The sequence below is a fragment of the Muscardinus avellanarius genome (assembly GCF_963383645.1).
Source record: "Muscardinus avellanarius genome assembly, chromosome: 12".
In the NCBI taxonomy this organism is placed as follows: domain Eukaryota; kingdom Metazoa; phylum Chordata; class Mammalia; order Rodentia; family Gliridae; genus Muscardinus; species Muscardinus avellanarius.
This window is the reverse complement of record NC_137798.1, coordinates 104963217-105094531: the sequence shown is the minus strand read 5'-3', so window position 1 is coordinate 105094531 and position 131315 is coordinate 104963217. Positions and strand designations below refer to the sequence as shown.

The window sequence follows — 131315 nt, the reverse complement described above, 5'->3', positions numbered from 1 at the left end:
ACATGATAGGTAAGAGCCCGCCTGGCGAACCAGCACCCAGCCCCCTGCAGGGGGAACCAGCACCCAGCACCCGCACAGCCGGGCCAGGGCGCTGCGGGCTGCGAGAGGGCCCAGGTGGCCGGCGGTGCTCCTGGGGACACACGCTGGGATTCAGCCTCAGAGCCCGTGGAGGTGGGGACCCGTCGGATCCAGCCAGAGTGCTCGGCGCTGGGCTTGGCCACCGCCGCACTCGGGATTTCCCAGGACGTTCCTGCTCTTTTGTGCGGACGGCGTGCGGTGGTTCACGTGGCCGCCGCGGTGCGTGACTGCCCACCTCTGTCCCCTCCTCGCAGCAGGACATGCTCAAGCTGGGAGACTTCGGGTCCTGCCGGAGTGTCTATTCCAAGCAGCCGTACACGGAGTACATCTCCACCCGCTGGTACCGCGCCCCAGAGTGTCTGCTCACCGACGGCTTCTACACGTACAAGATGGACCTGTGGAGTGCGGGCTGCGTGTTCTACGAGATTGCCAGGTAGGGGGCTGGAGGGGCGTCTGCCGGCTCCTTCCCAGAAGCTGCACCCCAGCCCTGTTCGATTTTTATTTGGAAACAGGGTCTTGCTAGGCTGGTAAGTCTCACTACTTGCTGAGGCTGTCTTCAAGCCTGCGATCCTCCTGTCTCAGCCTCCCCAGGACCGAGATTACAGGAGTGAACCTCCATGCCCGGTGCCCCTAGCCATTTATTTATTTTTGCAGGACTGAGGATGGAACCCAGGGGCATTCTACCTCTGAGCTACACCCCCAGCCCTATTTTTTATTCTTTATTTTGAAACAGGGTCTTACTGAGTTGCAAAGGGCCTCATTAAGTAGCTGAGGCTGGTCGTGAACTTGCAATCCTCCTGTCTCAGCCTCCCAAGTACTAGGATTGTCCTATTTTTATTCTTTATTTGGAAACAGGGTCTCACTAAGTTGTAGAAGGCCTCACTAAATAGCTGAGGCTGGCTGCAAACCTATGATCCTCCTGTCTCAGCCTCTCAGGTACGGGATTACATGCATGCGCCACCTCACCTGACTTTTTTTTTTTTTTTTTTTTGGTGGTACTGGGCATGGAACCCTTCTACCTCTGGGCTACACTTACAGTCCCATTTTTTTTAATATTTTATTTGGAAACGGGGTTTTTTGTGTGTGTGCGTGTGTGTGTGTGGTACGGGGGTAGAACCCAGAGGCTTTCTACCTCCGGGCTATACTCCCAGACCCATTTTATATTTTATTTGGAAACAGGGTCCCACTAAGTTGCTGAGAGCCTCACTAACTAGCTGAGGCTGGCTTCAAACCTGCGTGACCCTCCTGTCTCAGCCTCCCAAGCGCTGGGATTACAAGCGTGCGCCACCACGCCCAGCTTGGAAACAGGGTCTTTTAAGCCAGCAAGGCTGCCTCGCACCTGCAGAGTCAGGCATGGTGGCGCATGCTTGTAATCCCAGCATTCAGGAGGCTGAGAACGGAGGATCGTGGTTCGTGGACAGCCTCAGCTACTTAGTGAGGCCCTTTGCAACTCAGTGAGACCTGGTTTCAAAATAAAGAATAAAAAATAGGGCAGGGGGTGGAGCTCGGAGGTCAAATGCCCCTGGGTTCCATCCCCAGATCCGCAAAAAAAAAAAAAAAAAAAAAAAAAAAAAAAAAAAAAATTGAAACAGTATCTCACTAAATTTCTAAGGGCCTTGCTAAGTTGCCAAGGCTGGTCTTGAACCTGTGATCCTCTCTCTGCCTCCCAATACTCGGGTTACAGGGGTGCACCACCATGCCGTTTTGGTTTCGTTTTTTGCTGTTTTCAATTCTGTGTGGCCTGAGTGTAGCTCAGTGGGAGAATACTTTGCTAACAAGCGCTGGCCCCTCGCTGACCCCCACCTCCCGGGCTTGTCTCTGGGCGGGAGATTGGCTGTGCAGTTAGGAAGCCTCAGGCAGGCGGCGGCAGCCTCTGCCCAAGGTGGGTCCAAGCGAGGCCTCAGCGTGTCCTGAGGCGCCCAGACCAGGCGGCGAGCCTGGCCATCTGGTCTTACCTGCTCAACTGCTGCAAAAATGGGGCCAGGTGTGGCTTCAGGACACGCCTCCTGTGGCCCTGCTGGCCTTCGTAGCTTGTTAATTAGAGAGCCCACTGAGGCCCACACGGCCTTCCTCAGAGCTGGGGCCCAGGTCGGTGTGGCTGGCGCCCTGGGACCCCATGGGTTGGTGACCTGCCGGCCCTCTCCTGGCCAGGCCCGCTGTCCCCCCAGTTGCAAGGCTCCTGCCCACAAGGAGCCGGCTCGCAAGCTCTTTTCCATGGCGTGGGACCCGAGTCCATTATACACGTCTAAAATCTTTCACTCCAGGTCTCAGACCCGCCAAAGCTCTGGAAGCCCAAAGGCTTCACTCGTAGCCAGGCCCGGCCTTGCTCGCCGTGGACGCACCAGGCCCGAGGCTGCTCTGCTGGCCGTGGTTGTCTGTCGTAGCCACTGTGGCTGCCCACGTTTCGCTGGGGCGCACAGAGCAGCGTGGTCTGCCGCCTGCCCCTTAGAGAACTCTCTTGGGAGGACTGTAGGGTAGCGGGCCCCAGCCCCGGGCAGGGAGGGCTCTCCCAGCCCCGAGGATTGCCATGGGTGAGGACTGGCTCTGAGGGAGCAGGTCCTCGGGGCCAGCCCTTGCAAGAAGACACTGCAGCCGGGTGCTGACCGGTGTCCCTGTCGCACCTTTGCAGTCTGCAGCCCCTCTTCCCTGGAGCGAACGAACTGGACCAGATCTCAAAAATCCACGACGTCATCGGCACGCCGGCCCAGAAAACCCTCACCAAGTTCAAGCAGTAAGCATGTTGCCCCTGACCCGCCACAAGCCCACCCTGGCCACAGCGGGGCTCCCGCGGCCCCACCCGGGCCCACAAGATGTGCTCTGGGCATTCTACCTCTGAGCTACACACCCAGCACTATTTTTTATTCTTTATTTTAAAACAGGGTCTCACTGAGTTGCAAAGGGCCTCCCTAAGTAGATGAGGCTGTCCAGGAACTGCAGTCCTCCAGTCTCTGCCTCCTGAATGCTGGTATTACAAGTGTGCACTACCACACCCGGCTCAAATTTCTTTTCTTTTCTTTTCTTTTTTTTTTTTTTTTTGTGGTACTGGGGGATGGAACCCAGGGGCTTTCTGCCAGCTACACCCCCAGTCCTATTTTTATAATTTACTTGGAAACTGGGTCTCACTAAGTAGCCCAGGCTGGCTTCGAACCTGTGTGATCCTCCTGTCTTAGCCTCCCAAGCATTGGGATTACAAGTGTGCGCCACCACGCCTGGCTTCAGATTTTACTTTTTAGAGCTGTTTTAAGTTCACAATAAGACTGAGCAGAAGCTGGGCGTGGTGGTGCACGCTTGTAATCCAGTATCCAGGAGGCTGAGACAGGAGGATCATGGTTTGTGGCCAGCCTCAGCTACTTAGTGAGGCCCTCTGCAACTTAGTGAGACCCTGTTTCAAAATAAAGAATAAAAAATAGGGCAGGGGTGTAACTCTGAGGCAGAAAGCCCCTGGGTTCCATCCCCAGACTGGCAAAAAAGAAAAGACTGAGTAGGGACCAGAGCTCCCTGGTGCCCCGCCCCATAGGCACAGCCCGCCCGTGTGCACGCTGCCCTCTGGCATGGCACACCGTGGTCCCCAGAGCCTGCACTGGGCGTCGGCGTTCACTCTGGGGGGCAGAGGTCTCTGGGTTCAGGCATGTGACACGTACCCTTTTGTAGATCATGAATTGGTACCTTCAGTGTGAGTCCCCTAGAGGCAGGGTGATGGCCGCCAAGTCCTCCAAATAACCGCATGATTGTTTATTGTCATTGGGCTTTTAATACAGGTCGAGAGCTATGAGTTTTGATTTTCCTTTTAAAAAGGGGTCAGGAATACCTGTACTGACGACCAATCTGTCCCCACAATGCCTCTCCCTCCTGCATGCAATGGTGGCCTACGACCCCGACGAGCGCATCGCCGCCCACCAGGCCCTGCAGCACCCCTACTTCCAGGAGCAGAGGTAGGCTGCCGGGGCTCCTGCGGTGGCGGCAGGTGGTGGGGCGAGGGCCGGCCTCAGGGCGGCTCCTCCGTCCTGACCTGAGGTAGCCGGCGCTCTTGCCACCCACTGATTTGGGGCGTGCTCCCCAAGTGAGAATTAGCAACCCTGTGGTGGGTAAGGAAGGCGTGTGGCCCCTTTGCTGTCAGTGCCAAGGCTTCTGGGGGGTCTCCTGTGCTTCCTCTAGAGACCGGAGCTCAGTGCGAGGCCTGTTACCTGGGCTTGACCAGCTGGCGTGGCCAGCTCGCCCTGAGGCCGCCCGTCCTCACTTTGGTAGCACCCCGTGTGACTGTCCAGGCAGCACTCCATCCCCAGCAAGAGCCACAGGCGCCCAGGAAGGAGGGCAGGCACCGCTCACGCAGCGCAGGCCTGGGTCAGGGAGAGTGGTGGGCGCTGCACTCCAGCCCTGTGGGTGCAGCCACGCTCTCCTCCTCTGCAGGGTGGCAGAGAAGCAGGCCCTAGCTGGCCACAGAAGAGCTGCCTTTCCAGAGCGCCCCGGGGCACTGGAACCCCTCTGTCGCAAGGGGCAGGTCTCAACTGAGGACAGAAAGCAGGTACCGACTGACAGCAGCCAGCTGGACGAGGGTGGTGCACACCAGGCTGTCACGCTGCCCCAAAGCGGCACCTTGTCGCCGAGGCCTGGACGCCACCGTAGTCTCCCAGCCTTGGAACGTTAGGACCAGTTCTACTCACCCCGGCCCTTTCTGCCCCACCAGCCAAGGAGCTGTGTCTGGCAGGTGCCCTCTCATGACTGTCTGCCTGTCCTGATGCCTGTGCGCAGACGCAGAACCCTCCACAGACACCGGTTGCACGTCCAGAACACTGAGCGGGAGGCACAGAAGCTGCCCCGGCCGGCACCCACCGCCAAGTCCCAGCCTGAGCAGGCCACGGCGTGTCCCCTTGTGGCAAGCCTGGAGCCTGCAGGCCTGGTGGGCACGCCCTCCAGAGGGACTGTTTTGCTCCTTGTTTAGAAACAGTGGCTTCATTTTGCTGTCTCTTTACCTTTTTCCCCTGCTCTGGGAGTCCTGACATAGGGCCCCCCACAGTCCCCTTTGCTCTTCCCCCAGCCTACAGTCTGGGCTGTTCCCTGCCCTTGGAAGCATACCCTCTGTGGCTCCCCTCCTCACCCATCTCTCCTCTCATCCCTCCCTCCCTCCATCCATCTCTCCATCCATCCACCCCTTTATCCATCCATTCATCCATCCATCCTTCCATCTCTCCATCCATCCCGCTATCCCTCCATTCCTCCATCTTTCTATCCCTGTATCCATCCATCCATCCCTCCATCCATCCAACCCCTTTATCCATCCATCCCTCCATCTCTCCATCCACCCATCCCTCTATCCTCCATTCCTTCATCCATCCCTCCATCCCTCCATCCCAGTACTTCTGAAGACTATTGGTACCAGCGGCTGAGGACGCAGATACTTGCAGCCAGGGTGCCTCCCAGAACTCTGGACTGCCGTGTCCAACGCTACCTGACCCCGGGGCGCAGGCCGTGCCGCAGCTGGTTGGTGCTCCCGGCTCCGCTGTACTTCGCGCGGGCCTCTCTTCTCCTCTGCGCCCTCCCCTGGCCTCCATCCATCATCCTTCAGGTGGCCAGGCCTGCCGCCCCTCCTCCCCCAGCACAGGCCCCTCCTGCTGGTTCTGCTCCCAGCTCAGCCTGTAGAGCTGGGCACCGCCCCTGTGAGGTGAGGGCAGAGCCGACCTCTCCGCTGGAGCTACAATTCTTGCTCCGGCTCCTGGCTGTAGTGTGACTGCAGGTGCCACCTGAGCCCCTGAGGGCCTGTTCCTGCCAATGCCACAAATTCTTTTCTTTTTAATCCTTAAAAAGTAGAATCCAGCCGGTGTGGTGGCTCGCGCTTGTAATCCCAGCATTCTGGAGGCTGAGACCAGAGGATCACAGTTCACCAACAGCCTCAGCTACTTAGTGAGGCCCTCCATAACTTAGTGAGACCCTGTTTCAAAATAAAGAATAAAAAATAGAGCAGGGGGTGTATCTTGTAGGTCAAATGCCCCTGGTTCCATCCCCAGACACCCCCCCCAAAAAAGTGTAGCATTCAGCCAGGCGTGGTAGTATATATCCTGTAATCCCAGTATTTGGGAGGCTGAGACGGTCAGATCACAGGTTCATGGTCAAAAAACGGGGCTGGGGTGTAGCTTGGAGGTAGAATGCCCCTGAGTTCAATCCCCAGACCCACAAAAAATAAAAATGTAGACTCTCTTTTTTTTTTTCAGTACTGAGGATGGAACCCAGGGACATTCTACCTCTGGGTGTCACCCCCAGCTCTATTTTTTATACTTTATTTTGAAACAAGGTCTGAGTTGCAAAAGGCCTAAGTAGTAGCTGAGGCTGTCTGTGAACCGGGATCCTCCTGTCTCAGCCTCCTGAATACTGAGATTACAAGCGTGTGCCGCCACGCCCGGCAAAAATGCGGGGCAGACGGGCTTAGATCTCAGAGTGGAGCCGGTGCAGGGCCTGCCAGCCCTCGGAGGTCCTCAGGCACCCCCATCTGGCCAGGAAGGCTTTCTGGAGGGAACTGACCCTTGTTGTGTTTGAAGAAACAGCCCCCGAGGCCAGAGGAGGGCCTGGCCCGGAGAGGAGGACCCGCCTGCCTGGTGGAGCTGCCCGCGTTGAGGTTCTCGGGCGCAGCCAAGCTGCCCTCCTACTCCAGCCCGACTCTGCAATCGGTGTTTGGTTCGGGACGGAAGGGAAGAGCCCCGGTGTTGAGGCCCCTGAAGTGCGCGGGCACGGACAAGAAGGTAGCGGCTGGCTGTGAGCTGGGGGCTGTGGCTGGGGGCTCGGGCTGGGGCTGGGGTTTGCGGTGGGCTCCACGCGCCCGCTGTTCTTTAACAGATGGATGTGCGGAAGGAGGTGAAGCCTACCTTGCAGCAGTGTCACCTGCCCACGATCGACAGGAAGGGCGGCGGGTACTGAGCCGCGCCTCGCCTCCGGCTCCTTGGCAGAGTGGAGGGCACAGAGCGCGGGCCCAGCCACCGCACGGGCCAGAACCCGCCGAGCGCCCTGCGACCCGAGCGGCAGTGGCCGCGGCCCCGCACTGCACCGCGTGCCCTGCGCCCGGTCGCCCTGGTGCCCGGGCAGCTGCTGCGCTGCGGGAGCGCTTCCTTCTGGGGTTTACTTCGTCCCGTGAGGCTGACGCTGCTTCAGGAATCCCACCGATGGCCGCCATCCTCCCTCCAGTGGGGCAGCAGGAGGAGGCACGCCTCGGGCCTGCGGGCAGGGGCAGCTGCAGGCGGCTGGCCGGTGGCTGGCGTGGCACGCCTCGGGCCCGCGGGAGCCCTGGTTTTTATTAAAGAGGAAGCTCTCGCATGCTTCCTCTCCATATCTTCACTCTAAGCTGTCTCTCCGAAGCCGATCCTCGGTGAGCATCTAGGTAGCTGATTTTGTTGGCAAGGCTTGGGTGTGCTGGACTTCCTGTCTCACGTGAGCACACCACCAAAGATCAGACACCCCGGCTGCTCCTCTGGGGCCACAGCTCGGCAGCGGGCGCAGCTCCAAAGCCTCTGAGCACCAGCTTTGGGGTCCGCCGCGTTAGCTGGGCTCCGCTGCCCAGTGTCCAGTTCTGGGCGTGTTAACAGGCCTGGCCGCCAGCGGCTTGAGCTGTTTCCCCAGCGCCGACAGGAAGCTGGGCACCTTGTGCCCGTGAGAAGAAACCCACGTCCCCGTGGGGCGGGTGGGAACATGGCAGAGTCCCTGGGCCTGGGTGGATCGGGGGTGCAGGCGAACTCCTGAGCGCGCTCTGCCCCGGCCTCCATTGAATCCTTTGTCCTGGAATGTGACTGAGTCCTTGTCCTTCTTCCTGAAATTGACACTATTAAAAGAGCTGAATCTACCAGGTGAGTGTTGTCTCCTGTTCCTCTGTAGATAAAACTATGAGCCTCCCTTCCACATGGCTCCAGTGGCCCCTCCCAGGAGCCCCAGGACAGCAGGGCCCTGGAGAGCAGCAGGAGGAGGGAGGGGCAGCAGGGGACTGCGGGTGGGAGCCGCGGCCTGGCCTGTGCCAGGCTGCAGTGAGCCCGTGTCTGCAGCAGCTGGGAGGAGCTCCCTTTGCTGAGACGCATTTGCCCTGCCGGGGAGGGTGTCTGAGTGGGTCGGGCGCCCACTCTGCCTCCGCGGCGGGTCTGGAGCCGGCACTTGGTGGCTTCACAGGGAAGAGGCCGCGAGGCAGAAGCCAGAGCAGGCAGGTCAGCCATCGGAGCCCAGCAGGAGGGGGCCATCGAGAACAGGTCCCTGGGGGCGCAACCACGGGCCCCCGCAGTCCTGAAGACTGACCAGCGCCAGGCACGGGGGCACACACCTGTAATCCTGGTACTTGGGAGGCTCAGAGGAGGATCACAGGTTCAAGGCTAACCTTAACAACATAGCAAAACTCCATTTCAAAATAACAAATAGCCGGGCGTGGTGGCTCACACTTGTAATCCCCGCGCTTGGGAGGTGGAGACAGGAGGATCGCGCTGGTTCGAAGCCAGCCTCCCTGGCTTGAGACCCTGTAGGTCTGGGAGTATAGCCCATGGGAGTGTATCCCAGAGGTAGAAGGGCTTCTAGGAACCCCAGGACCACCAAAATAAATAAATAAATAAATAACAAAGAAAAAAGGGGACCAGGGGTGCAGCTCAAAGGTAGAATGCCCCTGGATTCAATCTCCAGTAGTGATGATAAAAAAATTTTTTTTGTGTGTGTGTGTGGTGTGTGTGTGTTACTGGTGGCTGAAACTAGGGGTGTGCTACTTGAGGTACACCCCCAGCTCTTTTTATTAATTTTTTTGTGAAACTGGGGGTTGAACTAAGGGGCATTCTACCTCCAAGCTACACTCCCAACCCCACTTTTCATTCTTTTTTTTTTTTTTTTTTTTTTTCGGTACTAGGGATGGAACCCAGGGGCATTCTACCTCTGAGCGACATTCCCAGCCCTATTTTTTATTCTTTATTTTGAAATAGGGTCTCACTGAGTTGTGAAGGGCCTCACTAAGTAGCTGAAGCTGTCTGTGAACCGTGATCCTCCTGTCTCAGCCTCCCGAATGCTGGGATTACAAGCATCATTATTTTGAAACAGGGTCTCACTAAACTGTGGAAGGCCTCACTGAGGAGCTGAGGCTGGCCTTGAACCTGTGATCCTCCCGTCTCAGCCTCCCAAGCGCTGGGATTACAAGCGTGCCCGCCACGCCTGGCCTGGCAGGTCGCTTACGTGCTTGCCCAGCACTCGAAGCGTCACCTCAGAACTCCAGGGCGGGACCAGGTGGCCCTCCTCCGCTGCCATTGTTAGCGCCTTTGCTGAGTGGTGGTCTGCAGAGCACCCGCCAAGGCCTTGCCGCGCTCTCCCCTCCGCGCTAGCTGCTCGGTGCCCGCTGGGCCCGCCTGGCCGCAGAGGAGGGGACCAGGGCAGAAGTGGGGTCTGCTGGCAGCCGCTTGGAGCAGAGCTGGGGTGCAGACGGCCCAGTCTGAGGATTCCCGCTCTCGTGGTCCTTAACGTGAGCTTTCCACGGGCGGACGATGGGCACGGAGCCACCGTGCTCTCCCGCCGTGGGCTCTGCTGTCCAGGGAAGGTACCGGGGTCGGCCCGGCCAGGCCGCACCTGAATGTCGCAAGTGCATCGGGGCAGCCTGAGCCTCACCGGATGCCATGCCCAGTATCTGCCTCTCCCAGCTTCCTTTGGGCCCGGCCTGCATGGAGGAGCTGCTCGCACCTGCCCGTCCCCTTGAGTGTAAGTGTGAGCGAGCTCGGCGACCACAGCAACACCAACGCACCAGGTTCGCGGAGCCGACTCGTGTTCCTGCTCCGGCCCAGTGTGAGCGGCCGCCGTGCCATCTGTCCAGGGCCTGCTGGATGCTGGACGTCGATGGTGCCCGGGGCAGGTAAAGGCAGAGTTTGGAAGCCATCTTGGACCACTTGGCCAGGGACCGACTTGGGCACAGAGGGCATCAGATGGCATCAGTGCAGTGGGTGAAGGTGCACTTCCTTCCAGAACGCGGCGAGGGCAGGTGGGAGGGCCAGGCGCGCCGAGGACCAGGCCAGAGCTGGCTGACCTGTGCTTTAATTCTAGACGCATCCTGGTTTTGCCCAGTGCGGTGGCATTTCCGCTGGTCCCCTCCTAGAGACAGTTAGGAATAGAAGCAGGACACGTCCCAGGGCACCAGCAGGTTGAGAGCCCCAGACTTGATTTTCTCCTTGCGCCTGTAGACACTGGCCTCACAGGTCTTCTCGATAACCAGTGTTTGGGTGGAGTATAGAAATGCCAAAGTACTCACGGTGTGCTAATGCTTGATTTTAATCGGTCATTTCAATTTCAATTTTCTAAGTGTGATTTTTTCCATATAGATCACAGCAGATACTAGTATTTCGTGCTACTCACCCCTCCCCAAAGGCTCGGCCACCCTGCAAGTCCCAGGGTGGAGGGCCCCGTGGGCGGCAGCCCCTTCCTGGGGTGGCCGGAGCTCCCAGCCCCGGCCAGGACCTGTGGGATGCGAACTGCTCCGGGCGCGCTCTCACGTGGGTGCTCAGAATGCTCTGGGTATGGCCAAAGCCCAGCATCCCTTCTCTGCACCCAGGTTATTGTGACCGCTCAAAGAAACGTGTTTCCGCATCACTGCTGTAGTCTCACAAAGCCGTCAAAGGACTAAATCGCGGGTGACTTTTTAAAGAACCGAGGAGCTGAGCAGGCTCCGGGGGCTCAGAAACGAGACCTGCGCGGCCCTCCAGAAGCGCCAGGTGAGATCTCAGCAGCGGGTTCCTGCACAGCTGCTGAAGCACTGTCGTACTCACTGCACGGACGGCACGCTGTAAGAGAAATGACGAAAGCCGGGTGTGGGGGCGCACACTTGTAACCTCAGTACTTGGGAGGCCGAGACAGGAGGATCCGGGTTCGGGGCCAGCCTCAGCTGCTTAGTGAGGCCCTCTGCAACTCAGCGAGACTCTGTTTCCAAATAAAGAATAAAAAATAAAATAAAAATAAAATGCCCCTGGGTTCTATCCCCAGTACCGAAAAAAAAAAAAAGAAAAAGAAAAAGAACGGTGTACAAAGGTCAAAATAATTCTGTAACAACCTGTTAATTCAGTGAAAAATGAACTAAGAATTGAGCCAATTTAACAAAAGATAAACAAATAGTATATTCAAGATCATTTTAATATTGTTTCTTATAAATTAGAAATATCACTGTTCAATGATAAAAAGTGCTAGTGAAGTAACTATTTCCCCCATTGCAGAATTACAGTATTTACACATATAATACAGTGTTGATTGCATGGAAAATAATAATATTATAGTAAGTGTTAACAGAATAACAGGGGTGTCGTCCACAGGGAGGCCGGGGTCCGCCACACCCACACCCAATGTCATTTCCTGTCAGCATTAAACTATTGTAAGTGCAAACAGCAATTCCAAATGTCTGAGCGCAGCGTCGTCTTCCTGAATTACCGAAGTCAGAAAGCAACGGCCCTGTATGCGTGGCCGCAGGCTGTCCTCTGGCCAGTGCAGAACAGTGAAGAACTATTTTTAACAGTTGGATTTAAGGAGAGCGCTCATCCAAGAAACATTTTAATTTATATTATGTATAGATATATCAATTACAGTGTGTGTGTGTGTGTGTGTGTGTGTGTGTGTGTGTGTGTGTGTATGAGATTTAGTTACATTGAATCTTAGAGTAAAAAGCAAGAAAACTCTGGTTCTTATTTTTTACTGCAGCTCCAAGAGACTGGCTTATGGATGGGAAGGCTTCTTGGGATGGCGGCGGGAAGCCCCGCCCCGTCTCGTCCACGCAGCCTCCGGCTCCGTCGTCCTTGTGCGCTGGGAGTCTGGGCAGGAGTGGGGCCGCTACACTACAGTTCCACCTGGAGAAGTGGCCTGGTTTGGGGATGACAATAAGCCCTGCGAACAAAGCAGTCTACATTAATCCGGCAACCCCGGCAGCGGGCAGAGCGCGCTCACCCGCTCCAGCGCCCTCCGCTTCATCCACCTCTGCCTGCCACGCCGCCTGCCGCCCACCACCCACCCTGCTGGCGGGCGGCCGGCCTCAGCACAGCGGCAGGGGCTTGGGTCCTCCCGGACTCCCCGGCCTGCTTGCTGGGGTGGTCAGAGCCTTCAGGCAGGGCCACAGCTCAGCACGGGCAGCGGGTCCCTGGCTCTGCCTAGCTCTGGGCCAAGGAGCTCTGCACAGACAGGGCCTAGCAGTGCTTTCATAAGGGCCTTTACTAAGCCGGACATGGAGACACACGCTTGCAATCCCGGCATTTGGGAGGCTGAGACAGGAGGATCGTAGTTCGAGGGCAGCCTCAGCTACTTAGTGAGGCCCTCCGCAAATCAGTGAGACCCTGTTTCAAAGTAAGGAATAAAAAACAGGAACCCCAGTACCACAAAATAAATAAATAAATAAATAATAAATAAAGGCCTTTTCTTCATGGGGGGGCTCTTGCTCTCCTTTGAAGGGTGCCAAGGTGGTGCCCTGTGGCCTAGCTGACCCCCACTGCATAGCCCAGCAGGCACAGAAAGAGGGCCCGGGCCCTGGGAGGAGTCCTAACGCATACAGGGATGTGGGGCTCAGGGGCTAAGTTGTCCCACAGACGTGCTGGGCAGCGCTTCTGGGCTCAGCCTCAGCTCAGCTGGCTGCACTGACGGCTGCATTGTGCGGCCCTGCGGTGGTCCAGGTGGGGCATTGCCCTGACCTCTGGCCTCGCCACACCTTGCAGGGACAGCCAGGCCCCTGGCCCACGCGGCACAGCAGCGCTGACCTCTGTGGGTCTAGACAAGATCAGAGTGCAAGCAAATGGCTGTGGCCGCTGGCCCCCGGTCAGAATCGATAGGAGATCCGCACGAGGGAAGCGCCCTGTCTGACCTCCACAGTGACCAGCTGCTTCGAGGCAGGGCGGCGCCGGGACAGGCCACTGCAGTGTCACAGGTGACAGCTGGCAGCACTCGGTGACAGGAGGAGGCCGAGCCGGCAAGGGCGAACCCGGCAGCACAGTGCCGCCCAGGGGAGGCTGCAGGAGGGAGGCGGCAGTGGGCTCCGCAAAGTCCAGCCCCACCGTCGGCCCTAAAAAGCCCCACTCCTCCCTGCAGGCCAACGGGGGCCTGACCCGGCCTGGGGACCCAGGGCCATCCTCCGTGGGGGGTCACCTGAGCACTCGGCCCACAGCGGGGAGGGGCTGTCTCTAGATAAGGGCCGGCCAGTGGACAGACGCCAGGCAAATTGGAAGCTTCCCAGTGGCATCCTTAACAGTTTTTATTTTTTATTTTAATTTTTTAATTTTTTGTTTTTGCGGTACCGGGGATGGGATGGAACCCAGGGGCATTCTACCTCCGAGCTACACCCCCCAGCCCTATTTTTTTAGTCTTTTTAATTTTTTGAAACAGGGTCTCACTGAATTGCGAAGAGTCTTGCTAAGTAGCTGAGGCTGCCTGCGAACCACAATTCTTCGGTCTCCGCCTCCCTCCCGAATGCTGGGATTACAAGGGTGAGCCACCACGCCCGACTCCTTAAACAGTTTTTAAAACAGGTGAAATTCATCTGGGTACTTTATTTAACTGGATATATACTAAATTACTTAGTATGCAATCATTATTAAAAAAGGACAATTTGTTTGCAGTCTTTGGGCCATCAGGTGATGGGTGTGGCACATTCAGCTGAGACAGGTCCAACTGGGGTGGACAAAGGTGGGGACAGAAAGCCAGACATCCGGCCCGCCCTCGCTCTGAGGGCGACACCACCTGAGGCCCCTCTCCTGGCAGCCCCGAGGCAGGGCGGGGCCAAAGAGGGTGACCTGGCACCAGGCTTCTGAGGCCTGGCGTGTGGCTGCTGGAGCCACCACCCGGAGCTGCGTGAGCTCTCCAGGGTCTGCAGCCACAGGGGAGCCAGCCAGAACCGGCCCCGGCTCAGCTCGCCGTGACCCCCCTAGGCCTGGGCTCCAGAGCAGGCGCCCGGCCTCCTGCAGCTCCACCACGTGCTCCTTCCAGCATCCGCAGTCCACGTCTGGGGAGCCGGGCACCCACCAACCATCACCTCAACATCGGGCCTGGCCCTGGCTGAGAAGCCCACGGAGCCAGGGCGCTTGGGCAAGGGCTTCCTGGGCCCTCCATGCAAGCACAGGGGAGAGAAAATGGCTGCGAGAAGTGCCGGGAAAGTGTACGACTCTGGTCCCAGTTCTTGGGCAGTTGAGATGGCAGGATCGTGGGTTCCAGGCCAGCCTCAGCACCTTGGTGAGGCCCTGTGGGCTGGGGGTGTAGCTTGAAGATAGAATGCCCCTGGGCTCTATCCCCAGCACCAAAAAAACCAAAAAGTTCTGGGAAGGTAAAGCGTGGCTCGGTGGGTGTGGCTCCGGCCCCGCAGGGTGAGCCGGCCTGCAGAGACAGCACGGCTTCCCTGGTTCCTGGGAGGGAGAGGGTGGCACAGGGCAGGGGTGTCAGAGGCCCTCTTGGAGATGGAATCGCTTCACCATGATGGACACTGAGGGCCCCGGGGGAACTGAGCTGGCCCAGGGCTCTTCCAGCCCCTCACCTCACCTCTGCAAGCCTGCGTCTCAGTCCAGGCTTCTCAGGAGGGGATTAGGAGCCCTGAGGTTACGGGCCAGTGTGCCCACCACACCCGGCTAGACCCTTGGCTCCAACAGTCAGCAAGCTGTCCTGCTGGAGACCTCACTTCAAAATTAAATGATGGGTAGCCGGGCGTGGTGGCGCATGCTTGTAATCCCAGTACTTGGGAGACAGGCAGGAGGATCACAGGTTTGAGGCCAGCCTCAGCAAAAAGAGACTCTCTTCAACCTAGCGAGGCCCTGTTTCAAAATTAAAGCCGACTGAGGGTGTAGCCTGGAGGCAGAATGCCTCTGGAACACACACACACACACACACACACACACACACACACACACAGAATCATTAAGATCATGACTACGATGTGCCAGTAAAAACAAAACACAGCTCTGGCTTTTGGCTGGGCTTCGTTATCACTGCCAGTGCTCAGCAATGGAGGAAGCCTGGTTTCCCAGAATGTGCCAGAGCAATATATTATTTTGGATTAAAAACAATTTACAATCTGGGCGTGGGGCGCGCTTGTAATCCCAGTACTTGGGAGTCTGAGACAGGAGGACTGAGGTTCACAGCCAGCCTCAGCTACTGAGTGAGGCTCTCCGCAACTCAGTGAGACCCAGTTTTAAAGAATAAAAGATAGGGCTGGGAGCCAAGTGTGGTGGCGCACGCTTATAATCCCAGCATTTGGGAGGCTGACACAGGAGAATCATGGTTCGCGGTCAGCCTCAGCTACTTAGTGAGGCCCCTTTGCAACTCAGTGAGACCCTGTTTCAAAATAAAGAATAAAAAATAGGGCTGGGGTTGTAGCTCCCTGGGTTCCATCCCCAGTACTGCAAAAAATAAGTAGAATGTCCCCGATTTCAACCCCCCAGTACCAAAACAAAACCAAGATCAAAACACCCCAAAAGCAAGGGCCGTGTCTGCACTCCTGCCTGGTGGCTGCTGCCGAGCTAGCGATTCTGCAGGGTTCAGAGGCCCAGGGCGGAGACAGCACAGTCCTGAGTTCCTGCCAGGCCCGCACTGGCCTCCTGGCTCGGGTCCTGATTGGCCCGTAAGCGCACGGCGCATGAGGGACAGGTGCGGGAGCTGTGGGCAGGCGCACTGGGTGCTGCGCAAGGCAAGGGGTCTCCGGTGGCTTCGGGGCCGGCACCTGCCGGGCTGCTGCGCACTGTCCCCGAGGCGACCCCATCCCGCCCTGGCAGGTCACACTGGAGGTAGACAAGTTGGCCACTCAGGGAACAGTCATGTTCTTTGACATCCGAAAGGCCATGACCACTGGGGGCCTCGGCCTGCCGGGCACTGGGAGAGCAGCTCCCGCCATGGCTTGACGGCCGCTCCTGTGTGAAGCTCTGCGTCCTGTCCGCTGTGTGGCGGGGAGAGGGGACGTGCTCACATCTCCCCAGCCGCCCTCACTCCACGCACGGGGTCTGCCCCACCCCAAAGGAGAGGCTGGCTTCAGAGGCACTGGGACCCACGAATCTGAAGCCACCACTCACTTCCACAGGCCACCACACAAGGAGTGGCTGTGTCATTTTCTAAGGTACAAACTAGTTTTTTAAAATTGAAATGTTAGGTTTTCTTCAAACAAAAAAGGAATGTACTGTCGACCCGTCTCTAAGGGCTTAAAAGCCACGCCGGGCTCTGGTGGAGCAGTAGGCCGCCTTGTGTGCGGCAGATCAGCAGTGTGTCTTGGGACCCCGCTGGGGGCGCCGGCGGCTGGGAGGGCCAGGCTGCCCCAGCCAGCTCCCGGACCTCCCAGCGGCCCAGGCTGCACCTCCGGCTCAGCAGCGCTGGGGGCGGAGGTTCAAGGCTGCTCAGGTCCTCAGTCTGTCCAGAGGACACTTCACAGTAGGACAGTACCGATGGCTCCCTCCTACCGAGCGCCTGCAACAGCTCGTGCTCCCCGGGACTCGGGGCCAGCGTCGGGCAGGACGGCCTGGACAGCCACCACAGAGCCCACACTCCAGGCAGGCGCGGGCCAGGGGCTCCGAGTCTGCGGGAGAGCGCCAGCATCCCTCAGCAGGAGCCTCGCGCAGCCTCGCTCCCCAGACTGGACAGCCGGAGGCCACAGCAGACAGTGCCTGTGACACTCGGAACAGACACTGCATCCAGCAGGCGTCCAATTACGAGACGCTCAGGATCGGTGATAAAGGGCTGCGATTTTTTTGTGGCTCTTTTTTTTTTCTAACACTAACAAGGCCCTTAATTTTATGGCATTTAAAAGCTTCTCTTTCTTGGTTCAGAGATCTTTTAAAGCTTACATATGGAAATGATTATTGAAAATTATCTACATTTACAATGCATCCACACATTTATTTAATGTCAAAATCCAGAGGACAAACCCAGGTACTTCAGAATGTCAAGTATGTGGTCTCTAGTGTGACGGACAAGGGGACAGCTAAGACACACGCAGTGAGACAGAAGCAGGATTGCCTTGAGATTAGAAGTGATGATTCTGGTATTCAAGCTTCATTAATTATTGCAACGGTGGAGAACTGAATTTACTGATACGTCATATTAGGGAGGCTCCTTATGAAATTTATTCAAGTTGTCAAGAAATTAGATGAAAATGTAAAAAAGGAAATACACGTAAATTCGACTTCTTGTTTTCACTGAAGGTGATACCCATACATTTTACAGTGTTCCTAACAACAATCTTTAATAAACTCAGGTATACAGAAATTAAAAAGGCAGGAAATGTCTTTTACACTTTTAACTTGAGAGACAGCAATTTATGACACAAAGATCATGTAACAGATGCAGCAATGAGTAATAAAAAATAAATCAGTGGATGGTCCCTGTCCGAGAGGGGCACGATCCTGCGGTGCTGAGCGTGGAGTCGGAGTGGCAAGAGGACCGTGGATACAGCGCTTTGACGTGGCGGCCATGGCTCCCTCTGGCCAGCCTGACGTCTCCTCTCCCCGGGACACTGCTGGACACTGGGGTGAGCACCTCGTTCACCGGCCCAGCCAAGGCCCAGGCCGGCTCTGGACAAAGGGCCTGGTATATGGTACCTGCCCCAACCGCTGCGTCCCTGGATGGGGGGACAGATCAGCCTCCATTTTGTCACACAGACTGGACCGGAGGGAAGCTCTCAGTTACTTACTGGGCCTGCACAGGCACGCAGAGGGCCCCTGCTCAGGGAGAGCCCTTGACCATGGACACGGCCGCACACAGTGTGATGGGCCGGTGCCTCGCTCGCAGGACCGCTGAACTCTGCGTCCAGGTCGTCTGGGACAGTCGGATCCAGGATATGGCCTTGGGGTTCTCTGGAGGACCCCTCCAGTCCTCCCTGCCCTGGGGCTTGCTCCTCTTCCATCTGAGCTCCCTCAACAAAGAAAGGAAACCCCTCCCTCTAGGCAAGCGGTGAGGAGGCTTGCACTGAGGGCACACACCTTATGAGGCAGTTCTACCATTTTCGGCACTGAGTTAATACTTTAAGCTTTCTTAAAAATTCAAAATGTACCATAGAACGTGGAGGAACGGGGACACATGGTTGCGTGGCTCCCGGCCCGCTAGGACCTGGGTGTGAAGTCAGGTGCTGGAGGGGACTGCCGTAGCCCAAAGGTGTGTGCACAGACCCAGGAGAACTGGTGAGGCTTCCGCTCTCCGTCCTCCTTCATTTCTGAGTGTCTGTGGAATGTGCGCCATCATTACGACTTCCGTCTGTCCACCCTCCATGGGTGGACTCTAACATTTTCTGTTGTAAGCATTCACACTTAAACCTGAGCTGGGGCTCAAAGGAGAACAATTCCGAGGTTCAATCAGCACAAAAGACAAACTTAGTTTTTTTTTTTTTTTTTTTTTTTTTTGCAGTACTGGGCATTGAACTCAGGGCCTCAGACATGCTAGGCAAGTGTTCCAGTACTGAACTACATCCCAGCCCTTTTAAAAAGTACTTTATTTATTTATTGCGGATCTGGGGATGGAACCCGGGAGCATTCGACCTCCAAGCTACACCCCCTGCCCTAGTTTTTATTCTTTAATTTTTGCTGAGGGCCTAAGTAGCTGAGGCTGTCGTGAACCAAGATCCTCCGGTCTCAGCTTCCCGAATGCTGGGATTACAAGCGTGTGCCACCACGCCCAGCTTAAAATGTACTTTATTTTGAGACAAGTCTCACTAAGTGCCTCCAGGCTGGACTTGAACCTGCAATTCTCCTGTTTTAGCCTCAGGTACCCCCACATAACTGGGATTACGGGCGTGCAACACCGTGCCTTGCAAACTCAGAATTCTTTACTGATATTTACTTGAGCAAATTTGGAACCCAAACCCAAAGTTACACTTGAGATACATGTCAAGTGTCCGCCTACTCCCTCTTAGCCTGTGCTTGTAAAGAAGGCACGGCTTTCCAGAGGCCTCTCGGGGCCTAGGGCGGGTCTGAGGAGCGGGGAGGCGGCCGCCAGGTGAGGCTCCCTCTCGTGGGCAGAGCGGCCGTGGGCACCTGCCTTTCACCTGAGCTGCCTGCCTCTGCTGTGCAGCGCACGCCTGAGAAGTCAGCCTCTTCTTGCCAAAGCTAAGGTTTACCAGAGGTTGGTTAGGTTACAAAAGGTAATCTGCCCATGATAATATTTAAGCTGAAAAACTGAAATACTTCAGTGAGGAAGCTCACACTGCACTGAGAGAACTACAGAAGCGCCCCGAGTTCCCAGCAGCTGCGCGGGAGTGGAGCGCTGCCCGGCTCCCCAGCACGCGAGGGCCGGCCGCCCGGCCTGCGCGCCCTCCGCCCTGGTCTTGGAGAAGTGCTCCGCCACTGTCAGACCGAGGGGCAGAGAGGACTTATGCAGCAGAGCCCCGGGCAGGGGAAGAGACCCATGAAGGCTCCAGACAGACGCTACGGACACTGCATTCGTCAGCAGAAACTGGAACAGAGAGTGACCAAGGCCCAGGTCCCACACCGTGACATCTGTACTGGCTTTTGAGCTGGGGATGGGGTTCAGACACACGGGCTTCACTGGCGCTTCCTCCCTTTGCCTTGGCCTCCCCCAGTTCCCACCAGCAAGCCACTCCTGGGTCAGCCTGCCAGTGCCCAACCGATTTCTCTTGGCCCTAGCTGGTGCGACTAGGAAGACGAAGGGGGCAGGACAGTAGAAGGCGCCCGCCCGCGGGTCACCGCAGCCTGCCTCTAAGTGCGACTTACCTGTGACTCCTGCTCTCTACTGAGCCAAATACAAAGTCCGAAATTTGGAAACTGCATACTCAATGCCTCAGAAGCATTTGAAAGTTGAGTTTAAAACTGTATAGGTTCATAAAATTGCACATGGAGTGTTCGTTACCAACATCCCCACCTGGCAGCCCAACTGGGTCTCCAGAGTGGCGCCAGCCCACAGCATGGCTGTCTTGGCTACCTCAGTTAACCTTCAGGAACAAAGAACACCTCTTCAAGGCAGATAGGACACTAGCACTCCCACGAAGTGCTCAGGGACGGGAGGAGAGGCTGCCTTCACTGGGCAGTGGAGGGGCAGGGCCGCGTTAGGGTTAGGAGCGCAGGGGCCGCTGCTCCAGCTACCAGAGTCTCTACAGAGAACTGAAAGCCAGAGGGTCTCTGCTTCGCTGGAAAACATTCACTACTCAAACCAGTATAAATTAGCATGATTACTGCATTTAATTACAAAGGTATGCAAAATAGAAAAACAATCCTAAATGCCAAAATAATTTAACAAATAAGATAGCTATCACCTTGACACAAAATATACAGCTCAAACAACCATCTCGTCCACCGCGAGGACTGGGATTTGATAAGAAGCTCCGTATGCGGCTGAGAGGGGCCAGAAGGAAGTGGGACCGAATCCCGCGGTCCCCATGGAGCAGCACAGCCTTCCCACTGCAGAGGGAGTCCCCGCAGCACCGCTCCTGAGGGGGCGTGGGCCACCAGGAGTCCTCGCAGCTCTGCCCACAGTAAGCAGAGGGAGGCCCGCTGTGCTTCCCGGGGACGAAGCCCACCCACGTGCACGTCAGGAGCCCGCTGCAGCCTGGGAGCCTGTCTTTATAAAAACAGCCGTGGAGCCCGCCCACGGCCTCCAGTCAAGCCTTACTGATCCAAAAAGCATAGACAAAAAATAAAAAAAAAACAAAAACAAAAACAAACAACCTCCTTTCCCGTGTTGGGAAAAACCACGAGCCAGTGCCCATGACACGGAGCCCCGGCCCGCGCGGCAAGAGGCACTTCTGACACCTGCTGCTGCGTCCAGCGGCAGGCAGCGCTCGCTGACCGGCCGGGCTCTGGGGCGAGTGGGGTGATGCACAGCGTCTCAATCAGAGTTCTACAAACTGCTTCTTTGGAAAAAGATGTTTATTAAACAATTTTAATTGTCATAAAATGACTAAAATGGGTTTTAAAAATTAAGGCTCTTCTCTTTCTGTGGATTGCCGGAACAATGTAAAAATAATATCAATCGACCCTGCTGAACACTTTGTTCCTAAAGTTAAATTTCATAGATTCCTAAACATTTTATGATTAAGATAAAAAACTGGATATAAATGACAATTAATGGCCATCAGTACTGAACACACACTCTGATCAGGTGTACAACAGTCTAGTTGAGTAGTTAAGCAAAAATATTCCAGTTAAAGAATAAATTTTAATTTTATCATTTTAAAGTCATAGTTTCCCCACTGTCATGATTTCCCTAAAACTGAAGCAGTCTGATACAGGAACGCTAACCTTGGGCTCTAACAGACTCCCAGAAGGATGACTGACTCCGCTGGCAATTAGTTTGATTATATTTTTAAATGCTCTAAGGTGAATTATCAAATGATTCAGAATTCATGGCATGCAGTGTCCAAAGTTATGGCTCTGGTGCATTAGATTTCCATTAAGAATAAGAAGTGTCACATTCATTGTACGCCCCGCCCTCCCGCAAGGAAAGAATCACTACCTATTCAAGTTCCAGATCCGGTGCAGCATTAAGGATTAAAACTTACCACTTTACCAGGCCTTCCCCATGTGCAAACAAAGCCCTCCTGACAAGCAGTGACTATACAGTCTTCAAGGAAAATTAACACAGTCAGTCTTTCATGCGCTATCTTCTTACAGATGAGCGGCTCTAACAAGGGAACGTCTTCCATCCGAGGACACAGGGGCGTCCCCAGAGTTTTAGCTGGGTCTGTTTTGGTTTTCGTAAGTAGGTTCAGTTTGTCGCTGCTCTTGCTGGAGATGTGTCCCATGCTGTGGTTTCGCTTGTGGTCCTTGTCATGGTGCCTCTCCTTCCGGTCGTGAAGCGAGAGCGTGGCGAACTTGCTGACGCCGGAGGCGATGGCCCCGTCCATGACGCTGCTTTTGCTGCCCGCGCTGGACACGGTGGAGTGGGGAAGGCTGTTGGAGCGCGGCAGCGGAGGGGGCACGGGGTTCGCGGGCGTCGAGGCGCTGTTGCCGTGGCCCCCCGCGGGAGGGCTTGTGGCATTCATGACGTTCGTGTGCGTCCGTGCTCTCGAAAGGGGTTGGTGAGGGAAAAGGATGTCTTCCGTCAGGTCCCATAAACACAGCTGCGTGTCCTGGCCCACCGAACCGAACCGGTACGTGACACTCACGGGGCGGCTGTCTGTAGAGTTCCGTTTGGACAGCCTGGACTGGGTGCTGTTTGCTCGATCTCGGCCAAAGTGAAGCAGGTCCTGGAAGTCCTCGTCGCTGCCGCTGAACTCCATGGGGTCGCTTTCTTCTACACTAGTCGTATAGGGGTCGAACGCCACAACACTGACCCAGGACTTGTGCCCGTGGCCTCTAGCTATGACTCGGCAGTCCACAAAGGACCAGACCGTCACCAAGTCGTCCTCTCCGCCCGTCACCAGGTACTTGCCGTCCGGGCTCCAGCACACGCACAGCAGGCCCCCAAAGTAGCTTTTCATGGTCCCATGCAGCTCCACCGAGTCGAAGTTGAACACCCGCAGAAACCCGTCCTGGCTCACGCACGCCAAGAACTTGCCATCTGGGGAGAAAGCAAACTCGTTGAGGGCCCCCTCGCCCACCGTCCACTTGAGGAGGGGGTTCCGCGTGGATCTGCTCTTGCAGGTGTGCACGGCAAAGCCCTCGCCCTGCTTCAGGGGCTGGTAGTGGGGGGCCGTGGCGCCACAGGTGTGCTCCACGTTGTACAAGTACAAGCTCCCGCTCGAGTGGGCCACTAGGAAAAGGCTCTCCGAGCCGGGCACCCACTTGACGCAGGTCACGCGGGCCTTGTCTATTAGTCTCTGTGAAGACAAAGGAGAGAGGTTAGCGCAAGGAGGCCGCAAAGGGCTACTTTCCCAGCAAGAAAACGTGTGTGCTCCTCGGTGAGAAGACTCCTCGGCACGCCACATTTCTCCTGTGTAGCCGAGCCAGCGAAGAGCATCTGGTCCCTCGCAGAACTACTTTCCAGAAATGCACTTGGGTGTCGGGCCACTGGTTTTCACTGAGGGAGTCAGTGAGTCAGTCAACAGACGTGCTGAGCCTACTCCATCCAGACCCGGCGCCAGGTGCAGGCGAGAGGCAGCCCTCCGACTTCCTCGCGTGCAGGGGAAGCGCCTGACCAGCGACTCCCTGGCTGTGAGGGAGCACAGGGCAAGCTCTCGGGCCTCACAGCGGGGCGAGGAGGCCCTGGCTCTTGGCACTCACTGTTGCTGCGGGGCAGGTGCTGACCATGTGGCTGCGTCAAGGCGGGACTCAACTCTGCAGCCCGCTGCCAGCAGCGCGCAGGATCGGGGCACACTTCCTGGCCCGCGGGGCTTCCTCACCGTGCACGCTGGCCGCTGCACGCACCTCCTCAGCACCGTCTCTGAAATGAGGTGGTGTCTAAGACTGACTAGCCTGTGCCCCGTCACTCTCTGCGCCTTGCCCCACTCGCCCCCCGGCTAGCGGCTTCCTTAGCAGGCCCGATCAGTAGTGTTGCCTTCAAGACCAAAAGAACCAAAGGCAAAGAGAGCAAACCACCCAGGCGCACAGCAAGTGCCCGGACCCTGCTGGGGGGGCCATGGAGCTTCCAAAGAGCAAGTCCTCCCTCGGCTGCCTGGCCTCAAAATCACACCCCTGGCCAGGCGTGGGGGCGCACGCTTGTAACCCCCGCGCTTGGGAGGCTGAGACAGGAGGATCGCACAGGTTCGAAGCCAGCCTCAGCTACTGAGTGAGGCTCTCGGCAACTTAGTGAGACTCTGTTTCCAAGTAAAATAGAAAAAGTAGGGCTGGGGGTATAGTATCACCCCCCAGTACAACAAAAATAATCACACTCCCAGATCCCCCCAAGCCTCCCAAGTTCCGCCTGGGTCTCCCGCTGTCTAATGTTCCTGCTCTGCCATCCCACACCAAGGCAGCCCAGGGCTCAACTGCTACTGCTCTGCCAATCAGCTGGGATCCCCCGCTGAGCCTCACTGGGGCGCACTGATGCAGGTCCACTGAGATGTGAGCCACAGGCCTCCTTACAGAACAGGAGACGGACACCTGGCACATACCTGTAATGCCAGGACCTGCAAGGGGGAGACAGGAGAATCACAGGTTTGGGGCTAGCCCCGGCATCTTAGCGAGGCTCTTGGCAACTAGTGATACCATTTCCAGATAAAAAATAAAAAGGGCCAGCAGTGTAGCTCTGAGCTAAAATGTCAATAGGTTCATTCCCCAGTGCCAAAGAAATAAAAGAAAGGATGGAAAAAGTTAACAAGCCATGCAAGTTCACGGTATGAAAATGAGATCTCAGAACATAAGCTGCTAACAAATGACTCCAGGCAGGGAAGAAGAGGGCTTGCCAGGGCAAGGCGGCCTGCAACAGGCACACTGCTCAACGCCATGGAATGGGTGTCTGGCCCTCTGGGACTACTGGCACTGCCCTTGGGACACAGCCGGCACTGCCATCCCTGCTGTCGACCTACCATCGTGCCACCTGAGCCCTCGTCAGGCCAGCAACCTAAAACCTGCAATACTCTGGCAGGAGGCCTATGAGACCCTCGCAAGTTCTCTGACAAGGCGTTAGAGGTAACTGGCATGGCCAATCAGGATTTCTCCCCAGGGGAGCCAGGGGGCTCAGGGATCACGTTGCTGGTGGGCTGAGGGTACTCCCTCACCATGGAAGCTCTGCCAGGCTTGCTGTTTATGCCCTGCTGTGCCCAGCAGGCTAGGCTGACCCAGGACTCAGGGTGTCCCAGTTCCCCCCTAAGAAGCCTTACTGCGTCAGTTTAATAAGCCTGGAGGCCTGGTACAGTGGGCTCCATTCCTGCACCATGCATGCCTTTCAACAGACACAACCACACCCAAATTTTTCCAAGGTTACTTCACTCTCATTTTGTGTGTGTGTGGACATTTTTAAACGTCTACCAGTATGGTTAGAATACATTTTATTTTGGGACTTAAAAGTACAACAAAGCTGGGCGTGGTGGGCACGCTTGTCATCCCAGCATCGAGGAGGCTGAGACCGGAGGATCGTGGTTCCTGGACAGGCCCGGCTACTCAATGAGACAATCTGTAACTCAGTGAGACCCTGTTTCAAAATAAAAAAGAATAAAAAATAGAGCTGGCAGTGTCTCTCAGAGGTAGAATGCCCCTGGGTTCCATCCCTAGTACCCCCCCCCCAAGAGCACAACAAAAAAATGCTATTAGAACTCAAAAACTATAGTCCTGTCAAGCAAAATCATGTATGCTCTGTAATGGTGAAGCATAAAGATAGCTGTAGCATCATTAAAATAAATGTCATTGTGTAACACACACTTAAAGCTTTTACTCTCACATTAAGAAGTTTGGATGAATCGGGGCGTGGTGGTGCACACTTGTAACCCCAGCATTTGGGAAGCTGAGACAGGAGGATCATGGTTTGTGGATAGACTCAGCTACTACTTAGTGAGGCCCTCTGCAACTCAGTGAGACCCTGTTTCAAAATAAAGAATAAAAAATAGATGCTGGGCATGGTGGTGCACACTTGTAATCCCAGCATCTGGGAGACCTGAGACAGGATCGTGGTTCGTGGACAGCCTCAGCTACTACTTAGTGAGGTCCTCTGCAACTCAGTGAGACCCTCTTTCAAAATAAAGAATAAAAAATAGGGCTGGGGGGTGGCTCAGAGCCAGAATGCCCCTGGGTTCTATTCCCAGTACCAAGAAAAAAAAAAGTTTGGCTGAGACTACACTAAGTAGATGTGTAGACGTACTCAATGAGGGAAACCCGCACCCACCTCCTGCAACGGCCTGCTGGGTACCCATGGACTGCCACCTGGTCCCGGGGGCCGGGCACGGCAGTGTGAGCAACCGCAGCCCCTCTAACATGGCTGGGATCTCTCCCTTTTCTGCCCCGCTGAGAGAACACGCATCTGGGGGTGTCCTATCTCAATCACACGGGGTGTGCGGCCAGCAGCGTCAATGTCTGCAAAGCACCGTCTCCAACCACAGCACCGTCCTATCGACTCCGGGTCAGGCACCGGCGAGATGCTTTGCACCCGCACGCTCCCATCCTCAAGCCGCCTGCCTTGCCAGCTGGGAGTTCTGTCCTCTTAAACACACAACACCCTTGTAATTCACAGACAGGCACACAGTGGAAACATTCGGTGATGTGGATATACTGGGGCTTAGGTCAAAGTCTCCACTGGGCAACGTTCGTATCGTGATGAATGGCCCTCAGCGCAGGGTGGCCCTCACGTGCACAAGTAATACACCTGCAGGGTAAATCCCAGTGGAGAGCTGGGCCAAGCAAGAGGCATGCACTGCTATACTTTTACAGATATCGCCAAATCGCCTCCTGTGGAGAACGTGACAATTTATATTTCTACCAGCAATATGATAGAGCCTGTTTCCCTATAAGAAAGTAGGCACAGCTGGGTGTGGTGACACACATGTAATCTCAGTACTTTGGAGACTGAGACAGGAGGCTCACAGGTTTGAGGCCAGCCTCAGCTACTTACTGAGGCCCTCTGTAACTTAGTGAAACCCTGTTTCCAAAATAAAGAACAAAAAATAGAGCTGGGGGCATAGCTTCAAGGAAGAATGCCCTTGGATTCAATCCCCAGTACAGGGAAAAAAGAAAAGGAAAAAAAAGAAGTAGGTGTTGTTGTGCCGTCCATGAAATAGCAAGAGAAGCTCAGGAAGGTCAAGCCGCCGCCTGAAGTCCCCTCACTCACCCGCGGACGCAGCACCAAGCGGCACTCAGTCTCCCTCTCTACATGAATTTACATCCGAGCGGGTGGCAAGTGAAATCTAGACCAGATGCAGCGGCCAGGAGAGCAGAAGCTGCCGGAGCAGAGCAGCAAGGCCTGGCCCTGGTGGGGGGCTGGGCGGAGGGCAGGCGGAGGGCAGGCGGAGGGCTGCCTGGGATGCGATGGAAATGAGCGCGGGCCCTGGGGCTCCAAGGTGGGCAGCCGCTCCTGTGCCAGGGACAGAGCTCTGAAGACCGCGTGCCGGCCACGCACAAGGCTGCTCAGGAGCAGGATGCCGGCCTTGCGCAGACCCAGGACCGAGAGTCATTTAATTTAAATTGCCCTGGGTTATTACTTAGATTAGGTTTAACAAAAGAGAACAAAAAGCATCTTAGGTGTGTCTTTCAAATTAAGAATCAGAAGTAGCAGGAACATGTAATTCAATTAGCCTAGTTTCTACAATGTAAGGTTATATTTTTGTTCCAGAAAATGTTAGGTGATGGGGCCCTCCCTGCTGGGCCTGAACTCTGGTATGTGATTCTGCTGAGCATTCTGAGGAGACTTGGAGGGCGGGTCTGTGTGCGTGAGAGCAGCTGCTGGGCTCACAGGGCAAGAGCGGGGAGCCCCGAGCTGGACATGAGCGGGCAAGCTCTGGCGGAGGGACACGGCTGACCAAAGGCCACGCAGCCTGAAGTGAGGTGCGCCGGCAATGTAAAACACACGCTGGATCCCTTTTCCCATGGCAAAAAGAATGTCAGCTATCTTCTAATTTTTATACTTTGCATGATAAAATGTTTTGGATATAATAGAAAAAATAAAATGTACTCTTAAAGTGAATTTCTCTTGATTTCTGCTTTTTCGACGTGGGAACCAGACAATTCCTGAGTGTGTCTGTGGCTCATTGTCCGTCTCCTGGAGTGCTGCTGCAGTCGTCGGGCATGAAACAGTTCTGAAAAGGGGAGTGAGCTTCTGAGAAGTCCCCCAGCAGTGGGGACAGAAATGGAGGGTGGAGTGGGAAGGGACCCTCGGGAGGCCACGACAGCCGGCAGGCCAGGGACAAAAGGTCTTCAGTGGACAGAGAGAGAGAGAGAGAGAGAGAGAGAGAGAGAGAGAGAGAGAGAGAGTGTGTGTGTGTGTGTGTGTGTGTGTGTGTGTGTGTTGAAGGGTGGGCGGGACAGACTCGGGTTCTGCCCAGGTGTGTGTGTGTGTGTGTGTTGTGTGTGTGTGTGTGTGTGTGTGTGTGTGTGTGTGTGTGTGTGTGAAGGGTGGGCGGGACAGACTCTCGGGTTCCGCCCAGGAGACAGCTAACAAGGCAGGTCTGCAGCCCCTGAAGCCTGCACAGGGAGACCCGGATGTGCGGCCCCGGAGGTTTCTAAGCAGGCGCACGGAGAGGAGCGGGAGCGTGAGAGCTCTGGAGACCCACTCAGAGGGAGCGGGGTGAAATCTGGAGGAGCACAGGGCGTGCTGGTGGCGCACACTTCTAATCCCAGTCCTCGGGACGCTGAGATAGGAGGACTGCAGATTTGAGGACAGCCTCAATAAATAGCCTCTCATTAACCTAGCTAGACCCTGTTCCAAAATAAAAATCAAAAAATAGGGCTGGGGGTGTAAACTGAAGGGAGAACGCCCCTGAGTTCAATACCTACTGCGTCTGTTTGTCTGTCTGTCTCTCTCTGGAAAGCAGAAGGAAAGGAAGAGAAAACAACTAAGAGCATGGGAACCCCTTGCAGCTCTCCAGGCCAGGGCCTGTGTCCTGGTGGTCCTGCAAGTGTGGCTTCCCGGACCCATGGCGCAGCGGCGTAGAGCAGGTGCTCAGCAAGGAGAGGAGCAGGGGAGGGCACAGCCACTGAAGTCCCTGTCACTGGGTCAGAGCCTTGGGGCTCTCCATAGAGACTCAGCTTCCAAAACGCCCCAAGGCTATCACAATAACCACTTTTGGAAAAACAAACAATATCCTAAGCAACAAACAAACAAAACAAAAAAAGCCCCTTAAAATCGCAATGTAATATCAACATACTTCTGCGCATGCCAAGGCACCTCCCTCTGGGACAGCGCCCAGGAGGAGAGCGAGGGCTCCAGCACCTGTCTCCATCCAGGGCTCAGGCAAAGCCCTCCTATCTCCTAACTCTGGAAGCCAAATAAATGGACCCATTTCAGATAATAACCAAAGAAAACCCATACTAAACAGCAAGAATACTACTGTATCCAAGAGCATTAAGAGGTAGGTAAGATTTTCTGAATATCTCATACTAATTAAAAGGAAACAATGAAAATGAATCTGTGCCGGGCGTGGTGGCGGACGCGTGTATTCCCTGCACTTGGGAGGCTGAGACAGGAGGATCTCGCAGGTTCGAAACCAGCCTCAGCTACTTAGTGAGGCTCTCGCAACTTAGACCCTGTTTCCAAATAAAATAGAAAAGAATAGGGCTGGGAGTACAGCCCGGAGGTAGAAAGCCTCTGGGTTCCACCCCCAGTACCACCAAAAAATAAAAAATAAAAAATAAATAAATAAATCTGTAGCTGCAGGAGAGTGCCATCACTGGGCCGCCAACCTGAGGCCGAGCTTCTGAAGCGCTTCATCTTCGCTTTCCTTTCTTACTTCTATCGACAAGACAAGGAGGACAAACTTACCTTGGGGGGATGGGTAGAAATGCATTTTATATTGCTGATATTAATTTATAATAAAAACACCCAAACAATTCAAGAACCACAGAAGCTGCTGGAAGAGCCATAATGCAACCACAAGCAAAAATGGCCACTGACGGCTCTGGCTATATAAAGGAATTTGGAGAGGGCTGATGCTTCCTCAGGAAGTATTAGGAAAGGGTATTTCAAAGCCATATACTGAAGGATCAGATGTCATTGTTATCAATGTTAAAACGTTAAGGAATAAATCATCAGGCTCACATCCTTCCTTTGATTAAAAAAAGCAACAAAACCCAAACCGGCAGAATGCACATCCCATTCCTCTGTATCAGAACTAGAATACTGCAAAGCAAGCCAGTTGTGGTGGCTCAGGCCTGGAATCCCAGGACTCGGGAAGCCGAGCCAGGAGGATCACAGGTTCACCGCCAGCCTCAGCAATTTACTGCAGTACTCTACAACTTAGTGAGACCTTAATTTCAAAATAAAAAATAGGGCGAGGGGTGTAGCTCAGAGACAGAACACTGTCTGATGTTCAATCCCCAGCACCAAGGGCGGGGGAGGAGCAAGCAAGTTCCTGCTCTCCAGCCCCACCTGCAGAGCCCTGGCGCAGGAGGAGCCTGAGCTGCTGGGTGCGCCCCTCGAGGCACAGCGCCGGGGTGCCCCTCAGTGAGAACGGCTCTAGAAGCTCCCCGGCAGCCTCACCTTGGAGGAGGAGTGCCTAGAACAGAAGGTCCTGCTGAAGCCAGCCTCAGCTACTTAGTGAGGTTCTCAGCAACTTAGTGAGACCCTGCTTCCAAATAAAATATAAAATAGGTTTGGGAGTATAGCCCAGAGGTAGAAAGCCTCTGGATTCCACCCCCAGTACTACCAAAAAAAAAAAAAAAAAAATTAAAATTAAATTTTTTGTACTGCTGGAAATTGAACTCAGGGCCTCACTAGGCAAGAGCTCTATCACTGAGCTACATCTCAGCCAACCTAAGATTTATTTTATTTATTTTTGGACTGGAGATTGAACCCAGGAGCATTCTACCTCCAAGTGACACCCCCAGCTCTTTTAATATTTTCATTTTGAAACAGGGTCATAAGCTGGGCATGGTGGCATATGCATGTAATCCCAGCATTTGGAAGGCTGAAACAGTAGGATCGTGGTTCCTGGCCAACCTCAGCTACTTAGTGAGGTCCTCTGCAACTCAGTGAGACCCTGTTTCAAAATAAAGAATAAAAAATAGCCACGTGGTGGTGCATGCTTGTAATCCCCGCGCTTGGGAAGTGGAGACAGGAGGATCGTGCAGGTTCGAAGCCAGCCACACGCGCGCTGGCTTAGGAGACCCTGTTTCCAAATAAAAAAGTATAAAAAATAGGTCTGGGAGTGTAGCCCAGAGATAGAAGGGCTTCCAGGAACCCCAGTACCACCAAAAAACAACAACAACAACAAAAACAAAACAAAAATAAATAAAATAAAAAACAGGGCTACTGGGGGTGTAGCTTGGAGGTAGAATGCCCCTGAGTTTCATCCCCATTTCTGCAGAAAAAGAAAGAAAGAGAGAGAGAGAGAGAGAGAGAGAGAGAGAGAGAGAGAGAGAGAAGAAAGAAGGAAATTCAGTCTTAACTCCATCGCTGAGGCTGGCCTGAAACCTGTGATCTTCCGTCTCAGTGTCTAAATCATGGGATTGCAGGCGTATGCCATCACACCTGGCTCCATCTCAGACGTATTAGTAGTTATCCCAATTTAGTTTCCAAGAGGCAACCAGGATAAGCTTCTTACCAATGCTTAGGTGCCCATCTTGTGCTCACACCCCTTCCCCAGGTCCTGTAATTCAGGACAAGCATCAGCCCTGGGCAGGCCTCTGACCTCATGCCAGGCATAGCTTTTTGCTCGGTTCCATCCCTAGTACCACCTAAATAAACAAACAAACCTCACACTAGAGCAAAGCAGGGCACGAATTCTTCCTAGCACTCTGAGAAATGAACCTCGACTGACCAAACTCTGATGAAAGTGTTCCACACTGCCAAAGACTTCCTCACTGTGAGGACAATCAACTTCAGCGTCAAGCTACAAATGCTGGCGAGGTAGTAACCACACACCATCCTAGCATTTTAAACAACTAGCAATATGTAAAAAGAGTATGAGAGAGCCGGGCATGGTGGCGCACGCTTGTCATCCCAGCATTTGGGAGGCTGAGACAGAAGTTCACAGTTCGCAGACAGCCTCAGCTACTTAGTGAGGCCCTCCGCAACTTAGTTAGACCCTGTTTCGAATTAAAGAATAAAAAATAGGGCAGGAGGTATAGCTCGGAGGTCGAATGCCGCTGGGTTCCACCCCCCCCCCAAAAAAAAACAGTCTGAGATAACCCGTGGTTACATTATGAAGAGAAGCTGCGTTCTGGCCACAGCTCCCAGAGCCCACGCAGCCTGCCCGGATGCCCTCGGCGTCCCAAGACACCAGGGCCACGTGGACTCCAATCCCTGCCCCCTGCCAAGCTAAACAACCCTTTCTTGTTCTCTAAGTGGCATTCTGTGCCACCCTCAGCCAGCACTGCCTCCGGATCTGTTTACCAACAGCCCTGTACGGTGCCGATCCCCTCCCCTACATCACACACTCCTCTACCTAGGCACAAGCAAATCCCACGATGACTCTAAGTTCACAATTTCTGTTAATAGTGCAGAGAAGGCTGCTTTTTGTGTCTACCCTCACACACACACAAAATTATCCAGCTACTTAGAAATCATTTCCTCAGATAACATTCATAAAACATTTGGGTAAGCAGAGTATTTTCTGCTTAAGTTTTTTTTTTGGTTTTTTTTTTTTTTTTTTTTGGCGGGTCTGGGGATGGAACCCAGGAACATTCAACCTCCCCTGCCCAATTTTTTATTCTTTATTTTGAAACAGGGTCTCACTAATTTACAGAGTGCCTCACTAAGTACCCTGAGGCTGCCCGCGAACTACGATACTCCAGTCTCAGCCTCCCAAATGCCTGGATTACAAGCGTGCCCACCACGCTTGGCTTTTTTTTTTTTTTTTTTTTTAAGAGAAACTGGGATTAGATGCTTTTCCTCTTACAGTCTGTCAATCCTTCAATCCAAATGGCAAGTTTTTGTTTCTAATCTAGCCAGATAAAACTTAAGAGGAGATGGCATGTTTCAAAAATTTCACCAGATCCAACTGGCAATATCATACTGGAAGGACACTGGGTATGTATGGCTAACAGAAAACCATAATGCAACAGAAAACCATAATGCCTGCAAAGAAATTAGAACTTTAACTGCAACTTATCAAATTTGAAGGATATTCCTCCCCAAACAAAATAATTTCTTTAAAACCAGAATCTAAGCCGGGCATGGTGGCACACGCTTGTAATCCCAGCATTCGGAAGGCTGAGACAAGAGGATCACAGTTTGCAGACAGCCTCAGCTGCTTAGCCAGGCCCTTTGCAACTCAGTGAGACTCTGTTTCAAAATAAAGACTAAAAAGAAATAGGGTGGGGTGTAGCTTAGAGGTAGAATGTCTCTGGGTTCTATCCTCAGCACCACAAAAAAAGCAAAAACAACAACAAAAAAATAATAGAATCGACAGCACATTTCTGTTGTGAGTTGATGGCGCTGAGCGATACGCGAATGCAGCATCACTCCCCTCCCGACAGAGAGCCCCATAGCTGACCTCACTGCAGGGCTGACTGACAGGCAAGAGTCTGGCCCAGAGCTCTGGCTCAGCAAGTCTACCTCATCTGGCCAACTGGCCAGGAAAGCCACACCGACACACAGGGGAGACGCGCCTGGAGCTGAGCAGCCACTCCAACAGTCTCAACAAATGTCATTGATGTGGCAACTTTTATCTGCCACATTTAATAGTTCTAATATGTTCCTGAACAGGCAACTCAGATATCTGAAGCTCCTTCCAGGATGAGACTGAAAAAACTAGAAACCCAACACGTATTATGGAATTTGGAGAAACTATGCTGTGGGATCCAATTTTAATCCAGATTTCTAACAATGTCCAAGGTGATTCTATGGCCAATCTTTTCAAGAGCAAGAGAACTACTGCTCAGTCTGCTAATACGAATGCAAGCCGTAGCTGAAATACGAGTGGCTAAGGAGCGTCATCAAGGCCTCCGATCTGCATGAAGCTTTCTGGGAACCAATCTCAGGCTCTATGTTCTTCTTTGAATTACTCGTATCAAATGATAGTGCCATGCTTATCTCCACTATGGAAAAAGTTTACAGCACGTGCTGTGTTGAGCATGCCACACACAAATGTACAAAACAGTTGCCCCAAAAAAGAACAGGTAAAAGTCAACAAATTAGTTTATCACATTTAAAGCTGAGTACTACCAGGTAGGATGACTGAGTGGATGCAGATGGGCTCAGCTCCAGGGGTCCAGTCAAGCCCAGCGCCCTTGGGAAGAACATTCACGCTATTCAAGGGGTTCTTAACAGCTAAGAAGGGTGCTACTTACTTCCTCATTAAATAGTTTGCTAGTTTCTTTTTTGATTGGGTCTATAAGCTGGACTTGGCCTGCGGAAAAGCCCACTAGGAGAGAGACACTTTCTGCTGTGGCTGTTAGGTGGTTGAAGTCATGACAAGTAGGCTGTGTTCCTTTGTATATCCTTTTATCTATTGGTTTACTCAAGTCAGCAGCCTAGAGGAGAAAGAGAAAAATACACACAGTAAACAGCACGTTGAGATGAGTCTCGACGCCACACTACTTCACACTCCATATGATGTCCATCTTTCCTCTGCGTGTGGTACTGGGGACTGGACCCAGAGGCATTCTACCTCTGAGCTGCATCCCCAGCCCTGTTTTATTTACTTTTTAAAATTCTGAAACAGGGTCTCGCTAGGTTGCTGAGGCTGTCCTCAAACCTGCAATCCTCCTGTCTCAGCCTCCCATGTACTAGGGTGGGCCACCACATCAGGCTTATGATATCCAGTTATAAAAACAAGGTTGTTGAGAATGTTTTTCAGTTGTGATTTAACATTTAAATAAACACTTTCACATACTTCAGCCTATTAGATACTGTTATATTATCTACAATATGTTGATTTATAACTGTTATTTCTACAATGTATTCTTATTTAAATCTTTGTAACCAGAATTCCTCAGCTACAGGAGGAAAGTTTTTGAGATACTAAACTCTGTACTTTCAAAATGCATTCCAGGAATTACTTTAACAGAGTAACTCTAGCCACATAAAAGCTTAGCTTTGAAATATATCTGCAGCACCTGAGTGCCCACTGGTGAGCTACCTGCAGCCCAGTGGTTCTCAAAGTGTGGTCCTCAGACCAGCAGCAGCAGCAGCAGCAGCATCACCTAGAAACTCAGAAGCGGGAATTCTCAAGCCCCACTTGAGAGTCAATGAGAAAACTCTGGGGGTGGGCCCTTCCAGGTGAGTCTGATGCCGGCGCAGGTCTGAGAACCACAGCTGGAGCCATCCATGTGCTTGTGGCCCCCTCTGGACCACACTCCCTCTCTATTAGCTTCCAGGGAACTCTGACTTAGAGAGCCTGACATCTGTAACCTCGAATCTTCACAACAGTCCTTCGATGGGGCTAAGACTTTCCCCAGCTTACAGATGAGAAAACAATTTTAGGGAAGTTATCTAACTTAGCCAAAGTCACTGTCCTGCCTAGCAAGTGGCAGGGGCTGGATTTGGAACCCACAACTGTTGACCATAAGGAGATGGGGAAAAACACACCCGACACATCCCAAAGTCAAAAGCAATGGTTTCTGACTCAGGTCAGAAGAGACTTTTTCAGGAAGGACCTTTCCTTCATTAGAAACGCTCTGTATATGTCAACGTGCTGGGCTGTTACTGCTGAAACAAGACAAACCCATTTGTCCATTTCTGCTTGAATCCACGGGTGGAGGCAACTAGCGCTGCTGGACGTGCCCTTAGAAGCACCCTTTTCACTAGCTCCGTGGAGGCCCGGGCTGAGACAGGAGGACTGCAGTGTGAACCAGCTTGGGAACTTGGTGAGACCCTGTCTCAAAATAAAACATGAAAGGCTGGGGAGGTGGCTCAGTTCTTGCTTCTTATGTTCAATCTCCAGGACTGAAAAAAAAAAACAAAAACAAAAACAAAATCTCTACCCTGGGTGCCATTCAGGGTTCACAGCTCCGTTCCCCTCTGACCACCCTCTTTGATTCTCGAGAGTCCTGTGACACTAAGGATGCTAGTGTTCACCTTCCAAATAACACATATAATACTGAGTAGCAAAGACCTCAGAATTACAGGCAACTCTGAGCACACTCAAACTGCGTCTACTGTCTGGACCTGGGCACACACAGTCCTGGGAAAAGGAAAGAGGGGCATGCCATGCGGACACCCCCCAGCCTCACCTCAGTTAAAACGGAGATGAGAATCTCTGTTCTACCAACCTCAGAGGATTGTCTGGAGGATGAAATAAGAGAATACACACATGAAGAGCCTTCGAAAGTAGAATATAAAGTACGACACAACACAACAGGGATCTCGACTTCGGAGCAAGAAGAAGGGGCAGAGGAAGGGCCGAAGTGCTGTGTGCCAGGCGGGCTGGGGTGCAGCGGGAACACCCAGGGCACCATGGGTAGTGCCTGAGCTGGGCCCTGAAGGCCAGGAAAGAGAACCCCAGGATAAGGAGCTCGTGTGAGCAAGCTACCTCAGAACAAGGAAGAACCAGCAAAAGTAAACATAGCCAGACGTGTACAGTAAGGTAAAACTAGTAGCTAGAAAACAAAATTCCACTGTGTGTGTGTGTGTTCCTGGAAAAGCCCTTCTACCTCCGGGCTACACTCCCAGACCTATTATATATATATATATATATATATATATATATATATATTTTTTTTTTTTTTTTTAATTCAGAAATAGGGTCTCCTAAGCCAGCGCGTGCGGCTGGCTTTGAACCTGCACGATCCTCCTGTCTCCACCTCCCAGGCTCGGGTATTACAAGCATGCGCCACCATGCCCGGCCAAAATTCTACTTTTAAAGATGAACAACAAAGCCAGGCGTGGTGGCGCACACTTGTAATCCCCGCACTTAGGAGGCAGAGACAGGAGGATCGCACAGGTTCGAAGCCAGCTGCACACGCTGGCTTAGGAGACCCTGTTTCTGAATAAAAAAAAAATATATAAAATAGGTCTGGGAGTGTAGCCCGGAGGTAGAAGGGCTTCCAGGAACCCCAGTACCACCAATAAATAAATAAATAAATAAATAAATAAATAAATAAAACAAAGCCGGGTGTGGTGGTGCACACTTGTAATCCCAGTACCTGGGAAGCTAAGACAGGAGGATCACGGGTTCAAAACTAGCCCTCAGCAACCTTAGTGAGATCCTGTTTCCAAATAAGAAATAAAATTGGGCTGGGGGTATAGCTTGGAAGTAGAACGCTTGTATACTTAATCCCCGGTACCAAAAGAAAAGAAAAAGAAAAAAATATATGAACAATTAAATAACTATAGTTCATTATATCAGTATATGTAACTCTTAAAACTTAAAAAAAAAAAAGCCGGGTGTGATGGTGCACGCTTATAATATCAGCATTTGGGAGGCTGAGACAGGTTCTCGGCCAGCTTCAGTTACTTAGTGAGGCCCTTTGCAACTCACTGAGACCCTGTTTCAAAATAAGAAATAAAAAATGGGGGTATAGCTCGAAGGTAGAATGCCTCTGGGTTCAATCCCCAGAACCGGGAAAAAAATTTTTTTTTGCTTAGGAAATTTTCCCTTGAAAGGACATGGCTAAAAATATGCACTGAGATTTTTAAAAAACAAAAATCAATTCCAAACAGTAGCCAAAAAGGAACAGAGAAAACATTTTAATAAAAATTAAATGAAAAGGAATGGTGGTGCACATTTGTAATCCTAGGCTGAGACAGGAGAATGGCAGGTTCAAGGACAGTTTTAACAAGTAGTGAGGCTCTCAGCAACTTAGAAAGACCCTGTTTCCAAATAAAAATAAGGTAAAAAATAAAAATAAGATACAACTGGGGGTGTAGCTCAGAGGTAGAGTGCCCCTGGGTTCCATCCCCAGGACCATTTTAAAAAATTAAATACAGATGGGCGTGGTGGCACATACTTGTAACCCTAGTACTTGGGAGGCTGAGACAGGAGGATCACTGTTCATGGCCAGCCCCGGCTACCTACCTAGTGAGGCCCTCTGCAATTTAGCAAGACTCTGTTTCAAAATAAAAGAATATAAAATGGGGTTGGGAGTGTAGTTCAGAGGTAGAATGACCCAGGATTCCACCCCCAGTACCACTAAATAAATAAATAAATAAATATTAAATTAAATGAGCAAAAATTATATACAACAGAGGAAGTAAAAGTGCCTATTTTTCCAAGTATCGCCACCAGTTTAAACTTATGACTCCCTTATTTGTAACTGCATTAACCTCAGTTCTTGATGTACTTATATGGAACTTGACTGAAAAGATGGCAAGTATCTTATGCCAACTGAAAAGATTTCTACTCTTAAATCAGGTAAATATTCCACAAACATGTTTACAAACTTTTTTCCTTTTTTTTTTTTGCGGTACTGGGGATGGAACCCAGGGGCATTTTACCTGTGAGCTACAACCCCAGCCCTAATTTTTCCTCCTTCCTTCCTTCCTTCCTTCCGCGCGCATGTGTGAGGGTGTTGGGGATTGAACCCAGGGGCACTCTACCTCTGAGCTACACCCCTGTCCTGATTTTTTATTCTTTTAATTTTGAAACAAGGTTTCATTAAATTGCAGAGGGTCTCACTAAGTAGCTGGGGCTAGCTATAAACCTGGATCCTCCTGTCTCAGCCCCCCAAGCACTGGGATTCCAAGCATGCGCCACTATGCCCAACTTTATTTTTTATTTTGAAACAGGGTCTCACTGAGTTGCAGAGGGCCTCACTAAGTGGCTGAGGCTGTCCTCGAACCGTGATCCTCCTGTCTCAGCCTCCCAAGTGCTGGGATTACAAGCGTGCCCACCGCTCCTTGCCACCACTCCTCGTTTGTGCTTACTCATTTACTTAACAAACTTTCTTCCTAGATCAATGCTTTCAAAGTGTGTCAGACCGTGAAGTTTATGAGTCTACAGTCAAATGTACTGTCTACAGTGCAGAAATAAAGTGTTTTGAAACTTTTATGGCAACTGACAGAGCAATTTTATATCTGTTGAATCTAAAATAAAAATCTGAGATTTTTTTTTTAGGATCTGGGGATGGAACCCAGGGCATTCTACCTCTGAGCTATATACTCAGCTCTATTTTTTATTCTTTATTTTGAAACAGAGTCTCACTGAATTGTAAAGGGCCTCAGTAAGTAGCTGAGGCTGGCCACGAACCGTGATCCTCCTGTCTCAGCCTCCCAAATGCTGGGATTACAAGCATGTGCCACCAAACCCAGCTCTGAGATTGTTTTTGTACTTTTTTTTTTTTTTTTTTTTTTTGGTGGTACTGGGGTTCCTAGAAACCCTTCTATCTCTGGACTACACTCCCAGACCTATTTTATACTTTTTTTAGTTTGGAAACAGGGTCTCTTAAGCCAGCGAGGCTGGCTTCGAAACTGCAGGATCCTCCTGTCTCCGCCTCCCAAGCCAGGGGATTGCAAGTATGCGCCACCCACACCTGGCTTTACGTCTTTTTCAAGTAAATTTTTTTTATTTTACCAATGTACTGATCCAGACAGACTAAAAAATCGTAAATTTGGTCTGGCAACATGAATGTGAGCCGCACTAGACAATATAAAGTACACCTGAGCCAGCACAGTGTCGCATGCCGGGAATCTTGGCTACTGGAGAGGCTGAGGCAGGAGGATCCCAAATTCAAGGTAAGTCTGGATAATTTAGTGAGACCTTTTCTCAAAATAAAAAATAAGCCGGGCATGGCCGCACATGCTTGTACTTGAGAGGCTGAGGTAGGAGGATCGCAGGTTCGCGGTCTGAGAGAAAAGCAAGCCAGAAGATGGTGTGAGTAAATAGTCTCAAGGTTTTATGTGGGCCGGCATGGCGATGCACCTTTATCATCCCAGTACTTGGGAGGACCAGCCAGGAGGACCGCAGGTTCACGGCCAGCCTCCCTACTTAGTGAGGCCCTCCACAACTTAGTGAGACCCTGGTCCAAAATAAAGAATAAAAATAATAGGGCTGGGAGTGCAACTCAGAGGTAAAACAACCCTGGATTCAACCCCCAGTACGGCCAAAATAAAATTAATAATAATAATAATAGTAATAGAATAAAAAAATAAAAAGAGATGGAACTGGAGCTCAGGGGTAAAGCAACCCTGGGTCGAATCCCTGGTACCATAAATAAAAAGCACACCTGAGCCCAAGTAACGTTTACAATCTCTCCTGCCTGAGGACACGCCTTCAGCCCCAAACCCTCTCCCATGGCACAAGAGGCAACAGGTTACCTACACCAAGCAAGAATTAGTGCCTGCTCGGTACATGCCAATTAAAAATCATATTTCAGCTGGGCATAGTGGCACATGCCTATAATCCCAGTACTCGGGAGGCCGAGACAGGAAGATCATAGGCTCAAAGCCAGCCTTAGCAACTTAGTGAGACACTATTTCCAAATAAAAATAAAAAGGTCTAGTGTCATGACCCTGAGGTAGAAGGCCCTGGGTTCCAACCCCAGTACCACCAAAATAAATTTAAAAATCACATTTCTGAAAACCTCCACAGACTCCACTGCTGGTGCCTGAGCTTGCAGAGCCTCGCCCCAGATGGAGGAGCCAGTCAGACCTAAGGTGCCACCTTCCTTCCAAACAGCACAAGCATTCCCAGCCAAGCGGCTTCTCTCCTCACAGCTAATCACCAAGTTCTGTCTCCTTTTCATGGAAGTGTGATTGTCCTATCTCCTCCTCCTCCTCTTGTCTGTCAACAGGTTCTCTGAGCTCACACACCTTTTTGGTAGCAGTAGTCACTACCTGAGCCAGCTACTCCTCTTCCCAAAGGGTCATCAGCCCCTGACAGATGGCTTTCCAGGTAGAGGTAGTCTGGTAGGAGGAGAAAGAGCCCAGACTTAAAACAAGGCAAATTTAGGTTCAATGCCCCCCTCCCTCTGGACAGGCAGGTAGCCTTGGCAAGGTCTCCTTCCCCAGGAGCCTCAGAAAGCACCCGCCCCCCCAGGGCAGAGCAGTGCGTGATAAAGCCTGCAGGCAGCTGCCATCAAGCCAGGCCTGACACGGCCTGCCTCAGAACAAAAGCCCCTGCGGCTTCCTCAGACCCATCCCATCAACTGTGAAGGTGCCCCCCACCCCGCCCGCCTGCCAGGGGCAGCAGCAGCACCTTCAGTCACTGGGCACTCCCGTGCCAGGCTTCACTCCTCAACCACTGGACCTTGCAGCGGCCTTTCAGAGCAGGCACTGCTATCCCTCACTGCTCAGAAGAGGACGAGGGAAGGGATCCCTCCTGTCAGAAGTCTCCTTGGCCCTGCGCATCGGAGAGCAAGGATTTCCCAGCCACTATTTCTCCTGCTCTTTTAGTTAATTCAGTTCTCAAGGGTTTAATTCATTCTACAAGGTTTAGTAGATAATCACTTCTATGACTTCAAAATTTAATGTACTACATTACTTACAACAAAACTACAATACAAACTCCTTTAAGGAGAGAGAATTTACTAAACAATTACTGCTGTCCTGCTCTAAAGAATCAACTTTTGATTTCAGCTTTCTGATGAACTCTTCATAAATGGAGATTTTAAAAATGCACTGCACCCCAGTAATTGCTAACCATCCCAAATCCTAAACACACATCTGTGGCGTCAAGAGCTTATTAAAAATTCCTACAAACAGGCAGGGTGTGGTGGGCATGCCTGTGATCCCAGCACTCGGGAGGCTGGGGCAGGAGGATCGCGGTTCATGGCCAGCCTCAGCTGCTAGTGAGGCCCTCGCTACTCACAGAGCTGGGGTGCAGCCTGGAGGTAGAGTGCCCTTGGGTTCAACCCCCAGTTCCGCTAGATAAATAGATAAATAAATAAAATTAGATATTTGGTCTCCAGACCCAGCAAAGTGTCCAATGTCAAAGATACTCAAGGTCTGTTGGGTGAGTAAACCACAGCTGTTCTGCCAAAGTATCAAACGACAAACAAGTGTTAGTATTTATCTCGCGGCACTGGGGATTGAACCTGCGGCGCTCTGAGCTCTCTTTCATTTTTATTTTGAAACACGACCTTGCTCAGTCGCTGAGCCTGGCATCAAACTTGAGATCTTCCAGGTCCAGCCTCCAAGTGCTGGGATTACAGGCGTGACCCACCGGCCGACCTCAGTGGATGTTGCGATGTTCTTCTTGGCCCGCCAGCCCTTTGGGATCTTTTTGAGATGAATGCTGCTGAAATGTGGCAGGGTTGGGGAATCTCTTTCTTGCCCCACAAGGTTTCTGTAGGGGCCCTACAGTTCCAGCTTTCACCCGCACCTCACCACCAGCCTGACCTCTCCCTGGGCACACCTCCAAGCCAACAGGATGCTTGAGCTTCTCAGTATCTGGCTTGGCTTTCCTCAGCCCAGAGAGAAGCCTATACTGTTTGTGGAACCTGTGACTTGATACTCCTGAGTACCCAGAAGCATTTTATGGGCATGAAAAATATCTTAACACTTTTGTGTGTGTGTGTGTGTGTGTGTGTGTACTCGGGATTGAACCCAGGAGCAGTCTATCTTCAAGCTACCCCCCAGTCCTATTTTATTTTTATTTTGAAACAGAGTCTCACTAGGTCACTGAGAGTCTCACTACTTTCTGAGGCTTCCCTCCAACCTGTGATCCTCCTTTAAAAAAAAAAAGCATGCCAAATGATTCTAGATTGTAAATGTACTAGGAGCAGGGTGCGTAAGAAGGGTGGACTCATTCCCAGCCCCATCTGAGAATTACCTCAGACAGAAGAGTATTTTTCTAGAAGAGCAAAATGCCCCTTACTGACGAGTCTAGAGTCATAAGCAGCTAGTGCAGGAGGCCCAGCTCATCTATGCCTGCACTCGCGCTCCCCACCGAATCCCACTCCCCCAGCTCTACCTGCTCAGCGGGTGCCCGCGTGGCCCAGCCTGCTTCACTGACAGCCCTCAGAAGCCAGCCCCAGCACAGGCAGCTCAGCCTCCCTGGCTCCCAGGACAGTCTTCTCCTGCCCATTCCTGCCCTGCCCTACAAGCCCGCAGGATGTGTCAGGTTCATCTTCAGGAAGCCTGAGGTCACTCTCCCTTCCAAACCTTCCAGGCTCTGCAAGGAGGAAGAGCTCAGCCCTCACCGGATTCCCAGTGTGTGCTGCCCTCCCCATGCCCCAAAGGCACCTGACTGCTGCCTGTGCTTCACCCTGCCTGCCCCGCCTGATACTTCTTTCACCTAAAAAGGCCTTCCTCTCCTAACCTTCATACAGATTCTGCCCACCCTGGAACAAACTTCACTTCCTCCTGACCTACTCACCTGGGTATGACAATGTATTTTTGTGTGTGGTACTGGGGACAGAACCCAGGGGCATTCTACCTCTGAGCTACACCCCCCCCCCAGCCCTATTTCTTTTTTTTTTTTTTTGAAACAGGGTCTCACTAAGCTGTGGCAGCTGGTCTTGAACCTGGATCCTCCCATCTCAGCCTTCCAAGTCCTGGGATTAAAAGTGTGCACCAACAGGCCCTGCTGTGGCATTCTTTTACCTGCCCTGCTTACAGTGCCCATTGCTGTGGCCCACAGTTACTAGCTGCCCTCTTTAGCTCTGTCCCATGTATTGTGAAATCCAGCTCATTTTAAAAACAAAAAGCCATCAAGGAGGCTGCTGAGTCACTGGCAGCCCAGTGGGTCACCTCACCTAACCAGAGCTCTGAGCAGCACCAGGAATTGCCATTATGCTGTTCTGACCTGCCGATCAGAAAGGAGCTGAGGAAGTGTTTTCTTTCTATTGTCATTCCTCTTGATCAAAGGATGATATCTCAGGACCAAGAGGATTACCTACTTAGAAAAAAGGTAAGCAAGCCAGCTGTAGTGGCTCATGCTTGTAATCCCAGCACTTGGGAGGCTGAGACAGGAAGATCACGGTTCGCGGCCAGCCTCAGCTGCTTAGTGAGGTCCTTTGCAACTCAGTGAGACCGTTTCAAAATAAAGAATAAAAAATAAGCTGGGTGTGGTGGTGCACTCTTGTAATCCTAGCACTTGGGAGGCTGAGATAGGAGGATTGTGGTTCATGGACAGCCTCAGCTACTTAGTGAGGCCTTCTGCAACTTAGTGAGACCCTGTTTCAAAATAAAGAATAAAAAATAGGGCAGGGGGTGTAGCCTGGAGGTCGAATGCCCCTGGGTTCCATCCCCAAACCCAAAAAAAAAAAAAAAAGAATAAAAAATAGGGCTGAGGGTGTAGCTCAGAGGTAGAATGCCCCTGGGTTCCATTTTTAGTAACACACACACACACACACACACACACACACACACACACACACACACAGAAAAAAGAAAAGAAAAAGAAAAGAGATAAACAGAGGGCCTGATTTCAAAACTTGAGATCCAAGTTGCAATCCCAGCTGCTTGGTAGCTGCTGCTTGGTAGCTGAGGCAGAAGGATCTGAAGTTTGAGGCTAGCTTGGGAAACTTAACAAGACTCTGACTCAAAATAAAATACAAAAGGGGGCTAGAGATGTACCTCCGTGGTAGAGTGCCCCTTAGTTCAATCCCAAGTACTACTACAAAAATAAAACAAAACAATGCTTGAGGTCCCAAGTAAACCATATACAGAGGCTGTTTAGCAGTTTTTCTTAGGACTTTTGGTCAGGCCCAGGGCTTTTAGCATCTGCTGGGGATCTGACCAGTCCGCAGCCCGCCGGGGGCTGGCTAGACCATGCCTGCTGAAGCACATCTGCTGGGACCAGAGAAACACTGAAGACTTGCAAGCCACGGCCTGAGCGGGCAGCACTGACCACTCTCAGCAGACCTTGTGAGCACAGCTCAATGTACTATTTAGCCCGAAATTTCTTCAGTGTAACGGGAAACAACAGAGTCTAATGACAAAATATCACAGTGATTTTCAAACATCTACACAGCCCACACTTATATACAGGTGAACAGGTTAAAAGCAAGTAACAGAAAGCCGGGAGTGGTAGCACACACTTGTAATCCCAGCATTTGGAGGCTGAGACAGGAGTATCTGGGTTGGCAGACAGACAGCCTCAGCTACTTAGCAAGGCCCTCTGCAACTCAGTGAAACCCTGTTTCAAAATAAAGAATAAAAAATGGAGCTGAGGGTATAGCTCAGAGGTAAAATGCCACTGGGTTCCATCCCCAGTACCGCAAAAAAAAAAAAAAAAAAAAAAAGCAGCAAGTCACAGGAGCTGTAGCGCTGCACAAATACCAATCCCACGGTCCTACCCACCTGCCCTCAAAGGAGAAACCAAGCTGGTTAATCTTGTGAAAGCCCACATGCTTCATCTTTTCACAGTTTCTTCAATTCAATAATTGCATCCAAAGTAACTGCACAATTGGCATTAGACTAAAGAGCCTAGCGTGCGTGCGTGCGTGCGTGTGTATCCATACCAGGGTGTAAGACGCCAGCAGGCTTGGCATCACTATTCCCAGTAGGAAAAACCACGTCAAGCACGGCATCTCTGAGTCTCGTAGTGGACAGGAACCCATCCATGTCTTAGAGGGCCTGGCAACAGAAGTGGCACTGAGCACTACTGTACAAAGACAGTGGCTCTGGAACGGGAAAGAAAGCGACACCAGAGACCTAGAGAAAGGCAAATACGGAAGCTACCACGCAACTGTTTTGCTGACCCAGATGCTAATAACACCTGCTGTCCTCGGGAAAGAAAACCTCCACTGGTGAATCCCGCGCCTTCCCATTCACCAAGCACCTCTGTGCACTGGCTCCTTCAACTCGCGCGAGCCCGTGCGCTGAGCACGCCCGCTCTGCTGCCGTGAACAGGAAGAGCCACCTGTCCCGGGCAGCATGTGGACGAGGCAGCTGCTCAATCCCCACCCGCCTTCCAGCGTCATGCTGCTAAGGTGGAGCTGACAAGAGGGATTCGCAGGTAGCACTGCTGGGAAATTCTCGCGCTGTGTGAATCCATGTTCCTATGCTTGCTGATGCGAGAATCAAACATTCCAGCCTTGCCAAGTCTGGCCCAGATTCCAGACCTACTTTCTCAATGCATTTATGTCATAGGGCTGGCTTATTAAAATGGGGTAACAGATATAAAAGTCCCCAGCATAATCCCTGGCACTGTTAGTTCTTCTGAATACATAAACACGGCTTATCTTATAGGTTTGGAAAATTCTCATCATTTAATAATGCCTTCAAAGAATATAATAAGTTTGGTGCAGTGGTGCCTACTTGAAATCTCAGTACTTGTGAGGCTGAGACAGAAGGATTTCAAGTTTGAGGCAAGTCTTAGCAAATAGTGAGTCCCTGTTTAAAAACTCAAAAAAGAGCCGGGTGTGGTGGTGCACACTTGTAATCCTGGCATTCGGGAGGCTGAGACCGGAGTATCACAGTTCGAGGACAGCCTCAGCTATTTAGTGAGGCCCTCCAAAACTTAGTGAGCTCCTGTTTCAAAAATAAAGAATAAAAAATAGGGCAGAGGGTGTAGCTCGGAGGTAGAAAGCCCCTGGGTTCCATCCCCAGTAACACACACACACACACACACACATTTTTTTTATTTTTATTTTTATTTTTTGGTGGTACTGAGGTTCCTGGAAACCCTTCTCCGGGCTACACTCCCAGACCTATTTTTATATTTTTTTATTTGGAAACAGGGTCTCTCAAGCCAGAGGCTGGCTTCCAACCTGGGTGATCCTCCTGTCTCCACCTCCCAAGCACAGGATTTACAAGCATGCGCCACCAAGCCCTGCCTACACAAATTTTTAAAAGGGGTATGGCTCTGAGTTAGTTTGCCCCTTGGTTCAATCCAAAAAAAGAATAAAGAATATATAAATGAGTCTGTAATTTCAATACTTGGGAAGCTGAGACAGGAGGATCACAGGTTTGAGACCAGCCTCAGCAATTTAGTAAGATACTGTTTCTTTTTGTGTGTGTGTGGGTCTGGGGATGGAACCCAGGGGCTTTCTACCTCTGAGCTACACCCCCTGCCCTATTTTTTATTCTTTGTTTTGAAACAGGGTCTCACTGAGTTGCAGAGGGCCTCACTAAGTAGTTGAGGCTGTCCGCGAACCGCGATCCTCTGGTCTCAGCCTCCCGAATGCTGGGATTACAAGCGTGTGCCCCCACACCCGGCTCAGTAAAAGTCTGCTTCAAAATAAATAAGCAAGCTGGGCATGGTGGCGCACACCTGTAATTCCAGTGCTTGGGAGGCGGAGACAGGGGACTCTCGGTTCAAAGACTGCCTCAGCAAATCAGTAGGATCCTTAGCAATGAAGTGAGACTTTCAAGGTAAAAAAAAAAAAAAAAAAAAAAAAAAAAAATTAGAGTAGGGAAGGGAGTGCTGCTCAGAGGTGAAATGCTAGCAGGGCATGGTGAGGCATGCTTGTAATCCCAGTTGTTGGGAGGCTGAGACAGGATGATTGCAGGTTCAAAGCCAGCCTCAATAATTTAGTGAAACTATTTCTAAATAAAAAATAAAATAGGTCTGGGGGTATAGCCCAGAAGTGGAAGCCCCCTGAGTTCTATCCCCAGTAAAACACACACACACGTACAATTCTCATGGGTTCAATCTCTAGCACCAAAAAGGGGGTGGTGGTGGTAGTATAGCTCAGTGACAGAACACCCCTGGGTTCAATCCCCACTGAGAAAGAGAAGGGGAGATAAAATTTCCTGGAGAAAGACAACAGAAGCAGAAGCCAAGTTTCAGGATTATTTAATTTTCCAAAACAAAGCAGCTGCTTCCCTTTCTTGTTTCCATCCCCTCCATTCTCATACATACTAGTACACAGCCTACACTCGGCCTGACATTCCAGGTCTGTCCTCTTCTAAAAACAACTCTGGGCAAGTTGCCTGCTAGCATGCTTCTGATGGGCTCTGGCCCTGGAATGAACACCTAACCAACATTCCACAAGTCTCCCTCATGCAAAGCAGCAGCAGGCTATGAGAGGTGGGCAGGGGACCAGGCGGGTGGAGACAGGCGGGCGTCAGACAAGGGGATGATGAGATGCCAGGGGTGAGGGCACCGCTTTATGTCATCCCCACGTGGGGAGAGGTGCAGTCACAACGTGCCAGCGTGCTGAGTGGCACTGCTGCTGAGGCCTCTCGCAGGGGCAGCCGGAAGCTCTGGGTGGCAGGTGCGGCAGGGGAGGGAGCGGAGGGCAGAGGTGCACGCCTGGCCCGCACTGCTGGCAAGTGTCTGCTACAATGACAAGCGTCTGCAGTTCTCACGTAAAGCAGCCTGTCACTTAAAAACGGAGCTATGTAAAGCTCCTCTTCCCTTAGAGTTTTATTTTATTTTATTTATTATTTTTTTTTTTTTTTGCGGGTCTGGGGATGGAACCCAGGGGCATTTGACCTCCAGGCTACACCCCCTGCCCTATTTTTTATTCTTTATTTTGAAACCAGGTCTCACTGAGTTGCAGAGGGCCTCACTAAGTAGCTGAGGCTGTCCGCGAACCGTGATCCTCCAGGTCTCAGCCTCCCGAATGCTGGGATTACAAGCGTGCGCCACCACGCCCGGCTAGAGTTTTATTTTTAAAAATGAATTTATTATTATTTTTTGTAGTACTGGGGATTGAAACCAGGAGCATTCTACCTCCGAGCTACACCCCTGGACTTATTTTATTATTTATTTATTTAGCAGTACTGCCTATTTATTTATTTTGCAGTACTGGGGATGAAATCCAGGGGCACTGTACCTCCAGCTATATCCCCAGCCATATATATACATATACATATACATATACATTTTTTTTGCAAGTCTGAGGATGGAACCCAGGGGGATTCTACCTCCGAGCTACACCCCCATCCCTGTTTTTTATTCTTTATTTTGAAAAAGGTTCTCACTAAGTTGCAGAGGGCTTCACTAAGTAGCTGAGGCTGTCCGCGAACTGCAATCCTCTGGTCTCAGCTTCCCGAATGCTGGGATTACAAGCGTGCACCACCACGCCCAGCTCCCAGCCCTATTTTTTTTCTTAATTCTTTATTTTGAAACAGGGCCTCACTGAGTTCCAAAGAGCCTCACTAAGTAGCTGAGGCTGTCCACAGTGATCCTCCTGTTTCAGCCTCCCCAATGCTGGGATAACAAGCGTGAGCCACCACTCCCGGCTTCTTTTTTACTTTTTGAAACAGTGTCACTAAGTTGTGAAGGGCCTAAGCTGCTGAGCTGCTGGAGACTGTGGTCCGCCCAAGTCCTGAAGATGACGCCTGCAGCAGCACGGGCTAGCCTGCTCGACACTTCACAGCAATCCCTGTTCAGGCTGACTCCATCGTAAGGCGAGTCACTACGAGTGGCTGTCTGGCTGCTTCGATTAGGCTAATGAAATACCGATTCTTCATTAAAGGAAAACTATGAATAAACATCAGATAAATTCAATTTGCACACATTCTAATGCCAGATCTCATCACATTAAACTGCTGTCATATGCGAATGACCTATTTTTATTAAACTTTTCAGTTAAATATGCAGAGATATCAATCCTATCCCAAAGGGAATACCAATATTTCAAGTGGGTGAAAAGACAAGATGCTTTTATTTCTGCAAAAGATATTATTGGGGGGGATTTGAACTCAGGAGCATTCTACCTCTGAGCTACAGCCCTAGCCCTATTTTATTTTTTATTTTGAAACAGAGTCTTACTAAGTTGCAAAGGGCCTTACCAAGTTGCTGAGGCTGGCCTTGAACCTGCAATCCTCCTGTCTCAGCCTCCCAAATACTGGAATTACACACATGTGCCACCAGCCTAGCTAAAAGATACTCATTTTAAACTCTTAAGAAAACAGTTTTGAGCCAGGCGTGGTGGCGCACCTGTGCAATCCCCGCGTTTGGGAGGCGGAGACAGGAGGATCGGACAGGTTCAAAGCCAGCTGTGCTGGCTTAAGAGACCCTGTTTCCAAATAAAAATATAAAAAATAGGTCTGGGAGTGTAGCCTGGATGTAGAAATGTTTCCAGGAACCCCAGTACCACCAAAAAAGAAAGAAAGAAAGAAAGAAAGAAAGAAAGAAAGAAAGAAAGAAAGAAAGAAAGAAAGAAAGAAGAAAACAGTTTTATTCATTCAAAGTTCCCTCTGAAAGGCACAGGTGGGGGCTTCTATGCTCTTCTGAGAGTGCTGAGACAACCGAAGACCATTAGAGAGAAGGGAGCAGTTCCTACAGGTTGCGTAACTCCTGTACTGTTGTTTTCCTGACCTTTAGATGATCCTGGGCTTATTCTATTTGACAGCGCACAGAAATGGCTTTAAGTTTTCTGATCGTGAAAGCCCCCCACATCTCAGTGTGGAAGAAAGGCCCAGGACCGGTTGAGAGCCCTACAAACTTCTGCCACTCCCTCAATCCGCGGGAGAGTCAGACCCACGCAACCTGCCTAGGTTTCAGGGTGCTGACAACCTGGCCAGATGCGGCCCAGTTGGTGGGGTGCTTGCCTAGCACACACCAGGTCCTGGGTCTGGTCCCCACCACCACAATGGAGGAGGAGAGGGAGACAAAGGTGAAGAAGAAGAAGAACTGCACTTTTATCACACCGGAAACACGGACTACAGAACACGGAGCATGAAATTTCAAACAGTGACACTGATTTGCACTAGCGACTTCACATCAAGCGCAGCATTCCGGAGCCACTGCACTGCTGCAGTGAGCACGGAACGCACCTTACACGCACTGGCAGATCGCCACGGCCACCAGTGGCCAAAGCAGCCAGCTCTGCCGCTGCCGTTCAGACAGTCAGATCCAGCCAGGCGCCCGCAGAAGACAAGCGTCTCCAATCCCTGAACAAGACGGGGTTCAAGCACTACCACAAGGAAGGGCCGCACCCCGCTGTGCCTGCCATCCACGGACACTGCCTGTGCGCGGCGCTGTCAGTCCCGTCATTTATGACTTACCTCCCCAACCACTCTAAATCTGGGGAGGACTAACTCTCTTTCAAGCCATCTCAGTAACAGCCACTGGACACGTTTCTGACTTTTCCCTACCACATTACACGAGCTTTTTCAGGTACCTCTAATTTAGCAGCCCCTGATATAACCCTAGGGACGCAATGGCAGCCAGTTTGAACAACTGGTCTAGTAGGCCTGGCACAGAGAACGTGGGAAGGCCAGCCTCACCTATTATGAGAATAAAATGCCACTGCCTTTCATGAAGGGCATGTGAAAACAATTTAGCAATCTCTCCTTTCAATACAATTTTTTTTTTTCTTTTAGGTACTGGGGGTGGAACCCAGAGGCTTTCTACCTCCGGGCTATATTCCCAGACCCATTTTATATTTTATTTGGAAACAGGGTCTCACTAAGTTGCTGAGAGCCTCACTAAGTAGCTGAGGCTGACTTCGAACCTGCACAATCCTCCTGTCTCAGCCTCCCAAGCTCAGGGATTACAAGCATGCGCCATCATGCCCGGCTTTCAATACAAATTTAACACCTAGGAATTTATCCTAAGAAAATACTTTTCTAGCCAGGCATGGTGGCACATTCTTGCAATCCCAGTACTTGGGAGGCTGAGACAGAAGGATCGCAGTTCGCGGCCAGCCTCAGCTACTTAGCGAGGCACTCCACAACTGAGTGACACCTTTTCAAAATAAAGGAAAAAAAAAATAGGGCAGGGATATAGCTCAGAGGTTGCATGCCCCTGGGTTCCATCCCCAGACCTGCTAAGTGTAGCCTTGAACCTGAACCAGTAATCCTCTTGCTGCAGCCTCCCAAGTACTGGGATTACAGCATATACCACTGCTACTAGCTAAGGTGCTTACTTATTAGCAAAAGGAGGATGTTATATACTGTACTATTAAATGATAAATGGAAAAATAAAAAATAAAATTCTAAGGACAAAAAATTATAAAGAAATTTTTTTTGGTAGTAGTGGTACTGGGGATTGAACCTAAAGGTATTTTATCTCTGAGTTACACTCCTCAGCCCCATTTTAATTATTTACTTATTTGTTTATTTTTGTGGTGCTGGGGATAAAACCCAGGGACATTCTACTTCTGAGCTATATCCCCAGCCCTATTTTTTAATTCTTTATTTTGAAACAGGGTCTCTCTTGGCTGGGTGTGGTGGCGCATGCCTGTGATCCCCGCACTTGGGAGGCAGAGACAGGAGGATCACGCAGGTTCGAAGCCAGCCGCGCACGCTGTTTCCAAATTTAAAAAAAAAATGGAAAAATAGGTCTGGGAGTGTAGCCCGGAGGTAGAAGGGCTTCCAGGAACCCCAGTACCACCAAATAATAATAATAATAATAATAATAATAATAATAATAATAATAATAAATAAACCAAAGCTAAAAAAAATCTTAAAAAAAAAAAAGAAAGAAAAGAAACAGGGTCTAAGCTGCAAAGGGCCTCACAAAGTAGCTGAGGCTGGCTGTGAACCTGAGATCCTCCTGTCTCAGCCTCCCACATACTGGGATTACAAGCATGTACCACCATGCCCGGCTCCTATATTTATTTTGAAACTGGGTCTCACTAAATTACTAAGGGCCTCAAGTTACTAAGGCTGGCTTTGAAACTGCAATCCTCCTATCTCAGCCTCCCAAATACTGGGATTACAGGCATAAGCCTCTACACCCTGTACTCCAATAAAGAATCTTAAGACTTTATATTGTAATCATAATGCTAGTAATTAAAGTGCACTGTGTTTTTAATGTATCTCTTTTTGTGTGTGGTACTGGGGATGGAACCCAGGATACTTCCACCTACAAGCTACAGCCCCAGCCCTATTTTTTTAATCTTTATTTAGGGTCTCACTGAGTTGCAAAGGGCCTAAGTAGCTGAAACTGTCTGCAAACTGCGATCTTCCTGTCTCAGCCTCTCAAATGCTGGGATTACAACCGTGCATCACCACGTCCAGCTGCCAGCCCTATTTTTTCTTTATTTGGAAACAGGGTCTCATGAGTTGTAGAGGACCCCACTAAGCAGTTGAGGCTGTCCATGAACCATGATCCTCCTGTCTCAGCATCTTAAATGCTGGGATTACAAGCGTGGGCCACCAATCCCAGCTTCATATATCTTGACTGGAGCAAAAAAGTTAATTCTATGAATATCAATAGGAACTGAGACTTTCTAGATAAGAGATACACATGTAAACAATTATCCTCACATTATGAACAGGAAGGACTAACATGAACTCATATGTATTTTTTCTTATTTAAAACCCAAAGATTTTTTTTTTTTTTTTTTTGGTACAGTACTGGGGATGGAACCCAGGTGCATTCTACCTCCGAGCTACACCCCCAACCCTATTTATTCTTTATTTTGAAACAGGGTCTCACTAAGTTGCAAAAAGCCTCACTAAGTAGCTGAAGCTGGCTGCGAACCGCGATCCTCTGGTCTTCGCCTCCCGAAGGCGGTACTTTAAAAAACAAAAAGAGGATCCCAGGTTCCTGGCCAGCCTCAGCTACTTAACTTAGATGAGCTCCCCACAACTTAGGGAAATCCTGTTTCAAAATAAAAAATAAAATGGAGCTGGGGGTGTAGCTCAGAGGTAGAATGCTCCTGAGTTCAATTCCTAGCACCTCCCTCCACCCAAAAATGAGCTGGGTGTGGTAGTGCACCCTTGTCATCTCAGTACTTGGGAGGCGAAATGGGAGGATGTCAGGTTCTGAGGCCCTTCACAACTTAGTGAAACCCTGTTTCAAAATAAAGAACAAAATAAGCTGGGTGTGGTGTTGGTGCACACTTGTAATTCCAGTACTTGGGAGGCTAAAACAGGAGTACTGTGGGTTCTCCATCAGCCTTAGCTACTTAGTGGGGCCATCTGCAACTTAGTGAGACCATTTCAAAATAAAGAATAAAAAATAGGGCCGGGGCCAGGTGTGGTGGCACACACCTGTAATCCCAGTACTTGGGTGACTGTGACTGGAGTATTGCAGGTTCTACGACAGCCTCGGCAAGTAGTGAGACTCTCATCAACCTAGTGAGACACTTTATCAAATAAGAAATAAAATCGAGCTGGGGTTATTATGGCTTGGAGGTAGAAGATCCCTGGGTTTCACACCTAGTACCACAAAAAAAAGTAGGGCTGAAGGTGTAGCTTGGAGGTAGAATGCCCCTGAGATCAATCCTTAGTACCTCCAAAAAAGAAAAGAAAAAATGGCCCAAAACTCTACTGAATCTATTTCAAAATTTTCTAAGCTGGGCTGGTAGCACACCATTGTAATCTCAGTACTTGAGAGGCTGAGACAGAAGGATCGCAGGTTTGAGGACAGCCTCAGCTACTTAGTGAGGCCTTCTGCAACTTGATGAGACCCTGCTTCAAAATAAAGAATGAGACCAGCATTTGGGAGGCTGAGACCGGAGGACCGCGGGTCGTGGACAGCCAGAGCTGCTTAGTTAGGCCTCCGCAACTCAGCGAGACCGTTTCAAAATAAAGAATAAAAAAATAGGGCAGGGATGTAGCTCCGAGGTGTTGAATGCCACTGGGTTTCATCCTCAGACCCGGAAAAAAAAAAAAAGAAGAATAAAAAACAGGACTAAGGGTGTAGCTTGGAGGTAGAATGCCCCTACGTTTAACCTCAAGTATGTAAAAAAAAAAAAAAAAAAAAAAAAAAAAAAAAAAAATCTAGTCCACTCATGTGTCATATAGCAATGTTTCAGTCAACACAGGTGACTGACTGCATGGATGACAGATAGTGGTCCCATGAGATTGTACAGCCCAGTGATCTCATGGAGCATTTCTCAGAATGTACCCCCATCATTAAATAAAGGAGAAAGATTAAGAGCATGTCAGGTCCTAGTTCAGGGTCACGAAAAAACATGTTTTCAAAAACAGTAAAATTCACCATAAAAGGAAGCTTTCTGTTACATTACAGGAATGGGAATGATACGTGGCCAACAGGTGATGATCTATTTTCAACAAGCCAAATCCTAAATTTCATACCAACTAGGACCGATGGAATATTTTTTTCCCCTGTACTGGGGGTGGAATCCAGGGGCATTCTACCTGTGAACTATACCCCCAGCCCTGTTTTTTATTCCTCATTTTGAAACAGGGTCTCACTGCATTGCAAAGGGCCTCACTAAGCAGCTGAGGCTGTCTGAAAACCCCGACCCTCCTGTCTCAGCCTCCCAAATGCTGGGATTACAATGGCATGTCACCACACCCAGCCCATTGGAATATCTTATTCATGTTTCAGTGACAGGAGTGATGTCACTAGATGAGAAAGGCCAAGAAAGCTCTGAAGCCAACACTCAAGATACGGAAGCCACAGCCAGTTCTATTGTTTTATTCTTCAAATATTACCACAGTGACAGATAAAGAGAACTTTCCCAGAGTCCTTGGAAAACCCAATCTTCTCCAGATTTACCTATTTCTCCTCTAATGCAGATTAAAATATGAATCCACATCTTTCTTACAAGAACTAAAATAAGGCTTTATCAATATTTTTTCTTAGCTGGGCGTGGTGGTGCACGCTTGTAATCCCAGCATTCGGGAGGCTGAGACTGGAGGATCGCGGTTCGCAGACAGCCTCAGCTACTACTTAGTGAGGCCCTCTGCAACTCAGTGAGACCCGGTTTCAAAATCAAGAATAAAAAATAGGGCAGGGGCTGTAGCTCAGAGGTCAAATGCCCCTGGGTTCCATCCCCAGACCTGCAAAAAAAAAAAAAAAATATATATATATATATATATATATATTTATTTCTTGGTGGTGCTGGGGGAAGGAACCCAGGGTCTTGCATATGTAGGCAGGCACTCCACTACTAAGCTACACCCTTAGCCCCATCATCAATTTCATACTCTTCTTAGAGATTCTAGGAAGAATGGATCTTAAATTATCTTTAATCCAGAATAAAGAGCTAAAAGAGTTACATAGTACAATTTGTTTTTAAGTGTTCAGTAATATTTTAGTATTCAAAAGTTAAAATTTAGCTGGGAGTGGTGGCACACACTTGTAATCCCAGTACTTGGGAGGCTGAGACAGGAGGATCACAGGTTCATGGCCAGCTTCAACTACTTAGTGAGACCCTCTGCCTCAGCTACTTAGTGAAACCCTGTTTCAAAAGAAAGAATAAAAAATAGGAGTCAGGCATCGTGGCGCACGCTTGTAATCCCAGCATTCAGGAGGCTGAGACAGAAGCGTTGCGGTTCTCAGACAGCCTCAGCTACTTAGTGAGGGCCTTTGCAACTCAGTGAGACTCTGTTTTAAAGAATAAAAAAAAATTTTAAAAATAAAAACAGGGCTTGAGGTGTAGCCTGGAGGTAGAATGCCCCTGGATTCAATCCCCAGTACTGTTTAAAAAAAAAAAAAAGAAAGAAAAGAAAAAAGAAGTTAAAATTTGCCAGGCATAGTGGCATATTCCTCTAATACCAGTACTTGGAAGGCTGAGACAGTGGGATCACTGATTTGTGGCTTATCTCAGCAGTTTAGCGAGGGCCTGTTTCAAAATAAAAAAAATAAAATAGGGCTGGGGTGTAGCTCAGAGAATACCCTAGGTTCAATCCCCACCACCAACACACACAAAACGTCAAAATGTTTGCAGGGCGTGGTGGTGCATGCCTGTAATCCCACTAGTTGGGAGGCTGATCAAAAGGATTGCAGGTCTTACTACTCAGGAACCTATGGAGACCCTGTTTTGAAATAAAGAATAAAAAGAGCCAAGGGTGGAGCTTGGAGGTAGAATGTCCCTGGGTTCAATATTCAGTCTCACAAAAATAAATAAAAGTTCAAATTCTGATGCCAGAAATAGAAATATTAGGTTGAATATTCATGTTATCTTCCAGATGTCAATGAGGGACAGTATTGTATTTTTAAAAGTAGGTTAGCAGGCCAACCCACTTAGAAGTAAGAATGAAGCTCCACATTAAAGGCTAAAATCAACCCTAATCTAAAAGTTAACACTCCGGCCGGGCGTGGTGGCACACGCTTGTAATCCCCGCGCTTGGGAGGCAGAGACAGGAGGATCGCGCAGGTTCGAAGCCAGCCGCACGCGCTGGCTTATGAGACCCTGTTTCCAAATAAAAAAGTATAAAAAATAGGTCTGGGAGTGTAGCCCGGAAGTAGAAGGGCTTCCAGGAACCCCAGTACCACCAAAAAAAAATAAAAAATAAATAAATAAATAAATAAAATAAAAGTTAACACTCCAACAACGACACATTTATAAAGCTATTCATAAAGAAATGGATTAAAGTAAACCGCCACTTCCCAGCGTGAACAATTGTCACATACCTACATAAACAGAGGCCGTAAATGAATGAGGGTGATTTAAATCCAATATCAAGAAATCAGAAGAGGCCGGGCGTGGTGGCGCACGCTTGTAATCCCAGCATTCCAGAGGCTGAGACAGGAGGATTGTGATTCACAGCCAGCCTCAGCTACTTAGGCACTTTTTCAAATAAAGACTAAAAAATAGCTTGGAGGCAGAAATGTCCCTGGGTTCCATCCCCAGTACCATGAAAAAAAAAAAGAGAAAAAGAAAAAGAAACCAGAGGAGGTTATACAAAGAGAGTGGCGCTCTTAAAAAAGCTGGCTTAAACCGGGCGTGGCACGATTGTAATCCCCGTGCCTGGGAGGCAGAGACAGGAGGATCTCGCAGGTTCAAAGCGCTGGCTTAGGAGACCCTGTTTCCAAATAAAAATGTAAAAATAGGTCTGGGAGTGTAGCCCGGAGGTAGAAGGGCTTCCAGGAACCCCAGTACCACAAAAAAAAAAAAAAAAAAAAAAAAAAAAGCTGCCTTTGCGCTCAAGATGCTGCAACTCACACCAAAGAAATAAACGGCCCAAAATCACACGGCCAATTCACTGGGCAGCTGACCTCTCTGCTCCAGTCTGAGTGCGCTGCGCCCCATCGCCTCTAAGATGCACTAGTGTAGGAGCCCAGCCCAGACCCGCACTGTGGAGCCAGGCTGCGGGGTCAGAGTCAGGTTCTATCAGCTTGGACAAGCCCATCGCCTCTCTACACCACCATTCCCATAAGATGAGGTGGTTCCCACCATAGGCACTTTGGAGAAAAAGTGATTAGAATCAGGATTGACACAAGGTAAGCACTATGTAAGTATGAGCTATACAAAATGCGTACCCTTAACCTAGATGCCTGGGGGCCAGATCTAGGAGTTTCAGATTTTTAAATGTTTGTATAGACTTTACCAGCTGAGCACCCCTAACCCAAAAGCTGATCGTATACTTGTCGGGATTTTACAGCATTTCTGAATTAAGGATGCTCAATTTGTATCATAATTAAAAACATGAATTTAAATTTGTTAAGTGTATTAAACCAAGAACTATAGTTAATAGGAAACAAACATTTGGCCTTGGCACGTCTGGAGGTACACATCTGCAATCCCAGCTACTAAGAAGGCCGAGAGGCAGGAGGATCACAGGTTCAAAGGCAGTTTGGGCAACTTACCAAGATCCCCTATCTCAGATAAAAATAAAAAGGGTTAGGGATACAGCTCAGTGGCGGAGCACTTGTCTAGTACGTTCAGGCCCTGGGACACACACACACACACACACACACACACACACACACACACACACACCAAAGTACCTTACTTCTTACAAGACTTCTTTTTGGAAGTGCTAGGAAACTGGTGCACTCTACCTCCAATGGGACAGAAGCTCTGTATTCTAGACCCTTCCATACTCGACTCTGTATTTCTTCATCTGGCTGCTTATCTGTATCTTCTAAACTATACTTTATAGAGCTGGGCGTGGTGGTACACACTTGTAATCCCAGTGGAGGACTGCAGTTCGCAGACAGCCTCAGCTACTTAGTGAGGCCCTTTGCAACTCAGTGACACCCTATTTCAAAATAAAGAATAAAAAATAGGGCAGAGGATGTAGCTCGAAGGTCGAATGCCCCTGGGTTCCATCCCTGAACCCCCCCACACACAAAAATTATATATGTATGTATGTATGTATGTATGTATGTATATCCTTTATAAGCTGGATGTGGTGGCGTACACCTTGGGATACTGAGACAGGAGGATTGCAGGTTTGAAGTCAGCCTCAGCAAGTTAGTGAGGCCCTTAGCAACTTGGCAAGACCCTGTTTCAAAATAAAATAATAAAATGGGGCTGGGATAGTTCAGAGGTAGAATGCCCCTGGGTTCAATCCCCAGCACCATAAAAATAAATAACTTAATTAATCAATTAAATATCCTTTATAATAAATTGGCAAAGGTGAAGGGTAGTGTTTCCCTGAGTTCTGTGAACTACTCTCAATCAGTCGAGCCTGAAGAGGGCGCATGGAAAGCCCAACCTGCAGCGGGCCCATGGACATTCTGGAGGCTTAAGCTCACGACTCAGTCTGAAGTGGGGCAGTCTTAGGGAAGCTGAGCCCTCAACCTGCGGCTGTCTCCGGGTGGACAGTCAGGACTGACTGCATTAGAGGACACCCCACTGTCCCCCGCTGCACAACTGACTGCTGCCGAGCTGGTGGGAGAAGTCTGAAACGTTCTGTAGTCACACAAGTCTTAAGAGGAATACCGTTTGTGTTTCCAACACAGCAGCCCAGAGAATGTGAAGGCTACAGGTGTAGAAACACAGGCAGACAATGAACTCAAAGGCCTCTCTTGGCCTCCTAGTTCTCTGATGCATAGCAAGCAAATGAATATTAAGAAAAAGATAGTCTCTGCTGCTGCTTTTTAAGAAAGCTGAAAAAGTGTCGCTTAGTGGATGGGGGTAAGTGTATGATGGGAAGCCAGGCGTGGTGGTGCACATTTGTAATCCCAGTACTTGAGAGGCTGAGACAGGAGGATCACAGGTTCATGGACAGCCTCAGCTACTTAGTAAGGCCTTCTGCAACTTAGTGAGACCCTATTTCAAAATGAAGAATAAAAAAATCGGGCTGGGGGTGCAGCTGGAGGTAGAATGCCCCTGGGTTCAGTCCCCGGCACTGCAAATAAAAGCACATGATGGGAAATCTAAAAGTATGATTGTTACAATACTTTGTTGTATGACAACCATACATTCATGTCCTGGGGCACAAAGGTTTACATGAAAAGGAGTATGGTATGCAAGGAAGAACACAGACTTTGGATCATGACACCTCGCTGAAGTCTCATGCTGTCAGCAGCTCTGTAGATTTGGCAAGTTATCACCTTCTTTAGAGCCCTCTTTATTTTTTCCCCCATCATCTGGTATTGAGGATTGAATCAGGGGCATTCTACTTCTGAGCTACATCCCCAGCCCTATTTCATTTTTTATTTTGAAACAGGGTCTCACTAGGTGGCTGAAAGCCTTGCTAAGTTGCTAAAGCTGTCCATGAACCTGTGATCCTCTAGTCTCAGCCTCCCAAGTACTGGGGTTATAGGCACGTGCCATCATGCCGGGCTTATAATTTTTTTTTTTATTTTTTATTTTTGGCGGCACTGTGGACAGAACCCAGTGGCATTCTACCACTGAGCTACATTCTCAGCCCTATTTTTTATTCTTTATTTTGAAACAGATCCTCACTGAGTTGCAAAGGGCCTAAGTAGCTGAGGCTGTCTGCAAACTGCAATCCTCCTGTCTCGGCCTCCCGAATGCTGGGATTACAAGTGTGTGCCACTCTCGGCTTATAAATTCTTATTGTACAAAATGGTAATGCCCTAGACCTAAAGGGACTATGACAAACACTACTCAGAGTTCTTATAGCTTGGCAAATTTTGCACATGTAAGAAGTACAATATTTAGGTAATAGTATAGCAAGCTGGGCCTGGTGGCACATGTCTGTAATCCCAGTACTTGGGAAGTTGAAACAAAAGGATTTCAGGTTTTGTACAGCATCAGCTACTGAGTGAGGCCCTCTGCAGCTTAGTGAGACCCTGTTTCAAAATAAAGAATAAAAAATAGGGCTGGGGTGTAGCTTGGAGGTAGAGTGCCCCTGGGTTCCATCCCCAGCAAACACACACACACACACACACACACACACACACACACACACAATAGTATAGGCAAGCTGGGCACGGTGGTACACACCTGTATCCAGTATTTGAGAGGATGAGACAGGAGAATCACAGGTTAAAGTCCAAACTCAGCAACTTAGCAAGACCCTGATTCAAAATAAAAAATTAAAAACAGGGCTGGGAAGGCCAGCTGCGGTGGTATATGCTTGTAATCCCAGTATTTGGGTGGCTGAGACAGGAGGATCAAGAGTTCAAAGCCAGCTTTGACAACTTAGCTCTCAGTAAACTGTGAGACTCTGTTTCAAAATAAGATATAGCCGGGCGTGGTGGCGCACGCTTGTAATCGCCGCGCTTGGGAGGCGGAGACAGGAGGATCGCGCAGGTTCGAAGCCAGCGGCGCTGGCTGAAGAGACCCTGTTTCCAAATAAAAAACATAAAAATAGGTCTGGGAGTGTAACCCGGAGGTAGAAGGGTTTCCAGGAACCCCAGTACCAAAAAAAAAAAAAAAAAAAAGAAATAAAATCGGGCTGGGGATGTAGCTTGGAGGTAAAACACCTCTGGGTTCAATCCAGAGTACATATATACATGTAGAATGCCTCTGGGTTCAATTCTCAGTCCAAAAACAAGTACAGGCAAGGGCAAGCAGAAATGTGTGGAAGGCACCTGAGTAAAGCCAGAGCACCCAGAAACAGCAATGGTGAGGAATGATGGAGAGAGACTGTGCAGAAGCCACAGCTGGGCTAGCGTCCTTACTAGGCTCGGCTTGGATTACAAATCATGGGCAAGTGAGCCGCATGTAAAAGTGGCCAATGCACACAGACAGGCACTGGTCAAGGCCAGGCCAGCTGGCCCGGAAAGAGGGCGAGAAGGGCGAGTGATGGCGGGTCACCACGGATTCTGGCCATGGCGACCCAAAGCGCCATGGAGACAAACGCCAACTCTGGGCTTCTGAAGCTCTGCAGGATGAAGGCCCACTTGGCTGCCGACAAGCACCCGAGAACCCAGCCCAGCTGCACTCCAGTGCTCACTGACTGGGTGCCACCAAGACCAACGAAGACCCGTCCAGTGAGAAGGACAGCCCCTGGTCCCTCTGGCCTCATGACTTACTAGACACGCTCCTGAAGTGTAGTACTTAATGTGATTAGTTATCTCTGCACTGAAAACCCTCATTTCCAAGCCGGGCGTGGTGGCGCACGTTTGTAATCCCAGCATTCGGGAGGCTGAGACCTGAGGCTTGCACAGATTCCAAGCCAGCCTCAGCTACTCAGTGAAGCTCTCAGCAACTTAGTGAGATTTCCAAATAAAATAGAAAATAGGTCTGGGAGTATAGCCCGGAGGTGCTAGAAAGCCTCTGGGTTCCACCCCCAGTACCAAAAAACAAACAAAAACAAAAAAATAGAGCAGGAGGTGTAGCTCGGAAGTCAAATGCCCCTGGGTTCCATCCCTAGACAGATAGACAGACAGACAGACAGACAGACACACACACACACACACACACACACACACACACACACGCACACCCTCCTTTCCAAATTGGAACTTCTACAAAATTTGTCTTTAAAAATGTTGACCACAGGTGGGCATGGTGGCCACTGCCTATAATCCCAAACTTGGGGAATCTTCTTTCTCTTTTGGTGCTGGGGATTATACCCAGAGGCATTCTACCTCAAGCTACACCCCCATCCCTGTTTTTTTTTTTTTTTTTTTTTAATTTCTTATTTGGAAACCGGGTTGCTGAGAGCCTCCCTAAATTGCAGAGCCTGGGTTTGAACTTGCTACCCTCCAGTCTCAGCCTCCCAAGTACTGGGATTAGAGGAGTATGCCACCATACCTGGCTCCCTTGGGAATTTGAGGCAGGAGGATCACAGGTTCCAGGCCAGTGTGTGGTGACTTAATAAGACCCTGTTACAAATGGAAAATAAATAGGGCCCTGGGTTCAATCCTCAGTACCACAAAAAACAAAACAATGTTTCCAATAGGCTGTGTGTGTGTGTGTGTGTGTGTGTGTGTGTGTGTGTGAAGCTGGGAATTGAATCTAGGGGAATTCTGCATCTGAACTATACCTCCAGACCGGTTTTATTTTTTATTTGGAAACAAGTTCTCGCTAATTTGCTGAGAGCATCACTAAGTTGCTGGGGCTGGCTTCAAACCTGTAATCCTTCTGTCTCAGCCTCCCAAGTACTAGGATTATATGTATGTGCAACCACGCCCAGCACAATCACTACTTTTAAGTCAATATACGTAAGAAAGACAACCACATCTTATACTGACAAGTAAAGGGGCCATGACCCACAGGCTATGCCATTCAGAGTTCATCAGAAAACTGACAAATTATTTTCCATACAACATATAAGAGAACAAGAAATCCTAAAATTAGCTGGGCATGGTGGTACACACTTGTAATCCCAGCATTTGGGAGGCTGAGACAGAAGGATGCATGTTTGAGGACAGCATAAGGTAATTAGTGAGGCCCTCTGCAATTTAGTGAGACCCTGTTTCAAAATAAATAAAAAATTGGAATGGGGATGCAGCTCGGGGGTAGGATGCCCCTTGGTTCTATCCCTAGTACCACAAAAAAAAAAAAAAAAGAAATCCTAAAATTATTTTTTAAATGGGCTTAAAACCTCAATCTCACATCTTATTCCAGAAAAAATACCAGGAGTAACAAAGAGTTGCCAAATGCAAAAGATAAATCAACAAATAAAATCTCAGAAATATAAGAAGAAACCATAAGTATTTTTTTTTAAATAAAGTTAGGTTGAGTAGCCGGGAATGGTGGTGCACGCTTGTAATCCCAGCATTCGAGAGGCTGAGACCGGAGGATTGCGGTTCACGGACAGCCTCAGCTACTTAGTGAGGCCCTCTGCAACTTAGTGAGACCCTGTTTCAAAATAAAGAATAAAAAATCAAGCCGGGCGTGGTGGCACAAGCTTGTAATCCCAGCATTTGGGAGGCTGAGTCAGGAGGATCTCAGTTTGAGGACAGCCTCAGCTACTACTTAGTGAGGCCCTTTGCAACTTGGTGAGACCCTGTTTCAAAATAAAGAATAAAAAAGTAAGGCTGGGGGTATAGTTTGGAGGTAGAACACCCCTGGGTTCCATCCCCAGTACCGCAAAAAGTAAATAAGAAGAAAGAAAGAAAGAAAGAAAGAAAGAAAGAAAGAAAGAAAGAAAGAAAGAAAGAAAGAAAGTCAGGCCGGGAGTATGGCTTGGAGATAGAACATCCCTAGCTGGGTTTAATCCCCGGCACCACATTAAAAAAAAAAAAAAAAAAAAAAGTTAGGCTGGGCATGATGGTGCAAATCGCATTTGTAATCCTGGACTTTGGAGGCTGAGACAAGAGGATCACGGTTCCAGGACAGCCTCAACAAGTAGTGAGATGCACATGGATCTAGCAAGACCCTGTTTAAATAGCTCAGAGTTAAATGACCCTAGATTCCATTACCAGCAACACACACACACACACACACACACACACACACACACACACACACACACAAATAAACTATAAAAAATAAAGGTAGGAGGCTTCAGAAGGACACAAAACCAACAGCCATAAGACTATTAAGTTTGTGTGTATGTATGCCACCATCACTATTTTACATTATCATGTGAGACTATAATACACCAACAAAAGTATATTAAAAAATAAAATTTAGCTGGGTGCACTGAATATACACCAATGGTCCCAGTAATTTAAGAGCCTCAAGTTTGAGGCCAGTTTGGACAATATAGCCAGATCTTGTCTCAAAAAATTTTTGAGCTGGGCATAGAGGCACATGCATATAATCCCAGTACTTGGGAGCCTGAGATAGGAGGATTGTAGGTTCAAAGTCAGCCTTGGCAGTTTAGCACAGCTATCAAGAACATAGCAAGACTTCATTTCTTTTCTTTCTTTCTTTTTTTTTTTTTTTTTTTTTTTTTGCGGGTCTGGGGATCGAACCCAGGGGCATTCAACCTCAGAGCTATACCCCCTGCCCTATTTTTTATTCTTTATTTTGAAACAGGGTCTCACTGAGTTGCAGAGGGCCTCACTAAGTAGCTGAGGCTGTCCGCGAACTGCGATCCTCCGGTCTCAGCCTCCCAAATGCTGGGATTACAAGCGTGTGCCACCACGCCTGGCTAAGACTTCATTTCTAAGTAAGAAATAAAGCCGGGTGTAGTGGCACACACTTGTAATCCCTGCGCTTGGGAGGCTGAGACAGAAGGATCGCACAGGTTCGAAGCCAGCCTCAGTTACTTAATGAGGCTCTCAGCAACTTAGTGAGACCCTGTTTCCAAGTAAAATATAAAATAGGTCTGGGAGTGTAGCCCGGAGGTAGAAAGCCTCTGGGTTCCACCCCCAGTACCACCATAAATAAACAAATAAATAAGAAATAAAATAATGCTGAGGGTGTAGCTTAGAGGTAGAATGCCTCTGGGTTCAATCCTCAGCACCACTACCACACCCCCCCAAAAAAGCGGGGGCAAATGTGCAGATGTGATGGTGTATCCTTATAATCCTAGCATTTAGAATGCCAAAATAAGAGCTGGGCGTGGTGGCACATGTTTGTAATCCCCGCGCTTGGGAGGCTGAGACAGGAGGATCGCGCAGGTTCGAAGCCAGCCTCAGCTACTTAGTGAGGCTCTCAGCAATTTAGTGAGACCCTGTTTCCAAATAAAATATAAAATAGGCCTGGGAGTATAACCCCGAGGTAGAAAGCCTCTGGGTTCCACCTCCAGTACCGCAAAAAAAAAGAAAAAAAAGGTCGAAATAAGATCCCAGGTTCAAAGCTAGCTTTAGCACCTCAGCGACGCTTTCCATAACTTAGTGAGACCCTGCTTTAAAAAAATAAAAAATAAACTGGGCATGATGGCACATGCTTGTAATCCCAATACTTGTGTGGCTGAGACAGGAGGATCTGGGTTTGTGGCCAGCCTCTGCTACGTAGGGAGGCCCTCTGCAACTTACTGAAATCCTGTTTCAAAATACAGAATAAAAAACAGGGCTGGGAGTATAGCTTGGAGGTAGAATGCCCTGGGTTCATTCCCCAGAACCACAAAAATAAATAAATAAGTAAATAAATAAATAAGCCAGGCGTAGTGGTGCACGCTTGTAATCCCCGCGCTTGGGAGGCAGAGACAGGAAGATCGCGCAGGTTCGAAGCCAGCCGCACGCGCTGGCTTAGGAGACCCTGTTTCCAAATAAAAATGTAAAAATAGGTCTGGGAGTGTAGCCTGGAGGTAGAAGGGCTTCCAGGAACCCCAGTACCACAAAAAATAAATAAATAAATAAATAAATAAATAGGGCTATGGGTGCAGCTCAGAGGTTGAATGCGTTTGGGTTCAATCCCAGTTCTGGGGGTGGGGGGGGATTCTATGACCATACAATTCAAATAAGTTAATCAATTTAAAAGCTGAATTCCATAATAAAATATTTAGGTCTAATAATAATCATTACCATATATCTTATTATTACCATAGACCCTAAAGAAATATTTAGAGGAAATTCTAAGCCTTGGACATATCATTATAAAGTAAGAAAGAATGGACACTTATGTTTAAATTCAGTAAGCAAGAAAAAGAACAGTGTAATCCTAAAGAAAATAGAAAGATAATACATAACAAAACAGAAAACAAGTAATAGTTGTTTCTTTAAAAAAATTTTTAAATGAGACCGGGTGTGGTGGCACACGCTTGTAAATCCCTGCACTTGGGAGGCTGAGACAGGAGGATCGCACAGGTTCGAAGCCAGCCTCAGCTACTGAGTGAGGCTCTCAGCAACTTAGTGAGACCCTGTTTCTAAATAAAGTATAAAATAGGTCTGGGAGTGTAGCCTAAAGGTAGAAAAGACCCTGGGTTCCATCCCCAGTACCACACACACACAAAAAAAATTTTTAAATGACAAATTTTTGTGTGTGTGTGGTACTGGGGTTCCTGGAAGCCCTTCTACCTCTGGGATACACTCCCACAGGCTACACTCCCAGACCTATTTTTTTTTAAACTTTTTTATGTGGAAACAGGGTCTCTTAAGCCAGCGAGGCTGGCTCCGAACCAGTGTGATCCTCCTGTCTCCGCCTCCCAAGCACGGGGATTACAAGCATGCGCCACCACGCCCGGCTAAATGACAAATCTTATATATTTTTTTTTTGGGGGGGGGGGTCTGGGGATGGAACCCAGGGGTATTCAACCTCCGAGCTACACCTCCTGCCTGTCCTATTTTTATTCTTTATTTTGAAACCAGGTCTCTCTGAGATGCGGAGGGCCTCACTAAGTAGCTGAGGCTGTCCGCGAACCGCGATCCTCCTGTCTCAGCCTCCCGCTTGGAATTACAAGCGTGCACCACCGCGCCTGGCTCAACAAATCTTATATTTTTGTCTGTTCGGCAAAAATTTTAAATATGAATGAGGGGTGAAACTCAAACCCAGGCAGCAGCAGAAGTGACAGGGCGCCCCAGCGGCTCAGCTCTGCAGCAGGTCCCAGCACGGCAGGAGCAGGAGGCCAACAAGCTTAAGCCACAGCTGGCCCTGCCCAGTCCTGGAGACAGATGGCCAGAAAGCAACGAGAGCCAGAGGGGAGCTGCCAAGTCACTGTCAAAGGGAGACCTAGGGCCGACAGTGGCTGAGACAGCTTTGCTGCAGCAGTGTGAGTTTAGGTTCTAATTGCCCTATCTGATTTGTGCTCACAGGAATACCCACCAAGTTAATTTACCACAATAAATAGTTTTTCCTGGGGGAGGGGAAAAAAGGCTCAAAAAATCATTTTAGGAACAAAAGGGAAATATAATTTCATATACAGTAGTTATAATAGAAGTGAGAAAAGAAATTAGTACTATGTTGTTAAGGAAATCCAGTAGTTAAAAACTAGGCGAGCCAGGCGTGGTTGCACACACTTGTAATCCCAGCATTAGGGAGGCTGCGACAGGAGGATCGCAATTCAAGGACAGCCTCAACTACTTAATGAGGCCCTCTGTAACTCAGTGAGACCCTGTTTCAAAATAAAGAATAAAAAATAGGGCTGGGGGTGTAGCTCGGAGGTAAAATGGCCCTGGGTTTCATCTCCAGTATTGAAAAAAAAAAACTAGGCAGAAGCTGGGCATGGTGGTACACACACCTTTAATCCCAGTACTTGGGAGGTTGAAAGAGAAAGATCACAGGTTCGAGGTCAGCCTCAGCTACTTAGTGAGGCCTTCCACAACTTAGGAAGATCCTGTTTCAAAATAAAAGAATAACAAAATAGGGCTGGGGTATATTTGGAGGTAGAATGCTCTTGAGTTCAATCCTCAGCACCACAAAAAAGTAAATAAATAAAGCTGGGCATGGTGGCACTTACCTATAATCCCAGTACTTGGGAGGCTGAGGCAGGAAAATCACAGGTTCAAGGATAGTTCAGCAGGTAGTGAGATTCCCATCAACCTAGCAAAACCCTGTTTTAAAATTAAAACAAAATAGGACTAGAATAGCCCAGAGGTAGAATGCCCCTGGGTTCAATCCCAGCACCTCAATCAATCAATCAATCAATCTATACTAGCCCTGAAGTACAGCCCAGAGGTAGAATGCCCCGGGTTCAATCCCAACAGCACACACACACACAAGTGTCAAGACAAGATGGTTTCAACAAGCAAAAGATAATCAATGATGTCAAATGCCACTGAGAGTGGTGAACCGAAGGGTGTCCAGTGCACGTGGCGGCAAGCAGTTGAGCAGCAGTGTCCTGCAGAACTACAGCAGTAGGAGCCAAGGTCACACCAGAGTGGAGAGCTAACTGTTACGGCTGTGTCCACCTGAACTGTTTCAGCTGAGCCCAAGACCCGGAATGTCGCCGTGGGGAGTGTCAGAGTGTCTTGCGGACACCCTGGGGTGGCTGCAGAAGCCATGAAACTACGCCGCCAATATGCTTGAAGGCGCACGTGATGGAAAGAAACCACCCAAGTTGCTGGCAGGGAGGCGGTGAGGCGGGTGGTGGAGCCGGCCTCAGCGCAGCCTGAGCCCGACTCCCTCAGTCCTCAAGGACTCAGAGCGCCGCATCCAGGAGAGCCCTGAGAACAGCCACCCAGTTTTCAGTTAGCTGCGCTGATGCTGCCCTCTCTTACCAATTACATACACACTCATTCCTGAACCCAGAGGGGGAAGGAGCAGCAATGTAAGGGGCTGTGCCAGTCTATCATGGAAAGGCATGGCGAGGAAGGGATAGCAGCGAGGCTGCTTTCTGGAAGGGGAGAGTGAGCACTGTCCCCAGGTCTCCAGGATGAGGAGCATGCAGGCTCCGTGCACAGCGACGCAGCGTTCAGGACACCAGACTCAGCTTCCTCCTTAGCCAGCCCGGCAGATTCCAACAGCCAGAGTCTAGGCTGTGACTAATCCCTAGAGCCTCTGGAGCAATGCAAGGCGGAGGGCTCCACAACTCACAGGAAGCACATGGCTTGTGAAAGAGATTCTGAAAGATCGTCTAACTTACTCAAGTGAGTCCTCAGAGGACTGTAATTCTGACCAATTCATTTGTTTAAAAATGAGCCCAATGCTGGGATCGGAGCCTGCCGAGGGGTCAGGCCGGTGCCAGGGCCAGCCTGGCTGGGATCGGGGCCTGCCGTGAGGCAAGGCCAATGCTGGGGCCTCTGAGGCTGGGATCGGAGCCTGCTGAGGGGTTAGGCTGGTGCTGGGGTCACTGGCCGGTATCGGAGCCTTCCGTAAGGCAAGGCCGCTACTGAGGCCTCCGAGGCCTGGATCAGAGCCTGCCGAGGGGTTAGGCCGATGCCGGGGCCATCGGCTAACATCGGAGCCTGCCGTGAGGAAGGCTGGTGCTGGGGCCTCTGAGGCCGGGATCAGAGTCAGTTGAGGGGTTAGGCCAGTGTCGGGGCCAGCGAGGCCAGAACCAGGGCCTTCCGTGAGGCAAGGCCGCTGCTTGAGCCAGCGAGGTCTGGATCAGTCCACCGGGTAGCCAGGCCACAACTGGGGCCGTCAAGAGTGGGATCGGTATTTGCAACGCAGCATGCACAGAGAAATATCGCAGAAAATTAAAACCAGATGCTTCCCCTAATCAGCCATAACTAGGAGGAAAGGGGCAACAGGAAGTGGTCGAGCTATAGAAAGGGCCCTATAGTGAAGCAATTAAGATGACCAATCAGAGGGTATGGAATAGGGGAGGATGGAGCCTCTTTAAAAAGCAGGAGGCACATAAACATATGTATCAAAGTTAATCACCAAACAAGCATGGGATCGAGGGAGGGGGAGGGAATGGGGTGGGGGCTGGATGAGGGATGATTGGATGATGTGTGTTTGTATATCCTCTCAAGTCTTATATTCCAATGTGATGTATGATTACAATGCACCAATAAAATAAATTTTTAAAAAATGAGCCCAATGTGCCCAGTACGTACAGGCAATGATGGATATGGGTGAGTAAGATATGGTTTCTGCCCTCACATTCAGCCTGGAGGGGGAAGCCAAAATGCAAACAAAAATTCCAACTCTACGAGGTGGAGGGCATTCATAGCAGCAAAGGGAAAAGGCATGCAAGCCATGCCAGAGCACGGCTTGGCAGGCCAGTCCCCTCCTCGCCCGAGCATTCCCAAGGCAGAACTGCCCACTGCCTCTCAGCCCCCAGCCAGTGTCAATCCCTCAGTGTGGCTCACGTTCTGGGTGGTGAACTCAGTGTCCACCCGCGGACCCCTCTAACTGGCGGGGCATACCCTGGCTCCAGAGCGACGGGGCACTGGCTAATCCAATCCCCTTGCTACAGGTGTGGGATAGCCAAGACGGTCAGCAGCGCATACCCCCTTGGCCCAGAGTGAGTTAGTAATCCCATCTGGGGCAGTGAGTTTAAGGAGGTGGTGTACGGCGCTTCTGTGAAATAATCTTCCTTATTTTGCAGAGGGACTCACTAGAAGAGCCATTCATTCTCATACTGAATACTGGCTCGTTCTGCTCCATGTGGTCCAGAATAGGTTGCCATGTAAGCCAAGCTGACAGAACATGGAGGGCAAAACCCCAGAGAATCTCAGCAGAACAGAACCAGCACTCCAGCTGCACCGTGCTGAAGCCCACCCCAACCTCGGGAATTTTCAGCGACATAAACCAAGGCATCCTTTCAAGGATTAAACTGCTTTGAGGGAGTTTCCCGTTACTTGCGAACTAAAACATTTCTAACAAAATACGCAAGGTTTGGTAAACACTAATACCACCACTGATTCACAGTCCACCAACTCTTTTTGCAGCATATTTGAATGTTCATCTTTTGCTTCCAGAATAAGTATTTGTTAAATTTAATTCCCAAATACTATAATGTAAATATTTTCTCCTTTATTTATGTTTAATTTTTTTTGTGATCGTAGGGATTGAACCCAAGGCTGTTGATGTTCTACCTCCAAGCTACACCCACGAGCCTTTTAATTTTTTATTTTGAAAAACAGAATCTCACTAAGTTCAGTTGCTTGAAGGCCTTGCTAAATTGCTGAGGCTGGCTTTGAACCTGTGATCCTTCCGTCTCTGTCTCCCAAGCACTAGGTGTACAGGCGAGCACCACCACACCCAGCTTCCCTTTTATTTAAACTCTAGGGTGTGGCAACTGGTTAAATTAGATAACCAGTTACAAAATGTACACAAATTTATTAACTTTTTTTTTTTGCCAGTCTGGGGATGGAGCCCAGGGGCATTCAACCTCCAAGCTATACCCCCAGCCCTCTTTTTGATTCTTTATTTTGAAACATGGTCTCAGCTGGGCGTGGTGGCGCACGTTAGTAACCGTGCATGGGAGTTGGAGACAGGAGGATTCAGAAGGTTCAAAGCCAGCCTCAGCTGGCTTTAAGAGACCCTGTTTCTAAATAAAATATAAAAATAGGTCTGGGAGTGTAGCCCGGAGGTAGGAGGCCCCTGGGTTCCATCCCCAGTACCACCAAAAATAAATAAATAAATGAAACAGGGTCTAAGTTGCAGAGGGCCTAAGTAGCTGAGGCTGTCCGCGAACTGTGAACCTCCTGTCTTAGCCTCCCGAATGCTGGGATTACAAGCATTCGGCCAGTTTAGGAAAATTTAAAAATTTATAAATTTAACTACAAAAAACTCTTCACAGCAAAACCAAACATGCATATATGTACACACTATAAAGTTTGAAGACAAATGGTTACGTAGGGGGAAAAATCTGCAATTCATATCACAAACAAAAGGCTCTCATATATACAGAAAGAGCTCCTCTTAAAAAATTCCAAGCCGGGCGTGGTGGCACACACTTGTAATCCCAGCATTTGGGAAGCTGAGACTTGAAGATCGTGGTTCGTGGACAGCCTCAGCTACTTAGTGAGGCCCCTTGCAACTCAGTGAGACCCGGTTTCAAAATAAAGAATAAAAAATAGGGCAGGGGGAAGGTCGAATGCCCCTGAGTTCCATCCCCAGACACACACACACACACACAAAATCCAAACCAGGCATGGAGGCGAACCCTTGTAATCCCAGCATTCAGAATGCTGAGACAGGAGGATCACAGTTTGTGGATGAAAGGTTTGAGCTGCTGCCCCGCAGGGGGCGGGGCCGGAAGCTAGGAGGCGGAGCATCATGGTTCCCAGAGGAGACCACGCCCCTTGGTTTCAGGGAGCCTGTCTGCTACCTCAGGAAGAGAAGCCCGATAGAGACAGAGAGGCCCGCTCTCCCCCACTACCCCCCCGCGGGCTCGCAGCCAACTCCTCACGAATAAAGGTATCCATACCACCTATAATGGATTTCCGCGTGTATCTGTGCGCCAATGGGACCCGCCACCTTTTTATTTTTTTACAGTGGACAGCCTCAGCTACTTAGTGAGGCCCTCAGCAACTGAGACCCTGTTTCAAAATAAAGAATAAAAATTAGGGCAGAGGGTGTAGCCTGGAAGTCAAATGCCCCTGGATTCCATCCCCAGACCCCCGCCCCCCCAAAAAAAAATCCAGGTAAAGCAGGTGTGGTGGCACACATCTGTAATCCCTATATTTAGAAGGCTGAGACAGGAGAATTATAGGTTCAGGACTGCCACGGCCCTCCTTGGAGTCTGCGTGCGCGACCCTGCACGCATGCCATGGCAGGACTCAAGGAGGCAAGCCCCGAGGAGCACGGTCCTGGTCAGAGCGCTCCTCGCTCTTAGCTGTCCTTTCACAGCTACTGTTCTTTTGGTAATGGTTCTATTCACTTTCCACACAACTTGCCCCGGTGATGTAAAATCAGGACTGCGGGAGAAACTGAGTCCGTGAAAGATAAATTTTCTGGTAATATATGTCTGGGCCCTTAGACTCCCCCTGCCTTGCTCCAAGCTGTAATAAAATTGGCTAAAGAAGACAGAGAAAAAAGTGTGCCAGTATCGGAAAGAGGCATCAAAGGTATTAATGTGCTGGTACTGGAAAATTGCTTTGGTAATCTCAAAAGTTTAACATAGTCAGAGCTTAGGTGCTGTGTAAACATTTAGGCAGGGAAGGGGCTGCGGTGATTCTCTCGCCCATCCCGTCTCCATGTGGATTTGCCCGGGAAAGCGGGAGGCTGTCCTGCCTCCAAACACAGGCTTCTACCTTTTGTTTGTGAAATCCTTTCTTTGGGATCTGGGACTTCTTTAGAATTTCCCTTAGGCCATTTGCTTCTCCTTTAGAAATGTAAAGAAACCCCTTCCCTGGCTTTGGCCTAACAAAAGCCTACCGTTTGTGTATTCCCAAGAGGAAATTGCTCAGCAGCACTCTAGTAGGGGCTAAAGGAGTACTTCTAACAAATCTAGAGACCCCAAAGTCTGCAATAAAAAACTGGCTTCAAGGTTACTTATCAGAGAACAGTTACAGGAATCAACTCGCCTGTGTCTTCTTGTCATGATGCTTTTTGGCCCTGTCTGCTAACTGTATTGCGAGTGTTGCCTCATAGGACTGAAGCTTTCAGACATCAGATGGTGTTGCAGACAGGACCGGACAGACATCCATCGCAGCCCTTTGGATCATCATAGACACACACGACACGGACCCATTGGATTCCCCCATGCCAACTACATGCATGAATGTTACCCTAAAGCTGGGACCCCCAACTTCATCCCCGTCCAGCTTGCTAGACAGAGGAGGACATGGACAAAGCCTTAGGAACGGAAGGTTCTGAAAGGATTAAGGGAGATTCTAAAGGCCGAATTCTCCAAGACTCCGGGTGCGATTCTTGTCCTTTTTGGAGTTTGCCCTCTAAAGCCCTCCTGAGAGGCCAGAGATCTGATTTAATCACAAAGCCAAGGGGGCTGGCTTTAATCACAAGGTCCCAGACAGATCTTAACCTGCGACGCCACAGGTCTTCCTTTTATCTTGTTTACACTTAATGTCTCACTATTGTTCTTTGGTGTTTACACTCTTCTACTAGGAATCTCACTGGAAGAAGGATATAAAAATCTTGGTTTTGGGAAATAAATTTTGTCAGTTGCACAAGAAGAGGCAATTGTCCGTGTCAGTCATTTCAGGTTTTTCTCTCTCTCAAGTCCCGGGGACGAATCCCCACATTTAGCGCAGTGAACACGGATTTGAAGAGTTTATTTCATTAAGGGGGAGAAATCGCTTCAGAAAAACCTCTGCAGAAAACAGCCGAATTTCTTTGCCCATCTTCCAAGAAATCTGTCCCAACGGTCTCCAGTGCCCCGAATGAGCCGGTCCGTCGCACAGAACCAGCTTCAGCAAGTAGTGAGACTCTCATCAACCTAGGGAGACCCTGTCTCGAAATAAAAATAAGATAGGGCTGGGGGTGTAACTTGGAGTTAGAATGCCCCTGGGTTAGATCCCCAGAACCACAAAAAAGGAGAAGGGGGATTAATCATCAAGAGTTATCTGGTAGCCGGGCATGATGGTGCATGCTTGTAATCCCAGCGCTTGGGAGGCTGAGACAGGAGGATCACACAGGTTCAAAGCCAGCCTCAGCTACTGAGTGAGCCTCTCAGCAACTTAGTGAGACCCTGTTTCCAAATAAAGTATAAAATAGGTCTGGGAGTGTAGCCCGGAGGTAGGAAAGCCCCTGGGTTCCACCCCCAGTACCACCAAAAAAAAAAAAAAAAAAAAAAAGAGTTATCTGGTAAACCGGGTATGGTGGTGCACGATTGTAATCCCAGCATTTGGGAAGCTGAGACCAGAGGATCACAGTTCATGGACAGCCTCAGCTACTTAGTGAGGCACTCTGTAACTTAGTGAGGCCCTGCTTCAAAATAAGTAATAAAAAATAGGGCAGGGGTTTAGCTCAGATGTCGAATACCCCTGGGTTTCATCCCCAGACAGACAGACAGACAGACACACACACACACACAAAGTTATCTGGTTAAATAAACTATGGTACATTCTCAGCATGGAGAAAAGTATTAAAAAAAATAAAAAAGTAAAGCCACTGGGCGTGGTGGCACACATTTGTAATCCTCAAGCTTGGGAGGCAGAGACAGGAGGATTGCGCAGGTTCGAAGCCAGCCGCACTGGCTTAATAGACCCTGTTTCCAAATAAAAAATATAAAATAGGTCTGGGAGTGTAGCCTGGAGGTAGAAGGGCTTCCAGGAACCCCAGTACCACCAAAAAAAAAAAAAAAAAAAAAAAAAAGTAAAGCCAAGTGTGGTGGTGCACACTTGTAATCCCAGTACTTGGGAGGCTGAGACAGGAGGATCACAGGTTCATGGCCAGCCTCAGCTACTTAGTGGGGCCCCCACACTTGGTGAGATCCTATTTCAAAATAAAAACTAAAAAAAAGCCGAGGGTGTAGTTCAGAGGTAGAATGCCTCTGGGTTCAACCCCTAGTACTGTGTGTGTGTGTGTGTGTGCGCGCGCGCGCGCGCGCGCGCGCGCGCACACACACACACACACACACAATCTTTTTAAGCCAGGCATCGTAGTACATGCCTGCAATCCCAGTGAGTTGGGAGATTAAGGCAGGAGTATAACTTAGCATGAGTCTATCTCAAAATAAAAAATAGAAAGGGCTGGGTGTGGTAACACACCTGTAATCCCAGTACTTAGGAAGCTAAAACAGGACAATAAGGTTCAGAGCCAGCCTTAGCAACTCAGTGAGACCTTTGTTTCAAAATAGAAAAGGACTGGGGATGTAGCTCAAAAGTAGAATGTCCCAGGATTCAATTCCTAGTACCAAAATAAATAAATAAACAAATAAAGTTGGAGGTGTAGCTCAGCAGTAGAGCACTTAACTAGCACATGCAAGTCCCTAGGTTCAATTCCCAGCACCACACAAAACTATCTTTTTAAAAATTATACCAATTAACCAGGTGTGGTGGCACATGCCTATAATCCCAGTACTTGAAAAGCTGAGACAGGAAGATCACAGGTTTGATGCCAGCCCCAGCAATTTAGCAAGACCTTGTTTCAAAATAAAAAATAAAATACAGTTGGAGTTGTAGCTCAGAGGTAGAATGTCCCCGGGTTCAATCCTCAGCACCAATTTTTTTAAAAAATCATACAAAGGTGGGACATGCCTATAAGCCAAGTACTTGGGAAGCTGAGACAGAAGGATCCCAGGTTCATGACCAGTGCACAGTAACTTAGCAAGACCCTGTATCAAAATTTCAAATAAAACAAGACTAGGGGTGCAGCTCAGATGTAGAACAGCCCTGGGTTCAATCATCAGTACAACAAAACAACAAAAACATACCAACAATTCTAAAAGAAGCGAGGATATAATCAACTTTTAAATGACCATCACTAAGAAAGATAGTCCTACCCTTCTCTTCTCTGGTTTCTGGTTAATATCCCCTCATGCTTCAGCCTACCCACCATCAGACTTCAATTCAAATATTACCTTGAGCCGGGCGTGGTGGTACACGTTTGTAATCCCACCCCCACCCCCACCCCCGCACTTGGGAGGCTGGGATAGGAGGATCACACAGCTTCAAAGCCAGCCTCAGATACTTAGTGAGGCTCTCAGCAACTTAGTGAGACCCTGTTTCCAAATAAAATATAAAATAGGTCTGGGAGTATAGCCCGGAGGTAGAAAGCCTCTGGGTTCCACCCCCCAGTACCAAAAAAAAAAAAATTATACATAAGCCGGGTGTGGTGGTACACGCTTGTAATCCCTGTGCTTGGGAGGCTGAGACAGGAGGATCACACTTCCCTGTCAGCCTCAGCTACTCAGTGAGGCCCTCCGCAATTTAGTGAGACCCTGTTTCAAAATAAAGAATAAAAAATAGGGCTGGGGGTGTAGTTTGGAGGTAGAATCCCCCTGGGTTCCATCCCAGTTCAAAAAAAAAAAAAAACCAGCCACGATTGCCATAGAGTTCTTGATGAAGTTACAAGCTTCACAGAACGTGAGAAGCCAGTGTACGCCGCACATTCACTCACATGCGATGCTCAGAAAGGCAGCCAGGACTATCTAAACAGGCAACTTGCAGCTGTGGTGGTGCACCCGGTAATCCCAATGCGTGAGGGAGACAGGAGTGTAGGTTCAAGGTCAGCCGTAGCAAGACTCTCAACAACCTAGCAAGACCTGTTTCAAGACAAAAAATAAAAAGGGCTGGGAATGTAGCTCAGAGACAGAATGTCCTGGGTTCAATCTCCAGTACCCCAGTACCAGGACCAGCACACAGACAAAAAGTCCTGTTATATCAAGTAAGTATAAAGTTCCATAGATTTCTTAATTACACACTGGGTAAAAGATCTAGCGACAGATCCACTAGCTACTGTAATTTTATGGTGATCAGTGTAAATGATATTTGAAGTATAATGCAAATATAATGTGAAAACATCCATAATTTTCACTGGTGATTGTCCCAGGTTCTACGACTACTTAGCCTTATTGCCAATATTTGTAATTGAAAAACATACTAAATTTCAGTGAGTAGTAAAAATAAAGATATAAAATGTTTTTTCCCATTCAAATTGCCATATCCCCTAGATTCTATTCAGATTACGGAGCCCTGACAAATTAATACTGTCCAAGAGCAGACACGGTCTCTCCAAGAACAGGGTGAAGTCCACAGGAACCCAGGGCATTCTATCTCTGAGCTACACTTTAGCCCTATTTTTTTTATTCTTTATTTTGAAACAGGGTCTCACTAAGTTGCAAATGGCCTCATTAAGTAGCTGAGGCTGGCCATAAATCAAGATCCTCCTGTCTCAGCCTCCCAAGTGCTGGGATTACAAGGGTGCGCCACACGCCCGGCTCCCCTGGTTCCTCTTTACCACCCTTGCTCTCCAAGTAATCTCCCTATCAGCTCTCCCAGGTCTCTACTAACACTGGTTACTCCACTATCCCCCCTTCCATTTCCTTTTGTTTTTAGGGTTTTTTTTTTTTTTTTTTTGGGTTCTGGATACTGAGGCCGGGGTATTCTATCTGCAAGCTACACCCCAGCCCTTTTTTTATTTTGAAGAGGGTCCTGCTAGGTGGCTAAGGCCTAGCAAGCACTGGGATCACAGGCGTGAGCCACCAGCCCATTTTTTTTTTTTTTCCAGTTGGGGATGAAACCCCAGTACTGGAAAAACTCTGAGCAACACCCCCAGCCCTGTTTCTTATTCTTTATTTTGAAACAGAGTCTCACTGAGTTGCAAAGGGCCTCACTAAGTAGCTGAGGCTCCGACCCAGACCCTCCTGTCTCAGCTTCCCAAATGCTGGGATTACAAGTGTGCCCACCACGCCCGGCCACCAGCCCATTCTTAACCAGCGCTTCTCCCTGCTCCTTGCAGGTAGTGAGCAAATCACAAGTGAGAGCAGAACAAATCAGTTCACACCCTTAGACAAATTTTCCCACAACCAAAAGAAATGTTCCATATATGAGGGTGTTCTGCCAGCTCTCCACTTGTTTCTTTTTACTGTGTGTATATGAGATAGAGAAAGATGTACATACATATGTACATACTGGGGATCAAACCCAGGGCGCTCTGCCACTGAGCTACACCCCCAGCCCTTTTGGGTTTTTGTGGGGGGGGGGGTCCTGGGGGTGGAACCCAGAGGCTTTCTACCTCCGGGCTATACCCATACCTTTTTTTCTATTTTATTTGGAAACAGGGTCTCACTAAGTTGCTGAAAGCCTCACTAAGTAGCTGAGGCTGGCTTCGAACCTGTGCGATCCTCCTGTCTCAGCCTCCCAAGCGCGGGGATTATAAGCGTGCACCACCACGCCCAGCAGGTTTTTATTTTGAAATGGAATCTTGCTAAATTACCTCATACTGGCCTCACACCTGCAATCCTCCTGCCTCAGCCTCCCAAATACTAGGATTGCATTTTGTATTACTGAAAATTTAACACAGGGGCACTCTACCTCTAAGCTATACCTCCAGCCCTCTGTTTATTTATGATACTGGAAGTTGAACCCCTCAAGCTGCTTTTATCTCTTACTTGGAAACAGGATCTCACTAGGTTGATGAGGGCCTCACTACTTGCTGAGGCTGTCCTGAAACCTGTGATCCACCCACCCACCCTACCACCAAAAAAAAAATGGGACCCAGGGGCATTCTACCTCTGAGCTACACTCCAGCCCTATTTTTATTCTTTACTTTGAAACAGGGTCTCACTGAGTTGCGGAGGACCTCACTAAGATCCTCCTGTCTCAGCCTCCCGAATGCTGGGATTACAGCAGGCCCACCACGCCCGCTTAGCAACTTTCTAGCATACCGTCTCCCACTCTCTGGAATGACACCAGCAACAATAATCATGGAAGCCCTGCTGCCTTACAAAATATGTGTATTTGGGGGGTTTTGGTGGTAGTAGGGATTGGACCCAGGTGCATTCTACCTCTAAGTTACACCCCCAGCTCCATTTTTATTTTTTACTGTAAAACATGGTCTTGCTAAATTACCCCACACTGACCTGCAGTCATCCTGTCTCGGTCTTCTAGGCACTGGAATTACAACTTCATTTTGAGAGGAAACCTGGGTAGGTGGCCTACTGGCCTTGGCTTCAATACCACAGTCTACTGCATTCCTTGAATAAGTGAGGGACAGGTCACGTTCTCTCCAGTCGTCCCAATGTACCCCAGAGGACGGCTTTGAGGAGAAAGTGAAAAGGTGGCCAGCTGTCAAAGGCTGTACACTAACTGTCCTTCCCCCATTGCACACGGCAACCAGCAGGCCACACGGCTGTGAATGCTTGTCAAGAACTGCCCCGTCGTCCCTGGTCACTTGGCCCTCTCACCCTGGCCCACAGGCACTGTGTCCTTTCTGCCTTTGGGTCCACAGGGCTAATAAATGTTAGTGAAGTGAACAAGCCTCTTATTATTCCCCTGAACTGTGAACTCTTTGATGGCAGAGATTCTTTCCCCACAACAATGTAGAGCTGGCAATCTTGAATGAATGAATCTTGTCTCATTTTTAGATGATAATCCTCTCAAGGTCAGCCCCATGTCTCATCCTTCTGATTCCCCATGGTCTAAGACAATGCTTTTCACACAAAAAGCACTTGATTATTAAATGAAACATTAAGGCAAGACAGAACTTCTGAAGTGGAGATCAAAGTAAATAGAGAAAAAGAACCTGTGCAAGTTTTTCTCTAGCAGAAAAAAAGCACAGAAGAATGAGCTGGCTGTGAATCAATTAAAGGAAAAACAGTTTCAGTGAGAGGGGTAATCTATAAAGTGGTTAAAGATATTAAATTATTCCCTCCTACTGAATGACTCTGTTTAAATATAAAAACTGAGCTAATACGGGATGTGGTACTTAGGAGGCTGAGACAGGAGGATTGCAGGGCATGGCCAGCCTGAGCTACTTTAGTGAGGCCCTCAGCAACTTAGTGAGACCCTATTACAAAATAGCCAGGTGAGGTGCCACATGCTTGTAATCCCAGTATTGGGGAGGCTGAGACGGGAGGACCGCAGTTCATGGAGAGCCTCATCTATTTAGTAAGGCCGTTTGCAACTCAGTGAGACCCTGTTTCTGGGCATGTACCTTGAAGGTAGAATGCCCTTGGGTTCCATCCCCAGCACCGCAAAAATAAATAAATAAAAAATAAATAATTAGCCGGACAGGGTAGTGCACACTTGTGATCCCAGCATTTGGAAGGCTGAGACAGAAGGATCTGGGTTTATGGTCAGCCTCAGATACTTAGTGAAGTCTTTTGCAACACAATGAGACCCTGTTTCAAAATAAAGAATAAAAAAGCCAGGCGTGGTGGCGCATGTCTATAATCCCAGCACTTGGGAGGCTAAGACAGGAGGATCACACAGGTTCGAAGCCAGCCTCAGCTACGTAGTGAGGCTCTCAGCAACTTAGTGAGACCCTGTTTCCAAATAAAATATAAAACAGGTCTGGGAGTATAGCCCGGAGGTAGAAAGCCTCTGGGTTCCATCCCCAGTACCACCAAAAAAAATAAAAATAAAAATAAAAATTAGGGCTGGGGGTGTAGCTCCAAAGTAGAATGCCCCTGGGTTCCATCTCTGGTACCACACAAAAAAAGTACCACGAAAAAAAATAAATAAATAAAAAATGAAGCTGGGGTGTAGCTTGGAGGTAGAATGTCCCTGGGTTAAATCCCCAGTGCAAAAAGCAAAAACAAAACAAAAAAACTGAACTGAGCCGTGCATGATGATATATGCTTGTAATCTCAGTATTGGCAAGTTCCAGGACAGCCTCAGCAACTTTCTAGAGCCCTCTGCAACTTAGTGAGACCCTGTTTCAAAATAAAAAATAGAATACAGCTAGGTATTAGAGGTAGAATGCCCCTGGGTTCAATACCCAGTATCAAAATTATGTGTGTATACAAATATATGTAAACATATATTCATGTACAAATTGTATAAAATTCTTTCCCTGTGAATGATTCTTGCTTCTTATAAAATTCTATAATCCAAGCACATTTCTCAACTGCTACAAAACAAATATAGTATAACAGACTAATTCAGCATGTTTTCAGGATAATATACCTAACTTTTTTTTTCTTTTTCTTGTGATACTGGGGATGAAACTCAGGGACATTCTACCTCTGAGCTACACCCCAACCCCATATTTTTTTTTAATTCTTTACTTTTTGAAACAAGGTCTCATTAAATTGCAGAGGGCCTCATTAAGTAGCTGAATGAGGCTGGCCGCGAACCTACAAACCTACTGTCTCAGCTTCCCAAGTACTGGGATTACAAGTGTGAACCACCACGCCTGGCAATATACCTAACTTTTATTTACTTATTTATTTATTTGCTACTTGGGGTGGAACCCAGGGGCTTTTCTACCTCCGGGCTACACTCCCAGACCTATTTTATACTTTATTTGGAAACAGGGTCTCACTAAGTTGCTGAGAGCCTCACTCAGTAGCTGAGGCTGGTTTTCGAAACTGTGCCATCCTCCTGTCTCAGCCTCCCAAGCGTGGGGATGACAAGCATACGTGCGCCACCACGCCCAGCCTATACCTAACTTTTAAAAGTCCATATGACAAAATAAAATTTACAATATACAGTACCACTTAACTTACAAATTACCAGTAGGCGGGCTGGGTGTGGTGGTGCACGCCTGTAGCCCCAGTACTTGGGAGGCTGAGACAGGAGGACCGCGGTTCGCAGCCAGCCTCTGCAATTTAGTGAGGCCCTCTGCAACTTAGTGAGACCCTGTTTCAAAACAAAGAATAAAAACATAGGGCCGGAGGTGTAGCCCAGAGGTGGAATATCCCTGAGTTCAATCCCCAGTTCCAGAAAAGAAAAAAGAAAGAGAGAAAGAAATGGGAAGCAAGAAGTTAAAACTGTACAGAAATAGGACCAGACAACACTGCAGGACAGGTCAAGCACCTGAACCCAGCCCGATGCTCTCACCTGGCAGGGAACAGCCACTTTACCTTACTACTTAATCACGTGATACTCACACTGCGCATGCCCCACTGGAACGGACGCCTACTTTACATTAGTCATCTGTACCAGAATTTAATCTCTTTAGCGACAGTAAGTATGTCTCAATCCACCTCCTTCAAATCATCCTCAGCAGCTAGCAGGACCTCGAACATGATAAATCCTCCACAGATACGCGTCGATGAGGGTTTTTAAGAAACAAGACGCACCGTATACCCTATTGTAAAAAACATGTCAACTGGTCAGAGGACAAGGTACCTTGTCACTGATACTCTTAAACAACTTAAAATGTCCTGAAAATTAAAACTGGGAAAGTCTACCAATTAAAGTTAGTTTTTATTTTATTATTATTTTTGTGTCTGTGTGTGGTACTGGAAGTAGAACCCAGATGCTTTCTACCTCTGCCCCCCCATACCTATTTTATACTTTATTTGGAAACAAGGTCTCACTAAGTTGCTGAGAGCCTCACTAAGTAGCTGAGGCTGGCTTCGAACCTGTGATCCTCCTGTCTCAGCCTCCCAAGCGCGGGGATTACAAGCATGCGCCACCACGCCCGGCTAAAGTTACTTAGTTTTTAATGTCTTCTCCTGAATAAACAAGACATTTCATAGTTTTGCACAACTAGCCTCACTGAAAAACAAATAAAATTATTCCCCCTAAAACATAAAATGCAGATGACAAAAATCTTCATATTTCTATTGTTTCTTTAGCCATATACCCAAACTAGTCAGTGATAAAGTCCACTAACTATGCTTTTGTGTTTTTGCTGCTGCAGTACTGGCGATCAAGCTATGTTTTAATTCCTGTTTCCTACTAATACCATTTTAAATCACGAGATTAACTCAATGATAATAACAGAGTGCCAAGTTCCTTGAGGGCAGAGACTGTCCTCTACAGCAGCTAAAACAGTATTCTCTACTAGATACGCCCCATGAACACTTGCCTGACTGTCGCATGGATTTTATGGACACACTCTCCATGCTCATATCCACCGTGGAGTCTTTCGAGATCTCATCACCCCCTACTCTTTGAGGTCAAGACAAACAAGATCCGGTAGGAAAGTATATCCTGCTTTAAGTGATAATTCGGATGCTTTCCCCTCAGGATGTAAGATTCTAAAGTCAAATAACTAGATCTTATCAATATTTCAAAAGTCAGTAAGAAGCTCTTAATGGAAAAGAAACAGAGGTTTCCAGTCACTCAGCCATCCCACGTGTGCCCTACTAAATTAAGTACATGATTTCTCAAAGTAAATCTGATATAGAAACTTTTAGACTTCTAAGCCCCTTCTAAATTATAAATGGGGAGGTATGAAAATTGCAAATGAAAATGAACATGATGGCACACTCTTGTGATCCCAGTACTTGGGAGGCTGAGACAGGAGGTTCACAGCCAGCCTCAACTACTCAGAGAGGCCCTCCGCAACTTAGTGAAACCCTGTTTCATAATAAGAAATAAAAGGGCTGGAGGAATAACTCAGAGGTAGAATGCATCTGGGTTGTACCCCCAGTACCACCCAAAAAAAAAAAAAAAAATTACAAATGGGAAGAAGGGTGTGGACATGTCTTTCTCTGAAGCAGTTCAATCTAAAACCAGTCTGTGGGAAAAAAAATTTTTTTTTTGGCACTGGAGATGGAACCCAGGGACATTCTATATCCAAGCTACCCCAGCCCTATTTCATTTCATTTCATTTTTTTGGTGGTACTGGGGTTCCTGGAAGCCCTTCTACCTCCGGGCTACACTCCCAGACCTATTTTATATTTTTTATTTGGAAACAGGGTCTCTTACGCCAGCGCGGCTGGCTTCGAACCTGCGCGATCCTCCTGCCTCCGCCTCCCGAGCGCGGGGATGACAAGCGTGCCCACCACGCCCGGCTCTTATTTTTTTATTTTGAAACACGGTCTCACTAAGTTAATGCGAGTCTCACTATTTGCTGAGGCTGTCCTGGAACCTGCAATCCTCTCTGCCTCCAAGTAATGGGATCACAAGCGTGCACCACTATGCCCAGCTAGAAAGAAACCTTTCAAAAGCATCTAGTTCCCCCCACACAAAGCATGAATTCCTGGTGGTCCTGTAGTTCTCGACAGAGACAGAATATTTCCCATAACAGAATGCTCATTCTCTCCTAAGCCAATCTATTATCCACCTTCTTCCATAACTTGGCTCTAAAAATATCTTAAATATCTAAAATTATCTTAGATGCTATCAACTGACTCTTCTGGCCCCTAACTTCATCTCAGCATGGTAAATATAATAAAGTTTTTCTAGCATTTAGAAATTACTAGACCTAAACTCATGTTTTCAACTTGTTTTCCCAAACACCCCACCCCTCACAATTCAAATTCAAGAAGGCCATGAAGCTAAGACATGAAGTCCTCTCTCTAACAGAAAGATAAATTTACTTTCATAAAAGAATTACTGAAGCTGGGCTTGGTGGTATAAGCTTGTAATACAGTACTTGGGAGGCTGAGACAGGAGGATCGCAGGTTCACAGCCAGCCTCAGCTACTCAGTGAGGCCCTCCTCAACTTAGTGAGACTGTTTCAAAATAAAGAACAAAAAATAGGGCTGGAGGTGGGGCTCAGAGGTAGAATGGGTTCAATCCTCAGTACAGCAATTATACAACAATTAGACCTGAAAATGCCTGAGAACAAAGTACATGTACTTCCCATCTACAGTAGGGACGGCTTCAGTAGCATTCCAACAACCTAAATGGGGCAGAGGTGACAGGGCAAGGTCTTTGGTTTGGATGCTGTTAAGTAATCCTGATTCCGGGTTTTGTTTTAATACATGGGTCATATAGGTAACATGGCCTGAAAGAAGTAGATCACAAGTAATCTGTGAGCCGAACTAGGTGACACATGCCAGTGATCCCAGTACTTGGGAGGTTACAGGAAAATCACAGGCTCAAGGACAATCTCGCAAGTAGTGAGACCCTTATCAACCTAGCAAGACCCTGTTCCAAAATAACAATAAAACAGGGCTGGGTGTAGCTCAGAGGTGAAAGCCCCTGGGTTCACTCACTAGTACCACACACACACAAAAAAGTAATCTGTGAGCAAAGCTTGGTAATATTATGGAGATATACTACCTCCATAATCCCAGTACTTGGGAGCTAAGACAGGAAAATCAAAGGTTCAATCAAGGTCAGCCTCAACAATTGAGTGAAACCCAAAGCAACTTAGTAAGACCCTGTTTTAAAATTAAAAACAAAAGCCAGGCATAGTGGTGCATGCTTGTAATACCAGTACTTGAGAGGCTGAAACAGGAGGAGCACAGGTTCGTGGCCAGCCTCAGCTACTTAGTGAGACTTTGCAACTTAGTGAAACCCTGTTTCAAAATAAAGAATAAACTGGGCCAGGCGTGGTGGAGCACGCTTGTAATCCCAGCATTTAAGAGGCTGAGACAGGAGGAGCACGGTTCACAGACAGCCTCAGCTACTCGGTGAGGCCCTTTGCAACTCAGTGAGACCCTGTTTCAAAATAAAAAATAAAGCCAGGCATTGTGGTGCACGTGGTGCACACTTGTAATCCCAGCATTTGGGAGGCTGAGACCGGAGGATTGCAGTTCGAGGACAGCCTCAGCTGCTTAGTGAGGCCCTTTGAAACCCAGTGAGACCCTGTTTCAAACTAAAGAATAAAAAATAGGGCTGGGGTGTATCTCAGATGTAGAATGTCCCTGGGTTCCATCCCTAATACTGCAAAAAATAAAGAATAAAAAATTGAGCTGTGGGTGTAGCTCAGAGGTAGAGCACCCCTGGGTTCCATCCCCAGTACCACGAAAAGCAGCAGCAGCAGCAGCAGAGGCAGAGCATGGTGGTGCACTCTTATAATCCCAGCATTTGAGAGACTGAGATAGGAGAATTGCAATCCATGGCCAGCCTCAGCTACTTAGTGAGGTCCTGTGCAACTCAGTGAGGACCTATTTAAAAAAAAAAAAAAAAAACAGGGCTGGGGGGTGTGGCTCAGAAGTAGAATGCATCTGGGTTCTATCCTCAATAGCAAAAAACAAAAATAAAAAAAAAAAGAGAAAGAGAGAGAAAGAAAGAAAGAGAAAAAAATAGGAGCCAGGCATGGTGGCGCACACTTGTAATCCCAGCATTTGGGAGGCTGAGACAGGAGGATCGCAGTTCACAGCCAGCCGCAGCTACTTAGTGAGGCTCTCTGGAACTCAGTGAGACACTGTTTTAAAATAAAGAATAAAAATAGGGTTGGGGTGTAGTTCAGAGTTAGAAAGCCCCTGGGTTCCATCCCCAGTTCTGAAAAAGAAAGAAAAAAAATAGGGCTGGGGGTGTAGCTCAGAGGTAGAATGCCCCTGGGTTCAATCTCCAGTACTGCAAAAAAACAAAAAGGGGTGGGTGATTAGCTCAGAGGCAGAATACCCCTGGAGTTTAATCCCCAGTACAAAAAATAAATAAAGTAGAGCGTAGACAGACACATTTTTATTCAGTCATTCGCTTAAAAAACTCACTTAAGCCGGGCGTGGTGGCGCACGCTTGTACTCCCCGCACTTGGGAGGCTGACACAGGAGGATTGGGCAGGTTGGAAGCCAGCCTCGGCTATTTAGTGAGGCTCTCAGCAACTTAGTGAGACCCTGTTTCCAAATAAAATATAAAATGGGTCTGGGAGTATAGCCCGGAGGTAGAAAGCTCCTGGGTTCCACCCCCAGTACCACCAAAAAAACAAAAACAAAAACAAAAAAAAACCTCACGTTAAGGTCCTGAATCTATGCTGGACACTACACTGAAAAGATAGCAGGAAAGATACAGTCCCTATTTTAAGGAAGCTTTGTTTACAAAAAGACTAATCATCATGGACAAATATAAGTTGAGAAAGTGATAGGGAAGCCAAGTACAGGATGCTATGAGAAGATGTAATAGGGGAAAACTGATCCAGCCTGGGAATTCACAAAAGGATTTGCTTAGGACAGGTGGGAAAGTTAAGATCTGAATGGAGTCTATTCACATTCATGAAAAAGCAGATTTCCATAAAATGAGAGGACTGGTCCAATAAGCCCAGGTACTTTTACCCTAAAACTTCACTTTTTTTCCTTTTCTTTTCTTTTCTTTTTTAACGAGGGAAGAAGGTTTACTGGGGACTAAGCCCAGAAGCATTCTGTGAGCTACACTCTCAGCCCTTTTTATTTATTATTTACTAAGGTACTGGGGATGGAACCTAGGGGCATTCTATCCCCGAGCTACACCCCCCAGCCCTATTTTTTATTCTTTATTCTAAAACAGGGTCTTGCCGGACATAGTGGTGCAGGCTTGTAATCCCAGAGCTGGGGAGGCAGAGACATGATCGCACAGGTTCAAAGCCAGCCTCAACTGAATAAGGCTCTCAGCATCTTAGTGAGACCCTGTTTCCAAAATAAAGTTTAAAAAATAGGTCTGGGAGTATAGCCTGGAGGCAGAAAAGCCCATGGGTTCCACCTCAGTGCCACAAAAATAATTAATTAATTTTCTGGTACAGTTCTGAAAAGCTCTCTGAGTTCAACGAATAATGTCCTGCTCAAAGAGAACACTACTGTGACAATACTTCTAGGCAGGTGACCAGTTTTTATGACGCAAACCAGGGCTCCCAGATGAGGTTTACCAGAAAAGAATGCTTCAGAAATAATCTCTCGACACCAGACAAGTGGCATAATCCTAGTACTTGAGAGGCTGAAACAGAAGAATCACAGGTTCGAGGCCAGTCTCAGCAATTTGTGAGGCCATCTGCAACTTAGTGAGACCCTGTTTCAAATTAAAGAATAAAATAGTTCTGGGGGTCTAGCCTAGAGGTAGAATGCCCCTATGTTCCATCTCCAGTACCACAAAAAAGAAATAATCAGCCGGGGGTGGTGGCTTGTAATCCCCACACTTGGGAGGCGGAGACAGGAGGATTGCGAAGGTTCCTGTCTTAAGAGACCCTGTTTCCAAATAAAAAAGCATTTTAAAGAAAAGGTCTGTGAGTGTAGCCCGGAGGTAGAAGGGTTACCAGGAACCCCAGTACCACCAAAAAATAAAAGAAGAAGAAAAAAAAGAAATAATCTTTCAGCACCTAAGCATGGGAAAGGCCCTGGCCCCAATCCCTAACATTGCAGGGTTTAAAAAAAAAAAAAATTGCCAAACTGAGACAGGAGAAACACAGGTTTGTGGCCAGCCTCAGCTACTTAGTGAGGCCATATGCAACTTAGTGAGACCCTGCTTCATAGTAAAGAATAAAAAATTGGGCTGGGGTATAGCTTGGAGGTAGAATGCCCTTGGGTTCTATCCTCAGTACTGCAAAAAAAAAATTTTTTTTTACATCTATTGAGTATTTCAGGGCATTAAGGTCCATTACAGTTGTTATATTATTAATTACGACATGGGCACTGCAATATTCCCCTTTTAAAGGAGGGCAAATAAAAAGTGGAACAACTTTATCTATCACCCAACAAGTCAGTGGCAAAGTTAGGAGTAGCACTAAAACTTCAGCTCCAAGACCACTAACTACTCCACACTTTCCCAATTCCCAAAGAGAAAAACTCAAGCAATTTCTTTTCAAAAGCTTCTACAAGCATATCCCAAATCCAATAGTGCCCCCACTGCAATAAACACTAATAAGGAGTCACAAAATTAAAGAGTTTTAAATAAAAAAGGATTAATCTTGAAGGAAAGAAGTGATTTGCTACATTTGGGTTACACTATCACTTCTCTAGTTCTCGGAAACACTACACTGGATCTGGAGCCACTAAAGACTAGGGAACAGTTCGTTCCCTCTTCAATACAGACAATTACTTTCACATTAACTGTAGACTTAATCTTTTATCGTTCTGTCCTATTCCAAGGTGCTATAGCGTGCATTAACTTCCTCTCTCTCCTAAAAGTCAAAGACCATCTCAAAAGTAAGCGGTGCTCAGAACAGAGTTACATGGCTAAGGAAAGGAAAGCGCTAAGCTGCTGCTGCTTTTAAAGAGATATGTTAAAACCTGAGTATAAGCCTAATAGAATTCCTGTCAAGTCGCCCGCCAAGAAGAATGGACCCTTTAAAGTCGCTCTTAAGGCATAGCCCTCCCTGTGTGGGACACGGCCTGACTTGTTGAGCAAGATTAATCTACGCACGCTGACACCGAACCTCTCTGATGAGCTCAGTCCACTGAAGACATCATTTCAAGCTCCCAACTGTAGCACTCGGTCCTGCCCGTGCTACGAGGGCACAGGATGACCCTGTCCAACCATCTTTCGGAAGGTTCCCGGACGGAGACAATGACAGCCGACCTCCCGCGGAGGTTTTTGGAAGTAGAACAAGTGTGAGCCCCGGGCGAGGCCGCTCCCGGTGTCGGCGCGGCCGCAGGTGGAGCGGTCCGTCCCGGCCCGGCCGGCCCTCCGCCCGCGGCCGGCCCTGCCCCGCGGCGCGCGCCCGGCTCCGGCCCGGGCGGGACCGCACCTCCCGGGCGAGGCGCCCGCAGCCCGCAGCGCGGCCCGCCCTGGCGCCGGGCTCCGGGCCGCTCCCGACCCTGCGGAGCCGCCGGCCCGCCCGCCCGCCTCGGGCCGCCCCGCCGCGGCCTGTCCAGCCTCGGCCCCGCGCCCGGCCCCGCGCCCGGCCCCGCGCCCGGCGGAGTTGCCGGCCCGCTGCGAAGTCGGAGCGGCGGCCGCCCCCCGCGGCCACCCTGCCCCGCTGTCACCGCCCTGCCCCCGGCTCCGCCCGCGCCGCCGGGCCCCGGAGACGCCCGGGTCGGTACCTTGCGGACCCCCTTGTAGATATAGAAGTAGAGCTCCCGGCCCACATTGAAGCAGAGGCGGTCGCCGTTGCCAGACTGGTCGTTGAGGTTTACGAAGGAGACGCGGACAGGGTTGGAGCCCTGCGAGTTGAAGGGCACTCGGTTGGGCCGGCTGTACTCCGAGTGTGGCAGCAGCTTGTACAGACCTTCCCGGGTGGTGAATTGGGTCTTAATCTCGTTCATCTCCTTCCCTCCTCCCTCCGTCGCCATCTTGGAAAGCAGCGTTCATCCTGCCCTAAGTGCCCGGATCACGCCCACCGCGCAGGCGCCGGCCCCGGCGCTCGCTCTCCCCCCGCCCCTCGCTCTTGGCCCCGCCCACCCGCGAGCCGGCTCCGCGAGGGCGGGCTTGTTTACGGCCCGACTGCGCACGCGTGCTCACCTGGCGCTCCGGGGGCGGGGCGTCCTCAGGCTCCGCCCCGGCGGGGCCCGCGGCGGCGCAGGTGGGTCCCGGCGAGCCGGCTCTTCGGCCGCGCGGCTGGGCCGGCCGGGTGAGCTCACGAGTCCTCAGCGCTCGGGCCCTGCTGCGGGGTCCGCCGTGTGCGGCCGCACCTCCCTGGGCTCCGCTCGGGCGGAGGAGGACCGGGCGGGGCGGGGCGGGGCGGGAACGCGTGTGCGGCGGCCAGTGTTTGTAAACCACTGAAGTGCCCACTCCGGGGAGCGCCGGCTAGCCGCACGCCGGGGGTGTGGGCGCCCAAGTGTCCCAGCCCGCGCGCCTTCGCCGGTGTGCAGAGAAAGGGACGAGGCGCAGCGGACGCTGGATCTAAGCGGATTCTCTGTCTTGTCCAAGTGTATTAACACCCCTTAATAAAGTCAGAGGTCATTGAACTAAGCTCAAGTGAAATCCAATACTGCCAGGAGGGCCGTACCATCGGTTAAAGCTTACACTGCACGAGGTCTAGGTGTGCAGCAACAGGCTCGTGTGGCACGGATGAAACGGTCACCGTTTTACCTTTCGGTTCCTGGCCACGTCGCCCTAGAATAAGAAGACTGACGCGGATAAACGTTCTGCTGGAGTTTGGGGTGGGGGAGCTACCCTGGAGAATGAGCTATTCTGAAAATGCCCGTCATATCTAGAGGGGAGGAAAGAGGGGCACAGTGGCTGCGCCTCAAGCCCCAGCGCCTCGGGCTGAGGCGGGAATAGGTTGAGCCAGGTGCTGGAGGCCAGCCTGGGCAACGAGGCCCGGCGCCACGTAAATGGGAAAAAGAAGTTGCTGGGTGCGGTAACCACACCTGTAATCCCAGACATTCGGGAGACTGCTGCAGGATCACAAATTCAAGCCTACCATGGGCAGTTTAGTGAGACCCTTTCTCAAAAATCAGTAGTAGAGTGAGTGGCCTGGGTTTAATCCCAGTACTGCAACAACAACAAAAAAATGTGGAGGGAAATAAGTTCTGAAATGGATTAACTCATAAGCGCGTCATGTATTATAAAGCAATACATACCACTAGAAACACTGATGTAATAATTCATTAGACACTAACATCATGTAGCGTTTGCACATGTCGACAGAAAAGCAGAGCCAGGCATGATGGCGCCGCCTGTAATCTCAGTACTTGGAAAGCTGAGACAGGAGGATCACAGGTTTGAGGCCAGCCTCAGCAAGTAGTGAGAGACTCATCAACCTAGCAAGACCCTGTTTCAAAATACAAATAAGCTGGCGTGGTGGCGCGCACTTGTCATCCCAGCATTCGGGAGGCTGAGACAGCAAGATCGCAGTTCGCAGACCACCTCAGCTACTTAGGCCCTTTGCAACTCAGTAAGACCCTGTTTCAGAAAAAAGAATAAAAAATAGGGCAGGGGGTGCAGCTTGGAGGTAGATTGCCCCTGGGTTCCATCCCCTGAACTGCAAAAAAAAAAAAAAGAAAGAAAAGAAAAAAGCAGTAGAATAAAACCATACTGAGGTTGTCCTCGAACCTGCGATCCTCCTGTCTCAGCCTCCCAAGTACTGTGCCACTACATCTGGCTGTTATTTGGGTTTTTTGTTTTGGGACGGGGGTTTGAACCCAAGGGCGTTCTACCCCTGAGCTACACGCTATACCCCCAGACTTATTTCTATTTTTGAAGCAGTCTCACTAAGGCAATTAAAGTCTCACTACTTGCTGAGGCTGTCCTCCAACTCGCCATCCTCTGTCTCAGCCTCCCAAGTACTAGAATTACCGGCATGTGGCACCACACACAGCTGCTGGATTGTTTGTACTCTGCCTGACAAATGGAGCTGTTGAGTATGTATTTCAGTCCAAAAAAATTACTGACATACAGCCAGGTATGGTGGTGCACACCTGTAAAGTCTGTACTTGGAAGGCTGAGATAATAGAATCCCAGGTTCGAGGCAAGTAGTGAGATTCTCATCAACCAGCTGAGACTCTGTTTCAAAATAAAAATAAAATAGGGCTGAAGGTATAACTTGGAGGTAAAATGCCCCTGGGTTTAATCCCCAGTAACACACACACACACACACACACACACACACACACACTCACACACTCACACACACACACACACACTCACAAGAGGGCTTCAAACCGTAGAACAGAAGGAAAAAATACAGGAAGGAAACAAGAGGTTATCAGTCACATCACAAAAATTATTACTTAGAATATCAACCCAAAATAGGGCATCATTTTGTGTAGATAGGTTTGTGCTAGCATGAGTGGGGACAGCTTAGTGGTACAGTGTTTTGCCTAGTATTTGTGAGGTCCTGGCTTCCATCCTTAGCTCTGAAAAAAAAAATAATAATGTTTTTCTAATTGGGGATTGAACTCAAGAGCATTCTACCTCCATGCTATACTCTCAGCCTTTTTTATTTTTATTTTTTGAAAAAGGGTCTCACTAAGTTGCTAAGGACCTAACACTAAGTTGCTGAGGCTAGCCTTGAACCTGTATTCTCCTGCTTTAGCCTTCCAAGTATTGGGATTATAAGCATGTGCCGCTGAGTTCAGGGAAGAAAAAAAAAATCTTCTGCCAGCTTTGTATTTCATTGTTAAGCTGCTCCAGTAGGAAGTGAAATGACAGCTTATCCAACCAGCCCCCAAAATATTGTGGGTTTTATCTTTGTGGAGATTAGAACAAGGACATTTGTGCTTAATAGCATCAAGTAGAATTTCTAGCTTTTTCTTTCTGAGAGACTTAAACAGGAAAGAAAGAGAAGGAGTTTTTTCTTTTTCTTTTTTTTCTGTATTGGGGATGGAACCCAGTGGCATTCTACCTCCAAGCTACACCCCCAGCCCTATTTTTTATTCTTTATTTTGAAACAGGGCCTCACTGAGTTGCAAAGGACCTCACTAAATAGCTGAGGCTGTCCAAGAATCGCGATCCTCCTGTCTCAGCCTCCCAAAGGCTGGGATTACAAGCATGTGTCACCACACTGGCTATGAGGAGATTTAAAAAAAAAAAAAAACTGATATCATAGCCAGGCATGGTGGGATATACTTTTATCTTAGTACTTGGGAGCCTGAACCGGGAGGATCACAGGTTCCCATCCAGCCTCAGCTACTTAGGCCCTTTGCAATTTAATGTTTCAAAATAAAGAATAAGCGGGTGCAGTGGCGCACACTTGCAATCCCAGCACTGGGGAGGCTGAGACCAGAGGATCACAGTTCGCTTACAGCCTCAGCTACTTATTTAGGACCTCCACAAGTTAGTGAGAGCCTGTTTCAAAATAAAGAATTAAAAATAGGGCAGGGGGTGTAGCTCAGAGGTGAATGCCCCTGGGTTAAATCCTCAGTCCCACCAAAATAATAAAATAAAATAACTGAATAACTGATGTGTTACATCATGTCACTTTTGTATCATTAGAGGTACTTCTCAGTTCTCTGGAGTGTCTAATCAACATATTGGCTATTGAGAAGCAGCTGGCAAAGCTGAGTGATGTCTAGCCATAAACTGGCATGTGTGGCAAGAAATAAGATGCATTTGTTAATTTTTTTTTTTTTTTTTTTTTTTGCAGTCCTGGGGATGGAACCCAGGGGCATTCTACCTCCTAGCTAGGTCCCCAGCCCTGTTTTTCTTTTTTTTCTTTTTTGCGGGTCTGGGGGTGGAACCCAAGGGGAATTGACCCCTGAACTACACCTCCTGCCTTATTTTTTATTCTTTATTTTGAAACCGAGTCTCACTGAGTTGCAGAGGGCCTCACTAAATGGCTAAGGCTGTCCACGAACCGCGATCCTCTGGTCTCAGCCTCCCAAATGCTGGGGTTACAAGTGTGCGCCACCACGCCTGGCTCCCAGCCCTGTTTTTCATTATTTTCAAACAAGGGCTCACTAATTTGTGAAGGGCCTCCCTAAGTAACTGCGGCTGGCTGCAAACCTGCAATTCTCCTGTCTCAGCCTCCCAAGTACTGGATTACCAGCATGTACCACACCTGGCTTCTATTTTGAAACAGGCTCTCCCTCGACTGACGAGTCTATTTGCTGAGGCTGTATACCACGAAGTGCATAGTAAATACCCAACATACACCTACTTGAATTTCTAGTTTACTCCTCCGTCTTCCTCTTACAACAGTTCTTTTCACAAACCTCTAATGAAGGAACCCTGGTGCTTGTTGTCCACACCGGTCACACCCGTGCTCCTGTGCCTTTGCATAGCCAGATTCTTTTGCATCTGTTCATCAGAGGGGATAAAAAGCTGCTGGTCCTTGAGGACAGGATTCCAAGAATCTAGCTGGGGATGGAACCCAGGGGCATTCTACCTCCAAGCTACACCCCAGCCCTATTTTTAATTCTCTGTTTTGAAACAGGGTCTCACTGAGTTGCACAGGGCCTCACTAAGTAGCTGAGGCTGGCTGCAAACCACGATCCTCCGTGTCAGTCTCCCGAATGCTGAGATTACAAGTGTTTTGAAACAGTCTCACTAGGTTGATAAGTCTTATGACTTGAAGAACCTGCAATCTTCCTGTTATGGCCCCCTACCCAAGCACTGTGATTACAAGTGTGTGCCACCATTCCTGGTTCTGATTTCTTTCTTATTTTGGAAACAGGCACACTCGGTCAAAGCCTTGCTAAATTACCAAATTACTAAACCCAGCATGCCACACACTTGTAATCCCAATTTTTGGGCAGCTGAGACAGGATTGCAATTTGAGGACAGCCTCAGCCACTTAGTAAGTCCTTCTGTAACTTAGTGAGACCCTGTTTCAAACAAAGAATAAAATAGGACTAGAGCTGGATGTGGTGGTGCACACTTGTAATCCCAGCATTCTGCAGGCTGAGACAGGAGGCTCTCAGTTCAAGGACAGCCTCAGCTACTTAGTGAGGCCCTTTGCAACCAAATAAGACCCTGTTTCAAAATAAAGAATAAAAATAGGGGGTGTATGTAGCTCGAAAGTTGAATGCCCCTGGGTTCCATCCCTAGACCCGCAAAAATAAATAAATAAATAAATAAATAAATAGGACTGGGAGTGTAGCTCAGTTGGAATGCCTCTGGGTTCCATTCCCAGTACTGAAAGAAAAAAAAAAAAAAAAAAAGCATATGCCACCATACCTGGCTCTATTTTTTTTTTTTTTTTTTGCGATACATCTTTGGTCTTATTATTTAGTCTTTATATTTATTTATTATTTTTATATTATTTATTTAGTGGTGCTAGGGATGGAACCCAGAGGCTTTCTACCTCTGGGCTATACTCCCAGACCTATTTTTATAATTTATTTGGAAACAGGGTCTCACTAAGTTGCTAAGAGCCTCACTAAGTAGCTGAGGCTGGCTTCGAACCTGTCTGATCCTCCTGTCTCAGCCTCCCAAGTACTGGGATTACAAGCACGTGCCACCACACCCGGCTTCTTTTTATTTTATTTTTATTTATTTATTTATTTATTTATTTATTTATTTTTGGGTAGTACTGGGGGTGGAACCCAGAGGCTTTCTACCTCTGGGCTATACTCCCAGACCTGTTTTATATTTTATTTGGAAACAGGGTCTCACTAAGTTGCTAAGAGCCTCACTAAGTAGCTGAGGCTGGCTTCGAACCTGCGCAATCCTCCTGTCTCAGCCTCCCAAGCGCGGGGATTACAAGCGTGCGCCACCACGCCCGGCTTCTTTTTATTTTTTGAAACAGAGTCTTACTCAATTGCAAAGGGCCTCACTAAGAAGCTGAGGCTGTCTATGATCCTCTGGTCTCCGCCTCCTGAGTGCTGGGATTACAAGATTGCACCACAATGCCCGGCTCTTTTTTTATTTTTTGAGATAGGGCCTTACTAAATTGCTGAGGCTGGCCTCGAACCTGCATTCCTTCTATCTCAACCTCCCAAGTGCTTGGATTAGAGGCCTGGGCTACTATGCCAAGCATTATCATACTTTGTAAAAATACATACATTGTACCGCATGTGCATATACATACATATGTTGTACACACACACACACACACACACACACATAAAATAACATCCATTTTAATGGGTATGGTGGTGTACACCTGTAATTCCAGTATTGGGAGTCTGAGATAGGATCACAGGGTCAATGCCAGCCTCAGCAACGTACAGACCCATTTTCAAAATAAAAAATGACTAGCTAAGCATTATGGTACACACCTATACTCCCAGTACCTGGGAAGCTGAGACAGAAGGATCACGGGTTCAAGAATAGCCTCCGCAAGTAGTGAGAGGTTCATAAACCTAGAAAAACCTTGTTTCAAAATAAAAATAAATCCGGGCATGATGGTGCACGCTTGTAATCCCCGCGCTTGGGAGGCGGAGACAGGAGGATCACGCAGGTTCGAAGCCAGCCTCGCTGGCTTAAGGGACCCTGTTTCCAAATAAAAATATAAACATAGGTCTGGGAGTATAGCCCAGAGGTAGAAGGGTTTCCAGGAACCCTAGTACCACCAATAAATAAATATAAAAATAAAAATAAAATAGAGCTGGGGCTGAAGCTCAGAGGTAGAATGCTCCTGAGTTCTAACCTCAGTACCACAAAAAAATCAATTTAAAATGATGAAGCCAGATGGGAGGCTAAGACAGAAGGATCAAGGTCATGGCTGCCTCAGTAACCTAGTAAGACCCTGTTTCAAAATAAAAAAGTGATCGGGGTGTAGCTCAGATGTAGAATGCCTCTGGGTTCAACCTCCAGTTTAAAAAAAAAAGACAGGCCGGGCGTGGTGGCGCACGCTTGTCATCCGCACGCTTGTCATCCCCGCGCTTGGGAGGCGGAGACAGGAGGATCGCGCAGGTTCGAAGCCAGCCATGAGCGCTGGCTTGGGAGACCCTGTTTCCAAATAAAAATGTAAAAATAGGTTTGGGAGTATAGCCCGGAGGCAGAAGGGCTTCCAGGAACCCCAGTACCACCAAAAAAATAAATAAATAAATAAATAAAAATAAATAAATAAAATAAAATAAAATAAAAAGACAGGCCAGGCGTGGTGGCGCATGCTTGTAATCCCCGCGCTTGGGAGGCAGAGACAGGAGGATCGCGCAGGTTCGAAGCCAGCCGTGCTGGCGTAAGAGACCCTGTTTCAAAAATATAAAATAGGTCTGGGAGTGTAGCCCGGAGGTAGAAGGGCTTCCAGGAACCCCAGTACCACAAAAAAAAAAAAAAGACAGAAGCGCTAGCTGGCGTGGTGGTACACACTCATAATCCCAGCATTCGGGAGGCTAAAACAGGAAGATCACAGTTCACAGCCAGCCTCAGCTATTTAATGAGGTCCTTTGCAACTCAGACTCTGTTTCAAAATAAAGAATAAGCCGGGCGTGGTGGCGCACGCTTGTAATCCCGCACTTGGGAAGCGGAGACAGGAGGATCGCGCAGGTTTGAAGCCAGCCGCGTTGGTTTCTGAGACCCTGTTTCCAAATAAAAAGTATAAAATAGGTCTGGGAGTGTAGCCCGGAGGTAGAAGGGCTTCCAGGAACCCCAGTACCACCAAAAAAGGAAAGAAAAAAAGAAAGAAAAAGAAAGGAAGGAAGGAAGGAAATAAATAAGTAGGGCCGGGCATGGTGGCACATGCTAATAATCCCAGCATTCAGGAGGCTGAGACCAGAGGATCACAGTTCACAGACAGCCTCAGGTACTTAGGCCCTCCGCAATTTAGTGAGACCCTGTTTCAAAATAAAGAATAAAAAAATAAGGCAAGAGGTGTAGCTTGGAGGTCGAATGCACCTGGGTTCCATCCCAGACCCACAAAAAATAAAAAATAAAAACACTAAGCCGGGCGTGGTGGCGCACACATTCGGGAGGCCGAGACCGGAGGATCGCGGTTTGTGGACAGCCTCAGCTACTTAGGCCCTCTGCAACTCAGTGAGACCCTGTTTCAAAAATAAAAAGACTATGCCGGGCGTGGTGGCACACGCTTGTCATCCCCACACTTGGGAGGTAGAGACAGGATCTCGCAGGTTCAAAGTCAGCCTTGCTGGCTTAAGAGACCCTGTTTCCAAATAAATATACAAAATAGGTCTGAGAGTGTAGCCCAGAGGTAGAAGGGTTTCATCCCCAGTACCACCAAAAAAAAAAAAAAAAAAAAAAAAAAAAAATATATATATATATATATATATATATATATATATATATATAAAATAAAATGACTAAAAAATAGGGCTGGTTGTGTAGCATGGAGGCAGAATGCCCCTGGGTTTCATCCCTAGTACCATATACACCAAAAAAAAAAAAAAAAAAAAAAATAGGGCTGGGGATGTGGCTTGGAGGTAGAAGGCCCCTATGTTCCATCCCCAGTACAAAAAAAAAAAAAAAAAAAAATTTACAAAACTTCTAATTAAAACAGATCAATGGAACCAGGCCTGGCCACACTTGTAATTCCAGTACTTGAAAGGCTGAGACAGGAGGATCCCAAGTTTGCAGCCAGCCTAAGCTACTTTAGTAAGGCCCTCCACAAGTTAGTGAGACCCTATATCAAAATAAAGAATAAAAAATAGGATGGGGCCAGGCATGGTGGCGCACACTTGTAATCTCAGCATTTGGGAGGCTGAGACAGGAAGATCACAGTTTGCAGACAGCCTCTGCTACTACTTAGGCCTTTTGCAACTCAGTAAGACCCTGTTTCAAAATAAAGAATAAAAAATAGGGCTAGGGAGGGCGGTAGCTGCCCCTGAGTTCCATCCCCAGTACTGAAAAAAAAAAAAAAAAGGACTGGGCATGTAGCTCAGAGGTAGAATACTCCCAAGTTCAATCACAAGCACTGATAAAAAATAAATAAAAGAAGCCTTTTGTGGTGGCGCACACTTGTAATCCCAGCATCCGGGAGGCTGAGACAGGAGGACGCGGTTGGCAGGCAGCCTCAGCTGCTTGGTGAGGCCCTTTGCAAAAACTTGATGAGACCCTGTTTCAAAATAAAGAATTAAATGAGGTGGGAATTGGGTAGGGCAAAGTGTACTTGTATGTCCACACAAGTTTTTTTACCCCATTACGATGTATGAATATAATGCACCAATAAAAAATTTTAAAAAAGATTAATATGTACAAAAAACAAACAAACAAAAAACAAAGAAAAAAGAAAACAGGGCTGGGTATGTAGCTCGGAAGTGGAATGCTCCTGGGTTCCATCCCCAGTGCTATAAGAAAGAAAAAAAGTAAATAAAAGGAATAGTACAGAGAAAATTAGATCCTAGTAACAATGAGTATCACAGAAATGGCAGAATTAAGGTAATAAAAGGTATTCAAACAACCAGGTATTCTTTTGTTTATTTGCTACTGGGGATTAAAACCAAAAGCATTCAAGCAATACCCCATCCCTTTTTATCTTTTTTATTTTAAAATAGGGTCTTACTAAATTTCTCAGTCTCACCAAGTTACTTAGACTGCCTTCAATCCCAAAACCTCCTGTCTCAGCCTCCCAAGTACTGGGGATTACAGGCATGGGGCATCACGTCAAGCTCAGCTATTCATTTATTTATATATTTTTGAGGTACTAGGGCTTGAACCCAGGGGCATTCTACCTCTGAGCTACACCACTTGCCCTACTTTTTATTTTTTATTTATTTATTTATTTATTTTTTGGTGGTACTGGGGTTCCTGGAAGCCCTTCTACCTCCAGGCTACACTCCCACGGGCTACACTCCCAGACCTATTTTTTTACTTTTTTATGTGGAAACAGGGTCTCTTAGCCAGCCCGGCTGGCTCCGAACCAGCTCGATCCGATCCTCCTGTCTCCGCCTCCCAAGCGTGGGGATTACAAGCGTGCGCCACCACGCCCGGCTTTTATTCTTTATTTTTAAACAGGGTCTGATTTGCAGAGAGCCTCACTAAATAGCTGAGGCTGTCCGCGAACCATGATTCTCCGGTCTCAGCCTCCCGAATGCTGGAATTACAAGCATGTGCCTCCATGCCTGCTCCCTATTTTTTATTCTCTGTTTTGAAACAGGGTCGAAGTTGTGGAGGGCCTCACTAAGTAGCTAAGGCTGGCCACGAACCTGCGATTCTCATTTCTCAGTCTCCCAAGAAATGGGATTATAAGCATGCGCCACCACACCCGGCTTCAGCTATTCACTTATAATAAATATAGATTCCTACTTCCCTTCTCATTCCAAAATAAACTCCAGATGGATCAAAGGTTTAAATATAAATATTAACCATAGGAACCTAAAAATAAGCCATCTAAACAAACAGATTTATAATCTTGAAATGGGGAAGGCTTTTCTAAACATAGCCCAAAATTTAGAAGCCATGTTATTTTTATTTAATATCTCACATGAAACAAAACACCACTTAAAAAGACAGATAAACTCGGAAAATCTATATCTGAAGCACATATGACAAGATTATAACATCTCTAACAGGAAAAATTCTTTGTGTGTGTGTGTTACTAGAGTTTGAACCCGGGGCATCCTACCTCCGAGCTATACCCCTGCCCTATATTTTATTTTTTATTTTGAAACAGGGTCTCACTGAGTTGCAGAGGGCCTCATTAGGTAGCTGAGGCTGGCCTCAAACCGCAATCCTCCAGTCTTAGCCTCCCATGTCCTGGGATTACAAGTGTGCGCCACCACGCCCAGCCTAAGTTTTTAAATTTTATTTCTTTACTTTTATTGGTGCATTACAGTCTCACATCATAATGTAAATTATAGCTGAGCGTGGTGATGCACACTTGTAATCCCAGCATTTGGGAGGCTAAGACAGGAGGATCACAGTTTGTAGACAGCCTCAGAAACTTAGCAAGGCCCTTCACAACTCAGTGAGACCCTGTTTCAAAATAGAGAATTAAAAAATAGGGCTGGGAGTGTAGTTTGGAGGTACAATGCCCCTGGGTTCCATCTTCAGGACCGCAAAAATAAAAAAAAGGAAAATTAATCCATTAGAAAATAATTAGGCTGGGCGTGGTGGCACACACTTGTAATCCCCGCGCTTGGGAGGCAGAGACAGGAGGATCGCGCAGGTTCGAAGCCAGCCGCGCGCGCTGGCTTAGGAGACCCTGTTTCCAAATAAAAATGTAAAACTGGGTCTGGGAGTGTAGCCCGGAGGTAGAAGGGCTTCCAGGAACCCCAGTACCACCAAAAAAATTTTAAAAAAGAAAATAATTAGGCGAAATACATAAGCAACTCACAAGCATTGTATTCATTGGCTTATTGCTTATGACTTCCTTTTTTTGTTTGTTTGGTACTGAGGATGGAACCCAGGCACATTCTACCTCTGAGCCACACCCCAGCCCTCCCTTTAATTTTTTATTTTGAAACAGGGTTGCCGGGTGTGGTTGTATACTCTCTCTCTCTCTCTTTTTTTTTTTTTTTGTATCTGGGGATGGAACCCAGGGGACATTCGCTCTCAGAGCTACACCCTCTGGCCTATTTTTTATTTTTTTATTTTGAAACAGGATCTCACTAAGTTGCAGAGGGCCTCACTAAGTACCTGAGGCTGTCCATGAACCACAATCCTCCAGTCTCATCCTCCCAAATGCTGGGATTACAATTGTGTGCTCTATTTTCTATTCTTTATTTTGAAACAGGGTCTCACTAAGTTGCAGAGGGCCTCATTAAGTAGCTGAGGCTGTCCACAAATCGCGATCCTCCTGTCTCAGCCTCCCAAATGCTGAGATTACAAGCGTGGCCACCACATCTGGCTCTGTGGCACACGCTTGTAATCCGTGCTTGGAAGGATGAGACAGGAGAATCATAGGTTTGTAGTCAGCCTCAGCAACTCAGTAAGACCCTGTTTCAAAATAAAAAAATAAAATAGTGCTGAAGGTGGGACACGGTCCCTGTATTCAATCCCCTATAGCACAGAAAATTAATAACTAAAATAGCCAGGTGTGGTGGTACACGCTTGTAATCCCAGTGCCTGGGAGGATGAGACAGGAGGATCACAGGTTCAAGGCCAGCCTCAGCAACTTGTGAGGCCATCTGCAACTTAGACTATATTTCAAAATAAAGAATAAAGCCGGGCGTGGTGGCGCACGCTTGTAATCCCTGCTCTTGGGAGGCGGAGACAGAAGGATCGAGCAGATTCGAAGCCAGCTTCAGCTACTTAGTGAGGCTCTCGGAACATAGTGAGACCCTGTTTCCAAATAAAGTCTAAAAAATAGGTCTGGGAGTATAGCCCGGAGGTAGAAAGCCCCTGGGTTTCACCCCCAGTGCCGAAAAAAAAAAAATTTAGCCAAGTGCAGCAGCACAAACATATAACCCCAGTACTTGGAAACTAAGGAAGACCACAGGTTCAAGGACAGCCTCTGCAACCTAGTGAGACCCTGTTTCACACTAAAAAATAAAAAGGGCTAGTGGTATTGCTTAGAGGTAAAATTCCTGGGTCAATCCCCAGTACCAAAAAGAAAAGGAGGAAGAAGAGATAAAATGTCTTCAGTCAAAACGTTGGATAAGGCGGGCGTGGTGGCGCACATTTGTGATCCCAGCATTTGGGAGGCTGAGACTAGAGGATCACGGTTCGCGGACAGCCTCAGCTACTTAGTGAGGCCCTCTGCAACTCAGTGAGACCTGGTTTCAAAATAAAGAATAAAAAATAGGGCAGGGGGTGTAGCTCCGAGGTCGAATGCCCCTGGGTTCCATCCCCAGACCCGCAAAACAACAACAAAAAAGTTGGATAAAGTCAAGCATAATGGCGCATGCTTGTAATCCCAGTACTTCTGAGACTGAAACAGGAGAATCACAGGTTTGCAGACAGCCTCAGTAATTTAGTGAGGCCCTCCATAATTTAGTGAGACTCTGTTATAGGTTTGGAGGTGTTGCTCAGAGGTAGAATTCCCCTCGGTTCAATCCCCAGCATTAAAATAAAAAAGTTTGACAACTCAATTTATAAGCTCTGGTTACAAGGTGTAAAAAACATACTTTAGTATCCTTGCTGCTGAAGTGAATTCATATTAGCTCAATAGAGACAATTTGGCAAAAACTACTAAAAGTATAAAATGTGCATACTCTTTAACCCAGTGGGCCCTTCTCTTACTGTTTATGTATACATATCCTTGCAGTCTACACTCCTGGATTCTTTCCGCTGTTCCAGTAGAATCTGAAGTCCATTCTCTTCTTGAGAGGGCAAAACAAGGAATTTCTGTTCAGTGAATACTAGGCCAAATCTGGGCATGAATAGTCTTTTGAAAATGGGGATTAAGTGAGCATGTGATTACTGAGTGCTGGGATCCCCGGCCTTCTGGCACCCAAACTTTTACTCCCCAAACAGAATTTCTAGGAGATTCTTTTTTTTTTTTTTTTTTTCATTTTTTGGTGGTACTGGGGTGGAACCCAGAGGCTTTCTACCTCCGGGCTATACTCCCAGACCCATTTTATATTTTATTTGGAAACAGGGTCTCACTGAGTTGCTGAGAGCCTCACTAAGTAGCTGAGGCTGGCTTTGAACCTGTGCGATCCTCCTGTCTCAGCCTCCCAAACGCGGGGGTTACAAGCGTGAGCCACTATGCCCAGCTTTATCCTTTATTCTGAAACAGGGTCTCACTAAGTTTCAGAGGGCCTCACTAAGTAGCTGAGGCTGGCTGTGAACCTGTGATCCTCCTGCTTCAGCCTCCCAAATACTGGGATTACAAGTGTGTGCCACCACGCCCAGCCAGCTTTCTACTGCTGAAAATGGTGGCACATGCCTGCAATTCCTGTACTTAGGAGGTTGAGACAGCAGGATTGCATGTTTGAGGCCAGCCTCAGGAATTTATTGAGACTTCCAGCAACCTGTTTCAAAACCAAAGATTAAAAGGACTAGGGTGAGCTGGGCGTGATGGCGCACGCTTGCAATCCCATTACTTGGGAGACTGAGACAGGAAGATTGCAGGTTCACAGCCAGCCTCAGCTATTTAGTGAGACCCTGTTTCAAAATAAAGAATAAAAAATAGGGATGCGGGTGTAGCATAGAGGTAGAGTGCCCCTGGGTTCAAATCCCAGTAGAGCAAAACAAAAAACAAACAAAAAACAAAACAGGACTAGGGTGTAGCTTAGAGGTGGAATGACCCTCGGTTAAATCCCCAGACCCACAACAAAACAAACAAAAAACACCCCACAGCTTTTTACTTATTCAGCACTACTGGAAGATCGAACCCAAGTGTACTGTACCACTGAGCTATACCCATCCCCTTTTTATTTTGAGACAGGGTCTTACTAAATTGCCCAGATTAGCATCAAATTTGAGGTCCTCCTGTTCAGCTTCCAGAGCACCTGAGACTAGAGGTCTTCAGTCTTCCACTTTTTTTTTTCCTTTTTTTAAATTTTTTTAATTTTTATTTTTTATTGGTGCACTGTATTCATACATCATAGTGGGATACAAACTTTTGTAGACATACATGCACACATCGCCCAGTCAGCCCCCACCCGATCCCCACCCCATTCTCTCCCCATCCCTCCTTCCCATGCTTGGCTTAGTGGTTGACATCTAGTATTATAGCAATTTATCCAAAATTAAAAATGATAATCTCACATAACAGTTTCATTTGTCTGATACCAAGCTTTTGATGACTTAAAGATAACATTTCAATATTTCTTTTTGCTTTCTTTCTTACCAGAGAATATTTTTTTTCTATTTTTTTAGGTGAAAAAAAATTTTATTTTTTTTGTGGGTCTGGGGATGGAACCCTGAATCATTCTACCTCCGAGCTACACCCCTGCCCTATTTTTTTATTCTTTATTTTGAAACAGGGTCTCACTAAATTGCAGAGGGCCTCACTAAATACCTGAGGCTGTCTGCGAACTGTGATCCTCCCGTCTCAGCCTCCCAAATGCTGGGGTTACATGTGTGTGCCACCACACGCAGGCCACTTTTCTTTTTCTTTTCTTTTTTTTTCTTTTTTTTTTTTTTTTTTGTAATGCTGGGGATAAAACTTAGGGCTTTGTACCTTCCAAGCATGAGCTCTGCCACCAAGCCACATGCTTATCAGTCCTCTACCGTGTGTATGCGTGTGTGTGTGTGTGTGTGTGTGAGAGAGAGAGAGAGAGAGAGAGAGAGATATCAAACCTGTGATCCTCCTGTGTTAGTCTCCCAAGTACTGGGATTAAGGATGTACCATAGTGCCTCACTCAATTCACAATTTAAAAAAGAAAATTACAGCCGGGCGTGGTGGGCACGCTTGTAATCCCCGCGCTTGGGAGGCTGAGACAGGAGGATCGCAGGTTCCAAGCCAGCCTCAGCTACTTAGGCTCTCAGCAATTTAGTGAGACCCTGTTTCCAAATAAAATATAAAATAGGTCTGGGGGTATCACCTGGAGACAGAAGGCCCCTGGGTTTTATCCCCAGTACCACACACACACACAAAAAAAACTACAAATAGAATAGTAAATACCATTCAACCCTTATCATATTGGCAAACATTAAAAAGTTGGATATTAAGCCAGGCATGGTGGCACACGCTTGTAATCCCAGCATTTGGGAGGCTGAGACAGGAGGAGACAGCCTCAGCTACTACTTAGTGAGGCTGTTTGCAAGTCATGAGACCCTGTTTCAAAAAAAGAGTTAAAAATAGGGCTGGAGATATAGCTTGGAGGAAGAATGCCTCTGGATTCCATCCCCAATACCAAAAAAAAAAAGTCTTAAAGGTCAGGAATTTTCAAGGGCTAGCCAGGCATAGTGGCACACGCCTGTAACTCCAGTACTTGAGAGGCTGAGAAAGGAGGATCAGCCCCGTAGCAATATAAGGAGATTCTGCCAGGCATGGTGGCGTACACTTGTAATCCCAGCATTCGGCAGGCTGGACATCCTCAGCTACTACTTAGTGAGGCCCTTTGCAACTCAGTGAGACCCTGTTTCCAAATAAAGAATAAAAAATAGGGCTAGAGGTGTAGCTCGGAGGTAGAATGTCCTTGGGTTCCATCCCCAGTACCATAAATATAACACTAATAAGTAAATAAATAAATTCTTTCTACCTGCCATAAATGAGGGCACATGCTTGTAATCCCAGTACTTGGGAAGCTGGGCTGAGACGGGAGGATCACAGGTTCACAGCCAGCCTCAGCTATTTAGGCCCTTCACAACTTAGACCCTGTTTCAAAACAAAGAATAAAAAATAGGGCTAGGAGTGGAGATTAGAGGTAAAATACCCCTGGGTCCAATCTCCAGTTCTGCAAAAACAAAACAAAACAAATTATTTCTACCTTAAACATTATTTGGAATGTATAAAATAGTTTTCTATATTTAAATATTTTCTTATATTTCCCTCCCTCCCCCTCCCTTTCTTCTTACTCTTTTTTCCCTGCCTACCTTCCTTTCTTGCAGTACTGAGGACTGAACACAGAGGCATTATACCTCCAAGCGACACCCCCAGATTTACTTTTTTTGTTTTTTGCTTTGTTTTGTTTTTGGTGGTACTGGGGTTCCTGGAAGCACTTCTACCTCCGGGCTACACTCCCAGACCTATTTTATATTTTATTTGGAAACAAGGTCTCTTAAACCAGCGCAGCTGGCTTTGATCCTGTGTGATCCTCCTGTCTCCGCCTCCCAAGCGCCGGGATTACAAGCGTGCGCCACCGCGCCCAGCATACTTTTTATTTTTAATTTGTTTGTTTGTTTTGGTGGTACTGGGGTGGAACCCAGAGGTTTTCTATCTCTGGGCTATACTCCCAGACCTTTTATATATTTTATTTGGAAACAGGGTCTCACTAAATTGCTGAAAGCCTAAGTAGCTGAGGCTGGCTTCGAACACGTGTGATCCTCCTGTCTTAGCCTCCCAAGCGCAGGGATTACAAGCGTGCGCCAACACGCCCGGCTTATTTTTTAATTTGAAACAGGATCTCACTAATTTGCCGAGGACCTCACTAAGTAGCTGAGACTGGCAGTGAACCTGAGATCCTCTTGTCTCAGCCTCCCAAATGCTGGGATTACAAGTGTGCAATTACAAGTGTGCACCACCACGCCTGCCAGGCTTATTCTTTATTTTGAAACAGAGTCTCACTGAGTTGCAAAGGGCCTCATTAAGTAGCTGAGGCTGTCCGCCCAGGGGCTTTCCTACTTCCAGGCTATACTCCCAGACTTTTTTTTATACTTTAGACTCCTTCCTGCCGGGAGCAGGAGTGGAGGGCCTAAGGCTCCCTGTGGCTACTCCACTGCGGGCTGGGAGGCGAGCCCAGCGCCCACTTTCCAATGGTGGGGAGTGTCCTGGGAGGAGCACTGACTGACTCCGCAGCCCAGAGTGCCTGCTCAGCACTCTAACTAGGTCTGTCTTCCTGGGACCCAGGAGCTCACCTCAGGGCACACCAGCTTCCTGCCTTCCCTTGGCAGGGCAGGAAGCGCCAGTTAGGAAAGAACACTGTCTTCTCTGGAGATCCCCTCTCAATAAGTCCCCAAGGAAAGGGGGCGAACACAGTGTGCCCCTGGGAACCTCGGTCACTCCGCCTGAATAAGACAGGGACCAAAGGAGGCTGGCTTCCGTGGAGCCGGGTCTTCACCTTTTTTTTTTTTTTTTGGTACTGGGGATGGAACCCAGGGACATTTACCTCTGAGCTACACCCCCAGCCCTATTTGGTTTTTTTGTTTTTTGTTTTTGGTACTGGGGTTCCTGGAAGCCCTTCTACCTCTGGGCTACACTCCCAGACCTATTTTAGACTTTTTTATTTTTGGAAATGGGGTCTCTTAAGCCAGCGCGGCTGGCTTCGAACCTGCACGATCCTCCCGTCTCCGCCTCCCAAGCCTGGGGATTACAGACGTGCGCCACCACGCCCGGCCCATTTGTTATTCTTTAATTTGAAACAAGGTCTCCCTGAGTTGGAGAGGGCCTCACTAAGTAGCCGAGGCTGGCTGTGACCTTCCGGTCTCTGCCTCCCGAATACTGGGGTTACAAGCGCGCTTCTCATTGACTATTTCTCACCCCCATTCTCTCTCCTTTGTCATTTCATCCCCGTGACAGGAGGTCAAATCCCTGTGGGTTCCATCCCCAGATCCGCACAAAATTAAATAAATAAATAAATAAGATAAAGAATAAAAACTAGCCGGGCGTGGTGGCGCGCGCTTGTCATCCCAGCACTCGGGAGGCTGAGACCGGAGGATCGCGGTTCGTGGACAGCCTCAGCTACTCAGTGAGGCCCTCTGCAACTCAGTGAGACCCGGTTTCAAAATAAAGAGTAAAAAATAGGGCAGGGGTGTAGCTCAGAGGTCCAATGCCCCTGGGTTCCATCCCCAGACCCGCCAAAAAAAAAAAAAAAAAAAAAAAGAATAAAAAATAGGACTGGGTTTAGCTCAGAGATAGAATGCCCCTGGGTTCCATCCCCAGTGCTGAAAAAAAAATTAAATTGAATTAAAATTTGGGGCCAGGTGTGGTGGTGGTGGTGGTGGTGGTGGTGGTGGTGGTATGTGTGTGTATATATATATATATATATATATATTATTTTTGCAGTACTGGGAATGGAACCCAGGGACATTCTACCTCCGAGCTATACCCCCTATTTTTTTATCCTTTATTTTGGAACAGGGTCTCACGGAGTTGCAAAGGGCCTCACTAAGTAGCTGAGGCTGCCCTTGAACCGTGATCCTCCGGCCTCAGCCTCTCAAATGCTGGGATCACAAGCGCGCGCCACCACATCCGGCTTGGTGTGCATATTTGTAACTCAGTACTTGAGGCATAGACAGAAGGATTGCAGGTTCCAGGCCACCCTCAGCAAGTTAGTGCGGTCCTCAGCAACTTAGCAAGAATCTGTTTCAAAATAAAAACTAAGGACTGGGGTGGAACTTGGAGGTACAATGGTCTTGGCTTCAACCCCCAGTACCAGAAATTACTCAATTAATTAATTAAGTTAAAATTCAAGGGCTGAATATGTAGCCTGGTGATGGAGCACTTGCCTACCAAGCTCATGGCCCTGAGTTCCATTCCCAGCTGCAAAATAGGTTCTTTTCCCCCTCTGTTCTAACAAAGAAACCAACCCGTTTCCTTACTTCTCTTACAAACATGGACAGCCTCGTTCCTACGCAGTTTTAACGCTGGAACTCTTGCTGTAAAATTCCCAGGATGAGACATGATGGGAATCCCCCTTGGCACTCAGATTTCACCCTGGCTTTTTTTTTTTTTTTTTTTTTTTTTTTTGCGGGTCTGGGGATGGAACCCAGGGACATTCTACCTCACTACGGTCTCACCAGGTTGCAGAGGCCTCACTAAGTAGCTGAGGCTGTCTGCCAGCCATGATCCTCCGGTCTCAGCCTCCCGAGTGCTGGGTTACAAGCGTGCCCACCACGCCCGGCTCACTCTGCTTTCTTTAATTCTGTTCAAGGAAAATAGTTTCCAGTGGACCCCTCCCCACGCACAACCAATGAACTGACCAGCAGGTGGCGCCAAAGACCCATCTATTCCTTTGGGCGGACCGGCTTCAACTCTGGACACCTTATCCTCGGTCTGCACACTTAGATGGCCGCCTGCCAAGTGCAGGGTCTGGACACAGGTCTGCAGGACAAAGATATGAGGAAGACAAAGTCACTTTCAGTTCTTTCCATGGGCTAAGAGTTGTGGATGCCGGTGCCAGAGGAAGTCATTTTGGAGCTGAGCTTTGCAGACAAGAGGTTCCAGGAGCCCGGGCCTAGCGCAGAGCGGAGAGAAGACGGAGCCAGGCTGTCCAGCCTGTGAGCTGCTGCGGTAATCTGGAGAGGGTGGTGGTGTAGAATCAGAGGGTGAAGGGCTCTGACGTGCATCTAGCTGGATCCTTCTTGCTACCCTTAGAGGTGGGGAGTGTGAGGGAAGAGGAAGGTGAGACAAAAGGCAGAAGACACAGCAGTGTGTTCTTAGCGCAGTGCTCCTGCCTGTCCCGCTCCTGGTCCTCCCTAGTCCCCTTTGTCTTTTTCATGTATAGATACATCTCCATCTCCAAGCGCACGCGCGCGCGCACACACACACACACACACACACACACACACGGGATTGAACCCAAGGCCTATTACATGCTACACAACCATCCCATCACTGAGCCACACAGCCCCTATTTTGGGGGGATGATGGGATACTTGGGAGACTGAGACAGGAGGATTGAGGTTCAGAACTAGCCCCAGCAACCTAATGAGATGCTGTTCCAAAATATAAATAAAGCTGTCATGGCGGCACATGCCTGTAATCCTGGTACTCAGCATGCTGGGACAGGAGGGTGCAGGTCTGAGGACAAATTCAACAAGTAGTGAAATCTCATTATCTAGCAAAACCTCGTTGCAGAATGAAAATAAACCAGGCAAAGCCGAGTGTGGTGGCGCACGCTTGTAATCCCAGCATTCGAGAGGCTGAAACTGGAGGATCGTGGCTTGTGGACAGCCTCAACCCCTTAGTGAGGCCCTCCACAACTTAGTGAGACCCTGTATCAAAATAAAGAATAAAAGGTCGGGCGTGGTGGCGCACGCTTGTAATCTCTGCGCTTGGGAGGCTGAAACAGGAGGATTGCACAGGTTCGAAGCCAGCCTCAGCTACTCAGTGAGGCTTCCGGCAACTTAGTGAGAGCCTGTTTCCAAATAAAATATAAAAAAGGTCTGGGAGTATAGCCCGGAGGTAGAAAGCCTCTGGGTTCCACCCCCAGTACCACCAAAAAAAAAAAATAAATAAAATAATAATAATAATAATCAAAATAAAAAATAAAGAACAAAAATGGGGCAGGGGATTGGCTTGGAGGTCAAATGCCCCTGGGTTCCATCCCCAGACCCGCAAAAAAAAAAAAAAAAAGGAAATCAGGTATAGTGACACACCCTTGTAATACCAGTTCTTGGGAAGCTGAGACAGGAGGCTTGCAGGTTTGCAACCAGCCTCAGCTACTTAGTGAGGCCCTCCACAACTTAGTGAGACCCTATTTCAAAATAAAGAATTAAAAATAGGAGCCAGGCATGGTAGCGCATGCTTGTAATCCCAGCATTCCAGAGGCTGAGACCGGAGGATCGTGATTCATGCACAGCCTCGACTACTTAGTGAGGCCCTCCACAACTTAGTGAGACCCCGTTTCAAAATAAAGAATAAAAAATAGGGCAGGGAGTGTGTCTTGGAGGTCAAATGCCTCTGGGTTCCATCCCAAGACCTGCAAAAATAAAATATAATATAATATAATAAAAATAGGGCAGGGAATGGTGACACACACGCTTGTAATCCCAGCATTTGACAGGAGACTGAGACAGGAGGATAGCAGTTCGCTGACAGCCTCAGCTACTTAGTGAGGCCTTTTGCAACTCAGTGAGACCTTGTTTCAAAAAATAAAGAATAGCCAGGAGTGGTGGCACACGCTTGTAATACCAGTTTTTGGGAGGCTGAGACAGGAGGATCACCATTTAAGGACAGCCTCAGCTACTTAGTGAGGCCCTTTGTAACTCAGTGAGACCCTGTTTCAAAATAAAGAATGAAAAATAGGTCTGGGGTATAGCTCAGAGATAGAATGCCCTGGGTTCCATCCCCAGTACCACCAAAAAAAAAAAAAAAGAAAGAAAGAGTTAAAAATAGGGCTGGGCTGGGGATGTAGCTTGGAGGTAGAATGCCCCTGGGTTCAGTTCCCAGTTCTGCGAAAAATAAACAAATAAATAAAAATGAAAATAAAATAGATCTGAGGTATAGCTCAGAGGTATAATGCTCCTGGGCTTAAGCCCTAGTATTATAATACTAATACTAATGGTTTTATTATTACTGGGGCTGGAACCTAGGAGCTCTACCTCCAAGCCACACCCCAGCCCTATTTTATATTTTATTTGGAAACAGAGTCTCACTAAGATACTGAGAGCCTCACTAAATTGCTGAGGCTGGCCAAGATCCTATAATCTTCCTGTCTCAACTTCACAAGTATTAGGATTACAGTCATGTACCACCACACCTCACCCACACCAGCCCTTTTTATATTTTCTTTTTATTTGGGGGGTACTGTGGATTGAACCCAGGGACATTCAGTCTCTGGAGCTATACTCCAGACCAACCTTATTTTTTATTATTTATTAATTATTTATTTATTTATTGTGGTACTGGGAATGGGACCCAGGGGCATTCTACCTCCGAGCTATACCCCCATCCCTATTTTTTATGCTTTATTTTGAAACAGGATCTCACTGAGTTGCAAAGGGCTTAAGTAGCTGAGGCTGTCCTTGAACCACGGTCCTCCTGTCTCAGCCTCCCAAATGCTGGGATTACAAGCGTGCGGCACCACACCCAGCTTATTTTTATTTTGAAATAAGGTCTTGCTAGGTTGATGAGGCTGGCCTCAAGCCTGCAATCTTCCTGTTTCTTACTCCCAAGTACTAGGATTACAGGCAAGCAGCAATGTGCCTGGACTCCTGTAGTATTATTATTACTATTTGTACTGGAGATTGAACCCAGTGGTGTCCTACCACTGGGCTACACTTCCAGTCATATTTTATTTTGAAACAGGCCTCACTAAATTGCTTGGGCTGGCCTCCCACTGGGAGCACTGGGATTGCAGCTGAGCCCACTGCGCCTGGCTCCCTGCATTCTTCTTGAATTGCCGGAGTACCTGGTCTGGGCTCACAGAGCGCCTCGCTAGGCCTCCTGGATGGGCAGACCTAGTGACCTTGGGTGTCTGCCTCCCAGGTGTGAGGGGACTAGGTGTGCATGGAGGTGGGCCCAGGAGGGGGATTTCTGGACAAGAAGGATGTGGCAGGCATCCTGGTGGGCAGCAGGAGAGGTGGGATCAGGTGGGCAGTGGGGCATTAGGGTCTACCCTAGAGAGGGGCTGCAGGTGGGGTGGCCTGGAGCCCTACGTCTCCTGGGAGTTTCTGCAGAGAAAGGAATGTAGAACAGACAGAGCCGGCAAGAGCTAGCGGAGGTGGTCAGCTGCGGGCCTGCAGGCCAGGCCAGGGACCCCTGAGCACGGGCGGAAAGTGCAGCTCAAGCTGGGCGTGATGGAACACACCTGGAACGCTGGTACTTGGAAGACTGAGACAGGAGGATCACAGATTTGAGTCCAGCCTCAGAAACTTAGTGAGGGCTGGGTGTGGCGACGCATGCTTATAATCCCAGCACTTGGGGGGCTGAGACAGAGGTCTGCAGTTCAAGGACAGCCTCAGCTACTACTTAGTGAGGCCCTTCGCAACTCAATGAGACCCTGTTTCCAAATAAAGAATGAAAAATAGGACTGAAGGTGTAGCTCAGAGGTAGAATGCCCCTGGGTTCTATCCCCAGTACCACAAAGAAGAAGAGGAGGAGGACAGAGGAGGAGGAGGAGAAAGAGTGGACAGATCAAAGGAAGATCTGCCCTCAGGTGCTGCTAGGATGCGGGAACTAGGGTGAGTCACGGATGACTCAGGAGGTGTGGGGAAGCCTGGGGAGGGCACCCTGCTCTGGGAAGAGGTTTGCACTCGGGCTCAGGTCCTGGACCTCTGGTCTGACCGGACACACAGGCCTGTCTTATCACCCTATTGGCTGTCCTGTTTCTCCCTGTTCCTCCTACTCCTACTCAGATGGATGTAGGCCAAGGGTGTGGCCTCAGACCTGTCCGGGCCTCTGTGCTTTGCCCAGGGTGGGGGCGCATGCACACCCGTCCACCACGCCAGGGGATGCAGAGCAGGGCTTCTAGGAGGAAAGGCTTGGGGGACAGGGAAGAGGGTCCTGCCCTCTCATAGCCACGCTGGACACAGGCACCCCAGAACGGACCCACTCACAGGCCTAGCCTCCTGACCTCCAGGACTCTTGCCCTGCCAGGAATACCAGGGGCCACCATGGTGGACGGTAGCACAGCCTGCCCTTCCTTCCCGGCTGCTCTTCCACTGCCTTTGACGCTCCCAGCCTCCTGTCCAGGGACGCCCAACACCCAGGACAGTAAACTGGTCACCTGCTGCAGAGGTGTGGAGGCCCACGCCTGTAATTCCAGTACGCGGGAGGCTGAAACAAGAGGATCACATGTTTGAGACTAGCCTAGGCAACTTAACAAGACCTTGTTTAAGGAAAAAAAAATTAAAAAGGGAGATCTGGAACTGGGCGTGATGGTGTACCCTTGTAATCCCAGTACTTAGGAGGATGAGACAGGAGGATCCCAGGTTTGAGGCTACTTAGTGAGGCCCTCTGCAACTTAGTGATCTTCTGTTTCAAAAAAAAAAAAAAAATAGGGCTGGGGGTGTAGCTCAAAGGTAGAACACCATGGGTTCAATCCCCAGCACCAAAATACTGGTGGCTGCCACCGTGGGCCTGAGTCACAGAAGCGAGAGCGCTAAGCAGGGCCCCACCCGGCAGCCCCCTTTGGCTCCTTGCTTTGCTCCCCCAAGCCTGCCCTCCTGTGCCCCGCAGCTCCTGGGGCCAGGCCAGAGGCCTGGAGCCTCCTCCGGTGCCTTGCCCCGGCTTCCCTCGCCCAGGCGGGTATCCGCTGTGGGTGGCGCTCTAGACCAGGGCCCTGGCCTCCTCCCAGCTCCTCCCAGCAGCTGTCACCTGCCAAGCTCCGTGCTCAGCGCCCTTCAGTTGGCAAGTCCATTGTTTGGGTGGTGTTGGCCCCGTACCCCACCATGAGGGGGAAGGCCCACCTCTCTGGCTTCTTCCAGGGCTCGCACCAGTAGGTAGGCGTGGCAGGAACCACGCTCTCTGAGCACTGAGACACCTTTCCGCCTATCAAGATGGCCAAGCCAGTCCTGGTGCGGCGGTCATGTCTGTGATCCCAGGACTTGGGGGGCTGAGACAGGAGGATCATGGTTCGCGGACAACCTCAGCTACTTTGTGAAGCCCTCCACAACTTAGTGAGACCCTGTTTTAAAATAAAGAATACGCCGGGCGTGGTGGCGCACGCTTGTAATCCCCGCGCTTGGGAGGCGGAGACAGGAGGATCGCGCTGGTTCGGAGCCAGCCTCGCTGGCTTAAGAGACTCTGTTTCCACATAAAAATGTTAAAAAAATAGGTCTGGGAGTGTAGCCCGTGGGAGTGTATACCGGAGGTAGAAGGGCTTCCAGGAACCCCAGGACCACACACACACACACAAAAAAAAATATATATATATATACATATATACACATATATACACATATATACACATATATACACATATACATATATATATATATATATATATATATATATATGTATGTATAGAGGGTTGGGGCAGCTCAGTAGAACACACCTGGGTGCAATCCACAGTACACACACACACACACACACACACACACACACACACAGCACCAAACCTCTTTCCCAGCCACACTCGGAGAGAGGAGGGAGGCGTGCTTTAGGGCTCCGCTCTGGGGGCCATGGTGGCGAGCTGAGGTGGTGACCCCCCCCCATGGCAGGCCTCAAGCGATGGGTTAGAAGTTGCCAGGTGAACCATATAGTTGTGGTACCACGCATCCCAATTGTATGGTCAGGTGGAAAAACGGGTTTGCTTGGTGGGCATCCTCTTTAAGGCCAATGCTGAAACACACGTGGCCAAAACCAAAGGGCGCCCCGTCACCCCAGCTTCCCGGGCTCGCAGGCCCCACTTCCTGGGGTGATCCTCTCACCCTTCCTCGCCTGGTCTCAAGCGGGCCGGGGTCTCAGTGGCTCACAATGGTCCACTGGCTGCCAGTGGCCACCCAGCTCTCTGTTCTCGGCCTGGAGCGCCAGCGCGCATGCGAGGGGCTCAGGGGCCCTGGGCATTAGCTCCTGGCACCCCCCATCTCCCCAGAACCCAGCCCATGGCAGAGACGAGAGAACTGAACAGGGGGGAGTAGCGTGCTCGAAGTCACACAGACAGCAGGGCTGGGACTCACAGACAGGATGTGTGTGTGGGGGGTGCTGAGATTGAATTTGGGGGTACGCTGCCACTGAACTACTCCCCAGCCCTTTTTATTTCAAGAGAGGGCTGTCTAGGCCGGCCTCAGCCTCGCAGTCCTCCTGAGCAGCGGGAGCTCCAGGTACATTAGCCACCGGTGACTGGACAGGTTTTGACCTATGTGCAGGAGTGCAGCCGGGCGGGCGTGGTGGGCACGCTTGTAATCCCTGTGCTTGGGAGGCGGGGACAGCAGGATCAAGGTCAGTCTCACCTACTTAGGCCCTTTGCAAATCAAATGAGACCCTGTTTCAAAAAAAAGGGCTGGGTGTAACTTGGAGGTAGAATGCCCATGGGTTCCATCCCCCGTACTGAAAAAAAAAAAAAAAAAAAAAAAGTAAGAGTGCTGAACCATGGGCCTGTAATCCAGGCCCTGGGAGGCTGAGACAGGTGCATCTTGGTTCAGGGACAGCCTCAGCTACTACTTACTGAGGGTGTTTGCAACTCAGACCCTGTTTCAAAATAAAGAATAAAAAATAGGGCTGAGGGCGTAGCTCAGAGGTAGAATGTCCCTGGGTTTCATCCCCAGTACTGGAAAAAAATGAGCCCAGCATGGTGGTGCAACTTATAATTCCAACTGGCTGAGACAGAGGATCACAGTTGCAAGGACAGCTTCAGCAACCTGAGACCCTGTTTCCAAAAAAAAAAGAGTTGGGGTGTAGCTCAGAGGTAAAATGTCCCTGGGTTCATCCCTCAGTACCACAAAACAAGTAATAAATAAAGGAAATAAAAATTAAAAAGAGCTGTGGGTGTAGCTCAGAGGTAGAAGCCCCGGGTTCAATCCCCAGTACCACTGGCACACACAGAAATGTGAGTGTGCTGAGCCGGGCGTGGGAGCCCACACTTGTAATCCCAGTATTTGGGAGTCTGAGATAGGAGGATCACAGTTTTGAGGCCAGGCTGAACAAAGTACCAAGACCCTGTTTAAAAATAAGAAGGGCTAGGTGTAGTAGCGCATGCTTATAATCCCAGCATTTGGGAGACTGACTGGAGGATCGCGGTTCGCGGACAGCCTCAGCTACTTAGGCCCTCCACAACTTAGTGAGACCCTGTCTCAAAATAAAGAATAACAAATAGGGCAGGGGGTATAGCTCAGAGTTCGAATGCCCCTGGGTTCCATATCCAGACCCACAAAAATAAATAAATAAAATAATAAAATAAAAAATAAAAATAAAAAAAATAAGAAGGGCAGGGGTGTGGTTCAGTGTGGGAGTGCCCCAGGAGGGGATGGGCTGGAGAGGTCCAGGGGTGGAGCGGTGCTGCGGGAGGCCCCTGCAGGGCAGGAAGACAGGGAAGGAGGGAGGGACAGTAGAGCTGGAGCTTGGCGGCACTGTGGCCACCAGGTTCTCTGGTAGAGGGGCAGTGAGGGCGCCACGGGGCAGCAATGGCAGCGCCAGGTGAAAAGAAGACCCCGAGTCAGGAGAGTGGGACAGGGCGGGGGCGGAGGGGCCACCGCAAGGCCTGCTGCTGAGAGCCAATGTGGACCTCAGCCCCGTAGGAAGACGTGGCTAGAGCTGCTCTCACACACATGCGCGCGTGCACACACACACACACACACACATTTAGACACTTTACATCACCCGGCATCACTGTCCCTTTTGGAGGGCACCGGAGATCGAACCCAATAGTGCTCTACCAGACCTACATCTGCAGCCCCCTTCCTACGGGACTGGAGATGGACCAGGGCATTCCACCTCCAAGCTACACCCCCAGCTCTATCATTTATTATTAGTAGTAGTATTTTTATTTACAGTACTAGGAAATTCTCTGAGCTACACCCCCAGCCCTATTTTTTTATTATTTTGAAACAGGGTCTGAGTTGCAAAAGAGCCTAAGTAGCCAAGGCTGTCCACAAACCATGATCCTCTCTCAGCCTCCCAAATGCTGGGATTACAAGTGTGTGCCACCATGCCCGGCTTTATTTTTTATTATTTTATTTTTTGTGGTACTGGTGATTGAACCCAAGGGTGTTCTACCTGAGCTACACCCCCAACCCCATTTTGAAACGGTCTTACTAAATTGCAGAAGGCCTAAGTAGCTGTGGCTGGCCATGAACCTGTAATCCTGTCTTAACCTCCTGAGTCCTGGGATTATAAACACGAGCTCCTGTCTGACCTCCTAGCCGTTTTTATTTTTTATGGTACTAGAGATTGAACTCAGAGGCATTTTATCTCTGAGCTACAACCTCAGCCCTATTTTATTCTTTCTTTTTTTTTTTCAGTACTGGGGATGGAATCCAGGGGCATTCGACCTCCAAGCTACACCCCCTACCCTATTTTTTATTCTTTATTTTGAAATAGGGTCTCACTGAGTTGCAGAGGGTTTCACTAAGGAGCTGAGGCTGTCTGCAAACCACGATCCTCCGGTCTCAGCCTCCCTCCCGAATGCTGGGATAACAAGTGTGCGCCACCACGCCCGACTTAGTATTTTTTTTTTTTTTTTTTTTGTGGTACTGGGGATGGTGGAACCCTTCTCCGGGCTACTCCCAGAACTATTTTATATTTTTATTTGGAAAGAGGGTCTTGAACCTGCTCAATCCTGTCTCTGCCTCCCAAGCCCGGGGATTACACCACCACGCCCGCCTTATTCTTTGTTTTTAAACAGGGCCTCACTAAATTTCAGAGGCTTCAGTAGTTGAGACTGGCCTTGAACCCACATTCCTCCTGCTCAGCCTCCCAAATACTGGGACTACACGTCCCCGGCTTCAGCTTCTTTTTTTTTTTTTTGCAGTACTGGGGATGGAATTTGGGTATTCTACCACTGTATACTCCCAGTCCTATTTTTTATTCTTTATTTTTATTTATTTATGTTTTGGTGGTATTGGGTGTGGAACCGAGGGGCTTTTTTTTCTTCCTCCGGGCTACACTCCCAGACCTATTTTATTTTGTATGTATGTATGTATGTATTTTTGTGAGTCTGGGGATGGAACCCAGGGGGCGTTCGACCTCGAGCTACACCCCCTGCCCTATTTTTTATTATTTGAAACCCGGCCTAAGCTGGGCATGGTGGCGCACGCTTGTAATCCCCGGGCTTGGGAGGCTGAGACAGGAGGATCGCACAGGTTAGAAGCCAGCCTTAGCTACTTAGTGAGGCTCTCAGCAACTTAGTGAGACCCTGTTTCCAAATAAAATATTTTAAAAAATGGGTCTGGGAGTATAGTCCCAAGGTAGAAAGCCTCTGGGTTCCGCCCCCAGTACCACCAAAAAAAAAAAAAAAAAAAGAAACTGGGCCTAAGTAGCTGAGGCTGTCCACAAACCACAATCCTCCGGTCTCAGCCTCCCAAATGCTGGGATTATAAGCGTGCGCCACCACGCCCGGCTCCCAGACCTATTTTATACTTTATTTGGAAACAGGGTCTCACTAAGTTGCTGAGAGCCTCACTAAGTAGCTGAGGCTGGCTTTGAACCTGTGCGATCCTCCTGTCTCAGCCTCCCAAGCGTGGGGATTACAAGCGTGCCCCGGCGCCTTATTTTCCTTTTTAATGTAGTCAGTATGTTGATTTCAGACCCTCAGCCCAGTTTAAAATGCTGCTCCTGGAAAAGCAGGTTTCCCTAGAGACCAGAAGTGAAAGACGTGTTCCCTAAGTTTGTTTGCTTGGTAAAGGCTGTGATTGTTCCAGAAGAACAGTCAAGTTAATAGTCTTCTTCCCAAGGCACTGGTCTTGGGAGGACTCTTATTGAGGAGGAAGGGACAGCCCAAGGCAGAGGTGCTCAGAGGAACTGGGATCCAGTTTTGTTTGGGGTTTTTTTTTTTTGTGTGTGTGTGTGTGATACTGGGGGTGGAACCCAGAGGCTTTCACCCCAGACCTATTTTATATTTTATTTGGAAACAGGGTCTCACTAGGTTGCTGAGAGCCTAAGTAGCTGAGGCTGGCTTCGAACCTGTGCGCTCCTCCTGTCTCAGCCTCCCAAGCGCGGGGATTACAAGTGTGCACCACCACGCCCAGCTCAGTAATGTTAAAGTGAAACCATGATGTTGAGCTGGGTGATAGCTAAAGGGCTCACTGCCTCCAAGGTTCTTACGACTTGGATCTGGCATAGACCAAAACATCTTTGAGGTGGTGCAGGCCTGTAATCAATCCCAGAATTTGGGAGTCTGAAACAGGAGGGCTGCAAGTTTCAGGACAGCCTCAGTAACAGGGAGCAACTCGACAATGTAGAGAGAATTTGTTTCAAAAGAAAAATAAACTGGGCATGGTGAGGGTCAGGTTTGTAATCCCAGTACTTGGGAGGCTGGGACAGGAGGATCACAGGTTCCCGAACAGTCTCAGTTTAGTGAGGCCTTCCTCAACTTAGTTTAAAAAAAAAAAAAAAAAGAATAAAAAGGTTCTGGGGTGTACCTTGGAGGTAAAATGCCCTGGGGTTCAATCCTAGTCACACACACAGCCTGAGAGTGTACTTTGGGGATAAAACACCCCTGAGTTCAATCTCTACTCCTCCCTTGCCCCCTCCAAAAAAAGAATTTATGAAATTCCTGCTTAGAAACTGGCTTTAGCTGGGCGGTGGCACACGCTTGTAATCCAGCACTGGGAGGCTGAGACAGGAGGATCGCGGTTCACCGACAGCCTCGGCTACTTAGTGAACCCCTTTGCAACTCAGTGAGACCCTGTTTCAAAATAAAGATAAAAAATAGGACAGGGGATGTAGCTTGGAGATCAAACGCCCTGGGTTCCATCCCCAGACCCGCAAAAAAAAAAACCAAAAACAAAAAAACAAAACTGACTTTAGCTGGGCGTGATGACACGCTTTTAATTCCCGCACTTGGGAGGCAGAGTCAGGAGGATCACTCTTCCCGGACAGCCTCAGCTGCTTAGTGAGGCCCTTTGCAACTCAGAGACCCTGTTTCAAAATAAAGAATAAAAAATCATAGGGCTGAGGGTGTAGCTCCGAGGTAGAATGCTGTTGGGTTCCACCACTAGCATAAAAAAAAAAAAAAAAGAAACTGGTTTGGGGCAATTAGCAAAGTATTAGCTACTCCCGGTAGCGCAATGAGCAAAAAAGGTGGGCTTTACAGAACCGTGGGGGTCTAACTGGTGAACTCGAGTTTCAGGGCGAACCCCAAGTGGGGGAGTCCGGGACCGTGAGCGCACGTGCTCGGAGCTTTGCTGCGTCTGGGCCTGAACCTGGGGCGGCGGGCGGGCCTCGCTCCTGGACACCTCGCTCCTGGACACCTCGCTCCTGGACACCTCGCTCCTGGATACCTCGCTCCTGGACACCGGCGCCGCCCGCACCCGGGACCCGCCGCCCGCCCGGTTCGGGCCGGCCTCACCCGGCCTCGGCCGCCTGCCGGACCCGAGTCGCCGCCGCCCGGCCCGCGGCGCCCGAGAACCGCGACTCCGCGCCCGGGCTCCCCGTGCGCGAGCGGGGGCGCGCAGGCGCAGGCGCAGGCGCGGGCGGGCGCGGGCGCGCGCGTCCGCGAGCTCGACGCCTCCGGAAGACGCCGAGACGTCCCGAGCGGCCCGGCCGCGCATGCGCACGGCGGCGGGGGGAGGGGCGCGCGGGCTCCGCACGCGCCGGGCGCAGGGGCGGGCCGTGGCCAGGGCGCAGGCGCGGGCGCGCGGCCGCGGCGGCGGTTGGGGAGGGTTCTTCCGGAAGGTTCGGGAGGCTTCTGGAAAAAGCTCCGCGCGCTGGGCGGGCCCGGCTCTATATAAGGGCGGCGCGGGGGCGGCGCGCCAGTTGCCTCAGCGTCCCGGAGCTGCTGCGTCGAGGAGCTAGCGCGGTCTTCAGCCAAGGTGAGGGGTCGGGGCCGGGCAGGGCCGAGGGTGCGGGCGGGCAGGCGGCGGCGGACCCTCGGGCTCGGCGGCCGCGCTCTCGGCTGCGCCGCGCTGGGCCGGCGGCCTCCCCGCCTGGGCAGCGGCCGGTGGCGGAGCCGAGGCCTGAGGCTGGAGGCCGCAGAGCGCCCCGCCGCGCAGGTCCGCGGTGGCGGGAACGAGGCGCCGGCCCCGCAGGCTCGCCTGGGGCGCGGAAGGCGCAGGCCGCCAAGGCGGAGCGGCCGCCCCCGGGCGCGGGCTGGGAAGGGGAAGGGAGGCGGTTGCGGCGGCGCGCGTGGAGCCTCTTCGCTTGCTATGTCGTCCGCACGGCGTGCGCACGCGGGGCATTACCGCAATCCGAAATGAGGTCATCCCTTTGTCAGCCAGCCCGGGGTCGCGGCCCCCTGGCTTCCGCTTATCTCGGTATCGGTGGCTGCCTCAGAAATACTAGCTGGTAGGGAGAAGGCGGTGGAATCCGGTGGCGCCGCCGCAGACATATTGCAGGGTTTACAGCGGCCCGGGGTCTTTTCTAGATGCCTGAGGAAACGCAGACCCAAGACCAGCCGATGGAGGAGGAGGAGGTGGAGACGTTCGCCTTCCAGGCGGAAATTGCCCAGTTGATGTCACTGATCATCAATACTTTTTATTCGAACAAAGAGATCTTTCTGAGGGAACTGATATCAAATTCATCTGATGTAAGTGTCCAATCGAGTATTTGGTTTGGGTTTCATTAAGAACTCGCCGTACTACACTCGTTTGTGTTTTTGACGTTTTTGTATTTTTTTCCCCCTTGGTCCTTTACAGGCTCTGGACAAAATAAGATATGAAAGCTTGACGGATCCCAGTAAACTAGACTCTGGGAAAGAGCTGCACATTAATCTCATTCCGAACAAGCAAGACCGGACCCTCACTATTGTGGATACTGGAATTGGAATGACCAAGGCCGATCTGATCAATAACCTTGGTACCATTGCCAAGTCTGGTACCAAAGCATTCATGGAGGCTCTGCAGGCTGGTGCAGATATCTCTATGATTGGCCAGTTCGGTGTTGGTTTTTATTCTGCATATTTGGTTGCTGAGAAAGTAACGGTGATCACCAAACACAACGATGATGAGCAGTATGCCTGGGAGTCCTCTGCAGGGGGGTCTTTCACAGTGAGGACTGACACAGGTAGGACCTGGTAGAAAAATTGGTGCATTAAGTCCTGTGAGCCAGGGTTCCCCAAACTTTGGGCCTCCGAAAATGGGGGGGGGGATTTTACCTAGTGGACATTGAAATAAAAATTTCTCTCTCTTTCAGGGGAACCTATGGGTCGTGGGACCAAGGTTATCTTGCATCTGAAAGAAGACCAAACTGAGTACTTGGAAGAAAGAAGAATAAAGGAGATTGTGAAGAAACATTCACAATTTATTGGCTATCCTATTACTCTTTTTGTAAGTTTCTGTAAAACCACAAAGTGAATTCCTTTGTGTAAATGAGGATTTAATTAAATCCTTGAATATTTCCTTTTGGGTACTGAGGATGGAACCCAGGTGCCTTCTATGCCAGGCTACACTCCCAGTCCTATTTTTACATTTTTTATTTGGAAACAGGGTTTCACTAGTTTGCTGAGAGCCTAAGTAGCTGAGGCTGGCCTTGAACCTTGTCAAGTCTGGGGGTTACAGGCATGTGCCACCATGCATGACTTAGGACCCAAACTTATATAGGGTGGTGGATATATGTACCTTGAAGTAGGAAGATTGGGTTCAACCTTCAGAACCAAAAAGGGGTGGGGTGAACTTTTACTAATGTTACTAGCCGCATTTTCAAGGCGGTGTACACTTCAGCAGTGCAAGCTGGGAGTGGTGGCGCACGCTTGTAATCCCAGCATTTAGGAGGTTGAAACAGGATCACAGCTTCAGCTATTACTGAGGCCTTTTTGCAATTCAGTGAGACCCTGTTTTAAAATGAATAAAAAAAAATAGGGCTGGGAGGTGGGCGTAGTGGCACATGATTGTAATCCCAGCTAGGAGATGAGACAGGAGGAACACACAGGTTCGAAGCCAGCCTCAGCTACTGAGGCTCTCAGCAACTTAGTGAGGCCATGTTTCCAAAAAAAAGTATAAAATAGGTCTGGAGGATATCCCGGAGGTAGAAAAGCCCCTGGGTTCTACCCCCAGTACCACAAAAAAATGGGGCTGGGGGCGTAGCATACCTAGAATACCCCTAGGTTCCATCCTTAACCCTTCTGTGTGCTTACCCTTTTGAGGTATCCAGAGGTGTTACGTTTTTGGGTTATTTATAGTTTATCCTTTTGTTTTATAAGTGCACAAATGAAGTAACTCTTGTCTTTTTGAAGGTGGAGAAGGAGCGTGATAAGGAAGTTAGTGATGATGAGGCTGAAGAAAAGGAAGATAAGGAAGAAGAGAAAGAGAAAGAAGAAAAGGAGTCTGATGACAAGCCTGAAATCGAAGATGTTGGTTCTGATGAAGAAGAGGAAGAGAAGAAGGACGGTGACAAAAAGAAGAAAAAGAAGATTAAGGAAAAATACATTGACCACGAAGAACTCAACAAAACAAAGCCTATTTGGACCAGAAATCCTGATGATATCACCAATGAAGAGTATGGGGAGTTCTATAAGAGCTTGACCAATGACTGGGAAGATCACTTGGCAGTAAAGGTGAGTACTGAGTGCCTCAAAGCTGATCTGCCCTTTGGGTTGGTACTTTTCTCCATCACCTCTAAAGTGCTTGTGAATTATGTAAAAGCTGTTAGCATTGTCCTTTGGAACTTAAATTTATTTATTTATTTTATATAGCATTTTTCCGTTGAAGGACAGTTGGAATTCAGAGCTCTTCTTTTTGTCCCAAGACGTGCTCCTTTTGACCTATTTGAAAATAGGAAGAAAAAGAACAACATTAAGTTGTATGTACGCAGAGTTTTCATCATGGATAACTGTGAAGAGCTGATACCTGAGTATCTGAGTAAGTATAAATGGGATGAATGTTAACTGTTAAATTCATCTCATCAGGGATTTGGGTGTAGCTCAGCTGCAGAGTACTTGTCTAGCATGTGCAACTTGCTGGGTTTAATTCCTTGCGCCACAGTTAGAAGAAATATCACTTCTAAGCTCTTTTTGTCTCCATTTCGTATACATTGAGTCTGTGTGTTGCTGGTTTTGGCCCTGGGATAACTTGAGTGCCTTTGGCCATTGCTTTTTCAGATTTTATTAGGGGAGTTGTAGACTCTGAGGATCTTCCTCTAAATATTTCTCGTGAAATGCTGCAACAAAGCAAAATTTTGAAAGTTATCAGAAAGAACTTGGTCAAAAAATGCTTAGAACTGTTCACAGAGCTGGCAGAAGATAAAGAGAACTACAAGAAGTTTTATGAGCAGTTTTCCAAAAATATAAAGGTTAGTGGAAATGTTTGACTTAACTAGCATTTTTTAAATTGTTATTTTAAATGACATTTATAAGACGTAGAAAACTTAATACTCTTTGTTTTAGCTTGGAATACACGAAGACTCTCAAAACCGGAAGAAGCTTTCAGAGCTTCTACGATACTACACATCTGCTTCAGGAGATGAGATGGTTTCTCTCAAGGACTATTGCACCAGAATGAAGGAAAACCAGAAGCACATCTATTACATCACAGGTAAGTGGTGGGACAGTAAATGTGTGTGTGTGGTACTGGGGGTGGAACCCAGGGGCTTTCTAACTCTGGGCAATTCCTACAGACCTATTTTATACTTTATTTGGAAACAGGGTCTCACTAAGTTGCTGAGAGCTTAAGTAGCTGAGGCTGGCTTCGAACCTGTGCGGTGCCTCCTGTCTCAGCCTCCCAAGTGCTGGGATTACAAGCCTGCGCCACCACCCCCAGCGACAGAGATTTTAATTCACAAAGACAGTGGGTGTCTTCTACCTAGGTAGCACTACACAAACAAATGCAAAGTATTGTTACTGATATGGGATCCCAGTACTTGAGAGACTGAGACAGGAACAGGTTCAAGGCCAACCTCAGCAATTTGGTGTAAAACCTTGTTTCGAAATAAATTAGGGCTGGGGGTGTATCTCAAAAAGAATGCCCCAATCCCAAGTACCACACCACAAGAAAAAGATTTTAGAAATAAAAAAAAAAAAAAACACTTGGCTCTTAAAGGTCTAAAAGTGATATAATAAAACCTCAGGTGAGACCAAGGACCAGGTAGCTAACTCAGCCTTCGTGGAGCGTCTTCGGAAGCACGGCTTAGAAGTGATCTATATGATTGAGCCCATCGATGAGTACTGCGTCCAGCAGCTGAAGGAATTTGAAGGGAAGACGTTAGTGTCCGTCACCAAAGAGGGCTTGGAACTTCCAGAAGATGAAGAAGAAAAGAAGAAACAAGAAGAAAAAAAGACAAAGTTTGAAAACCTCTGCAAAATCATGAAAGACATCTTGGAGAAAAAGGTTGAAAAGGTATGTTAAATACTCAGATGTTGGAAAGAAAAGTTTTGAAAGCATTGCCTGTGTATTTAGCGATGGTTATGGCTCTTTTGACACATTTTGCAAATAGTTAACATTTCCAGTCTGTTGATTAAGTTCCCCTGGGTTTCATTTCACAATGAAAGCCCAGGGAAAGATTAAAGTGGGGTGTTCTAGGCCTCCTCATTATTCAAGATTTTTGGTTGCAGGTGGTCGTGTCCAACCGATTGGTGACCTCTCCATGCTGTATTGTTACAAGCACATACGGCTGGACGGCAAACATGGAGAGAATCATGAAGGCACAAGCCCTAAGAGACAACTCAACAATGGGTTACATGGCAGCAAAGAAACACCTGGAGATCAACCCCGACCACTCCATTATTGAGACCTTAAGGCAAAAGGCAGAGGCTGACAAGAACGACAAGTCTGTGAAGGATCTGGTCATCTTGCTTTATGAAACCGCGCTCCTCTCTTCTGGCTTCAGTTTGGAGGATCCCCAGACGCATGCTAACAGGATCTACAGGATGATCAAACTTGGTTTAGGTGAGTTAACGCTCTTTCATGATACAAGGATGAAACAGTTGTAAAGGGGGTGAACTTTGAGCTACCAATAGTTTTTGGTAGGGCTGCATAGTCACTGATTGGTGACTCATGGTTTTGTGGTTCATAGGTATTGATGAGGACGACCCAACTGCTGACGATACCAGTGCTGCGGTCACTGAAGACATGCCTCCCCTTGAAGGAGATGACGACACCTCGCGCATGGAAGAGGTCGACTAATCTCCGCCTGGAGAACGATGTACACAGCCTGATACTTTACCTTCATTCCCGCTGATAATATATTTTCAAGGATTTTTTTTTTGTTCTTTATTTTTGTTAACATTTAAAAACCTGTATAGCATGATAACTTAAGGGGAAGATAAGATTCCTTTGTTTCAAGTGCTACTGTGATAATCTAGGCACTAAAGCAGCTAGCAATGCTTTTCTAGTTTCACCTCGACTTATTTTAACAGGTCCAAGATGTGTTGTAAGACATGTTACCTGTAACTTTGTGGTCTAAAAGTGTTAGCTATCAAGTTGTATCCCATAGGTAGAACAGACCAGGTCTTGTCACTTGAAGCATTCTGAGGCAAACCTTCATGTTTAAGAGAAAAGCATTTGTTGCAATGGCTTGAGTTTCTGCCTGCTAGGGTCTACTCTAACCTCCGCCCCTGTAGTTACTAGTTTTGCATGTACTAGTCCTCTAGAAATCGGTGTGTTCACTGACACAGCCGGATGAGAGGAATCTCCACGGGCTTATTTTCCAAAAGTGCTGTCTAGAGGAACAAAACTTGTAAACTTCCCTGTGTGTTATAAGACCATTTGAAAAGTAACAAGAACTGTGAAACATGTAGTGCCCAAGTGACATTCTACCTAAAAGGGTAAATAAACAGTTAATGCGTGAAGAAAAGTCTTTTATTAGGGGGAGGGGCTTATGGAAGGATAATGCTGGGCCCAAACAGAAAAAATAGGGGTTTTTGTTTTTGTGTGTGTGGTACTGGGGGTGGAACCAGGGTCTTTTGTTTTTTGTGGCTCTGGGGATGGAACCTAGGGGCCTCTGCACTACACCCCCTATTTATTTTGAAACAGGGCCTCACTAAGTAGCAGCTAAGGCAGTCTGAACCACTATCCTCCAGTCTCAGCCTCCAGAATGCTGGGATTACAAGTGTGTGCCACCGTGCCCGGCTCTAAAGATAGGTTTTAAAGTGCCCTGGTATGGCAGACATGGAGTAGCAAGGGGTCCTTATTAGACTGGAAAGGATAGGATTATCCCTGCCCCAGTGCTGGGAATCCAACCCAGGGTCTCATGCTAGGCGAGTCCTGACTGCTGAGTGTACAAACCCCTGGAGATTGACCTAACCTAACGGCATTCTACCTAGACCTTTTTTTTGTCTTTTGTGTGTGTGACTGGGGTTGCAGGTGTAGTCCACCACACCCAGCTCCCAAAATTATCTTGTCATACCTTAAACTGTAAATAGACCTTTGAATTTCTTGGCCTTGTGATTTCCACAAAATAAGAATTACCAGCCAGGCATGGTAGCGCCAACCTGTAATCCCAGTATTTGGGAGGCTGAGATGGGAGAATCAAAAGGGCTGAGGAGCTGGGCGTGGTGGTGCACATTTGTAATCCCTGCGCTTGGGAGGCTGAGACAGGAGGATCGCAGGTTCGAAGCCAGCCTCTACTTAGGCTCTCAGCAACTTAGTGACACCCTGTTCCAAATAAAATAGAAAGTAGGTCTGGGAGTATAGCCCGGAGGTAGAAAGCCTCTGGGTTCCACCCCCAGTACCACCAAAGGAAAAAGGGCTGAGGACACTGCCTCATTCGGCAAGCAGTGAAACTCATTAACCTGACAAGGCCCTGTTTAAAAATACGACTAGGTGTTTCTTGGAGATAGAATGCCCCTGGGTTCAATATCCAGCACACAAAAAACGATCAAGACACCTGACAACTTCAAGATTGATTTTGGCTCCAACTCAAACCCTCATGGGCCCACCTGCAATCCCAGTACTTGGGAGCTGAGAGACGAGGTTTGCGAAGCGCAGCAGAGTTAATTTGGAGGAATCTTGCTTCAACATAGAAGGAGGAAGCTGGGCGTGGTGCACACTTGTAATCCTGTCAGTTGGGAGGCTGACAGCCTCCTACTTAACCCCTTACAGCTCAGACACTTTGAAAATAAAAAGTAGGGCTGGGGTTGTAGCTTGGAGGTAGAGTGCCTCTGGGTTCAATTCCCAGTAACCCAAACACAAATCGGGCTTGGACTGTGCCTGAGTTCAGTATGTAGTATAAGAAAAAGGAGCTGACATGGTGCAGGCCTGTAATCCCAATATCCCAGTATTTGGAGAGGGACAGGAGGATTACAGCTACCTAGGCCCTCCACAATTTAGAAAGACCCTATTTCGCCGGGTGTGGTGGCGCACGCTTGTAATCCCAGCATTCAGGAGGCTGAGACCTGGAGGATCGCGGTTCATGGACAGCCTCAGCCACTTAAGTGAGGCCCTCTGCAACTCAGGGAGACCCGGTTTCAAAATAATAATAGGGCAGGGGGTGTAGCTCGGAGGTCAAATGCCCCTGGGTCCCATCCCCAGACCCGCAAAAAAAAAAAAAAAAACCTATTTTAAAAAGTTGGGTTGGGAGTGGTGATGCATGCTTGTAATCCCAGTACTTGGGAGGCTGAGACAGGAGGATTGTGCAAGGTTCAGAGCCAGCCTCAGCTATTTAGTAAGACCCTGTTTCCAAATGGAAACTAGGTCTGGGAGTGCAGCCCTGAGGTAGAAGGCCTCTGGGTTCCATTCCCAGTACCACAAAAATAAAAAAATTAGGGTTGGGTGTAGCTTGGAAGTAGAATGCCCCTGGGTTCAATCCCCACTAACACACACACACACACACACACACACACACACACACACACAAACACACAGAGGAAGAAACCAGGATGGAGCTGAGAATACCAAAAAGAACGTCTTTAATCCTAAAATTGAATGATTTTAAAAAGAGACATTGATATCAGGTAACAAATAATTTGGATCTTGCCACGTGTGGTGGCACACACTTGTAATCCCAGCATTTGGGAGGCTGAGACAGGATCACAGTTCAATCCCAGCTACACCCACACACACAGATGTACGTAAATATTTGTGAACTAGCCGGGCATGGTGGCGCACGCTTGTAATCCCTGCACTTGGGAGGCGGAGACAGGAGGATCGCGTAGGTTCGAAGCCAGGCGTGCTGGCTTAAGAGACCCTGTTTCCAAATTAAAAATAGGTCTGGGAGTGTAGCCTGGAGGTAGAAGGGTTTCCAGGAATCCCAGTACCACCAAAAAAAAAAAAAAAAAATTGTGAACTACAATACACTCATTTCAAAAATAACCTTACCTCATTTGAATGTGAATTTTTTTTTTTTTTTTTTGGTACTGGGGATTGAACCCAGGGGCATTCTGCCTCCAAGCTACATCTCACCCTAGCCCTATTTATTATTTTTTATTTTGAAACAGGATCTCACTGAGCTGCAAAGGGCCTCACTAAGTAGCTGAGGCTGCCTGTGAACCCCAGTCCTCCTGTCTCAGCCTCCTGAATGCTGGGATTACAAGTGTGTGCTACCACGCCTGGCTTTATTTTTAATTTGAAACAGGATCTTGCTAGTTTAACAAGAGCTCACTAGCCAAGCGTGGTGGTGCACTCTTAGAATCCCAGCGCTTAGAAGGCTGAGACAGGAGGAGCGCACAGGTTCGAAGCCAGCCTCAGCTACTTAGTGGACCCCAAATAAAATATAAAAATAGGTCTGAGAGTAGAAAAGTACCTGGGTTCCACTCCCAGTACCAAAAAATAAAACAAGAGCTCATTACTTGTCAAGGCTGTCCTCCGACCTAAGGTCCTCCTGTCTCAGCCTCCCAAGTACTGGAATTACAGGTGTGTGCCACCACACCCAGCACGTCCTCTATCCTTCTGGGCAGTGTCACACGCTGGGATGAGAGGGCTGTTCCTTTCATTTCGGGCCGCCTGCCTCTGCGTCCTTCACTGGGGAAGGAGGCATACCACACATCCGCTTGGTTCTCTGTCACCACACCTGATTCATATTTGTGGATGGAATGACTAGCTAGTATATACCACTGATATATGTATATACACACATATATGTACATATATATGTGTGTATATATATATATATATATATATATATTTTTTTTTTTTTTTTTTTTTTTTTTGCGGGTCTGGGGATGGAACCCAGGGGTATTCGACCTCCGATCTACACCGCCTGCCCTAGTTTTTATTCTTTATTTTTAAACAGGGTCTCACTAAGTTACGGAGGGCCTCACTAAGGCTGTCCGCGAACCTTACCTCCATCCTACACACACACACACACACACACACACACACACACACACACACAGAGTTTTGTGTCACTTAGGAAGGTGGCCCACCCTTCTAAGACTTCAAGGTCCTCAGACCTTTGAGAGAATGACTGCCGATTCTTCCTTCACGGGAAGGAACCACTTCACTTCCCCGGGAAGAGCGTTCCAGGAAGCCGCACTGCTGTGAGTCACAGGGTATTAATAGCACCACCAAAATCTGAACAAAGATTCCATTATGTTTCTGCAGAGCCGAGGAGCTGAGCGCACCGTGCCAGGCCTATCTGGGGCCGGCGCTGCACGGCATCTTCTGGTAAAAGCACCTGAAGGCCTCGGCCCTCAGCAGTACAAGTTTTAGAACTGGAAACGTGAACAAAGGAAATACTGTTGGATTTTAAAGTTTCAAATTAAAAAAAACAATAAATCGGAATGAACAAATTGGTTAGTCAACTACCCACTTTTAAATAGCTGAATGGATGAAACCAGTAAAACATTTAGCATTTGAACGAATCATTGTAGATGTAGAAAATTATGCAACGTTTTGTTCTTGTTCTGGAGATTAAAGCCAGGGGCGCTCAACCTCTGAGCTACACCCGTATTCCTTTTATTATTTTGTTTTGAAATGTTCTCCCTAAGGTGCTAAG

General features: G+C 48.7%; 3 protein-coding genes across 9 annotated transcripts in view; 2 read left to right on the top strand and 1 right to left on the bottom strand.

Moving 5' to 3' along the window:
- Positions 1-6984, top strand: part of MOK (MOK protein kinase) — a gene marked incomplete at its 3' end in the record, with an annotated part of 21313 nt that extends 14329 nt beyond the window's left edge. Inside the window, exons 6-11 of the mRNA XM_080706800.1 lie at positions 333-511; positions 2708-2809; positions 3837-4010; positions 4486-4600; positions 6609-6809; positions 6904-6984. Coding sequence (XP_080562926.1) covers positions 333-511; positions 2708-2809; positions 3837-4010; positions 4486-4600; positions 6609-6809; positions 6904-6984 — 852 coding nt within the window. The remainder of the gene's footprint in view (positions 1-332; positions 512-2707; positions 2810-3836; positions 4011-4485; positions 4601-6608; positions 6810-6903) is intronic.
- Positions 6985-11874: 4890 nt separating this feature from the next.
- WDR20 (WD repeat domain 20) lies at positions 11875-89766 on the bottom strand (the record flags this gene model as incomplete). Of its 7 annotated transcripts, XM_080707553.1 has the most annotated exons (5): positions 11875-11928; positions 21503-22762; positions 33756-33938; positions 35640-35691; positions 89518-89564. In XM_080707553.1, the coding sequence occupies 5 exons, from the start codon at positions 89562-89564 to the stop codon at positions 11875-11877; spliced, it is 1596 nt and encodes a 531-aa protein (XP_080563679.1). The 7 variants fall into 7 exon arrangements, with proteins under 7 accessions (XP_080563679.1, XP_080563678.1, XP_080563682.1 ...); XM_080707552.1 differs by lacking the exon at positions 35640-35691 and having other exon boundaries at positions 89518-89766; XM_080707556.1 differs by lacking the exons at positions 21503-22762; positions 35640-35691 and having other exon boundaries at positions 89518-89766.
- A 32109-nt stretch (positions 89767-121875) lies between these two features.
- HSP90AA1 (heat shock protein 90 alpha family class A member 1) lies at positions 121876-126565 on the top strand (the record flags this gene model as incomplete). The annotated part of the gene is made up of 10 exons (XM_080708041.1): positions 121876-122037; positions 122147-122513; positions 122643-122776; positions 123682-124002; positions 124141-124306; positions 124546-124736; positions 124831-124978; positions 125511-125779; positions 125995-126328; positions 126456-126565. The coding sequence occupies 10 exons, from the start codon at positions 121876-121878 to the stop codon at positions 126563-126565; spliced, it is 2202 nt and encodes a 733-aa protein (XP_080564167.1).
- Positions 126566-131315: the final 4750 nt, after the last annotated feature.